The 124,168-nt window shown below is 35.5% G+C and overlaps 10 protein-coding genes across 24 annotated transcripts in view; 4 read left to right on the top strand and 6 right to left on the bottom strand.

Moving 5' to 3' along the window:
• Positions 1-7,510: 7,510 nt before the first annotated feature.
• LOC127522989 (uncharacterized) lies at positions 7,511-25,835 on the bottom strand. Of its 10 annotated transcripts, none has more exons than XM_051913395.1 (13): positions 25,766-25,835; positions 10,984-11,118; positions 10,552-10,851; positions 10,413-10,466; positions 10,287-10,322; positions 10,149-10,205; positions 9,362-9,412; positions 9,202-9,255; positions 9,034-9,117; positions 8,044-8,065; positions 7,925-7,962; positions 7,746-7,771; positions 7,511-7,656 (listed from the first exon to the last, which is right to left on the bottom strand). In XM_051913395.1, the coding sequence occupies exons 1-13, from the start codon at positions 25,812-25,814 to the stop codon at positions 7,555-7,557; spliced, it is 1,008 nt and encodes a 335-aa protein (XP_051769355.1). In that variant the 5' UTR covers positions 25,815-25,835; the 3' UTR covers positions 7,511-7,554. The 10 variants fall into 10 exon arrangements, with proteins under 10 accessions (XP_051769355.1, XP_051769356.1, XP_051769359.1 ...); XM_051913396.1 differs by lacking the exons at positions 10,413-10,466; positions 10,552-10,851; positions 10,984-11,118 and adding exons at positions 16,656-16,709; positions 16,800-17,099; positions 17,232-17,366 and having other exon boundaries at positions 25,766-25,819; XM_051913399.1 differs by lacking the exons at positions 10,413-10,466; positions 10,552-10,851; positions 10,984-11,118 and adding exons at positions 16,656-16,709; positions 16,800-17,099; positions 17,232-17,366 and having other exon boundaries at positions 10,149-10,202; positions 25,766-25,819.
• Positions 25,836-31,014: 5,179 nt separating this feature from the next.
• Positions 31,015-37,009, bottom strand: LOC127522944 (uncharacterized). Its single transcript, XM_051913309.1, has 16 exons — positions 36,796-37,009; positions 36,640-36,713; positions 35,597-35,899; positions 35,434-35,511; positions 34,944-34,982; positions 34,751-34,798; positions 34,608-34,661; positions 34,478-34,525; positions 33,450-33,479; positions 33,245-33,331; positions 33,117-33,135; positions 32,978-33,009; positions 32,849-32,880; positions 32,699-32,765; positions 31,929-31,957; positions 31,015-31,851 (listed from the first exon to the last, which is right to left on the bottom strand). The coding sequence occupies exons 2-16, from the start codon at positions 36,692-36,694 to the stop codon at positions 31,759-31,761; spliced, it is 1,014 nt and encodes a 337-aa protein (XP_051769269.1). The 5' UTR covers positions 36,695-36,713; positions 36,796-37,009; the 3' UTR covers positions 31,015-31,758.
• A 3,338-nt stretch (positions 37,010-40,347) lies between these two features.
• ldlrad2 (low density lipoprotein receptor class A domain containing 2) lies at positions 40,348-48,765 on the bottom strand. The gene is made up of 5 exons (XM_051912565.1): positions 48,408-48,765; positions 46,216-46,716; positions 44,810-44,956; positions 44,589-44,726; positions 40,348-42,001 (listed from the first exon to the last, which is right to left on the bottom strand). The coding sequence occupies exons 1-5, from the start codon at positions 48,493-48,495 to the stop codon at positions 41,733-41,735; spliced, it is 1,143 nt and encodes a 380-aa protein (XP_051768525.1). The 5' UTR covers positions 48,496-48,765; the 3' UTR covers positions 40,348-41,732.
• Positions 48,766-51,628: 2,863 nt separating this feature from the next.
• Positions 51,629-62,585, top strand: usp48 (ubiquitin specific peptidase 48). Of its 6 annotated transcripts, none has more exons than XM_051912932.1 (28): positions 51,629-51,651; positions 52,425-52,559; positions 52,739-52,859; positions 53,724-53,865; positions 54,361-54,488; positions 54,576-54,700; positions 54,888-54,996; positions 55,090-55,223; positions 55,317-55,399; positions 56,019-56,198; positions 56,331-56,465; positions 56,695-56,844; positions 57,534-57,734; positions 57,819-57,933; positions 58,048-58,193; positions 58,279-58,359; positions 58,537-58,661; positions 58,785-58,907; positions 59,016-59,077; positions 59,208-59,318; positions 59,504-59,634; positions 59,721-59,827; positions 59,917-60,021; positions 60,867-61,058; positions 61,141-61,266; positions 61,576-61,624; positions 61,723-61,749; positions 61,878-62,585. In XM_051912932.1, the coding sequence occupies exons 2-28, from the start codon at positions 52,426-52,428 to the stop codon at positions 61,898-61,900; spliced, it is 3,165 nt and encodes a 1,054-aa protein (XP_051768892.1). In that variant the 5' UTR covers positions 51,629-51,651; position 52,425; the 3' UTR covers positions 61,901-62,585. The 6 variants fall into 6 exon arrangements, 5 of the variants coding, with proteins under 5 accessions (XP_051768892.1, XP_051768891.1, XP_051768890.1 ...); XM_051912931.1 differs by lacking the exon at positions 51,629-51,651 and adding an exon at positions 51,658-51,984; XM_051912930.1 differs by lacking the exon at positions 51,629-51,651 and adding an exon at positions 51,658-52,221 and having other exon boundaries at positions 60,885-61,058.
• A 1,018-nt stretch (positions 62,586-63,603) lies between these two features.
• Positions 63,604-76,024, top strand: zbtb40 (zinc finger and BTB domain containing 40). Its single transcript, XM_051911592.1, has 17 exons — positions 63,604-63,715; positions 64,849-65,315; positions 65,394-65,515; positions 66,393-66,585; positions 66,724-66,851; positions 67,343-67,514; positions 67,587-67,723; positions 67,808-68,003; positions 68,125-68,243; positions 70,182-70,342; positions 70,450-70,820; positions 72,301-72,507; positions 72,599-72,763; positions 72,838-73,052; positions 74,273-74,432; positions 74,543-74,769; positions 75,184-76,024. The coding sequence occupies exons 2-17, from the start codon at positions 64,856-64,858 to the stop codon at positions 75,382-75,384; spliced, it is 3,234 nt and encodes a 1,077-aa protein (XP_051767552.1). The 5' UTR covers positions 63,604-63,715; positions 64,849-64,855; the 3' UTR covers positions 75,385-76,024.
• An 81-nt stretch (positions 76,025-76,105) lies between these two features.
• On the bottom strand, positions 76,106-82,314 carry LOC127522045 (probable transmembrane reductase CYB561D1). The gene is made up of 4 exons (XM_051911590.1): positions 81,763-82,314; positions 81,426-81,602; positions 80,579-80,616; positions 76,106-79,861 (listed from the first exon to the last, which is right to left on the bottom strand). Exons 2-4 carry the CDS (start codon positions 81,598-81,600, stop codon positions 79,358-79,360), a joined length of 717 nt encoding a protein of 238 aa, XP_051767550.1. The 5' UTR covers positions 81,601-81,602; positions 81,763-82,314; the 3' UTR covers positions 76,106-79,357.
• A 462-nt stretch (positions 82,315-82,776) lies between these two features.
• Positions 82,777-94,227, bottom strand: atxn7l2a (ataxin 7-like 2a). Its single transcript, XM_051911588.1, has 10 exons — positions 94,062-94,227; positions 93,216-93,284; positions 91,871-92,195; positions 90,712-90,950; positions 90,219-90,301; positions 88,983-89,194; positions 87,219-87,393; positions 86,660-86,781; positions 84,285-85,125; positions 82,777-83,090 (listed from the first exon to the last, which is right to left on the bottom strand). Exons 1-10 carry the CDS (start codon positions 94,189-94,191, stop codon positions 83,073-83,075), a joined length of 2,214 nt encoding a protein of 737 aa, XP_051767548.1. The 5' UTR covers positions 94,192-94,227; the 3' UTR covers positions 82,777-83,072.
• Positions 94,228-94,810: 583 nt separating this feature from the next.
• Positions 94,811-107,849, bottom strand: sypl2a (synaptophysin-like 2a). The gene is made up of 6 exons (XM_051911591.1): positions 107,623-107,849; positions 107,458-107,532; positions 100,621-100,733; positions 99,122-99,317; positions 97,082-97,258; positions 94,811-96,777 (listed from the first exon to the last, which is right to left on the bottom strand). The coding sequence occupies exons 1-6, from the start codon at positions 107,635-107,637 to the stop codon at positions 96,655-96,657; spliced, it is 699 nt and encodes a 232-aa protein (XP_051767551.1). The 5' UTR covers positions 107,638-107,849; the 3' UTR covers positions 94,811-96,654.
• Positions 107,850-108,467: 618 nt separating this feature from the next.
• psma5 (proteasome 20S subunit alpha 5) lies at positions 108,468-115,457 on the top strand. Its single transcript, XM_051911589.1, has 10 exons — positions 108,468-108,611; positions 109,191-109,233; positions 109,548-109,614; positions 109,761-109,887; positions 109,993-110,060; positions 110,922-111,029; positions 111,136-111,194; positions 113,966-114,068; positions 114,854-114,940; positions 115,043-115,457. The coding sequence occupies exons 2-10, from the start codon at positions 109,205-109,207 to the stop codon at positions 115,118-115,120; spliced, it is 726 nt and encodes a 241-aa protein (XP_051767549.1). The 5' UTR covers positions 108,468-108,611; positions 109,191-109,204; the 3' UTR covers positions 115,121-115,457.
• A 1,156-nt stretch (positions 115,458-116,613) lies between these two features.
• The window catches only part of sort1a (sortilin 1a), a 26,488-nt gene continuing 18,933 nt past the window's right edge, over positions 116,614-124,168 (top strand). Inside the window, exon 1 of the mRNA XM_051911587.1 lies at positions 116,614-117,017. Within this exon, the coding sequence (XP_051767547.1) occupies positions 116,763-117,017 (255 nt within the window). The 5' untranslated portion in view covers positions 116,614-116,762. The remainder of the gene's footprint in view (positions 117,018-124,168) is intronic.

Genomic DNA, 124,168 nt, shown 5'->3' with positions numbered 1-124,168 from the left:
TCTCTAAAAATAGCCTATACCTACCATCATCATCATAGGTTTGCTAACCCCTATTCAAAATAAACAGCAAACATACAGGAAAAATGTAATAGCCAAAGTTGTTTTAGATACAATGTAAAAGCTGTGACAGTGCACAGTATAACATAAAGATCTACAAGTAGAGATGTAAGTTATAATTTAAATTTTATAAATAAATACAATGGACAACTTATGTAAATCCTGCAGATCAAATGCATGATTCTAGTTGAGCAACAGAAACCAGTAGATACAGATGTGGTCAGGTACAGTTTTATTTCTAAGCATGTGTCACAGTGCATGATACGTAAATGTGGTCTCATCTCGTGATCTACATATATGGACTGCACAATATATTAAATAATTTCCTGTGGTATAATGTTCTAATCCTCTCATTGTGTGAGACTCGTTCTGTCTCTTTTCTCACACTCGCTGTAATGGAGTTGATCATCTTCATTGCTTTTCAGCTCCTTATGGAGGTTCAGGCTTTCAGTAAGTGATCTATGCTGGCTGTTTACTATTTTCTTAAACAGTGTATGTTCACATATGAAGAAGAGTTTCATTTCATCATGCCTAATCAGTCCATGTGAAGTTTAAAGTATATATTCAGCATGAAATGTCATATTCTGGGTGCTGTTTGAAACAAATAAAGGTTCCAAAATGGTGATGCCATAGAAACACTGTTTGGGTTCCCCAAAGAACCTTTCAGTGAACAGTTCTTAAAAGAACAATTTTATTAATCTAAAGAATCCTTTTCACTATAAAGAACCTTTTGTGCAATGGAAAGTTTCCATTGACATTAAAATCTCCAAGTTAGTGAATCTCTGCTTTGTTTCAAATTTCAATATATGTTTAAGCATAAGGTAATAATTTAAATGAATAGCTTTTTACATGGAAAATCAACTTCTTTAAAGCCGTCAAATGTTGTTGACTATTGTTAGAAAGGCAGATGTTGCATGAATTAAAAGCAGAATACACAACCAACCCACAATGTTCCCACTGATACCTGTTTCTCATATGTGTAATTGTTCATGTAAGTAACTCGACACAACAAGTTGCGCATTGGTGTGAAAATAGTGACTGGTTAGAGCAGATCAGTGGAGACAAGAAATAAAAATACACTTTAAAACTATGTATATCTATAATTGAAATCTGCCTGTGTATGGATTATTTTATTCTAGCAAAATTGTGGTATAAAAGCCTGGAAATGTCATGTAAATTAGTTTTTTTTTTTTTTTTTTTTTTTTTAAAGATAATTTATTTAATGAATATAAATGTTCTAGTTTTGCCTTTATTCTTACATCAGCTTGATATTGTTTGGCAAGCCAGTGTGATTGTTTTGTCTCCATCCCTGCTCAATGTATTTTTTATTTATTAGATTCATTAGATCTCAAAACTGAGCTCATCATGTCAGCTCTCACTCACTGGAACTGAAATCAGTATTCGGTCAGAAGCTCAGAGTTCATCTGTGAGAATAACCTGCTTCTACACTGTGAAGAAGTCACAAGTTCTCGTAAAATCTCCTCACTCTGATCCAGTGACGGTCCAGAGTAAGTTTTTTAAATTCATATTCACATATTCAACCAGTGTATTATAGATAGACAGACAGAAATACAGTTATTAGCAGTTCATGGGGTTTGCACAAACAAAATGGTTAAATCAGGGTTTGTTTGTCAGGTCACATGCAATATTATTTTAAAAAAATGTTATATTTTTTCAATTTTTTTATATTTCAATATTGTAACCTCACCCTGACACATTGTTGAATTCTGTCAGCAGTTTTCATATCTCTAACTTGTAAGTAATATTTTTATACAGTAAGTCTGTATAAAATCATTGCTCTAATAGTGGTAGTTCTCAGTTAAATGTTGTTTTATCCATTTTCTTCTATAAACAACCCTACTGGCACAATTACATATTAACTTCTGCTAATCCATACTCTGGTTTCATGAGACCAAATGAATAATTTTGGAACTAACAGCATCCAAAATGTATGGCATTGCAAAGGAAAGAAGTACCGTGAGAAGAAGTGCCTGGTGCCCACAGTGAAGTTCGGTGGTAGTAAAGTTTTTATATTGGGATGTATGAGTGCTGAAGGAGTTTTACTTACTCAGTGGTGTCATGAATTCACACACCATTGTCTGATTTAATAGAAAATTTTGAAACAAAAGATGCTACCTTCTCCTAATTACCTGCATTGTTGAGCACTTTTTCAACACAACTCTTTATTCTCCAAAGGTGAAAATTCTTCAGTCGACATCAAAAGTCAAGTAGTCAAGTATTTCACTCAAATTTAACAATACTGGGCATCTGAGGGGGATTTAGTAGCTACAAGATGAGCAATACTCCCCATCAAACATCAGTGTACTCAAGGAGGTCATCTTCCAGGAGTTAAACAAGATAAATGAGCAGTTGTTGTGAACTTGTACACTCAATGCCAAGAAGGGTCAGAGCAGTATACTTAAAGTTATGGAGGACATGTACTAGAATATTACACGCTTGTTGAATTTAATCAAGGGTGTACTCATTTTTGCAACCATTTATTTAAAGGGTTAGTTCACCCCAAAATTAAAAGTCTGTCATTAATTACTCACCGCCATGTCGTTCCAAACCCGTAAGACTTTCATTCATCTTCTGAACACAAATGAAGATCTCTTTGATGAAATCTGAGAACTTTCTGTCCCTCCATAGACAGCTACGCAACTGACACTTTGACGCTTCAAAGAGTTCATAAAGAGATCGGAAAACTAATCCATATGAATCGAGCGGTTTAGTCCATAATTTTTGAAGAGTACAGGTAAACTGTACCTGAGCAATATCGAAATACAAATTTTGAAAACAATATTGTATGTAACCTGAAAAACTCTCACTAAATCGATAAGATGATCTCACTAAAAAAAAAGAATGTTTTTTATATAGAGGCGATGAAATAAGCAATATAAAATTAGCTCTCTGTGTTTTGATACATACTGTAAATAAATAAGTATGTGTGGCCGTTGTCAGAGCTTTAACAGTAGAGGTCGCTGTTCAAACTGAAAAGAAAATAACAACGTCACAAGGTGCATTTAAAATGGAAAGTTTGGAAATAAATCTCTAATAACATAGATAAATAGATAAATACAACATAAATCTGTGTGGCAATTTAAAGTGACCTGGGCAGAATAATTTAATATGATAACAATCAACAACTAATTCAAAATGAACAGCTAAACATGCTGTACAGCAAAAAGATAACTTTAAATACAATGCAATATCTCTGATGTGCAGTATAATGAAAAGCTCTATGTAGGTATATGTCAGGTAATTGTTTTAATTTAAATATAAAAATCACTCATAAGTTTGTGTGGCCGTTGTCAGAGCGTCAACAGTAGAGGTCGCTGTTGAGACTGCACAGAGAATTTAACAATAGCGCAAGGAGCATTTAAAACGAAAGTTTGAAAATCAAACTCTTTAGTAGTGGTTTTAATATGTCATTTAATAAACAGTTTAAATATAAATAAACCCAGTAATCCATTTGACAAATTGAAAAGTGACGTTTTGAAGAAGGCGTTGTTTTGGAGATGTTCTGAATGTAGTGTTGGTTCTCATGCTTTCAAAGCTAGCTCGCTATTGCTAGCCTCTCTAAAAATAGCCTATACCTACCATCATCATCATAGGTTTGCTAACCCCTATTCAAAATAAACAGCAAACATACAGGAAAAATGTAATAGCCAAAGTTGTTTTAGATACAATGTAAAAGCTGTGACAGTGCACAGTATAACATAAAGATCTACAAGTAGAGATGTAAGTTATAATTTAAATTTTATAAATAAATACAATGGACAACTTATGTAAATCCTGCAGATCAAATGCATGATTCTAGTTGAGCAACAGAAACCAGTAGATACAGATGTGGTCAGGTACAGTTTTATTTCTAAGCATGTGTCACAGTGCATGATACGTAAATGTGGTCTCATCTCGTGATCTACATATATGGACTGCACAATATATTAAATAATTTCCTGTGGTATAATGTTCTAATCCTCTCATTGTGTGAGACTCGTTCTGTCTCTTTTCTCACACTCGCTGTAATGGAGTTGATCATCTTCATTGCTTTTCAGCTCCTTATGGAGGTTCAGGCTTTCAGTAAGTGATCTATGCTAGCTGTTTACTATTTTCTTAAACAGTATATGTTCACATATGAAGAAGAGTTTCATTTCATCATGCCTAATCAGTCCATGTGAAGTTTAAAGTATATATTCAGCATGAAATGTCATATTCTGGGTGCTGTTTGAAACAAATAAAGGTTCCAAAATGGTGATGCCATAGAAACACTGTTTGGGTTCCCCAAAGAACCTTTCAGTGAACAGTTCTTAAAAGAACAATTTTATTAATCTAAAGAATCCTTTTCACTATAAAGAACCTTTTGTGCAATGGAAAGTTTCCATTGACATTAAAATCTCCAAGTTAGTGAATCTCTGCTTTGTTTCAAATTTCAATATATGTTTAAGCATAAGGTAATAATTTAAATGAATAGCTTTTTACATGGAAAATCAACTTCTTTAAAGCCGTCAAATGTTGTTGACTATTGTTAGAAAGGCAGATGTTGCATGAATTAAAAGCAGAATACACAACCAACCCACAACGTTCCCACTGATACCTGTTTCTCATATGTGTAATTGTTCATGTAAGTAACTCGACACAACAAGTTGCGCAGTGGTGTGAAAATAGTGACTCTGGTTAGAGCAGATCAGTGGAGACAAGAAATAAAAATACACTTTAAAACTATGTATATCTATAATTGAAATCTGCCTGTGTATGGATTATTTTATTCTAGCAAAATTGTGGTATAAAAGCCTGGAAATGTCATGTAAATTAGTTTTTTTTTTTTTTTAAAGATAATTTATTTAATGAATATAAATGTTCTAGTTTTGCCTTTATTCTTACATCAGCTTGATATTGTTTGGCAAGCCAGTGTGATTGTTTTGTCTCCATCCCTGCTCAATGTATTTTTTATTTATTAGATTCATTAGATCTCAAAACTGAGCTCATCATGTCAGCTCTCACTCACTGGAACTGAAATCAGTATTCGGTCAGAAGCTCAGAGTTCATCTGTGAGAATAACCTGCTTCTACACTGTGAAGAAGTCACAAGTTCTCGTAAAATCTCCTCACTCTGATCCAGTGACAGTCCAGAGTAAGTTTTTTAAATTCATATTCACATATTCAACCAGTGTATTATAGATAGACAGACAGAAATACAGTTATTAGCAGTTCATGGGGTTTGCACAAACAAAATGGTTAAATCAGGGTTTGTTTGTCAGGTCACATGCAATATTATTTTAAAAAAATGTTATATTTTTTCAATTTTTTTATATTTCAATATTGTAACCTCACCCTGACACATTGTTGAATTCTGTCAGCAGTTTTCATATCTCTAACTTGTAAGTAATATTTTTATACAGTAAGTCTGTATAAAATCATTGCTCTAATAGTGGTAGTTCTCAGTTAAATGTTGTTTTATCCATTTTCTTCTATAAACAACCCTACTGGCACAATTACATATTAACTTCTGCTAATCCATACTCTGGTTTCATGAGACCAAATGAATAATTTTGGAACTAACAGCATCCAAAATGTATGGCATTGCAAAGGAAAGAAGTACCGTGAGAAGAAGTGCCTGGTGCCCACAGTGAAGTTCGGTGGTAGTAAAGTTTTTATATTGGGATGTATGAGTGCTGAAGGAGTTTTACTTACTCAGTGGTGTCATGAATTCACACACCATTGTCTGATTTAATAGAAAATTTTGAAACAAAAGATGCTACCTTCTCCTAATTACCTGCATTGTTGAGCACTTTTTCAACACAACTCTTTATTCTCCAAAGGTGAAAATTCTTCAGTCGACATCAAAAATCAAGTAGTCAAGTATTTCACTCAAATTTAACAATACTGGGCATCTGAGGGGGATTTAGTAGCTACAAGATGAGCAATACTCCCCATCAAACATCAGTGTACTCAAGGAGGTCATCTTCCAGGAGTTAAACAAGATAAATGAGCAGTTGTTGTGAACTTGTACACTCAATGCCAAGAAGGGTCAGAGCAGTATACTTAAAGTTATGGAGGACATGTACTAGAATATTACACGCTTGTTGAATTTAATCAAGGGTGTACTCATTTTTGCAACCATTTATTTAAAGGGTTAGTTCACCCCAAAATTAAAAGTCTGTCATTAATTACTCACCGCCATGTCGTTCCAAACCCGTAAGACTTTCATTCATCTTCTGAACACAAATGAAGATCTCTTTGATGAAATCTGAGAACTTTCTGTCCCTCCATAGACAGCTACGCAACTGACACTTTGACGCTTCAAAGAGTTCATAAAGAGATCGGAAAACTAATCCATATGAATCGAGCAGTTTAGTCCATAATTTTTGAAGAGACATGGTTGCTTTTTATGATGAATAGATGGAATTTAGGCTTTTACACACATTTTAACATTGACCAGCAAGCACAAGTGGAAGCTCAACCAAACCTGAATGACGCACAAGAACAAACCTCTTCCAGAAGCTCAAACGTGCTGTGGAACCAATGAGGTTCCGGAAGAGATTTGATCTTGTGCGTCATTCAGGTTCAATTGAGCTTCTGTTTATGTGTGCTGATCAATGTTTACATGTGAGTGAAAGACTAAATTAAATCTGTTCATCATAAAAAGCGATAGAGTGTCTTCAGAAAATTTAGACTAAACAGTTTGATTCATATGGATTAGTTTCCTGATCTCTTTATGATCTTTTTGAAACTCAAAAGTGGTTGTTGCAAAGGCAGTCAATGGGACAGAAATCAATCAGATTTCATCAAAAAGTCTTGATTTGGAACATCATGAGGGTGAGTAATTAATGACATCATTTTCATTTTGGGGTGAACTAACCCTTTAAGCAAAATTGGCAAATTCACTGAATTTACAGATATTAGAAGGCCTATTTTCAACATCACTCAGAAATAGACAAGAATATCTGTATGTTTAGAGGGGGTGTACTTATTAATGCGGAGTACTAAATAACTTTTACTAAAGTTGCTGAAAAATGATTTCTCTATTTCTATTTGTATTCTATATTAAGTTGATATTTTGGACAATTTGAATGAAAATGTGAAGCTTTTGTGAAAATTCTCTGCTTTTGCTTGGATGATTCCATTTTTAGTGTCCTGTCCCATAAAGTCCACCTCACAGGTTTTCACTGTAATTTTATTTTCTTAATACAATGAGGTCAAAACTGGATGTCCTTTGGCTTTGGCTAAGTGCAACAATGCACAAACACAAGGATCAGTTCAATAAAAGCATGTGGTTTACATTTTAGTTTTAAATTAAAGATTCACACTTATCTGAGGGACAAAGAAAAAAAGTCCAAGAGAAAAATAAGAAGCAGGGTAGAAGTGTACAGTAGTGCTTTAAATACAGTACTGACCAACCACTGAGTGTGTGACACAGGACAGTACATTTTTATATACACAAACACAATCTCTTTAAATGACAATGTTTAATCATAATGATTTAATGACAGAGAAATTAAATTAGCAGAGAATGATTTGGCATCTGTGCCAGGCTGTATAACTCATGAGTGTCTTCAGAAACATCAGGAATAGTGCAGTATGTGTGGCACAATTTTTCCTGGAGAACAAAGAAAGTAGATAATAAATATATGAAATAAAAGAAGTAAATATGGTAAAAGTTAGAAGAAACAGTTCTCTAGTACTCACCTCATTTTCTTCAGTATTATCTTCATCTGCCACATTAGAAATACAATACCTTAATTTCAACCATTCTGACATTTGTAACCAAAGCATTGTTAAATGACTGGTAATTTTTTTTAACTTCTGTACTGTATGAACATTATAAAACATACTTTGCACAATTTGCGTAGGAGATATTGACTTACCTGGGCTCTGGGAAATGACTGCAGAGGTTTTCAAAGGACTAAACATAATAAAAATACACATTTATTTTGATGTTCTAAACAAATAAGCACCTATATTAAGTACACTTGAAAAGTCTTACCTCTTCTTTCTTGGTTTCTGTCCTAGTAAAACACACCATACCAGTGGATTAATGTGTTGTGAAGCAAATTGATTATTAAAACCTGTTAACTGCAACTGCACTTGGTGCACTTTTTAAATAGTCTTTTTACATATTTTAGTAATCATCATAAATTAGGTAGAATTCGAAAGCCTAAACAGTCAAAATTCATCCTGTAAAAAATTCATCCTTGTGACTGAAGAACATATCAAATTAACGTATCAAAAGTGTGAGTGTCATTTAGTAGTGGCTATTTTGGTTTAGCACCTCAACTATGGCTGAAAAAAAAAAAAAAAAAAAAAAAAAAAAAAAAAAAAATCGCATACTCTCGAGGTACTTATTTTGAACAAGTAATTACTTCACGACCGCTAAAAAAAGTATGTTCTAGATAGCATGAATGTGAGTTGTATGAGTGTAATCTGGACATACTACATTCGCCATGTTGCCCTTATCACATGACCTACCAGCATCAGTTACAAATCCTCTCCTGGGTACTTTTTTCCTACTCTTGTATGAATACTGTGAATTCGGACATACTGCTTTTGTCATATACGGTTTTTCGCCTACTATATACTGTAGTAGAAAAGTATGCAATTTCAGATCATCCCACAGGAACCTCCATTTTTGAGGTATCAACATCAAAATTGGAGCACAACTTGATTAGACATACAGCTTTGATTTTATAGCAATTTTACAGTTCAACTTATTTTTTTAAATATATATTTTGTAAAAACAAATTACATTTGCTTTACAGTAAATGTAAACTTCTATAACTTTTATACAATTTCATTTTTTGAAGTGCACTAATCTGCTGAGTGTTTTCTTTAAAAAGAGACCAACATCAGATCTTAAAGCATTCATGAATTACAACCATTTAAGTTTAGTGCATTGTCACATCTATGCTCAAATAGGGGTGACATTTAACAGGTTTAAAAAAAAATGTCAATTTATCCGCATGTGTCGGTAACTTACTGATGCAGGACAGACAGACGCCCATGAGTCCGGTCAGGAAAATCCCCCCGCTGGTGGCCGCCAGCGCCATGATGAGCCATGTTTCTTTGTGTCAATAAGAATTCAAATTGAGTGATAACCATATGCAAAGTTTTCAGTTGCAGCGATTAATTGATTGTTAATACATACTTGTTCTTGGTGTTGTATGGTCAGGAGTTTCACCAGGAGTTGAAACTTTGAGAACTAAAAGGATGAAATGGAGAGATAGACATTTCTAAACACTGACATCCTTTAACAGCATCTGCTTTAATGTAGTACAGTAACTCAGACGTTTAGAGCAGTTACTCACCCGCTGTTGTGTTCATTGTGACATTGAGAGGATGTGAAGGATGAGTAGGTTCTAAAACATAGCAATTCAGTACATCAAATAATGATTAAATACAAATATTTCTTTCTTTTTTTTTTTCAATGATTTACAGTTACTTTGCATATTTTAGACTTAATTTAAACATCTCCAAGTAGTTATATATTTACAAATAATTTTACATATTTTATGTTGAGACGAACAATAATCGAAGTCTGTACTGATAAAGTGTTTACAAGCTGCTTAATTCATACATTTTTCTTAAAATTAAAATGTAAAACTAAATCCATAAAATGATCCCATGATGGAAAGCCATAAAAGGTTCTATATATGAAGTGCCTGACAGAATCCTTTAAGGTTCTATAGAACCTTTTCTTCTAAAAGTGTACATATTCTAAACCAGTGAAGAAAATACTATAATTCCATGTGTTTTTATACATTTGCATATTTTTAAATGCTGTATTGCACAGTGGTGTCTTTATAATCAGGCCTGTGGTTGAATCTAGTAGATTCTAAACACTCAGTTCCTCAATTCTTAGGGCAACTACAGAATGAAACTTAGTGTTTCAGATCCTCATGAACATATGGGTGGTGCAGGAAAAACCATCTCATCAGATCAGAACTCCACCACGTGTTTCCTGAAAGGTGGATTTTACCTTGAGTACGGTTTTGTCATAAATCCCTTTAAATGATATCTGTGTTATTGCAAAACTTACTAGACATTTTACGCACATTTTCAAAATGATATTTTAATAACAATAAAGAAGCTCACCAGCTGTAGGGTTTATTGTGGTTTCATACCAAGTAGTGGATTCTGTAGCCAGAGCTGCTGAAATATTAAGATCTTACTGTTAAAAGCTGTCACCACAATGTATTCATCACAATTTAGAGTCACATTTAGTCTACTTACTTCTTGTTGTTTCATTTGTAGAGAATGTTGTTGAATCTGCAGAAAAGAAGAAGTTTGAAAAAGTTTGCCAGGTTAATCATCAAAATAATTATCACAAAAAGAATTATATATTTCAGATGAACTTACATAATGTTGATGCTTTCGTTGTGCTTGGTGACTGAATTTGCACAGGAAGGAATGCTGTAGAGAAATACATTAACAAAATGTTAAAAATTGTTAAATTAATTGTGAATGTGAAGATTCATATTAGATTAAAATGACATACCTGTCAGGTTGAATTTGTCACTATATGGTGAACGTTTGGATGATGCATGTTCTGGAGAATAATTGCAGCTCATCACTTTACTCTTAACTGACTTTAGTTGATTAAATAAATCATTTTCGTGGAGTGCAGAAATGCACTGTGATGTTCCAGATGCTTTTTGAGATTTTAGAATTTGTCGATTTTCATCTCCAATGTAAATAAAACAATCATAAGCAGTGTTATTTGATCCTGGTATTTGACAGTAAATTATAAAAGCACCAGTTTGAGAGTCATGGGTTACTGTAATGACCGGCCTCTCTTCTGAAAAACAACATATACAGAGCACATTAGTGTGGAGGATCCATGCTTAGAAGAGAGCAACACTGTTCATAGAAGATGCTAAACAGTGACATTTTAATGTGACACATTACTGTACCAAATTAAACATCTTACTCTGATTTAAAACTGAGTTATAGTGAGATTGATCACTGTGTGAATCTGTCGGTATGTCATATCTCAGCTGTGCTGTGTTTGGGTCTTTCTGCACTGACGCTAGAGACGCTGTCAGCCAAACCTGATCAGAGAGTCCTGTAGGAGAAATACAGTAAACTTATTGATATAAAGTAGATAACAATATACATCAGATATACAGGCATAACATTATGACCACCTTCCTAATATTGTGTTTGCTGCCAAAACAGCCCTGACCCGTCGAGGCTTGGACTCCACTAGACCCCTGAAGGTGTGCTGTGGTATCTGGCACCAAGATGTTAGCAGCAGATCCTTTAAGTCCTGTAAGTTGCAAGGTGGAGCCTCCATGGATCGGACTTGTTTGTTCAGCACATCCCACAGATGCTCGATTGGATTGAGATCTGGGGAATTTGGAGGCCAAGTCAATACCTCAAACTCGTTGTTGTGCTCCTCAAACCATTCCTGAACCATTTTTGCTTTGTGGCAGGGCGCATTATTCTGCTGAAAGAGGCCACAGCCACCAGGGAATACCATTTCCATGAAAGGGTTTACATGGTCTGCAACAATGCTTCGGTAGGTGGTACGTGTCAAAGTAACATCCACATGGATGGCAGGACCCAAGGTTTCCCAGCGGAACATTGCCCAAAGCATCACACTTCCTCCGCCGGCTTGCCTTCTTCCCATAGTGCATCCTGGTGCCATGTGTTCCCCAGGCAAATCGACGCACACACACCCGGCCATCCACGTGATGGTAAAGAAAATGTGATTCATCAGACCAGGCCACCTTCTTCCATTGCTCTGTGGTCAAGAGCTGCGGTTTTGGAGATGCTCTGACCCAGTCGTCACAATTGGGCCCTTGTCAAACTTGCTCAAATCCTTACACTTGCCCATTTTTCCTGCTTCCAACACATCAAATTTGAGGACAAAATGTTCACTTGCTGCCTAATATATTCCACCCACTAACAGGTGCCGTGATGAAGAGATAATCAGTGTTATTCACTTCACCTGTCAGTGGTCATAATGTTATGCCTGATCGGTGTACATTACAGCTGCTAAACACAAGGATTCCATCACCTCTTGCAAGAAAACAAGATATTTATTGGTCAAAATAAAATGGTAAAATATGTAACAAGATGTCCATTGACAGCACTGAACTAAAGTGAACAAAAGTAACCTGCTCTGACCATAATAGAGAAGTGGTTCTCATGCGGAGGCCTCAGCACACTTCACACGAGATGACTTGAAATTATTATATTAGACTTGATTCAAATACTAAAATCACAAATAAATCAAGATATATTTACTGATTAACACACAAAGTCAGAATCTTGAATCTTATGGAATCACAAAATGAATCATAGTTAATTATTTTTAATATATCAGCACTCCCAGTTTCTGTTAATAAAAAGTATTAAAAACATGTTAAGGTATTTCTGAGAACATGCACTAGAAGAAACTGATTCTTCAACTTGCAAAGTGAACCTAAAAATAAACCTGCGAGTGACTGTGAAGTGTTTATAGCAAAGGCCTAGCTCAGTGCGATGATGATGATGATGATAAAAGCAATAATTTAATATTTTTATTAATACTTTTATCATTTTTATATTATACTTTTTGCTTTTGCTCACAACATAAACAGAACAAAGAACGGTACGGTACTTAACAGACATAACAGTATTTATACTTACACAAATACACATGTATATGCATTTTAAAATAATATAAATAACAAAATGCAAAGTACTGAAATATAATTGTTCTCTCCCTATCTAATTTTATTCCATCATCAGTACAGCTCTACATATTTTGTCAGTAATAGTTGCATTTTTTGCAGTTGAGCTATAAATGTTTATTGTAAATTTTGGTTGTACCTAAAAACAGCAGTTATGACAGTATGATAGTGAAGATATATGCATATTACTATACTAAAACAAAGAAAAGAAAAAAATAAGCATACTATCCTAAAACAAAGGAGAACAACTAATATGAGATAAAACTTGTTAAATCATTTAAACTGACACTTACTTTGAGGTTGAACCTCCAGCAGGAGTGTAAAGATGATGAGCAGAACCATGTCAGCGTCACACGAAAGAGTGAAGTGACACAAAGACACGCACCGCGTCAAATGTACATGAGGAAGAAAGAAGTAATGAAAGGAAAACTATATAAACTCAATGACACAATATGTCTCTACAACATTAAACATATGACACAGACTGTAGAATGATCAGCTACTTCAAGTATATCAAACCAAATAAATGAAAACACAAAAAATATTTTTCTGATGCTAAAGGGAAGGTCAGAATATGATGCATCTTAAAGCCTCAATATATTTTCTCACAATGGTTTGTATTTATTTGAAGCGCTGGGGTCTTTCAAAGCCACAGGACAGCAGTGTGGTTGCAGAAGCTAGCAGAGATGGAGCTACAAATAGAAGATATCTGCTGCAGTGCTGCTTAATATTTAACTTTTAGTACAGCTCTGCCAACTTTAAAACAGTCAATTAAAAACATAGAATAATAAAATAAAAGTTTGAACAAAACTACAATTGTAAGTAAAAAAAGATAACATATTATGTAGCCTGTTGTTATTGTAAGCCCAGTCAAGACAACTAAGACTTTTCTTTACCTGAAATGTTTTTAATTGATACAGATTTTAAAGGACATATCATATAATATAATGGGCTATATATAACTGAATGTGTAAACTTGTGTTCAATGATAAGACTGCCATCATGTCAGATACATCTGTAAGTCCCTGTGTTAGGCAGCAGAGGGCGCTCTCATCTGACTCATATCCACGGTGATCAGAAGCCTGTCGTCTAAACTGCGGTTGTTAATAGCTGCTTTTATTTATTTTATTTAAAAAAAAAAATGGAAAAAAATGGAAAAAAATGAAGCTATCATTAAAATATAATACGGAGGGGACTCGTTTTACTCTTTACCTGTGGTTGAGAAGTGGATTTTGTGAAGGTGGGCCTTCAATCATCAAGAGGAAAATTAAGGGTAAGCATATCTGTATTGTATTCAACATGACACATAACACGATTCAACATATATATAGAAGTTTTAGAGTAATTTACCTTATGCACATTCTGTAATTTCAATAAGTGTGTTGTCAGTTTCAGGGATAGCGCAGTAATGTTACAGATTAGAAGAGAAGACCTGAGGACTTGCCATTTGCAGGACCTGTTAAATACGGCTGTCACTGGTAGTTAGACTGGATATAATGCAGATGAAGTGTAGATTATAAGACCACACTTACATCCTTTTGGACTGTGACGTAGGGCAGATCGGGGCACATAGAACTGTCATGTCTCCCATTAGGACTTTTATGTTTAGTTTGCATTTTGCCCTGTTCTGTTCCTTTTTCCTGTTTCTAGTTTTGTAGTCATTTTGTATTCTAGTTGTAGTTCTTTGGGTTCCCCTTATTTCTCCCTGAACATTTGCACCTGTGTCTAGTTAGTCTTGTTATCTAAGGCTACAGGTAGGTGAGTTTGATCAGGGTTGACCAAATAATAGACAATAAAAAAAAAAAAAAATAGACATTTTACTTTTTGGTCAATGTCTATTAAATATTAATAATCAGCTCTACATTGAGTACAAGTTTGCTGCATGCAAAAATCTAATCAGTTAATCAAATGGAAGCATTGATTGTACAGTAATTTGACAGAAAAATAATATAGACAAAATGAATGAGACACTGATAATTTTGTGTAATTGCACATTTATTGAACATTTTTGCCAATTTTAAGGTGCCATTTAGTTACATTTTACCAATACCCATTTTCTCCCAAAATCAGAATGAAAGGAAAACCTTCACAGATTCTGACTTGGCCTGCTGATCAGTATATGAATTCAGTAGCTATACTGTACAGTACATACTATCATACTTTCTGTACTTGTTTTTCCTCTTTAGAGGTGCACCAAGTGAAGAAATGAAGCATATCATCCATGTTTTTTTGGAGCACACAGAGGAAGTTAACAGAGATGTTGTTTCCAACTGGCAGGAGCTGTAGTTCACCTCTGTGAGAACATCATCAGAACCTGCACAGATACACACTTTATTATCATGTTTCTATATCATGGAGCTCAGTTTATGCATAACTAAACTTGTATTGTACTTACTGTTAAAGTAGAGACAGATGAATCCCATGAGTCCAGACAGAAATAAACCAACACCAGTGAAAACCAGCACTACTGAAAGCCACAAACCTGTCAAAGTACAAAAATAAGGCTTTAATCCATGTTTATATGGCATAAGGAAATTAATATAGTTAACTGCACTAAAATCAGTTAAATGGTGTGCAGGAAAATAAATTGATCAGAATTTGAATATACCACATGACCATCAAATGGGGCCATTTCTAGGTTTACTTTAATGTTTGTTTGCATTGAGAAAAGTAAAGGTGTTTTACAGAGTCTCATTGATTCAATGTTGACAAACCAGTTTTTCAAATTTAAAATGCATCAAAGAAAACTGAGTAAAGAATACTATTATTCAGAATAGCAGTTTTGTGTTGTCTTACTTAATAAGTAGATTAAAATATTTTGAACGAGAATGTGTAAAATGTATAAATTTAAAAAAAGGAATTGTAATAATTCCTTTACTGGTTTAGATTATTATTCAGAATAGCAGTTCTTATTGATTAGTCTTTCTTTTCTCAGGTGTGTCTTGTTGCTTGTTACCCCTTGTGTATAAACAGCCCTTGTGTTTCTCCTGTTCCTCATCAGTCGTACGTTTGTGCATGTAACGTTAGCTGTATCTCGTGTTTTCTTGTGGTCCTGCATTCTCTGTTTCCTTTGACTCCTGGTTCTTTTGTTATCGTTTTGTTTGTTCATTAAACAGCCCTTTGCATTTAGATCCTCGCCTCTACCTGTCATCAGTTCTACTCCACCAAACACAAATTGATAAGTAAAATGAATAAATTTACGAACAATAAAGGAGCTCACCAGCTGTAGGGTTTATTGTGGTCTCATACCAAGTAGTGGATTCTGCAGCCAGAGTTGCTGAAATGTTAAGAACTTACTATTCAAAGTTGTTGTAAGAAAAATAATAATAATTTAAAATAAATCACAATTTAGTCACATTTAGTCTGCTTAGTCATGGTTGTTGTTTCACTTGTAGAGAATGTCGATGTTGAATCTGCAGAGAATATTTTGTCAGTTTAATGAGATGACGTCTCTATAACATTAAACATATGACATATGTATAATGATCAGCTACTTCAAATATATCAAACCAAACAAATGAGAACACACACAAAAATATTGTTCTAATGCTAAAGGGAAGGTCAGAATATGATGAGGGGCAAAACAAATAAATTTACTAATAATAAAGGAGCTCATCAGCTGTAGGGTTTATTGTGGTCTCATACCAAGTAGTGGATTCTGCAGCCAGAGTTGCTGAAATGTTAAGAACTTACTATTCAAAGCTGTTGTAAAAAAAAAAAAAATAATAATAATAATAATAATAATAAAAAAAATAAAAAAAAACCACACACACAATTTAGAGTCACATTTAGTCTGCTTACTCATGGTTGTTGTTTCACTTGTAGAGAATGTTGATGTTGAATCTGCAGAAAACATTTTGCCAGGTTAATCATCAAAATAATCATCACCACAATAAGAATTATATATTTCAGATAAACATACATAATGTTGATGCTTTCGTTGTGCTTGGTGACTGAATTTGCACAGGAAGAAAAGCTGTAGAGAAAAAAAATACATTGACAAAATGTTAAAAATTGTTAAATTAATTGTGAATGTGAAGATTCATATTAGATTAAAATGACATACCTGTCAGGTTGAATTTGTCACTATATGGTGAACGTTTGGATGATGCAGGTTCTGGAGAATAACTGCAGCTCATCACTTTACTCTTAACTGACTTTAGTTGATTAAATAAATTAGTTTCATGGATTATAGAAATGCACTGTATTCTTCCAGATGCTTTTTGAGATATTAGAATTTGTCGATTTTCATCTCCAATGTAAATAAAACAAGCATAAGCAGTGTTATCTGATCCTGGTATTTGACAGTAAATTATAAAAGCACCAGTTTGAGAGTCATGGGTTACTGTAATGAGCGGCCTCTCTTCTGAAAAACAACATATACAGAGCACATTAGTGTGGAGGATGCATGCTTAGAAGAGAGCAACATTGTTCATAGAAGATGCTAAAAAGTGACATTTTAATGTGACACATTACTGTACCAAATGAAACATCTTACTCTGATTTAAAACTGTGTTATAGTGAGACTGATCACCGTGTGAATCTGTCGGTCTGTCATATCTCAGCTGTGCTGTGTTTGTGTCTTTCTGCACTGACGCTGGAGATGCTGTCAGCCAAACCTGATCAGAGAGTCCTGTAGGAGAAATACAGTAAACTTATTGATATAAAGTAGATAACAATATACATCAGATATACAGGCATAACATTATGACCACCTTCCTAATATTGTGTTTGCTGCCAAAACAGCCCTGACCCGTCGAGGCTTGGACTCCACTAGACCCCTGAAAGTGTGCTGTGGTATCTGGCACCAAGATGTTAGCAGCAGATCCTTTAAGTCCTGTAAGTTGAGAGGTGGAGCCTCCATGGATCGGACTTGTTTGTTCAGCACATCCCACAGATGCTCGATTGGATTGAGATCTGGGGAATTTAGAGGCCAAATCAACACCTCAAACTCATTGTTGTGCTCCTCAAACCATTCCTGAACCATTTTTTCTTTGTGGCAGGGCGCATTATCCTGCTGAAAGAGGCCACAGCCACCAGGGAATACCGTTTCCATGAAAGGGTGTATATGGTCTTCAACAATGCTTAGGTAGGTGGTACATGTCAAAGTAACATTCACATGGATGGCAGGACCCAAGGTTTCCCAGCAGAACATTGGCCAAAGCATCACACTGCCTCTGCTGGCTTCCCATAGTGCATCCTGGTGCCATGTGTTCCCCAGGTAGGCAACGCACACGTACCCGGCCATCCACGTGATGTAAAAGAAAACGTGATTCATCAGACCAGGTCACCTTCTTCCATTGCTCCGTGGTCCAGTTCAGATGCTCACGTGCCCACTGTTGGCGCTTTCGGCGGTGGACGGGAGTTTAGCATGGGCACCCTGACTGGTCTGCGGCTATGCAGCCCCATACGCAACAAACTGTGATGCACGGTGTATTCTGACATCTTTCTATCAGAACCAGCATTAATTTCTTGAGCAATTTGAGCTACAGTAGCTCGTTGGATCGGACCACATGGGCCAGCCTTCGCTCCCAACGTGCATCACATGCACGCACATGACCCTGTTGCCTGTTCACCACTGTTCCTTGATAGATACTGACCACTGCAGACCAGGAACATCCCACAAGAGCTGCGGTTTTGGAGATGCTCTGACCCAGTCGTCACAATTTGGCCCTTGTCAAACTTGCTCAAATCCGCATGCTTGCCCATTTTTCCTGGTTCTAACACATCAACTTTAAGGACAAAATGTTCACTTGCTGCCTAATATATCCCACCCACTAACAGGTGCCGTGATGAAGAGATAATCAGTGTTATTCACTTCACCTGTCAGTGGTCATAATGTTATGCCTGATCGGTGTACATTACAGCTGCTGAACACAAGGATTCCATCACCTCTTGCAAGAAAACAAGATATTTATTGGTCAAAATAAAATGGTAAAATATGTAACAAGATGTCCATTGACAGCATTGAACTAAAGTGAACAAAAGTAACCTGCTCTGACCATAATAGAGAAGTGGTTCTCATGCAGGGGCCTCACCAAACTTCACACGAGATGACTTCAAATACTAAAATCACAAATAAATCAAGATATATTTACTGATTAACACACAAAGTCAGAATCTTAAGGAATCACAAAATGAATCATAGTTAATTATTTTTAATATATCAGCACTCCCAGTTTCTGTTAATAAAAAGTATTAAAAACATGTTAAGGTATTTCTGAGAACATGCACTAGAAGAAACTGATTCTTCAACTTGCAAAGTGAACCTAAAAATAAACCTGCGAGTGACTGTGAAGTGTTTATAGCAAAGGCCTAGCTCAGTGCGATGATGATGATGATGATAAAAGCAATAATTTATTATTTTTATTAATACTTTTTATAATATTTATATTATACTTTTTGCTTTTGCTCACAACATAAACAGAACAAAGAACTAAAAACTAGTGAGGAACATGCAGCACACGGTACTTAACAGACATAACAGTATTTATACTTACACAAATACACATGTATATGCATTTTAAAATAATATAATTAACAAAATGCAAAGTACTGAAATATAATTGTTCTCTCCCCATCTAATTTTATTCCATCATCAGTACAGCTCTACATATTTTGTCAGTAATAGTCGCATTTTTTGCAGTTGAGCTATAAATGTTTATTGTAAATTTTGGTTGTACCTAAAAACAGCAGTTATGCCAGTATGATAGTGAAAATATATGCATATTACTATACTAAAACAAAGAAAAGAAAAAAATATGCATACTATCCTAAAACAAAGGAGAACAGACAACTAATATGAGATAAAACTTGTTAAATCATTTAAACTGACACTTACTTTGAGGTTGAACCTCCAGCAGGAGTGTAAAGATGATGAGCAGAACCATGTCAGCGTCACATCAAAGAGTGAAGTGAGACAGACGCGCACCACGTCAAATGTACATGAGGAAGAAAGAAGTAATGAAAGGAAAATTATATAAACTCAATGACACAATATGTCTCTACAACATTAAACATATGACACAGACTGTAGAATGATCAGCTACTTCAAGTATATCAAACCAAATAAATGAAAACACAAAAAATATTTTTTCTGATGCTAAAGGGAAGGTCAGAATATGATGCATCTTAAAGTCTCAGTATATTTTCTCACAGTGGTTTGTATTTATTTGAAGCGCTGGGGTCTTTCAAAGCCACAGGATAGCAGTGTGATTGCAGAAGCTAGCAGAGATGGAGCTACAAATAGTGCTGCTTTAATATTTAACTTTTAGAACAGCTCTGCCAACTTTAAAACAGACATTTAAAAACGTAGAATAATAAAATAAAAGTTTGAACAAAACTACAATTGTAAGTAAAAAAAGATAACATGTTATGTAGCCTGTTGTTATTGTAAGCCCAGTCAAAACAACTAAGACTTTTCTTTACCTGCAATGTTTTTAATTGATACAGATTTTAAAGGACATATTATATAATATAATGGGCTATATATAATTGAATGTGTAAACTTGTGTTCAATGATAAGACTGCCATCATGTCAGATACATCTGTAAGTCCCTGTGTTAGGCAGCAGAGGGCGCTCTCATCTGACTCATATCCACGGTGATCAGAAGTCTGTCGTCTAAACTGCGGTTGTTAATAGCTGCTTTTATTTATTTTATTTATTTAAAAAAAAAATGGAAAAAAATGAAGCTATCATTAAAATAAACATCCTTTTGGACTGTGACGTAGGGAAGATCGGGGCACATGCAACTGTCATGTCTCCCATTAGGACTTTTATGTTTAGTTTGCATTTTGCCCTGTTCTGTTCCTTTTTCCTGTTTCTAGTTTTGTAGTCATTTTGTATTCTAGTTGTAGTTCTTTGGGTTCCCCTTATTTCTCCCTGAACATTTGCACCTGTGTCTAGTTAGTCTTGTTATCTAAGGCTACAGGTAGGTGAGTTTGATCAGGGTTGACCAAATAATAGACAATAAAAAAAATAATAGACATTTTACTTTTTGGTCAATGTCTATTAAATATTAATAATCAGCTCTACATTGAGTACAAGTTTGCTGCATGCAAAAATCTAATCAGTTAATCAAATGGAAGCATTGATTGTACAGTAATTTGACAGAAAAATTATATAGGCAAAATGAATGAGACACTGATAATTTTGTGTAATTGCATATTTATTGAACATTTTTGCCAATTTTAAGGTGCCATTTAGTTACATTTTACCAATACCCATTTTCTCCCAAAATTAGAATGAAAGGAAAACCTTCACAGATTCTGACTTGGCCTGCTGATCAGTATATGAATTCAGTAGCTTTATTGTACTGTACATACTATCATACTTTATGTACTTGTTTTACTCTTTAGAGGTGCACCAAGTGAAGAAATGAAGCGGTTCATCCATGTTTTTTTGGAGCACACAGAGGAAGTTAACAGAGATGTTGTTTCCAACTGGCAGGAGCTGTAGTTCACCTCTGTGAGAACATCATCAGAACCTGCACAGATACACACTTTATTATCATGTTTCTATATCATGGAGCTCAGTTTATGCATAACTAAACTTGTATTGTACTTACTGTTAAAGTAGAGACAGATGAATCCCATGAGTCCAGACAGAAATAAACCAACACCAGTGAAAACCAGCACTACTGAAAGCCACAAACCTGTCAAAATAGTACAAAAGTACGAAAATAAGGCTTTAATCCATGTTTACATGGCATAAGGAAATTAATATACAAACCCGATTCCAAAAAAGTTGGGACACTGTACAAATTGTGAATAAAAAAGGAATGCAATAATTTACAAATCTCATAAACTTATATTTTATTCACAATAGAATATAGATAACATATCAAATGTTGAAAGTGAGACATTTTGAAATGTCATGCCAAATATTGGCTCATTTTGGATTTCATGAGAGCTACACATTCCAAAAAAGTTGGGACAGGTAGCAATAAGAGGCCGGCAAAGTTAAATGTACATATAAGGAACAGCTGGAGGACCAATTTGCAACTTATTAGGTCAATTAGCAACATGATTGGGTATAAAAAGAGCCTCTCAGAGTGGCAGTGTCTCTCAGAAGTCAAGATGGGCAGAGGATCACCAATTCCCCCAATGCTGTGGCGAAAAATATTGGAGCAATATCAGAAAGGAGTTTCTCAGAGAAAAATTGCAACGAGTTTGAAGTTATCATCATCTACAGTGCATAATATCATCCAAAGATTCAGAGAATCTGGAACAATCTCTGTGCGTAAGGGTCAAGGCCAGAAAACCATACTGGATGCCCGTGATCTTCGGGCCCTTAGACGGCACTGCATCACATACAGGAATGCTACTGTAATGGAAATCACAACATGGGCTCAGGAATACTTCCAGAAAATATTGTCGGTGAACACAATCCACTGTGCCATTTGCCGTTGCCGGCTAAAACTCTATAGGTCAAAAAAGAAGCCATATCTAAACATGATCCAGAAGCGCAGGCGTTTTCTCTGGGCCAAAGCTTATTTAAAATGGACTGAGGCAAGTTAAACTGTTCTGTGGTCAGACGAATCAAAATTTGAAGTTCTTTTGGGAAAACTAGGACGCCATGTCATCCGGACTAAAGAGGACAAGGACAACCCAAGATGTTATCAGCGCTCAGTTCAGAAGCCTGCATCTCTGATGGTATGGGGTTGCATGAGTGTGTGTGGCATGGGCAGCTTAAACATCTGGAAAGGCACTATCAACGCTGAAAGGTATATCCAAGTTCTAGAACAACATATGCTCCCATCCAGACGTCGTCTCTTTCAGGGAAGACCTTGCATTTTCCAACATGACCATGCCAGACCACATACTGCATCAATTACAACATCATGGCTGCGTAGAAGGATCCGGATACTGAAAGGGCCAGCCTGCAGTCCAGATCTTTTTCTCCCATAGAAAACATTTGGCGCATCATAAAGAGGAAGATGTGACAAAGAAGACCTAAGACAGCTGAGCAACTAGAAGCCTGTATTAGACAAGAATGGGACAACATTCCTATTCCTAAACTTGAGCAACTTGTCTCCTCAGTCCCCAGACGTTTGCAGACCGTTATAAAAAGAAGAGGGGATGCCACACAGTGCTAAACATGGCCTTGTCCCAACTTTTTTGAGATGTGTTGATGCCATGAAATTTAAAATCAACTTATTTTTCCCTTAAAATGATACATTTTCTCAGTTTAAACATTTGATACATCTATGTTGTATTCTGAATAAAATATTGAAATTTGAAACTTCCACATCATTGCATTCCTTTTTTATTCACAATTTGTACAGTGTCCCAACTTTTTTGGAATCGGGTTTGTAGTTAACTGCACTAAATCAGTTAAATGGTGTGCAGGAAAATATATTTATCAGAATTTGAATATACCACATGACATGACCATCAAATGGGGCCATTTCTAGGTTTACTTTAATGTTTGTTTGCATTGAGAAAAGTAAAGGTGTTTTACAGAGATTTTACAGAGTCCCATTGATTCAATGCTGACAAACCAGTTTTTCAAATTTAAAATGCATCAAAGAAAACTGAGTAAAGAATACTATTATTCAGAATAGCAGTTTTGTGTTGTTTTACTTTATAAGTAGATTAAAATATTTTATGAAAATTTGTAAATTGTATAAATAAGTAAAAAAAAAAAAGGAATTATAGCATTTTCTGCACTGGTTTAAAATAGTGTCTTTGTGCTGTATTTGGACTTTTATGTTACTTCCTGTCCTGAGTGTCATGTTTGTTCTTTGTAGTTTTCTTGTTGATTAGTCTTTCTTGTTCTCAGGTGTGTCTTGTTGCTTGTTACCCCTTGTGTATAAACAGCTCTTGTGTTTCTCCTGTTCCTCGTCAGTCGTACGTTTGTGCATGTAACACTAGATGTATCTCATGACTCCTGGTTCTTTTGTTATCGTTTTGTTTGTTCATTAAACAGCCCTTTGCATTTAGATCCTCGCCTCTACCTGTCATCATTTCTCCTTCACCAGACACAAATTGATAAGCAAAATGAATAAATTTACTAATAATAAAGGAGCTCACCAGCTGTAGGGTTTATTGTGGTCTCATACCAAGTAGTGGATTCTGCAGCCAGAGTTGCTGAAATGTTAAGAACTTACTATTCAAAGTTGTTGTAAAAAAAAAATAATAATAATAATTTTAAAAAAATCACAATTTAGAGTCACATTTAGTCTGCTTACTCATGGTTGTTGTTTCACTAGAGAATGTCAATGTTGAATCTGCAGAGAACATTTTGCCAGGTTAATCATCAAAATAATCATCACCACAATAAGAATTATATATTTCAGATAAACATACATAATGTTGATGAATTTGTTGTGCTTGGTGACTGAATTTGCACAGGAAGAAAAGCTGTAGAGAAAAAAAATACATTAACAAAATGTTAAAAATTGTTAAATTAATTGTGAATGTGAAGATTCATATTAGATTAAAATGACATACCTCTCAGGTTGAATTTGTCACTATATGGTGAACGTTTGGATGATGCAGGTTCTGGAGAATAATTGCAGCTCATCACTTTACTCTTAACTGACTTTAGTTGATTAAATAAATAATTTTCGTGGAGTGCAGAAATGCACTGTGATGTTCCAGATGCTTTTTGAGATTTTAGAATTTGTCGATTTTCATCTCCAATGTAAATAAAACAAGCATAAGCAGTGTTATCTGATCCTGGTATTTGACAGTAAATTATAAAAGTACCAATTTGAGAGTCATGGGTTACTGTAATGACCGGCCTCTCTTCTGAAAAACAACATATACAGAGCACATTAGTGTGGAGGATCCATGCTTAGAAGAGAGCAACACTGTTCATAGAAGATGCTAAACAGTGACATTTTAATGTGACACATTACTGTACCAAATGAAACATCACCGTGTGAATCTGTCAGTCTGTCATATTCAAGTAAAAAAGGTTGAGAGCCACTGTGATATGCCTCAACACGATGCAGTATAGATTGTTTCCTGGGTTTCCTCTGAACTTCTGCCTCCATTTGTTTTCATCACTCTATTTAATAGGAAACCCAGAAATAACAGTCTACAACCTATACTGCATTGTGTAATTGATGCATGCAACTAGCAGAAAACTGCTTCTACAACCTGCAAAGAGAATCATCCACCTAAAAATAAAAACATCTGAATGATGAAATGTGTTCATAGTATAAGTATAGCTCAATGTGATGATGAAATCATTTAATATATATTTTGGTCATTTTTGCTTTTGCTCTCACAAAAAAAAACAAAAAAAAAAAACAAAGAACTGAAAACGGCTGCAGCAGACCAGCTGAGGAACATACCAGCACACATTACTTAACTGTATAAAGTATACAAAAATATACTCACACAAATAGGCACGTATATGCATTTTAAAATATTATAAATAAAAAATGCTAAAGCAATGAAATACGCATTTTTTTCTTCTATCTCATTTTTTTTCCATCGTCACATCCCTGTATTCAAAAAACTGATTGACATGGCAAGTACAGATCTATATATATTTTTCTGTAGTTGTTTACTGACATCTTTGCCATTATTTTGTATTTTTTATAAATGTAGGTAATATCTAAAACCAGTTAGTTCCGACACATAAGGGTGAAAATATTCAAGTAAAGATAAAAATGCACACTATCCTTAAAGGGATAGTTCACCCAAAAATGAAAATTCTGTCATCGTTTATTCACCCTCAATTGTTCCAAACCGGTATGAGTTTCTTTGTTCTGTTGAAAGCAAAAGAAGATATTTTAAAGAATGTTAGTAATCAAACAGTTAACTGTAGCCATTGACTTCCATAGTATGGGAAAAAAATACTATGAAAGTCAATGGGGACCATCAACTGTTTGGTTACCAACATTCTTTAAAATATCTTCTTTTGTGTTCAACAGAACAAAGAAACTCAAACAGGTTTGAAACAACTTGAGGGTGAATAAATTATGACAGACTGTTTATTTTTGGGTGAACTATCCCTTTAAAGATAATGATATGTGATTGAAAAAAAACTTAATTTAGATTAAAATTGTCACTTACTTTGAGGTTGAACCTCCAGCAAGAGTGTAAAGATGATGAGCAGAACCATGTCAGCGTCACATCAAAGAGTGAAGTGACACAAAGACACGCACCGCGTTAAATGTACACAAGGAAAGAAGTCTGACTCATATCCACAGTGGTCAGATGCCTGTCGTCAATATTGCGATTGTTAATTGTATAGCTGCTTTTATTTATTTAAACAAAATAAATTGAAAAAATTAAGGTATCATTAAAATATAATATGGAGGGGACCTTATGGTTGAGAGGTGGATTTTGTGAAGGTGGGCCTTCAATCATCAAGGGGAAATTAACACGACTTAACATATACATAGAAGTTTTAGAGTAATTTACCTTATGCACATTCTGTAATTTCAATAAGTGTGTTGTCAATTTCAGGGATAGTGCAGTAATGTTACAGATTAGAAGAGAAGACCTGAGGACTTGCCATTTGCAGGACCTGTTAAATATGGCTGTCACTGGTAGTTAAACTGGATATAATGCAGATGAAGTGTAGATCATAAGACCACACTTACATCCTTTTGGACTGTGACGTAGGGCAGATCGGGGCACATGGAACTGTCATGTCTCCTATTTAGACTTTTATGTTTAGTTTGCATTTTGCCCTGTTCTGTTCCTTTTTCCTGTTTCTAGCTTTGTAGTCCTTTTGTATTCTAGTTGTAGTCCTTTTGTAGTTCTTTTGGTGCACCTGTGTCTTGTTATCTCCTGTGTATTAAAGCCCCAGTGTTTGTTATGTTAGTTGGTCAGTTGTTTTTCTGGCTCCTCATGTTTCCTGTTTTGTTTAATAAACTTACGCCTGCACTTAGTTCCACACTTCTGACTCCCTTCCTTGTTACAGTAATGGTTTGAGTTCAAAATGGCATACTAATATACTCATACTATTTCTGCCATATAAAGATACAGTATGTAAAGAGAAAGAGAATCAGCTAGGGTTTCTAACAAATCTACCTTCAATCTTTGTGTAAAAAACATTTAAATGTAGCAAAAATAACTGTACCAATAATAGATATATAATGAGAAACAAACACACCTGAAGAAGCAGATCAACATCTTCAGGATTACTAAGGCTACAGGTAGGTGAGTTTGATCAGTGTTGAAGCTAAACTCTGCAGGCAAGTGGATCTCTAGGGCCAGAGCTGAGAACTCCTTGACTAGATCATAATATTGAAAATTTTTATTTAATAATAAATACAGGTATTAAATTTAACATTATACCTGTACCTGTAAGAAAAATATCCATATTTAACAAGATATAAAGTAAAATCTCTAGCTTCCGCCAGACCGCCTTCTGTATTCAACTTACGAAGAAAGTGTAACGCCTCTTGCAGTTCAACTGCTTATGCTACGTCCTACACCTTCCGTATTTAAATTACGAAAAAAACATAAGTTTCGTAAGTTGAATACGAAAGGCGGAAGCTAGTTATTTTACTTCATAACTTGTTAAATATGGATATTTTTCTTACACAAACGCATCGCTTCACTTCAGAAGGCCTTTATTAACCCCCAGGAGCCGTGTAAAGTATATTTATGATGGATGGATGTGGATGGAGGCATTTTCTTCAGCTTATACTCGTTGGTCCCGTTCACTGCCATTATAAAGCTTGGATGTGTCAGGATATTTATTAATATAACTCTGATTGTGTTCATCAGAAAGAAGAAAGTCATATACACCTAGGATGGCTTGAGGGTGAGTAAAGCGTGGGATAATTTTCATTTGAAAGTGAACTAATCCTTTAAATATAAAATATACTAATATGCAAACAATTACTTTTTGGTCAGTGTCTATTAAACATTAATAATCAGCTCTACATTGAGTACAAGTTTGCTGCATGCAAAAATCTAATCAGTTAATCATATGGAAGCATTGATCATTAGTCACTGATTGTACAGTAATTTGACAGAAAAAATAATATAGACAAAATGAACGAGACACTAATAATTTTGTGTAAATACATATTTATTGAATATTTTTGCCAATTTGAAGGTGCCATTTAGTTACATATAATAAATTTTACCAACATAAAACCCATTTTCTCCCAAAATCAGAATGAGACGAAAACCTTCACAGATTCTGACTTGGCCTGCTGATCAGTATATGAATTCAGTAGCTTTACTGTACTGTACATACTATCATACTATCTGTACTTGTTTTACTCTTTAGAGGTGCAACAAGTGAAGAAATGAAGCGGTTCATCCATGTTTTTTGGAGCACACAGAGGAAGTTAACAGAGATGTTGTTTCCACCTGGCAGGAGCTGTAGTTCACCTCTGTGAGAACATCATCAGAACCTGCACAGATACACACTTTATTATCATGTTCCTATATCATGGAGCTCAGTTTATGTATATCTAAACTTACTGTCAAAGTGGCAGAGACAGATGAATCCCATGAGTCCAGACAGAAATAAACCAACACCAGAGAAAACCAGCACTACTGAAAGCCACGAGACTGACAAAAGAAAAAATAAGGCTTTAATCCATGTTTATATGGTATAAGGAAATTAATATAGTTAACTGCACTAAATCAGTTAAATAGTGTGCAGGAAAATAAATTGATCAGAATTTGAATATACCACATGACCATCAAATGGGGCCATTTCTAGGTTTACTTTAATGTTTGTTTGCATTGAGAAAAGTAAAGGTGTTTTACAGAGATTTTACAGAGTCTCATTGATTCAATGTTGACAAACCAGTTTTTCAAATTTAAAATGCATCAAAGAAAACTGAGTAAAGAATACTATTATTCAGAATAGCAGTTTTGTGTTGTTTTACTTTATAAGTAGATTAAAATATTCTGAATGAGAATGTGTAAAATGTATAAATTTAAAAAAAAGAAATTATAATATTTCCTTTACTGGTTTAGATTATTATTCAGAATAGCAGTTTTCTTATTGATTAGTCTTTCTTGTTCTCAGGTGTGTCTTGTTGCTTGTTACCCCTTGTGTATAAACAGCCCTTGTGTTTCTCCTGTTCCTCGTCAGTCGTACGTTTGTGCATGTAACATTAGATGTATTTCGTGTTTTTTTGTGTTCCTGCATTCTCTGTTTCCTTTGACTCCTGGTTCTTTTGTTATCGTTTTGTTTGTTCATTAAACAGCCCTTTCCATTTAGATCCTCGCCTCTACCTGTCATCATTTCTACTGATGCTAAAGGGAAGGTCAGAATATGATGCATCTTAAAGTCTCAGTATATTTCTCACAGTGGTTTGTGTTGATCTGAAGCACAGGACAGCAGTGTGGTTGCAAAAGTGTAAAGGGTTGAACAGACATGGAGCTACAAATAGCATATATCTGTGTCAAGGTTCCTTCTGTCACTCAGGTTGGTCTTTTTTGGTCTTTTTTTGGAGAACTCTGACACACATGTATCATCCTGTCTTTGCGTGCAGCGCAATTGGGGGTTGTGGGTAATGAGAGAAGAGAGCTCTGTTCATTCACTCGCCCCACCTACATTTCCTGCTGATACTGAGACTTTGTGTTACAAGTCAGACTCTCTAACCATTAGGCCACAACTGACCCACTTTAAGTTTATGATTAGTTTTCTATGTCATTGGTGAACTTGAAGCATGTGCTAATTGCATTGTTTATAACATTGTTAAGGGCAAAATCACATAGTATAAAAGACTGTTTGTATCTTTAAGCAGGTATGTTTTTTTGTCATTCATGTTGTTAAATCTTTAATTTATTGATTTATTCCTCTGCCATAACACCGGCACTCCTGTATAGTTTGGTTTAATTTCACTGTCAGGGTCCAGACATTCATGCTCCATGTTTTCTTCTTTTATTGTGAACACACGGTTTGATTGTTCACTCCCTCACTGCATGCTCTTGACTGTTTTCGTGTGTTTTTGTTGAGTGTCTGGCCTGTGAGTTGTCTTTGGCCAGGTGCTCTTGTTTTTGTTTGGTGTCAGCACATGGGTTCAGTCATGTTTGTTTCTATGTGCCATGTGCTCCCATGTCTAGTGTCTTGACCCTAACCCCTCCTGTCCTCCTTCATTACTCTCCTCATTTGTTTCCATATTTATTCACCCTGTGTTCTCTGCCTTTTGTCAGAATGTTGTCTGTTGTGCCAGATCATGCTGCACAGGCTCATTAGAAAAACGTAAAAATGCAAAATACGTTGTGTCATGCACGTTTTGCAACAGTTTCAAAGTGGAATGTCCAGTGAGTGCCGCTAAAAGCGTATTTAGTTTTTCCGGAACAGATGAACATGGATATGGCAATGTTTTATTATGTATCACCGTAGTTCCGAATTGAAATGTCTGGTGAGTGGTGCTAAAAGCTTAATGCTCCATCGCGTTTAATAACAGACACCTACAATAAATCCTAGACCTACCCGATAGTGTTAACAAAAGCAAATGTGACATAAAAACACAATCGTAACCATGGCATTTTAGCTTGTTTTTGAACTCTTGTCTTTGAGCCCTTTTACCATTACTCGTCTTTCACGGGAGTCATACCCGAGATCTTCGCATTACAAGTACAATTGAGTACCAGCTGAGCTACTGAGCAAGCTTGTTATGTCAGTAAAACTGAACAATTGCAGCTGGGTAAGTGATGCAAACTCCAAAATATATTAATTTACAAATCAAGCTTTATGGTAAAAAGTGTTTTGAGGTCATAACATTATTGTGCAAGGAGCCGTGTGAAAACAAGTCTTTATTAATCCATACTCTGGCCCTGTAATCATAATTGTGTGTGAAAAGGATTAAAAGTGCTTGCTAGTGCTTGTTTTACTGCCTCTAGTGTTCATTTCTTTTAGAAACTGCAGTGATACATGTACGTATTGGTACGTATTTTGAGTTTTGTCCAACTCTGTTTGACCAACTCTGTTTTCCGTCATACTGTCAAAAACTTGAAAACTGTGATTTATAAAACTTAAAACAGAAGTTATAATAACATAAAAGTATAATTTTAGTTAAGTTAATACGTTATGAGCTCATTGCTATTGTGAACCCAGTCAAAAATACAGCTAAAATCCCAGGATTTTTTTTGATTAATAGAAAGTTCAAAAGAACAGGATTTATTTGAAATAGATATTTGAATTATAAATGCTTTAAGTGTCACTTTTGATAAATTAAATCCTTGCTGAATGAAAGTATTCATTTAACAAAAACTGTGTGAATGTATGGATTTGGCTCATCATACAAAACTGGCCACACTAGAAACACAGCCAGTGAATGTATTTGAATTGTTCATTTGAACATTTCCTTTCACATAAAATGATGCAAACAAAGTTTGTAAAAAGTAATTAGGTCTTTGGTTTAATCACAAAAACATAAAGATCTCTTTTCGAATTAGACACATGAGCTATTACATAATCCAACAGCAAACAATACAAGTTAGGTCTTTTTGTACAAATGTGTAGCAGTTTTTTTGTATTTTAATTCCCATGACATGCTATGACCAGAAAACTTTTTTATATGATTATTCAGCAATTCAAATTTTACTAATTAATCTGACAAAAAAACTCATGAGACCATTTGAACAAAAGGAAGTGGGAATTTTAGATCAAATGAAATGGACAAAAAAAACCATGCAAAAATATCTCACTCTTAGAACAAAGGTTCAAAAGGGTTCTACATAGAATCCCGAAGTTCTTGACTCAATATGGCAAAAAAATTGAGAAATATGAGAAAACCTTTTCTTCTAAGAGTGAAAGTCAAAATGAGTTGCTTTAAATGATGAACATCAGGTGAAAATATTCAGAGTCATTCAACTGCCATTCATAATAACACAGTATAATTGTTAAGCATTGCGTAACAGTATGCATTCATGCTGTGCTTTTTGATGTGGCTACACGTGTGAAAATACAAGTGAACTGATTGAAGTTTGTGATCTATGACAGTTTTGAAAGTCTTGTATTGTTTAGAAAGCAGATGTTTAACATGCATTTGCTATTGAGTATTAAATTCTGTTTAAAATGAAGACTGATCAATTCTGTTCTAAATTAAAATAGTAGCGGGCAGAGTTGGATTCTGTCAGTTGACCGTCACCACACTGTAAACATCCTTGTTGTCAGTGGAGACGAGTGGTTGTTTGAGGACAGTGTAATACAAAGGATTCAATTCCATCTGGAGAAAAAGTGAGTCTTAAAATGAGGATAAATACAGTAATTGCATGTACATGTGTAACCAACTGATTTACTTACCTTGGTTTGCTTTGATTTCTTACTGTTTCCTGCATAACAAGACACATCAGATATCAAATAATGACCATGATAGTATATAATTAGAATAACAGTAAGATGCAAAATTAGCAAAATTATTATTTGGTAACAGTTTGTTTCAATGATCCACTTTAGACATTCTACTACCTACATGTCAACTAACTCTCATTACAGTATTAGTAGACTGTCTGCTTAATATCTGCTAACACTTTATTTTGATGCTCCCCAACAGACATTCTACTGACTATAAGTAACTTTGCAAGTACATGTCAACTTATTCTACTAACCTGAACCCTAACACCTAACCCTAACCTAACAGTCTACTAACACTGTAATGAGAGTTATTGACATAAGTTATATAGTTAGTAGAATGTCTAAAGTGGACCATCGAAATAGCGTAACCTATTATTTTTATCAGATATAGCAAAAAATATTTGTGAGCTTGACAAGCATCCACGCTGAACACATTTATATCAAAACAAGGGCAGATCAGAAGGTGTAATAAGCAGCATGAATATTATCCAACTGAAATAGTTTGGAATTTTTCATGATTCTGATTGGAGCCTATTTATTAAGCCAATAATATGAAATCATCTCAGTGCCAGCTAATGCAAAGGTTTGCAAATCCCTCTAACCTGTTTGCTGTGTGTTATATAAGTAGCCTATAATAAATCATAATGCTATTTATATGAAAATAATACACAAAATATAATATAGTACATAATATGGAGGGGATTGGTTTTACTCTTTACCTGATGGTTGAGAGGTGGATTGTACAGAGTTGATGGTTGAGTAAAATGCTGTATCTTCCTCACCAGACTAAATAACAAAGATTGATCTATTCAATAGTGTCAAATATTAAAATGATCCCATTAATGGTTGATAATGATAGAAATACTTACTGAGTCTGAACCGGCCATTGGTAAAGGAACTCCTACAAACCAAGATGGCAAACCTTGACATTAACGTGTATTTGACTTTTATTTTGAGTGAGATATGACTTACGTTTTGAGGGGAAAGTAAAAACTTACCCTGTTTTCTACTCTTTCTTTCAATCCAAATCCTAGTAAATTTCACAAATATATTTTGTGCACCTCTTTATGCCTTATTTTCTTATAATTTCACCAATTATTTCATATATGCACAAAATGAACTCTGAAACATCTTTACCTCTCGTCCTTTGGCCTTCCTGCAATGAAGGAAACATCAAATCAAGTTGTCAAATTGACCAACTTTTCAACCAGAATGTTAAAACTATAAGCCATAAAATCATGCCGATTTTTTTTTTTAAAACTCACGTGTACATCCGTATAAACAGATGCCAAACAGTCCAGTCAGTACAATTCCTCCACCAGTTGCAACCACAGAAATAGAGAAAAAAATTTCTGTGCCAGACAAAGATATAAAAGATTAGCAACTAATTCACTGTTGCATTACTGTATATATAGTGTCAAATGCTGCCACTGGGTTACAGAAGATAAGCATCTGAGTAAAGTTACTTACTTTTATTTAAGTACTTAAGTATTTCAGGGCCTTTAATCATCAAGAGAAAATGTATAAAAGAGAAATTGTCCATTAGCATATGTGTTCAACATGTTTAAATAACATATTCAGCTCTCTCAATATAAAATAGTAATTTCCCAGCTAACAAGGAATGTTCTTATAGAACGTTGACTAACATTCTGGAAAGGTTCTCTCAAAGTTATGATCAAACGTTCTTCCAGTAACATCAATAGAATGTTCGTGCAAAGTTATCTGGTCTTTAAAGGTGCCGTATTGTAATATTGACAGGTAGCAGCTGAAATGGATACTGCAGTCCAAATTCAAAATATTGGAGAGAGTTGTTTCCCCTGCCAACTCCTCCTCAGACTCATTGCTCACGCGGGTGCCATATTGAGGACACACAACAGGAGCGAGTGCAATTGACAACAGAAGGAGAGGAGACTTACACACTTTTGATTTATATGCATTTTAATATGCTCCCGTTCACAGAGATTTTTATATGAATGCTGAGGCCTTTTAAGTTGGGTAGAATCTGTGATCTCGGACCCAGTTTGTTTGATGGCTTCAATGGCTGCAATACGCTGTGTTTTACTCCAACTGGCAATCCGGGGTGTCAAAATACTATTGTGTAAATTGGCAGTGGGCGGAATCACACAAACCCAAACAAAAACAGACATTCTGACACACATTTCTGTAGCAATTGTTTTTCAGAGAAATGAGTATGTGAACTTCTGAATATCTGCAAACATATTACGGTATTTTTATGCTTTAGTACAGTCAAAAAATGACATACAGCACCTTTAATAATGTTCTCAAAACATTATCAAATCAATTTTTCTTAAATGTTTTAGTTGGACATTCGTCTAAAGTAACATTTCCATAATGTTTGAAGAATGATAAAATGGAATGTTTCCTTAACGTTTGTATAACAAAGAAAAAAACTTTTAAACGTTCAAAGAACATACAGAAATAATGTTTAATAAGAACTTTAGCAAAACGTTCTTAGAACATTTTTGTAGTTAAGTTACCTGATGTATGTTCTGTAGTTTCAGTAACTGTAGTCGATTCCAGGGATGCTGAAGATTTGTAAATAAATCAATCAAATGTGTTTTGTCTACAGTAATGTTACAGATTAGAAGAGAAGACCTCAAGATTTACCATTTGCAGGACCTGTTGAACTCTGGCTGTCATTGGTAGTTAGACTGGTCATATCTGTAAGCAACAAAACAAAAGTAGATTTAAAGCCAACCAATCAAAATCTTTGATAAATAGAGGAAAATTATGAGTAGAAAAGCACTTACTGGTTATCGGATCTGTTATGATTTCAGTACTGGATGCTACAGCCAAAGCTATTGAAACCAAAGAACAGGAGTTACACTACAAGTTAAACATTATTAATAGACATATAGTTTTTAAATGGCCTTTTATAATGCAAGTATAACAATAAGATGAAACAGAGTTATGTTGGTGAATTGTACAGTCAAGGCAACTCACGTGTTGTTGTGTCCATTGTTGACGCAGTGGATAAATTTGCTGAAATTAATGTTTATATACGAAAACGCAATGATCAGTTTAGAAAGTGCTGGAATAAGAAAGACACATACTGGCTTTAAAAAGCCTTAGCTATTAGTCTATACTCCTAAAATGTCACGTAATTATCTTTTTTCAGATATATACATTCCATTTTACAGTCTTTCTTTACTGTCAAGGGCATATACAAATGTTTGTCCAATGCAAATACAAGGTTTATGACTATGACGTAACCTAAAGCATATCGGCAGTTTTTAAAGACAGCCACCTTACCCCAACTTCCTGTTTCAATTGGAAATATGTCAACACAGGAATCAAAATGTTTTAATGCGGTTTTTAACCGGGGTAAAGCAACTGAAATGCTCCTTAGTGTTTTCTTATGTGACACATTTGTAAATTAATACAAGTTGAATCAGAAAAGCTGGAAATTCAATTAAAAATGCTAAGATTCCACCTTCAGTGGTTCCATTGGGGGTCAGTGTAGTTGGGCTGTCCTCTGTGATCGGTGGCAAAGATGACATGGCAGCCAAACCTTATGAGATACAAAAACATCAGCTTGAAAAATAATAAACCACATTATCTATCTATTACACATAGTTTGTGATTAAACAGCGCACCTCTGACCCTTACTGAGACTTTGTTGGAATGAGGAGATGTTTCATTTACTGCTAAGCTATACACAGTATAGTAGCAGGATATGTTGACATGTGAACTCTCTGCATCATGTGACCACAGGATCAGTTCGGTGCTGGTAAGAGTGAGGTTACACGATGCACTTGGTTTTTTAAAGCTCTCCTGTCCTTCAGGGTAGAACATACATTCAGATACACGATGATTCTTATAACCTCCACACTCCATCTGCACCTTTTCTCCAGAGGTGGCAGATGTAGGAAATATTGTCAGGTTAGCCTGCGGAAAACCTATAAAAAAAGATGAGATCCATAAATTCACCTTTGCAACAAAATATCACAATTAATTATTAATCCAAAACAATTTAAATTCATTTTAAATTAAATAAATAAATACATAAAAATACATAAAAACATACAAATTGTCTGTGCATGTGTTAATGTCAATGTAAATTAATACACAATATATATATATGATTGGACAAGATCGTTTTATTAAACTATTGACTCTTGAATATGATTAAGACACCAAGGTTTATATAAAAATGTTCAAATAAATATTACATCTATTTATTAATCTGTTCAACATTTGTGAAGGCAAGTCTAGAGATCTAAAATGTATATTCTTCATAATAATTGTGCAAGGGGGGAAATGAACGGGAACTCAGAACTGTAGCTAACATTCTGGGATGGTTCTCTCAAAGTTATGAACAAACGTTCTTCCAAGTAACATTAATAGAATGTTTGGTCAACTGTTAATAATGTTCTCAAAAACATTAGCACAAAAAGATTACTTATACATTGTTTATGTTTTTTTCTGAAACGTTTTAGTTGGACGTTCGTCTAACTTTTTTTAAATGTTGCTTCTTGTTTCAGAACATTCAGAGAACATTCAAAAGTAACATTCCCATAATATTTGCAAAATGATAAAATGGAGTTACATAACCAAATGGGAACATTAGCAAAACATTCTTAGAACATATTTTTGTTAGCTGGGTTAACATCATTGTAAAGTATGAGAGATCACTTACCTTGTGATTTAACCTGCAGTAAAAGCTGAAAGGTTATGAAGATGAACAGGGCCATTTCACTTTGTCTGAAGACACTGTGAACAAACATTACATTAGAAGTGAACAATAGACACTACTCAGTAAGTGTCAGAGAGGGAAGTAGGTAATGAGACCTACCTCAAAATGGGTGAAATGTCTGTTCAACATGACATGTCTGTAGAAGAATTCTGTGCTATGTAAACATTATATTTAACCAGTTACCATGTATCAATCTCAGAATGAAATCAGAATTGACAAGTGGATCACACAAATAAGAAAAGTAAGAATCAAACTCCAGAAACAGGTAATTCACAAGGGTGGTGATGAAGACATTTAAAAAGGAAGTTCACAAAGTCACTTTCACTTTATGTATTAGCTTTTGTTATCACCGTTTTTCTACAGAAGTGGAAAACGAGAAGTGCAGTGGTCCTTAAAGTTACATTATGAATCATGCTAAGATTTAATGTTACTGGATAGCAAATTTTTATGTCTACAGAATGTTAAATAATCAGGCCTAGTCTAACTATATCATATTACATTTATTACAGAAACACTTTTTTTGTTGGGGAAAGTTACTGTTAAAAGTAATGCGTTACAATATTGTGTTACTCCCTAAAAAAATAACTAATTACGTTAGTTAATTTTTATGGAAAGTTTAAAGGGACCTATTATGCCCCTTTTATAAGATGTAATATAAGTCTCTGGTGTCCCCAGAATGTGTCTATGAAATTTCAGCTCAAAATACCCCACAGATCATTTATTATAACTTGTCAAATTTGCCCCTATTTGGGTGTGAGCAAAAACATGCTGTTTTTGTGTGTGTCCCTTTAAATGCAAATGAGCTGCTGCTCCCGACCCCCTTTATAGAAGAGGGTGGAGCTTTAACAGCTCACGCTTCGGTTGCTCAACAACAACAAAGCTAGAGAATCTCACGCAGCCAAAATGACGATTGTCAGTAACGCGTTCAGCCTTACACTGTTAAAACCAGAGTCGAACACTGATGGAGAGACTCAGGAACAAGTTACAACTTTTAGAATGCAACTGGACGTTTCTAAATGGTTATTGGATAGATTTATGTAGCTGCTGTGGAGTTGGCTCAACTCAACGACTAACATGTGCGGTCATGTTAATCTTTTGTGCAAATCCAGCATTGAATTGACCCTTGTTTGTGAAGCAGTCCAGCATAAAATGACGGCATAGCAACAACACTCTACTACAACAACTCTTCCTCTTCTCTAAAGCAGCTCAACATGGCCTCACCCCCTTTGTTGCGTGTTCTTGGGGGCAGGGTTTGTGATGTAATGTAAATTTTGGGGTTTTTGATGTCACTAACCTGGGAAGAAGCTCGTTGTAGTCCCTACCAGCCGTTTGTTGTAGTCCTTAAAAAGCGATTTCTGTAAAGAAAAATATCTCCCTTTGCATTGAACTTTGAACGTCGTAATTTTGCAGATGTTTTTTATGCTCAAACAGCAACATTACACACTAGCTAAAGTTAAAAAAGTGAAATCTTAGGGACCCCTTTAAAAAAAGTAACTCAAATATTAATTTAAATTTAAAAAGTAATGCATTACTTTACTCATTATATCAAAAGTAATCTGGTGATTTTATAATACATGTTACTTGTAATGCGTTACCCACAAGAGTCATTGTCAAGCTTAATTGCCTCCAGACTCTCCTATATAAAAACCTACAGACCTGTACAGACAGAAAAAGTAAATACTTATGCCTCACATTGGCTCAAAATGTCTACTGTGATGTCAGCAAAGGATGCTTTTGTCCCTTTTTGAGGAAAAAAACAATGTCATCAATAAAACCCAGCAAATATTGGCCAACAGCATTGTTTAGCAGATGGAAAATGTATATTTTTGGCCTTTATAGCATTCTGTTTTAGGTGATATTTACACGTCCTGTCATTCATTTTATTGACACGTTGAAGACCAAACAATTTAGGCGTGTTGTGCGAGTGGATCAGCGATGACGTTTGCACCCGCTTGTGTCAGAGAGATACCACAGGAACAATGCAGGGCCGTTAATTTAAAGCGTTTACGGATGGTCTTAATGGGGTCAGTGTAACAACAACCCACACCCTTTGCTGTGGCCTTCAAGGCCTGAAAAGAATCTACTGCCCGGGTTCAGAGAAAAAAATCGAGGTCACCTTAATGTCAGATATTAAATGTCTAGGGCCTGTTTGAACAGGGGGTTTGGTGATTATATAAATCGGTCAAACAGAGAAAAGGAAATTCTTCTTTGAGCAAAGAGGATCTGCTCTGAAAGGTTGCTAGGAGTGACAAAAGTAACAGACGCAGTTTGAAATGAAAGCGCTTGCCAAACTATCCCTCTCTTTTGTAAACAGTCACAAGGAGAATCTGAAACACTTGGTCGCATTAAAATTGTTTTTTAATCACTGAAATGATCTATTTACAGTTTTACTGGCATCTAAACTCTCTATCATGCCTTTAATCCTGACGACAGGAATAAGAGACTTACATACAGACAACATTCGTCAACATAAGTGATATACATTGAACTGAAATATCAAAACGCTGCAATGGAATATGCATGAAATAATCCACCTTCTAATTTATAAAATGTTTGTTTTTAATTTGGAAATAAAATTTAAAATATTTAAATATTCAGGGTGATCAATATTCAAACCACCATGGGTGATGACCCTTTCTCATAATTCCATATGACTCACCTTTTTTATGTCATTGTATTTTATATTTATATCAACACAAATTAAAAATGCCTGACATAAGATATGATATACATCCTATTATATATTCTATAGCAGTGGACAAATGCATAACTCTCTCAAAACACATTTTAAAAAAAAGATTGGGAGGGGGGGTTAAAGGGTTAGTTCACCCAAAAATGAAAATTCTGTCATTAATTACTCACCCTCATGTCGTTCCACACCTGTAAGACCTTCGTTCATCTTTGAAACACAAATGAAGATATTTTTGATGAAATCCGAGAGCTTTCAGTCCCTCCACTGGAAGCAACGCAATTTAAACATTCAAGATCCAAAACGATAGGAAAGACATCATTAAAGGGTTAGTTCACCCAAAAATGAAAATTCTGTCATTTATTACTCACCCTCATGCTGTTCCACACCCGTAAGACCTTCATTCATCTTTGGAACACAAATTAAGATATTTTTGTTGAAATCCGATGGCTCCGTGAGGCCTGCATAGGGAGCAATGACATTTCCTCTCTTAAGATCCATAAAGGTACTAAAAGCATATTTAAATCAGTTCATGTGAGTACAGTGGTTCAATATTAATATTATAAAGTGACGAGAATATTTTTGGTGCGCCAAAAAAACCAAAATAACGACTTATATACTGATGGCTGATTTCAAAACACTGCTTCATGAAGCTTCGGACCGTTATGAATCAGCGTGTTGAATCAGCGGTTTGGAGCGCCAAAGTCACGTGAAATCGGCCATCACTATATAAGTCGTTATTTTGGGGGGTTTTTGGCACACCAAAAATATTCTTGTCGCTTTATAATATTAATATTGAACCACTGTACTCACATGAACTGATTTAAATATGTTTTTAGTACCTTTATGGATCTTGAGAGAGGAAATGTCATTGCTACCTATGCAGGCCTCACGGAGCCATCGGATTTAAACAAAAATATCTCAATTTGCGTTCCGAAGATTAACAAAGGTCTTACGGGTGTGGAACGGCATGAGGGTGAGTAATAAATGAGTGAACTAACCCTTTAAAGTAATCCATGTGACTCCAGTGGTTTACCCTCAATTTTATGAAGCGACGCAAGAGCAAACATAATTTACCTCTATATTTACAAAATAATATTATCCAAATCGCATTTACAGAACAACTTCCAGTCTTGAGTCAACACAACACGCATGTGTCGTGGCGCTCCCCCTACTGGATTGCAGGTCAATATTTTTGTAAATAAAGTGGTAAATTATGTTTTGTTTTTTTGTGTGTGCAAAAAAAGCACTTGCATCGCTTCATAAAATTGAGGGGAAAACCACTGAGTCACATGAATTACTTTAATGATGTCTTTCCTATTGTTCTGGACCTTGAATGTGTAAATTGCATTGATACCAGTGGAGAGACAAAAAGCTCACGGATTTCATCAAAAATATCTTCCTTTGTGTTTTGAAGATGAATGAAGGTCTTATGGGTTTGGAACGACATGAGGGTGAGTAATTAATAACAGAATTTTCATTTTTGGAACTATCCCTTTAAAATTATATTTTCCTTGGGATTAAATACTTTGTGCATCAGACTGTTAAAAATGGCCACTTTGTAGATCCTTTAATAATATTTACTAGCTACATTTTACTTTTGTAAAATGTAAATATTTACTAGTTCTGGCTATAAAGTTTTTTTTTTTTTTTTAATGTACTTTACAGCAGTTATCCTGCACATCACATTCGCAAACACCTAATGTGTCAGTGAAAATGCAAGATTTGGTCTTTAAAAAAACACTTTTCACCTTTTTTTTTGGCATCATCTTGAATCTACAGTCTTCATATGTGATATAATAGATCTATAAGTTTAAGAGTCACTACTGCACATGTGCAGGATACAGATTGGTCCAAAAACAAAAAGTAACATTCACAATATTGTCATCTGCAGGAGAGGATAGTGACCAATAACTCCTGGAAAAATACAGCTATAATAATGCTCTCTGCTAGTGTAATGAGCATTTTATTGGAAAGTTTTAATAATAAAACATATTTCCAGTCCTTTGAAGCTGGATTGTCCTAGTGTTAGCTGTATCCCACTGAGGTAATATAGAGTGGAATTCTTTCCTTTTTCACTTTGCGAAACCAACTAGAAATCTCAACTCATGTTGTTTCCACAGATCCAGTATCAAATACATATCACAAATAGCAGATTTTGTTGAATTATGTTCTTTCATTTTTTAAAACAAAAAATATCAGTGGAAAAAAGTCCACCGCCTGGCAATTCTTCAAAAAAACAAACAAAACAACAACAACAAAAAAACACTTCTACTGTTATACCACTTCCTAACTGTATCTCCATCATGAGTCTTTTATGGAGCTAGGCTACATCAGATGAGTGTATTTACACAGCCACAGTGGTGGTAGAAGACACAGGTGTTGCAGCTCCTTCTGGTGTAACCTTAGCCAATCGGTGGTCCTTGTTTTGCGAGCAGCTCCGCCCGCAGAGCTGGCAGGACGCGCAGCAGGAGTTGCAGCAGGGCAAGAAACGAAACACACTCACTCGCCACAGGAACCAGCCGGGGGCCCAACAGCACCAGCACGTGAGAACCCCGCCGGCCGTCACACCCAGAACCACATACAGCGCCAGCAGAGAAATGGAAGACTGGGAATCTGGAGAAGAAAGAATTTCATTAACGGACCTACAATTCCCAGTGAGATTTAAATGAATTCAGCACAAACACTCTATGCACTCACTCCATATTCTTCAAACTGCCATCTATGGCATCAGTTATTAAAAAGACCGAAATCTGGTAATCATGCATCTTTTAAAATAAAGCAATAAACCATGATAGGGTGTGTATTATAGTGACTTTAGCATAATTAAGTCATTAGCAATAGCAATATTATAAATTACACTCTGCTCAGTAAATAGTTTTATTTGTTTAATAATAGTTATCAGAATATATAATTGTTCCACTAGGAAATATAGCTCATTAGCCTAGCCTTATATTAATATTAAAAAATATATAAAATAGATCTCCATTTTATGCCTTATCCAATCAGTCCAAGTTAATGTCTATAGTTAAAGAACTATATTAAGTTAACTAAAATAATTATACCCAAAATAAACTAATTTAATTATTTATTAAATTTGTGTATCATTTTGCTTGCCTATTAACACTCCTAATAGTGTTTATATATATATATACAGTATATATAATTTTTTTTTTTTTTTTTTTTTTCAATTTTAATTTTGGCAATTTTAGTACTCAGTACTTCAACTTATTTCAGTTAGTTTTTCATCTATGTTTTATATTTTATTTCAGCTTTATTTCAATTTTTTATTATTTTATTGGCTTATTGTTTAATTTGGTGACTATGTGTTTATTCACTACATTTTGTACAGTAAAATAAGATATAATAGTCCTTATAATGCTACTTCTTTCGGTTAACTAAAGCTTTCTTTGTGAAATCTGTCCCTTCAAGTAGTGTGCCATTGTTTGAACACCTGTGGGCTTTTAAAAGCAATTTAGAACGGATGTGGAGATAAATGATATCTATTTGTTCAAATGCACAATTGTGAGTGGTGGCTACTTAGTAGACTAGTGCTCTTGAGAAGTTACAACGAGTAGCTGATTTACAGCTCACTGTTTGCAATGAACATTTATGTGCTCCTCAATTAGCTTTGTGTCCTTAGCCTTTCAGAGTTCACCATTATACAGCAATAAAACTAAATTTATAGACACTCAAAAAGAGCCACCGTTCTGAGTAGTCATTATATTTGGGTGAATCGAACCATCCTCTTCCACCACAGGTTTTTCATCTATCTAAACTAATTTTTAAGGTCTAAATATGCACTAAAAACTGGATGGTGGATATTGTACAGCCAATGAAATGACTTTTAAACCCACAACCATGTAAAACTGATTTACTGAACATTGCTGCAGCTTAAACAGACAGTAACTTATGCTTGGTTTTGTTAGTTCGGCCTTCGACAATTAACCATATCTGGGAAGCCTGTAAAACAAGTTTTTAGAGTTTAATTTGAAGCAATTTGACCATATGGACAAGAAACAACTGACTTATCTTAAAGGAATGGATCATTCAGAAATGAAAATGCTGTAATTTATGCACATTTATATGGAAGCTTGTTTCCGCCAAGGAATAAAACAATTGAAGCGATAATTGCGACTTTTTATCTCACAATTCTGACTTTTTTTCTCGCAATTGCAAGTTTACATCTCGCAATTCTGGCTTTTTTTTTTTGTTTAGAGTTTATATCTCACAATTCTGACTTCTGAGATTGTGATTAAAAAAGCCAGAATTGCGAGATATAAACTCACAGTTCTGACTTCTTTTCTCAGAATTATGAGATATAAACTCTAAACAATTGCGAGATATAAAGTCCAATTCTGACGGGAAAAAAGAGTGACTTTTTTCATAATTGTGAGTTTATATCTGACAATTCTGACTTTATAACTCACAATTGCGAGTTTATATCATGCAATTCTGACTATAACACACAACTGCGAGTTTATACCTCGCAATTCTGACTTTATAACTCGCAAATGCAAGTTTTTATCACGCAATTCTGAGAAAAATGTCATGTAAACAAGCAGTTGAGAGAAAAAAGAGATATAACCCTGACAGCAACATAGTGTCAGCCCAGATCCGGCCCACATTTGGTCCGCATGTAATCCACATGTACCAGATGTGGGCCGGATCTGGCCCACACTATGTTGCTGTCTGGGAAATGATTTGACAAATGCAAATAAGATTTGAGGACCAATTTCAGTGCATTTTCAGCAAATAAAAACTTACATTTTAACTTTTTATCAAACAAAGCTATCATATGAATTCAGAAGACTTACAAAGACTTAATATAGTTGTATGGATTCGTTTTATGGTGCTTCTTGTAACTTTTTGAGCTTGATGGAAAAGAGCCTTGGCATTATTTCTTCTTTGTGTTCCACAAAAGAAAAGAAACTCATACAGGTTTAAAACAACATGAGAGTGAGTATATGATGACATTTTAAATTTTGGATCAGCTATTGCTTTTATTTTCTATTGCAAATTCAACATGCATGAAGAAATAGGAGAATACAAAAATTTCTACATTCAACTAGCAATTACTCCTTTAAATGTGCATGAATCCTCTTGACAAACCAGTAACCACCATAATGTGTGAGAATTTTTGTTCTGTTTCTGTTTGGTTGCATGTTTTTTTACTGCTTTTCAGAACTACTGGAGAGCTTACCAGTCACAGAATCCGGATCAGGAACTGCGTTCGGAGTGGCACAGTTCTTTAAAGTGGACACTGTCAGAGTAGGCACGTTCAGCATCCGTGCTGGCTGAGTAACAGGGTGCTGCGGGGGCCTGGGTGTAGATAGAGGACCTGAAACACACAAAACAAGAGCAAGACCTATCAGAAACACATCCCAGATGGAAAAGCGTTCTTAAAACAAACTCGTTACTGACCACTGCAACCAGGGTAATCGATTAAGTCACTGCCATCACCACAGTTGTCAATGCCTTTATCATCTGCACAAACCAGACTCATGGGAATACACTTCCCATTCCGACAGTTGAAGTAAGGCTGTCCACTGCACTCCGATTGGTTAAAACCTGGAGAGACAAACAATATGAGCAGTTCCTATCATGCTTAGACTTCAAGAAAAAAGTTAAACCGACTGAGAAGTAGGGATGGGAGCATTTAGAACATTGCTTTATGAAGCTTCAAAATCTTTTTTCCGAAACTTTTGTTTTATCAAAATCATGTGATTTCAGTAAACAAGGCTTTGTTACATCATAACCAGTGCTGGGTAGTAACTAATTACATGAAATCTGGATAATGTAATCAGATTCCAAAAATTAAGTACTTTATAACTTAGATTATATTACATTTTAAAATACTCGTAATCAGACTACAGTTACTTTTGTATTCATTATATGATTACATGTTATTCTCACAATGACAGTGAAGTATTTATAATTCATTGATTCTTCCTACTACAAGATAAAATAGAATATTTTTGCAATCTTTTTTTAATAATTGTTTTATTTTGATTGTTTTCATTTTGAAATCATTTATTTCAATTTAACACTTTTATGATTCAGTTACTAAATGGCTTTTCATTTAACTCACGAACTCCAGTCTGGGAAAAACTGATGTAATGTAATATTTAATGCACTTCATGTTGTTGATAAAGAATGGAATATATATTCTTTCTCTTTTTATTTTTATATCAATATCAATCCTATTCAAATCAATGTGATAAACATGTTAGGTCAAAAGTAATCTAAAAGTAATTTGAAAAAGTAGTCAGATTATATTACCTTAATTGTGTAATGTAATGGATTACATTATCATAACTGTTTTGAAGCGTTTCGAAATTTCAATTGTTCACGCTACGGGCCAATCTCTGAACCGGTGACCATACGTTATTTACCTGATCTCAGATCAGTTTTATAAATGTGGAAAACAATGTAATTGCACATTTGTATAATCAAAAGAAGAGTTGTTAATACTGAGCTGATTATCCAAGCTCTCCATAAAATCAAACAAAACAAGTCTTACAATTTTAATAAAATAACACATAAAATACAGACACTTCATTTTTAATGCTGTTAGAGGATTTGTTAACTTCATTTAATAGATTACACATTCAAATTTAAGTTTGTAAAAGGTGTTTTATTATTGTTTGGGCTGAGTTTTCAGGTTTCATTTCATTTAATTTCATTTACACTGTTCTGTTACCAGTGTGTGGCCTGTCAAGCACTTGTTTGGAACAGCGAATCATTTTGTGAATCAATTGGTTCCAATGATTCAAAAAATCTTTGTTTCTCCCATCACTACTGAAAAGTGGATGTAAATACATTCTAACCCAGCCTGAATGAAGTGAAGTCTCCAACAAAGTCCACCCTCGGCTGAGTTCCTCGTGTCACAAGACGTAGAGTTAGAAATTTGCCCGTTGACAAGACCGGTCGGGGAGGGCTCTTCCCACAGAGTGGAGGGCCAATTGGGGGTGCGGACTTATCCCTCCCATCATAGAACTGGATGTAAGAGCCAGCATGGCAGGGGTCTTCTGGCCCCTCCCTGGTGGTTGGCTCCAAGCTCAGGTCGGGCCGCGTTGGGCCAGATGAAGAGGACCCCCTGGGTGATTCCGGGAAGAGGGGTGGGGGGCTGTGCGGTGACACTCTAAGCAGGCTGTAGACCAGGAAGAAGCGGAAGTAGAACTGCACCTTGTCTCGGGGGGTGGCAGACTGCATGGTGAGGTGGCAATCTGTTCCCATGGAGACAAAGTAGTACTTCCGGGACTCTTGGTGGGACTTTACAATCATGCCGTCCCCCTGTATCGTCTGTCCACAGAAGTCCACCACATTGACTGTTGGGAATATTGAGATTTAGGGTCATTTTCTTTGATAAATTGAGAAGTGGGGCTCCAAACCAACGTTTGTTTCAGTTAATTGTTACCAAGTCACCTTTATTTATATTGTGTTTAACATACAATACAGATTTTTTCAAAGCAGCTTAACAGTAATAAACAGGAAAATAACAGAATCGATATTCTTCAAATATGTTTACATTTAGCTATAAACATCTCAACAGTGTCATTACTACAGAGTCAGTTCAGTTCAGTAACAGTGTTGATGTTGCAAAGTGTTCCCATCCAATAGTGTCGGTGCAGTCAAATCGATAATATACTAAGTGCCTTTTAAACCCTAACTAAGCAAGCCAAAGATGACAGTGGCATAGAACCCAAACTCCATGTTGTGTAGAATGAAATAAAGAACACAGGGATGGAAGGAAAACAGAACAAATCCAGTTCTAATCTAGAAAGACCACAAGCATGAACTAGCTTTGCATCCCCCCATCTGGGGTACCAACCAAATAATAGGAAGATTTACAACCTCTCCTTGGTTTATTAGCTTTGTTACCAAGGACAACTGGTGGATCCGTGATGTCTCACTGCCAGGAATGTCCAGAGAAACCTTCTATTGGTGGAAAAGGACCAATACCTCAAAATATTCCGTAACCATGTATCCTAAACTGAGTTTCCACAAAAATGAGCAGCAGCAGAATGGTAAGTTCCCTATAAATGTTTTAATTGGCCAGACCAAAGCGCTCTGAGCTCCAATCACACCCGGGTTCCCATTGTAATTTCCAACTCTAGAAAAACAGCAGAGAGCGTGCCAACTCTGTGGGTAATGACACAGATGCCACGGGCTTTTCACAGGAACAGATGAGGAGGTGTTACATTAATGTTTGGTGTCTGATCAAATCAATCATCCTTAACTAGATGTATTGTCTAATAATGAAAGACAATAAACGATTTTTATTTCAAAGTATAACTATCTTTTTGTCTATATAATGCTACAGTTACAAAACATTGTGGTAGAAAATTATTTTTACAAATATGTTTTTCACTCTAAAAAATTCTGGGTTGTTTCAACCCATGTTTGGGTCAAATATGGACAAACCCAACTGTTGGGTTTAAAATTTAATTTAAAAATTGGGTTTGGTTTGTCTATATTTGACCCAAACATGGGTTGAACTTGAAACAACCCAGAATTTTTGTGAAACAAACAATGGAAATATATAGTGTTTTTTTTTATTATTATTTGTAAATATATATAGGCTACTTTAATATATTTTTCTCCTTTTTTCTCTTTTGTTTTTTGATCTGTATATTACGGTAAAGGGCTTTGGCACGAGTAAACTTAAAAAAAAAAAGATTTAAAAAAATTTATTTAATTTAACATAATGTTATTTTAGTTTATTTAAATATATAATTTTAAAAGTTGGAACTGCAAAAACTAACTGAAAACAGACTAAAGGTAATTTTAAATCTACTTCTATTTAACTTCATTAGATTACAGTTGTGGTAAGACAAATTAGGCTGCATGGGACAAGCCAAATGTCTGTGAAAGCCACTGCAACTCCAGCTAAGCTAGTTCTAATGCCAATACACACAAATGAATTAAGAATACGAGAAGAAACCCGAATGCAACAGGTGTCTGAGACAACGAGGTAATAACGGGATAAATCTTGAGAAGTGAACACCCATCACCCTACCTGTCTCAATGGAGTGACTCTGGCGTGTCATTAAGCTGAACAGAACAAACCATCCTGACAGGTGCTGAATGCATCTTACTGTGTCCATCTCGGGTGTCCAAGCAAAGGCACTTGCTCCTCCAATGTTAAACGCAATTGATCTGTCGCATTTGTATCGCGAAAAGTCTACTCTCGCGAAAACCAAACATTCCCCTAATTTATAAAGACGACATATAGCCCGTGAAACACCCCAGAAGCGTCTTTTAATGCTTTTGAAGCAGGAGTTTTTGTCTATAGGCGTCTCAGATGCGTCGAGCTTAATCCTTGTTCATCATCCCGGCTTTTGTGCCTTTGAAGCCTCTTTGTCAAATTTATGCGTCTGAACTATTTCCATGACAACAGGTCCAATGTCACGGATCTAAAGGAGGAGCCGTGCAGGACCCCCTCAAAGTTTCCCCCCCACACAAGCACCATCTAGAGCTGAAGACAGGGGTAAATATCTGTCACAATGATTACATTTGGACATGCACACAGTTGCAAAGTGTTTGTAGAGCACTAAAAGGGAACTGTTGGAGTTTTATAATTACATGTGTACTAACTTGTGTACTAGGTGGGTCATTGACGAATAAGGTTTTTAAACGTGTAAAAAAAAACATAGTGGAGATATAATTAATTTTGAAGTTGTATTAAGTGTTAACAGATTATGTGGTTTTTATAATCAATTAACACTGCTTTTGTCATTTTTTACAAGATGGACAAAATTTGTCACCAAAAAAGTCATTCGGTTTAACCAAAATTTCGGTTTCACCGAATGACACTTTTGGTTATACCGAATGACAATATTTTCAAACAATGCTAACAGGCTGATATCTAGCTAGCAAAAGGACAATCAAACAATTTATATTTAGTACAAGTTTTTCAAATATTACAACATTTTCCATGTTTTATAGCAGTTGTACCAAATAACCTGATGTTTCAGGACATGCGCATGAGCAAGCAAAAACTTTTTTCAAATAGTTAAAAGAGAGTTAGTTACTTTGCTTCATGACCATGTGGTTCTTTGCAGGTGTCTGAATGATGTCACATCCTGTCACATGATGTTGACCGCATGACTTGATCCAAAATGGTCCCTTTATATTGGTTACTCCGAATGACATCAATGAAATTAATTTTTCCAGACATTTTTTCTCATAATAAAGCAACGACTTCTACACACAATTTTAATACCATTTTGCACTATGTTGATATTATGATGTTATAAAAAAATATTCACTCTGCATTATTTCTATTGTTCACAACTGTCATTAAAACTATTAACACAAATGGAAGTTATATGTAGGCTTCTACATCGTTGCCAACTCTCAACTAACTCCATGAGAAGAAACATGGGATGCTTTTTTTTTTATATATAAAAGTATTAAAGTAGTTTACTAGACTGTCATTGCTGGTTGCCCTTTATTTGATCCAACACATCCATAGTTTTGTAAAGAAATTAATGCATAGACATGAGTTGTATTTGTCTACGGAACAAATTTCAAGCATTTAAGCATAAGCCTTCAGAAAATTACTTTTAAAATAACTTTGAAATAATTCTAAAACCCTGTAAAATAACTTACATTACACAATAAAAACACAACTAAATGGTGTCATGAAGTCCAGCACTAAAATCAGTCTGCAGAGAGACCTGAAACTTTCAGGTCATGATCACACACTTATGTTTCTTGATTCAAGCTGTATAGGACTTGGCCAAAATTCCTCTTCAACAATATGTTAAACACACACACACACACACACACACACACACACACACAGAGAGAGAGAGAACATCCAGGCATTATTCCACATTTTGGCATTTAAATACCTTCTCTACATTCATGACCTTCTTGTGACACAGTCAGAAACTTCTACATGACATGTTCTGTTTTAAGGTGTAGTCAGTAAAAAGCTCTTAAAACTTTGGGGCCTTTAACAGAGTGGAATGGAGCTTCTTGTTAAAAGTTTCATTGGACTTCTCTCTTTTGAGTGTGTGAATGTGCCTCATGATCTACCCTGGGAATCTATTCAGGCAAAATTCCCACAAGACAAAGCAAAAACATACACAAAAAACATGATTAAAATGAGAACATAAGAAGAAAAGTAGAGCATAATCAATATACATATTAGCACATATATAAGCTATTATATATTTATATATACCCAATATCATATATATATATATATATATATATATATATATATGATATGCATATCATTTTTTTTTTTTTTTTAGAAATAAAAGTTTGGAAACATTCATCAGCCATTACTCCAGTCTTCAGTGTCACATGATCCTTCAGAAATAATTCTAATATTCTGATTTGATACTTAATACTAGTTATTATCAATGTTGGAAACATTTGTGCTGGTTAATATTTTTTTGTAACCGGTGATACTTTTTTCAGGATTCATTGATGAATAAAAAGTAAAAATGAACGGCATTTATTCAAAATAGAAATCTTTTCTAACAATAGAAATCTTTACTATCACTTTTTGCTGTTCTTTTTAAACATTTATTCATCAAAGACTCCTGAAGTATCACAGGTTATAAAAAAAAAATATTAAGCAGCACAACTTTTTCCAACATTGATAATAAATCAGCATATTAGAATGATTTCTGAAGGATCATGTCATGTGACACTGAAGACTGGAGAAATGGCTGATGAAAAGTCAGCTTTGCATCACAGAAATAAATTATATTTTAAAGTATATTAAAATAGAATACCATTATTTGAAATTGTAATAATATTTCACAATATTACTGTTTTTTTTCTGTATTTTTGATCAAATAAATGCAGGCTTGATGAGCATAAGATACTTCTTTCAAAAACATAAAAAATGGTAATGTTTCGAAATTTTGACCAGTATACCAATTTTCTGCAAAACAATTTGATTTGTGAAAAATGACATCTATTTAACTCTTAACAACAATCATTATAGAGATAAAATGTACAGAAACCTGTTTATTATAGTGCAATTTGTGGAGCACTTCAGCGTTATGTTGTCAAGGCAAATGAGCCATTTATGAACTTTTAAATGTCATCTGGCTCAAAAACAGCATATTATCCAAAGCTTTAAATACTTCGTTTTGAATTACAACAATTCCATGTGTTGTATGTTTCTGAGGAACGAAAAAGTTTGAAGAAAACTTTCCATGTGCAACACCAAAACATTGAACGAGCTGTGCGCGCCAACGGATTTACGTCAGACGCCGCGATTACGTCACGCGTAAGTACGTACGTCTCATAGAAGTTTGAAACTGACGAAGGGACAAAAATATTTATATAAAAGCTGACGCAAGGGCGCTAAATACAAACGTACAATCAATAAAGTGTGATTTAAAATTCCTATATTTATAAAAGAATCTTCACAGTCAAGAATCTCCTGGTAAATTTACGCCAGGTGCATTTATTTAATGAAAATAAGTCAAGAGCTAGCTGCTAGCATGCTAACTGCGTAGCTTTAGCAGCCTCGATGAAAATACTCAATATTACTGTGTTTACTAAAGATTTATAAAACAATACAGTTGTGTCGAGCCCGTAAAACGCCGTATTTATTTTTGACGGTATGTTTTATTCTAAACTGTGAATTATGTTGATGTGATAGTCTAAAATGTGTGTGCTAATTGGGACTCAGTGGTGTTTCTTGAATTTTATTTTCTGTGCTTGCCAATTATTTGCTTGTTATCATAAATTGGCTGTCATTAGAGTGTTTTTCTGATGTATGGGGTAAAATCAAAAGTGTTATGCATGCTGGACCAATGATGCAAGGCCTGTGCATCACAGATGTGTGTAACTGTCAAGTGAGTGTGATGTGATTTTTGATGTTTTTGTTTCTTTTTTATGTGTATGTCGTTGGCTGTGTATGTTTTGTACACAATTTCTGTATAACTCTGTAAAAGTTTGTGTGTGATGTGTTCTTTCTGACTGCAGGGTGTCTGTACATGTCTGTTCAGCTGCATGTTGTGATTTTGTGTGTCATTTTAACAGTTTGTACTTTGTGCAGAATGGCTCCTCGGTTGCAGCTGGAAAAAGCTGCTTGGCGGTGGGCAGAGGCAGTAAAACCAGAGGACATCACACATGAACATATCGAGTTAGCTTATAGGATCGCAGTGCCGGCGTGCAAAAGAGGGGCATGCAGGTAATATGGTGGTGATAATGATCTGTGTTTACTATTCTCTCTGTTTATTTATTTCAGAATGGCATTAACTCTAGGAACTGTAATTCCATTTAAAGGGACTGTTTTATTAAAACAACTGTGAAAACATGTTTTTATTTCGGCACGTTGTTGTAATCACATCACTGTCCCACCTTGAACAGGAGGAACTGTAAAGGGAATCCTAATTGTCTAGTCGGTATTGGGGAACAATCATGGTTAGGAGAAATTGATGAAAATACCTTCCACAACATTGATGACCCAAATTCAGAAAGACGAGATAAGGTATGCCAAATGACATCTTGTTTCAATTACTGAAAATGTTTTTTTAATGGCCTTAGTTTTTTGTTAACAATGAATGATAGGGTTGTCAACTACCTTAGGGCAAGTTTATTAAAGGGTTAGTTCACCCAAAAATTAAATATCTGTCGTTAATTACTCACCCTCATGTCGTTCCAAAACCGTAAGACCTTCGTTCGTCTTCAGAACACAAATTAAGATATTTTTGATGAAATCCGAGAGGTTTTTTTTTTATCCCTCATAGAAAGCAATGTAATTACCACATTCAAGGTCCAGAAAGGTAGTAAAGACATTGTTAAAATAGTCAACGTGACTACAGTGGTTCAACCTTAATGTTATGAAGCGACAAGAATACATTTTGTGCGCCAAAACAAAAATAACGACTTTATTCAACAATTACGTCTCTCCCCTGTCAGTCTCCCATGCTGTTTACGTTGCATAGACAGTGCAGCGCTTCCGTGTTCTACGTCAGAACGCTGACTTAGTATTGGCCGACGCTGTTCACTTGAGCACCACGATGTATGCCTGTGATGCTGACGCAGGAGCCATCCAATAATGAGCTGGCGTTCTGACATAAAATAGTCACATGGGCTATTTTAACGATGTATTTACTACTTTTCTGGCCTTGAATGAAGGTAATTACTTTGCTTTCTATGGGGGATAAAAAAACCTTGGATTTCATCAAAAATATCTTAATTTGTGTTCCGAAGATGAACAAAGGTCTTAAGGATGTGAAACGACATGAGGGTGAGTAATTAATGACAGAAATTTCATTTTTGGGTGAACTAACCCTTAAACACTAATATGCCAACATCATCAACATTTATGTGAATGCTTGCTCTGTTTCAGAACACATTTGTGGGCCTGACGAACCTTGGCGCCACATGTTACGTGAACACTTTCCTCCAGGTGTGGTTCCACAATCTGGAGCTCCGCAGAGCCTTATATCGATTTCAAAATTCCAGAGCTGAAGGACACAACACGGATTCAGGTGAGCTTGAGGTTCTAAAGCCTGGATGATTTTATTGTCCAGCAATTGCTTTACTTCTCATTAGGCAATTATGATGCCATTGTACACTGCAAAAAAAGAATTGTTGGTTTAACTTAAAGTAAGTTACCTGGTTGCCTTAAAATTTTGAGTTCATTGAAATTAAAAATTTGAGTTAATACAATGGTGATTGGTTTAATCAACAGAAACTCAAAATAGTATGTTATCTGAACCACATTAATTAAGCTGATTCATGAATTTTTTTTTGTGTGTGTGTAGCATGCAATTGTAGTATTGCAGTGGCAGTTGCCTTTTAGTAAATGTTTTTTTTTATTTTTTTTATTAATTTTAATTCTAAGGAGATTCACTCTGGAGCTACTTTGGAGCTAAGCATTAAGAGTACAATGCTGAAAGCATGACTTTTAACATTAAATATGCTTTAAAAGCATATTTATTTATTGAAATTGACTTTGTGCGCATTATTTTGTATACCAACAGATTATGAGCCACGGACGATATGCGAACATCTCCAGTATCTGTTTGCATTGCTACAGAACAGCAACAGACGGTATATCGACCCCTCAGGGCTGGTGAAGGCTCTTGGGCTCGACACAGGGCAACAGCAGGTGAGCAAGCATAAGATGGAGCATGTTGTGTTGGAGTGTCCTGTGGATCATGTGAAATCTCAAAAGCCACATTTATTTTGTTTTTAGGATGCTCAGGAATTCTCCAAACTCTTCCTATCACTTCTTGAAGACACACTTTCAAAGCAGAAGGACCCACATCTCCAAAATGTCATCCAACAGCAGTTCTGTGGACAGTTCTCTTATGTTACCGTGTAAGTTAAACAAACGTTATTTCAGATTCATAAGTTTCTTGTCACTTGATATATTTATAGTCACATATATAGTCACTATATATATAATTATAGGTTATTATACTCACTTTGAAAGTGATGTGCACAATGACATGTACAATTATGTTATAATATTGTAATTATTGCTTGTTTTTTTGTGTTATGTCAGATGCAACAAATGTGGACGTGAGTCTCCTCTACCATCACGATTTTATGAGCTGGAGCTGAACATTCAAGGACATAAAAACCTCACGGAGTGTGTTACAGAGTTTTTGAAGGTGACTGCTCACATTTCTTGTGCCTGACAGCTCCATATGTCTATGGAGATCAGATATTAAGGGTCTCAATGTATTGTTCCACCCTCTGTTTAGGAGGAGAAGCTGGATGGTGATAATCGTTACTATTGCGAGAGCTGTCAGAGTAAACAGAACGCCACCCGTCGGATCAAGCTCCAGAGTCTTCCCCGCACAATCAACTTTCAGCTCATGCGATTTGTTTTTGATAGGTGAGTATTGTAATATGTCATTATCAGATCTATTACCAGATGTTTTATAGCCGTTTTTAATAATTTGTTTCTCATCTTTCTCTGCTTCTGTAGGCAAAGTGGTCATAAGAAGAAACTTAACACCTTCATTAGTTTTCCAGAAGTTCTTGACATGGGGCCGTTTTTGGAAGGAAAAGGTATACTGTGCATTAATGTGCGTTTAATATATACACTACAGTTCAAAAGTTTGGGGTCGGTAAGAAGGTTTGTTTTTGAAAGTCTCTTACATTCACCATGGCTGCATTTATTTGATCAAAAATACAGTAAAAACAGTAATATTGGGAAATATTATTACAATTTAAAAGAACAGTTTTCTATTTTAATATAATAGAAAATGTAATTTATTCCTGTGATGCAAAGCTGAATTTTCAGCAACATTACTCCAGTCTTCTGTGTCACATGATCCTTTAGAAATCATTCTGATATGCTGATTTGATGCTCAAGAAACATTTCTTATTGTCAATGTTCAAAACAGTTGTGCTGCTTATTAATTTTTTGGAAACTGTGATAAAAATTTTTCCAGGATTATTTGATTAATTGAAAGTTGAAAAAAATGTTTATTTGAAACAATGTAAAAATCTTTGTCACTTTTGATCATTAATGCAAGTATTAATTTCTTTAAAAACATTAAAAATCTTAATCCCAAATGTTTTGAATGGTAGTGTATGTCAGCTCAGAATCATAGATAAGGAATAGGAATTGTAATCAATGAACATTACTTGATTCTTTTTTTTCTCCCTCCAACTCTAAATTCAGAAGAGAAGTGCACGTATGAGCTCAGCGCCGTGTTGATTCATCGTGGCGTGAGCGCATACTCTGGTCACTACATTGCCCACGTAAGAGATGCCCACACAAATGACTGGTACAAATTCAATGATGAGGAGATTGAGAAAATGGAGGGCAAGAAACTTCAGCTGGGCGTTGAGGAAGACATTGGTAATGACACATTTTGGTTTTAGTTTGAATGATGTCTCATTTTTGTAGTGACGTTTTAGTGCAGTTGCTTTTGCAGTCTTAAAAATGATAAAAAATAAAAATATAGTTTATTTCTTATCCTTTACATTCCAGCCGAGACAGGCAAGTCTCAAACCCGAAAGCCAAAATGTAGCAAAGGCTATCACTGTTCGAGGAACGCATACATGTTAGTGTACAAACAGCAGACAGAAGAGATTGACCAAACAGAATCTAACGTTGAAGTACCAGGTAAAATTAACTGTATGAACATTATGGATTAAACATTCACATATGAGTGTTTTATTGTGCCAATGTAAATTTACACAACTGTCATTGTCATTAAGAGGAAAGTAAATGTTTTTCCCCCTAATTATTATGTAATATTTTTTTAAAGTGTTATCTATTTACTACATTATAAAAGTAGAAGTGTTCAAGCCTCTCATGATGTCTATTTAAGACATATTTATTTGTTTTTCAGTTTTTCTCCAGAAGCTAGTTGACCAGGACAACAAGAAGTTTGAGGAGTGGTGTAATGAGATGGCAGACATGCGAAAGCAGAGCGTTGACAAAGGCAAAGCCAAACATGAGGAGGTGAAGGAGCTCTACGAATTGTTACCCGCGGAAGACGGTCCGTAAAAATGCCCTGTGCATCAGTTTCTCTGACAATATAAACTGTTAAATCTTCCTTTTTTAATTTTTGAAAATTTTGGTGTTATATTTACACTACAATTCAAAAGTTTGGGGTCGGAACGATTTTTTTAATGGTTTTGAAAGAAATATCTTATGCTCATCAAGACTTCAAAAATACAGTAAAAACAGTTATATTTTGAAATATAATTACAATTTAATGGAACTTTTTTCTATTTGAATACATTTTAAAATGTATTTTATTCATGTGATGCAGAGCTTTATTATCAGCATCATTACTCCAGTCTTCAGTGTCACATGATCCTTCAGAAATCATTCTAATATGCTGGTGATATTTGGTTCTCAAGAAACATTTATTATTATTATCAGTGTTGAAAACAGTTTGTGCTACTTAATATGTTTGTGGATTTTTTTTTTCAGGATTCTTTTATGAATAGAAAGTTCAAAAGAACAGAAATTATTTGAAATGGAAATCTTTAGTAACAATGTAAAAGTCTTGACTGTCACTTTTGATCAATTCAGTGCATCCTTCCTGAATAAAAGCATTAATTTCCTAATTAAAAAAATCATATTAACCCCAAACTTTTGAATAGTAAGGCTTTTGTATTAGTGTGAAAGCATCTGTTTTTCAATAAGGAATCAATGTCTGGGCTCCTTTCGTGTTTTTAGGCCAGTCATATGAGTTTGTGCCTCTGGAGTGGCTGAAGAAATGGCTTGATGACTCCACGGCCATCAAGGAAATTGACAACAGCCAATTCCTGTGCTCCCATGGCAAACTGCACCCAGACAAGATTGGCGAGGCCAAAAGAATATCCTTGAAGGCTGCCAATCTCCTTTTTGGCCGCTACGGAGGAGGACCCAGACTAGACCGTAAGGGTTTCTCTTGTCAAACTTCTCCTTAATCATTTATTACTGTTTTGTACCATATATTCATTCTTCCTGGATGGTGTTTAGGGTCATACCTTTGCAGAGACTGTGTCACTCAGCGATGTCGGGTGATCAGACTGAAAAACCAGCTAAATGAAGATTACAAAGAGGTCACAAATCTTGCCAAAGCCTCTTTGAAAAGGTACGGAGTACTGAATCAGCTGCTTCTTTAACCTGGATCTCCAGCAGATGCTGCTACTGCTGTTCGTTAGATGTTTGATGAAGCTGATCTTGTGTTTATATTGGGTGTATTTAGTGATGAATTAGGGTTCTGGATTGGTAAGGCATCTCTAAGGAGCTGGAGACAATTGGCATTAGACCAGCTAGAGGAGGATGAGGAGGAAACCAAACACAACAACAGCAAAATTAACGGAGAGAAAAGCAGCAGCCCAGGAGCTAAAGGTACCGAAGCTTACAGATGGTCTTTCTATATTTTGCTTTAAGGCTTGTCTTTTAGCTGTTTATTCTCTTTTTGTGTCTTTGTTAGCTGATGGAGTTAAAGGAGATACCGATGACAGGGACGGTGAAGAGATGAAGAACTTTAATGAAGACATTCTCTGTTATCATGGTTTGTTTTCTCTGGATAAAACTGAAAACTAAATGAACATTTTCAGTATTTAATAGGGCATGTAACCGGTTTAATGATAGCAAATGAGATGCACAAAATTGAAACTGTGTATTATTAATTAGCAGGGTTGCTTTTTATAATGATACTCTGTAATTGTGCTGATTCTTTCTCCCGCAGGTGGTCTGAGTATACTAGAGAATGACAGACGGCTGGTTTCTGCAGAGGTGTGGAATAAACTGCGGATGTATTTCCCCAAAGCACCAGAGTTCACGCAACATCACGAGCCCTGTCAGCAGTGCATGGTAACAAATTGATCAATTAGCACAGCTGTCATGGTTAAAAGGTGTAGTGGACACTCAAAACCTTGTGATCTGCCTACTATTTTTTGGGAAAAGTATTTTTTTAAGATATACCGTTTCTTTCAGAGGCTGGAAAGGGAAGGGAAAGAGAATGAGGCTTTGAACAGAATGATGGCAAATGAACAGAAGAGCTCCCTGCTCAACCTCTTCCAGGAGAAAAATCGGCCCACGCTGCAAAAATGGCCACAGGTAATCATTTTCCACAAATAAGGGATTATGTTTTAGTTTTTCCCCTGATGTTTTGAATAATTTAAATGTTTTTCAGTAGAGCTGACTTTGGTTTGAATTGTGTTTTAGGACACAGATGTTCTGTTCATTGTACCCCTTTACTTTGTAGAAGAATGGAGGAAATTTATCAGGTAATGGAATTTTTTTTTTTTAAATACTTTTTTCTGTAATTACTAAAATGATTTTACAGTTAAAATATGAATCATTTTGATATGTCCTAAATTATTGTAATGTCTCCTGTTATACTTGATCACACCACAGGAGGCCAGCAAAGAGTAACCCAGTGTCCAATGTGGGGAACAGTATCCTGCTCTGCCCTCATGGAGGCTTCATGTTTACCTATGACTCCATGCTGCAAGGAGACGCCCAACAGTGAGTTGCTCAGTCCTGACCTCTCACATGTCCTGGAGCGAAAATAATATTCAGCTTTTAATTACTAATATCAGATATCATTAAACAAAACTGCAGAAATAGTTTCATTTGCATTATTTTCAACTTTTCAACTATCAAGAGCAACTCTGAGTTAAGTCTGAGTGTTTGTGTCTGTAAATGCACAGTATAGCTCTTCTCTGGCCTGCTGAATGGGAAGTAATCAGCAAAATGTTTCTGGTGGACCAGCCCATCTCCATATGTCGGATTTATGACAAAACGCAAGACAATGGCAATGTGCAATACCAGACTCATCCAGGTGAGATAAACGGTCAACCCTTAGCCAGTAGTTGATCCCTCAAACAGACAATGTATTTTATGTGAGAATGTGTGTTGTGCTGTCAGATTTGTGTCGAGAATGCAGAGAGGGCTTCATATTCCAGCAGCAGAGGGACATGAGGGAGTACGCGCAGGCCACTGTGTATGTTCGCAAAGTCATTGACAAGAAAATGGTGAGTCACATGTCCTCAATTTAACCCTAAACCTTACAATTGTACTACCAGGAATAACTCATGAGTGCCCTTGGCTTTCTCTGTTATAGATGATTAAGGAATCTGCCCCTGAGTTCAGTGTGAGTGGGTCAGATGTTGAAGATGAAAGAGAAGAGCCAAAGATAGATGGAGAGAAAGATCCAGACTTCAGTCAGGTATGTTTGATCTGTCTGTCTGTCTGTCTATCCATCTTTCTAATTGTCTGTCTAGCCATCTGTCTATCTATCTGTCTGACTATCATCTATCTACCGATTATCCACCTGACTGTCTGCCTGTCTATCTGACGGTTTATCCATCTATCATCTGTTTATCTGTCTGTCTATCCATCTGATTATCCATCTATTTACCTGTCTATCTGGCTGTCCCTCTGTCTATACATCTCTTCATTTATATTTCTGCCTATCTGTCTATCATCCGACTGTCCATCTATCTGCCTATCCAAATATCCGTCTGTCTATCATCTGTCTACCGATTATCTACCTGACTGTCTGTTTGCCGACCATCTGACTGTTTATCCATCTATCTGTTTATGTCTGACTGTCTATCCGTTTGTCTATCTATCCATCTGAGTATCCATCTGTTTGCCTGTCTGTCCAACTATCCGACTATATGTCTGTCTGTTGTCTGACTGTCTATCCAACTATTCGACTATCTGACTATCTGTCTGTCTGTCCGACTATTTGTCTGTCTATCCGACTATCTGTCTGTCTCTCCGTCTGACTGTCTGTCCTGACTATTCAACTATCTGCCTGTCTGTCCGTCTGACTGTCTATCTGACTGTCTGTCTGTACGTCTGTCTGTCCGTCTGTCTATCTGACTATCTGTCTGTCTGTTTTCTGACTGTCTATCTGAATATCTGCCTGTCTGTCCGTCTGACTGTCTATCCAACTATCCGACCGTCTGTCTGTCTGTCTGTCTGACCGTCTATCCAACTATCCGAATATCTGTCAGTCTGTCTGTCTGTCTACCTGATTATTTATCTATCTATCTATGGCTCAAGCTCCCTTCTTTACATCAGTCTGAGGGTGGAGCCAAACGACAGAAGCTGAACGAGACCGTCTCTCTCTCTACACCCGCTGTTGCCTCTGCCTCCAAGTCGGGCATCAGGAGGAGCACAAGGCACAGGAAACTCCGTGGGGAGAAGGCCCTCATCGTCTCTGCCAACCAGACGCTCAAAGAGCTAAAGATCCAGGTCTGTTAGTACAGCGAAAATTAACTATTTAGATTTTGTGCAATGCCCCATGTTGTCTTATTTAATATAATTGCATCCACAGATCATGCATGCATTCTCCGTGGCTCCATTCGATCAAAACCTTTCCATAGACGGACGCTGTTTAACAGATGACTCCGCCACACTAGGAAGTCTTGGAGTCATCCCAGAGAGCATCATATGCCTTAAGGTACAACTCTACCTAGACAGCCTTTTTTGGGCATAATACACTACCGTTCAAAGGTTTGGGGTCGGTAAGATTTTTTTGTAATGTTTCTGACAAGTCTCTTATGCTTACCGTAATATTGTGAAGTAACAGTATTCTATTGTAATATATTTAAATGAAATTTTTTCACTAATATACAATAATTAAATAGTTATTATATAATAGTTGTAAAGTGGATTGTTTGTTCAAAGGGTATATATATTTTTTTTTTTTCTTTTTTTCTTTTTTTAATTTCTAAAACTGAGACAAACTGCTTGAATTTTTCTTCTACAGGCTGATGAGCCCATTGCTGATTATGCTGCAATGGATGATGTTTATCAAGGTAAGTGCTGTTTATGTCAGCTTAAATTCTATTGCCAGTATGTCATTTTCAAACACATTAGTCTACATTTTTTGATGCTGAGTTTTTTGTTTTTGTAGTCTGTATGCCTGAAGAAGGATTTAAAGGTATGAATACATTATTGTGATAATTTCTGACATGCATTTTAATCTTTAAAACCTTTGTGAAAGAATCAGGAACATGATATTGTCAAACATTATTCATGTTGTACTATATTTGTTTCCTTTTTGTTCAGGCACTGGACTATTAGGACACTGACGGAGGCTTCAGATGTGGAACAATGCTGACAATGTCTGAGCAAGGATAAAGCTTGAATTACACATAGATATTCATTCTTGGGATGACTTCTTTTGTTATTTTTTATTTTATTTGTTTTTGAATGTTGCAACAACTTCAAAAGTGTCTTTTTGCTTTAAAACATCGTGCTGGCTTTTAATATTGAAAGATGTTGATGCATTCTGCAAGGTTTTGTGGTCGTGCTTACCATGACTGTGAAAAATACGGGTCGAGATTTCCTCAAAGGACGTTCCATTTCAAGGAAAATCTGAATTCCTCCTTGTTTGTTGCAATGTCATGTTCAGAGATTATGGTCTGATGATATTTTGTGTGTAAAACAGTAAGTCTCTGTAAATCCTTTGTTGAAAAGAAGCTTGTGATGGCACTGCAATAGAGCTCGTACATATTTAAGAATGCATGAGCAACTTGAATATTAAAAAATATTTAGTCTTTGTTTCGTTAATGTAAATAACCTCATCAAAATACAGCAGTGAAGAAAAGTCTAGAAAAATGAGGATAAATAGGAGACATTTCCGAATGTGGAAATATTACAGCATTGCTAAATAGTTTAGACATGTTCTGCTACTTGAAATATGTAGCAGGCATTTGTGTGAACTTTTCTGTATGTTCTTTCATATGGGCAATAAATATTCTTTTTACATCTTCAGATGTGTTTTTTCTGTGTAGAACAACTGCAGAGATTATGTTTTTGTAGGAATGTTTATATAAATATTAACATTTTTGTGTGTGCTGCTTGTAGGAATGCACATATTCCAGTTACTGTTGTTTCTGCTCCAGTCAGTCAATATCTTGAGACCCAGCAAAAAAATACCAAAAAATGTTATCATACTGACTGATATGATAAAAAATGTTTATATTTTGTATCTGTATTACTATAACTATGAAATAGCAGTGTATGCATTTAACCTGCATTGAAAAACTCAAATGTTTTGCAATATTTTGACAGAACGCTCACATTCCAAACGTTACATATAATTTCTCAGCTGTTATGAAAGATGTAATGTTAACTTCTTTATTAATTACACAATTTTATTAGCATATGCAAATAAAGCTGTGTTCCCAACTTAAACATAGTGGCTAATGTTTATATTAATGTATTTTAGGGGCTTGTATTTAAAAAACATATTTTTCACATATTAAGCATATATTCGTAGGTAGGCTACTTTTTTGCCCTGGTCACCTTCAGTAAGATGAAAACATCTTTAAAAAGAAAATGTTGATGATGTTAAGATGTTTATTTTAAAAAAACATTATGTAAATATATTTTCCATAAAATTTGAATAATTGAGATGATTGAGTCATTTTATTTGAATTAAATTACTTTTGCACATGACAACCCAAGAGGTTAATTCAACATTAGTAAACATGTTTTGGACTGATTTACAACTATTAAACCTTCTGTGTATAGATACACGACAAAATAAGAAATAAACAAGAGTATTTTCATAGAATGAATAGGTATTTATTAAAAAAAAATACACACGTTGGTCGTGCATTTACTTATACATAAAGTCAGCGAAGCTTTTGGGGTGCATGTACGTGACTAGGTGATTGATGTCTATGGAGGAGTATTTGTATGTTCCTAATGATCCTAAATCCCAGCTGTTCATTATACGCATGCGTGTAAAAGTACCGCAGGTCTTGACGCGCATGCGCATTGTAAAGCTTTACGCGCATGCGCAGTGTCGCGCGGTTTTGGGCCGAATCTTTATTGCGAAGCGGAATGTTGTCCTTCGAAGGAGTTTAAATAAAGAGCCGGATCTTTTGAATTTAAAGGTAAAGGGGAAGTGTTTAGCTGTGGTGTGCTGTGTGAGGCACAATCATTTGGCTCTAATATTGTGCTATTTGTACTTTTTACTGCTTTTATTTTTTATATTAGCATTAGATAGCATGTCAGCTTAGCCGAACACTGAAATGTCACCCATCTGAAAACATCTGAACCATGTGTTTATGGCATCACATTTAGCTTATATAGTTAAATATTTGTTGTTTGCATAGTTTGTTCTTGTTATGGAGATAAAAATCATCTAATTGCACTTTTATCTTGCCTTCTAAATTGTTATATATCGTGTACATTTGTTTCCTTATCTTATACTTGAAATAAACAGGCTAAAATGTCTCCCCTTCAGTTATAATGACACACCTCATGTACTGTCATTGTTTACAATTTATTTGTCTAAATATTCATGTGCTTTTAGAGACGTTATGACATATGAGATGTTATTAAACATATAGTCACTGTGCACAAATAGGTCTTTGCCAAGGCATGTACTTTATTTAGGAATAGGAAAGGAATATTTTACTCAAAAATCAATTTGAGGTCATCTTTGAGCACAATGTGAAGCAATAAAGTACTTTTTGAGCTGATATTTTCTTCAAAATGTATCACACTGCAAAAAATTAAATTTTTACAAATATTTTACAAATATATAGAAATTCTTGAATTGGTATAATAAGAAGAAAGGACATAGGATATTGTCTTTTTATGTTCTGAAAAAATGCTTAAAACAAGATAAAAAGATGTCAATGGGGTAAGAAAAATAAACTTAATCTAAAGGTGAAAAAATATATTTTTTCTTACCCCACTGACAAATATTATTCTCGTTTTAAGTATAAACTCCCTTTTTCCAGTACAGTTATCTTAACATTCTTAAAACAAGATACATTTACTTGAGAAGCAAAATGAGTTTATTGATATTAAGTCCGGTTTTCTGGAAAATGTATCAAAATTAAGTAAGTTTATCCTTGAAAAAAAAAAAAAACTTTCTGTGGGGCAAGAAAAATAAATTTAATTCAAAGGGAAAACAATATTTTTCTTAGCCAATTGACAGCTTTTTTTCTTGTTTTAAGCATAAACTCAGTTAATTTTGGTATTTTTTTCTGCATTTTCTTCTTGTCCACCTCTACAGGTATAAGATGGAGCTCCCAAACTACAGTCGACAGCTCATGCAGCAACTGCATGCTTTACGAAAAGAGAAGCAGTTCTGCGACTGCTCCATCCTGGTGGGCGAGACTCCCCACCCCGCTCACAAACTAGTGCTGGCAGCCTCCAGTATGCTATTTAAGTCTGTTCTGGAAGGTTCTGACACCATCTCCATCGACATAGATTTACTCTCCTCTCAAGAGTTTTCCTCTCTTCTGGACATGGTGTACACTGGTAAACTGCCTCCCGGGAAGCACAACTTCACCCGACTCATAGCTGCTGCCGACAGCCTGCAGATGTTTGATGTGGCTGTTGGTTGTAAGAACATTCTCACTGACCTCATGAAGCAGACTTCTGTGGAAACTAAGACAGAGGCGTTGAACTCTCAATTAATAAAACACGAGGAGCAATCTAAATCTGAGCAGCTTAAAAGGGAGAAGAAGAGTTTACAAGGTAAAGATTGAGTTATTAATGGATTGAGATCACTTCATTCAAGTGTTTTGTATGAATTATGTTTATTTCTATGTTCAGAGGACAGTGCAATTGAGCTGATCTCTCAAAATCAAGCTGGTATCACAAAGATCCTACAGAGTGGACGGTCATATGTTAAGGTTCTTGAGATCTGGGATACAATCTCCACAGAGGAGCGCCAGGTAAAATAGTAAAAAAGTGTTAAAAAAGGAATAATTCTGCTCTTCTTCTCACCAAAGCTGAATTAATTTGATTAAAATACAATATTGTGAAATATTATTTGTTTTAAAATAACTGTTTTTTTTTTATTGTTATTTTAATATATTCTAAAATGATATGTATTCCTATGATGGAAAGGATGAATTTTTAGCAGTCATTACTCTAGTCAGAAATGCTGATTTAGTGCTCATTTATTATCAATTATTATTGGTGCTCAGTTATTAATAATGGTTCTTATTATTATCAATGTTGAAAACATTTTGTTGCTTAATATTTATGTGGATACTGTGTTATTTTTTTAGGATTCTTTATTGAATAAAGAATTCAAAAGAACAGCATTTATTTGAAATATAAGTCTTTTGTAACATTATAAATGTATTTACTGTCACTTGAATCATTTTAATGCAACCTTGTTGAATAAAATATTTAATCTTATTTACCCCAAACCTTTAAATGGTTGTGTATCACAGTTTCCACAAAAATATTAAGCGGCGCAATTATTTTCAACATTGATAATAATAAGAAATGTTTCTTGAGCTCCAAATCAGCATATTAGAATGATTTCTGAAGGATCATGTGACACTGAAGACTGGAGTAATGATGCTGAAAATTCAGCTTTGATCACAGGAATAAATTACATTTTAAAATATATTACAATAGAAAAGTTATTTTAAATTGAAATAATACCTCAAAATAATACTGTTTTTTACAAGCCTTTGGCCGCCTGTGAAGTAATTCACTTCTTAACATACAGTATGTTGAAGATCTAAAGCATTTAGGACTCAGTTTCACAATTCAAATGTAGTATTGGATTCAGATTTGCCCCCTGATCTTCTGCAGGTCATTTTGGAGAGCTTCAGAGGAGATCCACCAGCAAATGAAGTTTACCAGCGGCTGCTAAATCTTGTGAAAGTTGAGAGAGTTCTGTCAGCTCAAACAGTCCTTGCTTTGTTAGAACAGCTAAAATGTTTAAATCCTGATCCAGGATCAGTTCTGGAAGAGCAGGGAAATGAGAGCTGCCCTGAGCCAAAAGGTAAACTCACCTGAGTTAAAGTGGGGAGTGTTGAATCATGGGATATTAATAGGATACGAAAATGACTAAATATTTAAGGCAGAATTTGCTTGACTTTGAGTGATTGTACAACTCGTCCTGTGATCTGTTTATCCACAGATGTTCGGTGTTCTGGTGAGCTTTTAGACCATGTATCAGAACTAACTCATCACCTCTCCAGTGTTAACAACCTCTCAGAGCTTTTGACCAATGCAGTGAACAGATGTACCAATGATATGGAAAAAGAGGTAAATTTATCCCTTACAGTTTGTTATATAAAACAATACAGCAGTACGCATTAATCATACTATAATTTGTTATAGTATACTACATTCAAAAGTTTCAGGTTTGTAAAGGTTTTTTTTATGTTTTTTAAAAGAAATCTCTTATGCTTACCAAGGCTGCATTTATTTAATTAAAAATACAGTAAAAACAGTAATATGGTGAAATATTATTTCAATTTAAATTACTGGAATATATTTTAAAATGTAATTTATTCCTGTGATGCAAAGCTGAATTTTCAGCATCATTACTCCAGTCTTCAGTGTCATTAAAATATGCTGATTTGGTGCTCAAGAAACATTTCTTACTATTATTATCAATGTTATCAATTGTCTTTACTGTCAGTTTTGATTAGTTTAATGCATCCTTACTGAATAAAAGTTTTAATTTCTTAAAAAACAAACAAACCCAAAAAAACCTTTCTGACCCCAAACTGTATGTGTCTGTTCTTCTTAAGGCAGTGCTTCAGTGCTGTTGTTCTCCATCATCTGTGGAAGTGGTGGAAAGGTTGTTATGTAAAGTCAGAGAGAAGGCCATAAGTGAAGAAACATTTCTGAACCTGCTCAATGAGGTGAAGGAAAGCTCCTCTGATCTGCTTCAACTTCTGGAAGCCCTGAAAGACGCAAGGGGTACGCACAGCAAAAACATCTGATCCGTTTCATCATACAGCATATTCCTTCTGATGACTGCTACTTTTTCAGGTAACACAGCAGACGACAGCAGTGGGATGGATTTGTTGAGAATATATCAGAACAGACTCATCAAGCTGAATCTGGACCTCCAGCTCATCGAACAGAGCCTTAAAATGGGTCCTGACATGCCTGCAAATGAGAGAAAGGTACCCTGTGTTGCATTACAAAATGATTTTTTAGTAGTGGATTCAATGCAAGGAACCATTTTTAACAGAATTGTGTCCATTCAGTGTATTGAAGCCCTGCTGGGACCAAAAGGAGATGGCAAAGTGGTTGAAAGGCTGATATCTGCAGCTTTGGACGGTTCACTGCAGGCGGTGACTGTATGGAGGCTTCTCCTGTGGACAGAGACACACAGTCCAGAGCTGGGGCTCCTCATGCAAGAGCTCAAGGAGAAACAAGACGCACAAAAACTTCTCCAAACCAGTGAGTGTCAAACAGCTTTTAAATCAACACGCTGCTTTTGGTCACTACTGTTCAACTGCTATTCTCTGAATGTGTGTGAATTTGGAAAAATTATTTTTATTTTGTTTATTGTTTTTTTTAGTTAAAGACATAGATGTGCTCTTCCGGCACAAATCAGTTATTCTGGAAACAGTCACTGACACTACCCTGCTCGAACAGGGTTTGGACGCAAAGGATCATGGAACAGAGCGATTTGCTGAGGTAAGAAATGGAGAATAATATATTAAAATTATGGTCTGCGTACTCATACTAAATGGTGGACAAGCAGTATATACAGGTGCTGGTCATATAATTAGAATATCATCAAAAAGTTGATTTATTTCACTAATTCCATTCAAAAAGTGAAACTTGTATATTATATTCATTCATTACACACAGACTGATATATTTCAAATGTTTATTTCTTTTAATTTTGATGATTATAACTGACAACTAAGGAAAATCCCAAATTCAGTATCTCAGAAAATTAGAATATTACTTAAGACCAATACAAAGAAAGGATTTTTAGAAATCTTGGCCAACTGAAAAGTATGAACATGAAAAGTATGAGCATGTACAGCACTCAATACTTAGTTGGGGCTCCTTTTGCCTGAATTACTGCAGCAATGCGGCGTGGCATGGAGTCGATCAGTCTGTGGCACTGCTCAGGTGTTATAAGAGCCCAGGTTGCTCTGATAGTGGCCTTCAGCTCTTCTGCATTGTTGGGTCTGGCATATCGCATCTTCCTCTTCACAATACCCCATAGATTTTCTATGGGGTTAAGGTCAGGTGAGTTTGCTGGCCAATTAAGAACAGGGATACCATGGTCCTTAAACCAGGTACTGGTAGCTTTGGCACTGTGTGTAGGTGCCAAGTCCTGTTGGAAAATGAAATCTGCATCTCCATAAAGTTGGTCAGCAGCAGGAAGCATGAAGTGCTCTAAAACTTCCTGGTATACGGCTGCGTTGACCTTGGACCTCAGAAAACACAGTGGACCAACACCAGCAGATGACATGGCACCCCAAACCATCACTGACTGTGGAAACTTTACACTGGACCTCAAGCAACGTGGATTGTGTGCCTCTCCTCTCTTCCTCCAGACTCTGGGACCCTGATTTCCAAAGGAAATTCAAAATTTACTTTCATCAGAGAACATAACTTTGGACCACTCAGCAGCAGTCCAGTCCTTTTTGTCTTTAGCCCAGGCGAGATGCTTCTGACGCTGTCTGTTGTTCAAGAGTGGCTTGACACAAGGAATGCGACAGTTGAAACCCATGTCTTGCATACGTCTGTGCGTAGTGGTTCTTGAAGCACTGACTCCAGCTGCAGTCCACTCTTTGTGAATCTCCCCCACATTTTTGAATGGGTTTTGTTTCACAATCCTCTCCAGGGTGCGGTTATCCCTATTGCTTGTACACTTTTTTCTACCATATGTTTTCCTTCCCTTTGCCTCTCTATTAATGTGCTTGGACACAGAGCTCTGTGAACAGCCAGCCTCTTTTGCAATGACCTTTTGTGTCTTGTCCTCCTTGTGCAAGGTGTCAATGGTCATCTTTTGGACAACTGTCAAGTCAGCAGTCTTCCCCATGATTGTGTAGCCTACAGAGCTAGACTGAGAGACCATTTAAAGGCCTTTGCAGGTGTTTTGAGTTAATTAGCTGATTAGAGTGTGGCACCAGGTGTCTTCAATATTGAACCTTTTCACAATATTCTAATTTTCTGAGATACTGAATTTGGGATTTTCCTTAGTTGTCAGTTATAATCATCAAAATTAAAAGAAATAAACATTTGAAATATATCAGTCTGTGTGTAATGAATGAGTATAATATACAAGTTTCACTTTTTGAATGGAATTAGTGAAATAAATCAACTTTTTGATGATATTCTAATTATATGACCAGCACCTGTGTGTATATATATATATATATATATATATATATATATATATATATATATATATATATATAAGTTTGTGTTTACATAATATATGTATAATATATGTGTGTGCATGTATATATTTAACAAAATATATATGTATATATATATACATTACTCACAGGCTTTGTATTTCCAAAAGATTTTTGTGTGCTGCCGAGGAGCAAATATACAATATATAAAATAAAATATAACATTACATAACATTATTTCTGTGTGTCCTAGTTTCTCCAGAGCTGTCGGAGTGCTGATGGTGAGCTGGAGTCAGTACAGCAGACTGTCGAGAGAGTTTTGAGTCGTGACTCAGAGTTTGCCAGTTCACTGTGCCAGCTGCTGTCTGCCAACCCTCAGCTGACCACTCTCATGAAACACCTCAAACATACTGGTGAAGGACTTCACAGAACATAGATGTTTCTGTCCATGTGATGATATGATAGTTTGGCATTGCATTTAAACCGTAACAAACCTTTACTTTGTGTCTATATTGAAAACAGGGACCTCTGTCAGATTCTGACTGTCCTGCGAAATCTGAGGTAGAGCAAGAAGGATCAACTGCAGACTCTGAGGATGATGATGGGGAAGACTCCAAAACAAAAGTCAAAAGGAAGGCTGTGCCTGTGTCTTACCGCTGTGAGTGGTGTAATAAAACGTTTGACTTTAAGTGCCGTTTGATAAAGCATAAGAAAGGCTGTGCCCTCGCGCCGGGGAAGGAGCAGCGCTGCTCAGAGTGTTCAATGGCGTTTCCAACGCTCAAGAGCCTTCACCAGCACTGCATGGAAGCCCACGGCGGCCCCCCGGCTAAGAAGAAGAAAACAGAAGAAGTACCATGTGACATGTGCCCCAAGACCTTCAAACACTCTTCAGGTGGGTGATGAGCGTTTTCAAGACTTTGAAACACTGGTTGTTAATGCATGTGCTCCAGACATGTTGAGCTGTGGTGCTCATACGGGTGATGCAGATTCGAAACTGGCCTGCAACTTGGTCTTGATCCCATTCCTTTTCTCTTTTAAATAATAATTTAGTGTCTCGATTATGATGTAAAAAGTACTTGTACAAGCTATTATTCTAACTTAATTTGTAATTAGTACTATAATAAAATTTATATTATATTTAACTTTAATAACAGCAGCAGCAATAATAATAATGATAATTGTTGTTAAAATTAAATGTAAAAATTATTTTTAAATATGTTTATATTATTAATTACTAATTAAATGATAATAATAATTCAGCTTTAATAAACTGTTGTAATTAAAACAAAATACTAATATAAATATTGTTATAGTATTAATTATGAAATGAAATTTTTAATAATTTTAATTTAAAAATTAATTAATAAATAATAATATTATTAATGTTATTATTTTATACTGTTGTTAACAGTAACTTTACTGTTGTTAAAGCTAAATACTAATATAAATTGTATATTATTAATTATTAATTAACTGCAAATAATAATAATAACTACAAAAAGAATATTTATTTACTAATAATAATTTATAATAAAATAATATTATCAAGCTAATATTCTAATAGAAAAACTTGTTTATTTAATAATAATGTTGTTATTCAACATTAATAAACTGTTGTTAATAAAACAAAATACTAATATAAATATTGTTATATTATTTATGAATTAAATGCAAATAATAATAACAACAACAACAACTGCAACAATAATAATTAATTACTAATACAAATTACTAATAAAATTATATTTAATTATATTATTAAGCTAATATGTTAATGAAAACACTTGTTTATTTAATAATAATATTTATTATTATTAACGTTGTTATATTATTTTTATACTGTTATTAAAGTACTAATTATTACTATTAGTACTAAATACTAATATACATTTTGTTATATTATTAATTATTAATTAACTGCAAATAATAATAATATCTTCAAAATAATATTTATTTACTAATAAAAATGTGTAATAAAACTAATTAATATTATCATCAAGCTAATATGCTAATAAAAGCACTTGTTTATTTAATAATAATAATAATAATAAATACTAATATTATTTGCATTATTATTCATATCATTATTGGTATTATTATGGTAGTAATAATTAAATAAATAAACAAGCGTGTTCATTAGCGCATTCGTTTTTGCTATAGTATAAAAATTGGTATCAAGTATTATGATTCAATTTCCCTGGTATGAAATGTGAAAATGTTGTAAAAAAAACACTATATCACCATCTCTGAAAATACAATAAAAAAGAAAAATCGCACTTGTCTGAGGACATTTTTGGATATAAAATGAGCCTTAGACACAAATCACTCTTACATCGGCACTGTTTTATGATTTCAGTTCTTATATCTTTCAGGTCTGTTGTATCATAAACGCACCGAACATTTCGAGGAGAGGCCGTACGCGTGTGAGGAGTGTGGGGCGAAGTTTGCTGCCACCTCGTCCCTGAAGAACCACATGCGTCTACACACGGGAGAAAAACCCTTCCACTGCAAACACTGTGACATGAGCTTTTCTGTGGCCGCCGCTCTGTCGTACCACACCAAGAAGAAGCATGCCGAGGGTGGGGTGGTTTAAATGGCTTCTCTAATTATTATATCAGGCTTTTGTGAGGAAACCAGCATGACAACATTCTGCAAATTCTGCATTTGCAGGTAAAATGTACTGCTGTCAATACTGCTCAGCCTCATTCGCGCAGTCCATCGAACTGACGCGTCACGTCCGCACGCACACCGGAGACAAACCGTATGTCTGCAGGGAATGCGGGAAAGGCTTCAAACAAGCCAATGGACTATCCGTCCATCTCCAGAACTTTCACAGTAAGCACCTCCACATGAGTCCCATGATATATTTCACTCTCTACACAAGCTAAACTACTTTTCTGTCCCTTTAGACATTACAGAACCACATGACTGCCAGAAATGCCGGGTGAGTTTCTCTTCTCTGGACGAGCTCCGACAGCACATCCAGGAGGTGCATCCGAAAGAGCTGCACCAGTGTCCCGAATGCAGCAAGATCTTCAACAGCGAAGCCAATCTGGAGAAACACATGAACATTCATGACGGCAACAAACCCTACAGCTGCAAGATGTGCAAAAAGTCCTATCAGGCAAGAACAGTAAACTTGATTTGCTGAATGTAGGATTCTTAGTATAGAATGATAGGATTATTTCTCTCCAATAGAAAGTTGTTTCCATGTTACTCTCTTTTTGTGCAATTTGCTTATAGGCAATGCTTTGCATGAAATAAGTAAGTACAGTGACCCAAAAATATATTTTGACACTTAAAATGCACATAAAATATATAAATGCTATTGCATTAAATACAAAATATCAACAATTTACATTTATTTTAAATATAGCACAAGCACACATTTTTTCAGCAAAATATATAATATAATATAATATACACAACTGTTCAAACATTTGGGGTCATTTATTTTTCATTAGTCTCTTATGCTTACCGAGGCTAGAATTATTTGATCAAAAATATAGTAAAAACAGTAATATCGTGAAATATTATTACAATTTAAAATAAATGTTTTCTGTTTGAATATATTTTAAAATATAATTTATTCCTCTGAATACATTTCTTACATTTCTTATTATTATAATACATTTTTTTTCCAGGATTATTTGATGAACATTATATTATTAAAAAATTATTTGTAATATTTATATAATATAAAATATAAGTATACATTATTTTAATATATATTCATATATTAATCATATAATTTTTACTTAGACTTTTGTTATTTATATAAATATTACAAATGTTTTTAATAATAAATAATTATTATTTTATTTAATTTTTTTATTTGTATATATTATAATATTATATATATAATTTAAATAATTGAAATTTATATTTTATATTATATAAATATTACAAATAGTTTGATAATAATAAATAATTATATATATATTATAATATCATATATATATAATTTAAATAGTTGATAAATTTTAATTAAATAATTTAAATAATTGATACTTATATTTTATATAATTATATATATATATATATATATATATAATAAAAATAATAAGTAATAATTATATATATATGTATATATATATATGTGTGTGTGTGTGTGTATATATATGTACTAGTATAAATATTGTTATAGTATTAATTATGAATTAAATGGAAATAATATTAACAACCGTAACAATAATAATTAATTACTAAAAAAAAAAAATAATAATTTTAATTTAAAAATTAATTTTATATATATATATATATATATATATATATATATATATATATATATAAACATTTTACTTCAAAAATGTTACCATTTTGTTTCTGTTTCGTCTGTTTCAGACGCTCTCTGGTCTGTGGTACCATAATCGCACTGCCCACCCTGAGAGCGCCTCTGCCCAGGGTAACAAACACATCAAATCTCTGCTGCCGTGTGACAAGTGTGACAAGACATTTAGCAACCGAAATAGTCTGTTAAAACACCAGATAACCAATCACACAGGTAAGGAATGACCACTAAGTTAGTATTAACTAACCATTGATACTGTTACAGTTTGTTACAGTTACAATGTACTAGTATTGATTGTGTGTATGTGTGTGTGTGTTGTTTAGAAGTGCGCTTGTGGAAGTGTGTGAACTGTGACAGCACTCTGACGAGCGAGCAGGAGCTGCAGCAGCACGTCTGCAGCGGACAGTCGAGTCAGGCCAGCTCTGTGTTCAGCTGTATGGTCTGCTCTCTCCACTTCCCCTCAGAGCCTGAGTTCCAGCAGCACTTCCTGTCCAAGCACCTGCAGCTCATGCAAGAGGAAGCGCAGACACAGGCCTCCAGTTCTCAAACGGTGACGCCCCAAACCTCCTACAATGACCCGTCAAAAATTAGACAATGTGCATTTATTTGTGGGAAGTGAAATTGAATGTAATCTGCAGTGCAATTACAGTTTAAAGGATTATAATTTACTCTTTTATAGCAATTTCCTAATTATAATAATAAAAATATATAATTTAATAAATAAATACATATATATATATATAGTACATCACACCTAAATTTATTTTTTGACAAAAACTCTTAAAATGGACGCAAGTAGATAAAGTGCAATTAACACTTAATGTGTATGTTGGATGTTTTATTTCCACTATTCTGAAAGAAGAAAATTAGAGAAGCAAAATAGCCCAAAATAGTGTCTTGCCTTAAATAATATTTCACTACAAACAAAAAGAGGCTTAACTGAGGTTTTCTTGACTCATTCCAGGTGATTCAGTGTGAGGATACAGCCGGTCAAGAGGCGGAGCAAGTGATTAGCCTCGACCAATCCCGGATTGAGGGGTCACCGCAGGTGTTCGTCGCTCTAGGTGATCAACAGGAAACTCCCAGCGGCTCTGGAATCGTGGCCGTGAGCATGGAAGATCTTCTGAACGGCACGGTCACACTCATCTGTGAAGAGGGTCAGTGAAGCAGATGGGTTTATGACCATGATTTTTCTTTGAGATGGCATGCTGATGTTCCTTTTTACACTGATTTACACAGTGTACTAAAGGCTTCAGCCTTCATGTGACTTTGTTTTTGTGCAAGAATGTATGATTTTTAATGAACACAGTCTCTGGATCATTTGATTTGTTTTCCTCTGCTGGAAGAGGCTATACGTACACAAGCATGCAAAATCCATGGTAAAAATAGGCTCAATATGACGTCTGTGTCTTCAGTACAGCCTGAATCTTTTTTGATTGCATTGCATTGCATTATGAACTATGTTCTCTGGGTCTTTATTTATTTATTGAACATATTCTGACAAGCACAAACTGATTTTAATAGCGAAAACACTCATTTGAATTTGTTTTCCAACACAGTATCTACCTCCAATCAAGCATCATGTTCAGAGATGAGTTTGTGTTTCTGATGGGCTTTGGTAAATGAGACTTTGGACCGTTTCAGAATGCTTTACTATTCATTTACAGAGTGTCTATTTACAAGTATAAATAGCTCGCCTTGCTTTCCTGCTAAAAATAATGACCAAGCTGACTTCATTTCTACATCCGTGTATAAATCTGATGAATGTAATTTTAAATAAATCATGGGAAAATTTAAAGAAAACATTTACTTTGTATAATAAGTGTAAATAGAAAATTAATTTATATTATAAGTACGACATCAGCAGATAAAACATGTGACAAGTCTTTTTGTAAATAATGCTTGTTTGATAATGTTTATTTTACAGAAATTGACAAAGCATTGAGTAAAAACAATCATTCACTGTTCATAAGAACGATCACGCCAACCCTCAAATACATTTCATACAGTACAGAGTAAAATACTCCTATTTTGTAGTTCATATGCCAATAATTCACAGACAACCCTGAGTCATTGTTTTCTACATTCATAGGTGTAGCTTTAAAATCTTATAACCTGACCACATTGTGCAGTTACATAAAAAACTTGCACTGTCAAATCAATACAGTAAACAGTCTGTATTAAACTGAGTCCATGACACTGCACATAACAGTTATACTAGTCTAGTGTGTGTTAAAATGCAGCACACAAATAATACAGGCATATATAAACACAAGAGATGGAACAAATAATCTCTAGTTATGTGCCACATAATGAAAAGACATAAACTGATACTGACTTTACAAATAAAGCTTTGAACTAAGCATCAGATGCCCATATTAATGTGCTCATTTTACTGTCCAGACTAAATATGCACAATATAACATTATCGGTCATTATCATTATCATTGGATGCAGATATTACTAGTGCTTATATTTAGACTGAAGCTTACATAGTTTTCTTAAAATAACACAAAACATATTTGTTGTCAGCCATAATAAAAATAAATATTGGGAAGTACAGTAAAATGTTCTCATTGCATCTCAAGTCCAGACAAAGAAAAAAAAAGTCAAAATAACTAATTTTTCTGTCATGTTGTTCAGGAAAGTATCATACAGAGGAAGGCACACAATCAAAAGCTACTGCAACATGAACAAACTGAACTACAGCTCTGTAAAATCATGCAAAACTCACAAGGATGAGGTTGAAATAAGAGAAGAACATGACAATGATATACCTAAAACATTTGCAAGTTTTATATTAATACAATAAGCATATTCTTGCAATGCAAACAGCAATTTTGTTCATTTTCCCAGTGCCATGAGGCTCCCTATTCAGCAGTGCATAGGAAAAAACATAAAAATGTGTCCTCTGTGAAGCACAACCAGTTGCTTGTATTAGATTATGAAAAATATGCAAATATAGAATTACTAATTTACAATGTTCAAGCAAGTCCTCAAGAAAAAAATATCAGTAGTCAGCATTCAATTAGAAAGTGAGCATCAGTACACCATACTCATTATGAAGGTAAAACATTCTTTTTTTCTTTTCTTTTTTTTTTTGTAAATATTGAAAATATGCAAATATATTTTCAGTGCATAGTCCTTGGGTTTACAAAATCCCTGGTAAATAAAGGTGTCAAAACAAATCACAAGGACACGCAGGATCACATGATTATAAACAGCTAATTTAATTCATTAAAATAACTATATGCACTTCGCTAACTGCCTTTAGTTGCTCACTTTTGTGGGAATGACCATATGATCACCGAAAGTGCTCTTCAAGGACGCAAAAATGCTATTAGACTATCGTATTTAATACAACAGTGGTTTTGGACTTTATAGTGACACCTACTGGTTTGGATGAATATTTGTAGTTTTCCTATCCCAGTAGAATCAAACTACACATACTGTTAGTATGATTGCAGGGCCTATCTCAACTGCTTGTATCTCTAAAGATGGACAATCACCAGATTACAGTACGTCACTTCTCAGACAATTTCACAATCTGCCAAACAAACAAGCGCCGACCAATGCCAACAGGAGTAACACACTGATCCAACAAAACCCGACAAAGTGTCTGTTGCCGTTGGTTGGCGTCTGCTGGTGCAGTGTGAACTGGCCTGAAAAGACTGCAAGTACACATAAAGTGTGCCATTTGGGACAGGGCAAAAATCCTATGTCAGTGAGCATCATTTAAAATGTCAAAAAGTGGTTTTAAAATGGAAGAAATTAAATCAAATGTCATCACGTTTGTTTCATGCTGTTTCTAAAGTTTCTAAAGCTCAGGGGCCTCATTTATAAAATGCACATTCAATCGGATTTGATTACATTATTGTGTTACCAAAAAATCCAACATTGTTGGAGGTAAATATAAAAAGACAATCACAATACGCATTAATATTATTATATGCACATATAAGCAACTTTTTTTGATAATTACGTCACTGAAATTTATTTATTAATTATATGATTTCCTGAAAAAATGTTATGTATTTATATTTATATATAGTTCAGTCATAAAAACTCTTCCGAGCAGCTGATTGGTTCTCTTAAAGCTGTCCACTTTGGCCAATCGATCTGGAATGCGTTTCCCAAAGCCAAATATGGTCGCAAGTTCCGTCGTTATCAACAGAGTCAAAGTCCCTTTAAGACAAGTCATTTCACTCGGCGGCCATCTTTAAAACGCCTCTCAGGCATGCAAGTGCAGCTCCTATCTCTTTGAATGGGGAAACATCAAATTCTCCAAAGCTGTTCGCCAAGCTATCGATTAAATTTCATATTTGAAATCCCCAATGAAATCTGACAACAACTGTCTCATAAATTTTGTTCCTAAACGCTCGATTCATGACAAAAAAAAAAAACAGTATTTTTCAGGCTGGATCAAGCTAATGAGTTTCAAACGGCTGCTGCAGCGACATGATGACTTTACCAATCGGCGATTGGCTCTTATTTAGAAGGCAGGACTTATTTCGCCATATTGCGTGTTGCACTTTCTCCCATTCAAAACGATACGAGTGCCGTGTCTTGTGTTATTCTATAGTCTTTGACAGAGTTCAACGGAATTTGCGATCATAGTTGTTTAAAGATGCTTTTGGGAAACGCACCCCTGTTTATTCTGTCTATTTATTTCAGTCCCGAACAGGCTCAACTCAGTGCATCGCGCCATGGGAATTTTCCTAGCCCTCCTCCCTCCCCAGCACCACCTGCCTAGATCTGGGGGTTCTCCCTACTTCCCTTGCAGCAGCTTGCATTCTATTCTGCGTATTTATGCGCATGTTTCAGCAGTAGCTTTCACTCATGCAGCAGCGTGGCAGATCTAATCTGCCAAGACTAAACCTATGTACATACCATTCTTATTAATAAATGCTGGTTAAATCTATTCAGAGAGTTGTCATGTGTATATATACGCACACTTGCCCATGATGATGAGCGTGATTTATAAAGTGCGATGCAATTAGGAACCTTTTTTGTGCATATGGACATTTTATAAAACATTCGTAGGAACATTTAGGAAATTGTTGTATGTTCCCATTTAGGGAACTTTATAAATGAGGCCCCAGATCCCTAAATAAGGCTTTAATTTGAGGCTTTAGTTTTCAACTAGTAATCTTCTTTTTGGGCAGGAAGGCACTAGTGATTTGGTTCATCACCACTAAGGCAGGAAAAAGTGGGAGGAGTAGGAAGATATACCAGATTATGCCTGTCACCGAAGCCTGAAACCAGTCTGTAAACATGGCTGACATGACCGTGATGGTGGCAAGCAGGTAGGCCACCAGGCCACAGGTGGCATGATACAATCTCCACCGAGAAAACGAGTAAGTGCTGATGAGTTTAGGGAACAGGAGAACGACGCCACATATCGCCTGCAGCACAGTAGCAGCCATCGTAGTGAGTCCCAGCAGGCTGTGCCAGGAAGTAAAGTGCGAATTCTCTTTTATGTTCTTACTGGCCACCATGAAGCAGAATCCTGTAGCGCCACACACCAGCAGCAGGGCCTGAAAGAACCAGTGCAGACGGACCTTCCACTTACGGGATTTGAAGCAGAACGGGGTGCCCTCAGCGGAGAAAAGTAGGATCCCTTCTGTCATGCACAGACAAAACTAAGACGGGAGAGAAAAGAGGACGTGTGTATCAAGTAAAACACAAATTTTTCTGCTTTTTTGGAAAGAGTCCAATATACAATACCACTCAAAAGTGAAAGAAGTCTCTTATGCTCATCGATGCTGCATTTGTTTGATCAAAAATACAGTAAAAGCAGTAATATAGTGAAATATTATCACAATTTTAAATAATTGTTTTATATTTGAATATATTTTAAAATGTAATTTAATACTGTAATGGCAAAGCTGAATTTTCAGCATCATTACTCCAGTCTTCAGTGTCACATGATCCTTTAGAAATCATTCTAATATGCTGATTTGCTGCTCAAGAAACATTTCTGATTATAATCAATGTTGAAAACAGTTCTGTTTTGTGGAAATGGTGTACTGTACGTGGGTCAGATTCTGAGAATGACCTCTGTCAGGTCATCACACCTCATTATTAGTACAGAAGTGAATGTGTTATGTTTGTCATCAAGGTCAGTGTAACCAGATTCTCATGGTAAAGCAGCTGAGGCTAATTCCATTGTCTTTGTGTTTCACCACACTCTATTCATTATTTACAAAAGACATATTTTATTCATTCCCTGAGAGGCTGAACGTCAATGAGACACTGCATTATTAAAAACTGCAGGAGTGACTATAAAAAAAAGACTTATGGCTAAAAACATAATGAATTGTATAATATCTTGTGTATTTGAATATATAAAAACGTACCCCAAGTGACATGCAGACAGGATGCCAAGAGAAGAGACCTGAAATTAATCAACACAGCATGATATTTAGAAATACTTTATATTCATATAATTTTTTTTAATCAATACTAAACCTTACATATGCTTAACGTCATTAGTTCATGTTCCTACTATAGAATTACCATACCATACCATAGTACATGTAAAAAAAACAAAAAAACAAAAAAAAACAGTAATAACATGGTACTTTTTTGTATTTTCATATATAGCTACAATGGTATTTACATGGTATTCCAATTTGGTATATCAAAAACAATTTGGTATATCTTTTAAAACATTGTAAAATGTCCAAAAATATCATAATAATTTTAATGTACGTTGAGATATACCATGGTAGTGAATGATTATTGTATTCACGCGCCAATATATTTCAAATAATACTATAAAAATACAACGGTGCGCTTCCAAAACATAGTACTACTATGGTAAACAAGGTACTTCTTGGTTTGTTGTGGAAATGTCTACTTTCGGTGTAGAAATGACACGGCACTTTCATTCATATATATACTCGTACATATTATTAAACCAAGTTCTGTAGGTTTATTATTAATCAGTCAGGAATTTTGCGTGCTACGTAATGTTTTAAATAAAGTTTTCCGAAAACTTTTTAACAATATGAAGTACCAGAGCTCTTCCATATTCTTGGACATGTATCGTGGTATTTTTTAACTACCATGTAAATGGCACTTAAATTTCAGTATTATGATTATCATCTATGTAACCTAGGTACTGCCACAGACTAGCATCATATATGTATCAAATATATACATGCAGATGTAAATATATGCAAAAGAAGTGAAATAACTCACTTGTTCCTGGTCTGGACAGTATGGATATGAGAATAAACAGGCCGAGTGAAATGATGTGCGCAGCGACCACAGACACTCTGCGCAGCCACACATAGAGCCAGAAGTCCCGCATCCCGAGCCCCTCTCCAACCGCACTGTACTCCACATCCGACGACGGGCGCATCCCGAGCGGCATTCCTGAGCAACTCAGATATTTACATTTAAGTCCAAAGTACACAACAGAACATGTATCTCAAGTGTCATTCCCACTGAGCTTCACAAATCCAGATTTATCCGGGATTTTTAGAACCGAAACGCCTAACATTTCAACTCGCTCGGTTTTAAAAAATACACTCACGGTAGGAAAGCTGTTATTCCTGTTTGGTGGTTGTGACAGTAAATAGAAACGCATTTCCTGGATAAGGATCCTACTACGGTAAAGGATTCTCTCTTAATATTCAGGAGCCATGCAGTTGCGATTGGAAGGTTACCAAGCAACGCGAACATGACTACATTAATATTCATAAGACGAGCGTTCACCATAGGACAGTAGCCGAGGAACGTCCGCATAGACTTTTTAATATTCAAAAAATACATGATACGTAACAGTAATCTACTTAATATTTATGAGCTAAGCTTTTGCCAGTATAATGGATGCGCAAGACATTTAAAAGTGAAAAAAAAAAAAAACAGTGCATGAAGACATCTAGAGGTGGACCGATGATCCGTTTTCACAGACAAAACCAACTTTTGTCATTTTTGTACACTTGGCAGAAAAGGTGTGGTGCTCTCACGTACAGGGTTCCACTCCTCTCTGACCAATGGATTTCCATTATTTTTCCCGCGTTTCATGATTACTGGATAGACTTTTTTTCTTTTTTTAAATAGATTTATAGACATTAAATTAAAAAATATCACATTCAAGCAGATTACATTTTAGGACAAATTATATATATATATATATATATATATATATATATATATATATATATAGAGATATATATAATTTATATTATATATATATTATAATATAAATAAAAATAATATATATATTATATATATATATATATATATATATATATATAAAATAATATAAACTATAATATATATATATATAATATAAATTATATTATTATATGTGTATATATATATATATATATATATATATATATATATATATATATATATATATATATATATATATATATATATATATATATATATATATATATATATAAATTAGTCTGCTTTTTAAACAAACCATTGACTGAAATATGTAACATGTATATATGCATGCTGTGTATATTTGTGAGATTTCATGTGTAATTACATTTAAAGTTTTTACACAAGATATCGAGTGAAATAGACAGTGCCGAGTATAAAGAATATTTTAATCCATTTTATAAACAACATTTACGTAGCAGCATTATTCAGTAGATTCTGAGGTATTTTCTGAATTCACAGAGAAATTCACTCCCCCATCTTGTTTCATACACATCAACATACATACATACACACAGACAGACATTCATAGTAGCTAAACATGCGCACACACACATACATACACAATTCAAACAGTCAGTCAAACATCCGGAGTCCTGCGTCCATAGTTCTATATGGTAGAGTTCGTAGGGCTCGCTCTTTTAGTGGCTTGTAAGGCTGGCACTCTCAGTGGTGCAATTTTGGCTGCAGGAAAAGGCAACATAAAACAATTAATATGACGATAAACCATATTTAACATCAGTGTCTAATATTATACCCAAGCCCCTCGTAAAGGCAACGTTGCATATGCAAGTAAAACTGAATTTAAAACTGCTGTTCAAAAGTCTCTTATGCTCGCCAGTAAAAACAACATTTAAAATAACTGCTTTATACTTGAATATATTTTAAAATGTAATTTATTCCTGTGAATTTTCAGCATCATTACTCCAGTCTTCAGTGTCACATAATCCTTCAGAAATCATTCTAATATGCTGATTTGATGCTCAAACATTTCAATGTTGAAAAAAGTTGTGCTGTGCATTTAAGGATCCTTTGATGAATAGAAAGTAAAAAAAAAAAAACAGCATTTATTTGAAAGATATTTTTAATGTCACTTTTTATCATAATGCATTCTTGCATGAGAAATCCACAGATTTCAACAATTACAACACTTTTATTCATAATGAAATAGGAAGTAGGAAGACTTCAGAATATGTACATGATGTTCTAATGAAAAAACAGGAAGAGGAATTAACTGAATTGCACCATAACCCTACAAGTTTGATTAAACGATCAAAATATTTTAGATTTTTTTAAAATATTTTAATTATGAGGGAAGAACTAAACTAGAACTAAAGAACTAAAGAACTAGTTTTTAACAAAATTATTTGGCAAAAAAGGGCTAAACTACAGCTACGGGTTTATTTTACTATGCAAAACAATGACACTGACTGCAGCATAATCAGTTATTAATATTTCATTGGTTCTCTCAATTTTGCATGTCTTCATAATTTCTTTGTACCACAGCCTGGCCAAAAGTTATGTCCGTACAATTTGGCACCCAAAAAAAACGACTGACTCCAAACCACTCAATTCATATTAGTTTTATGATCTCTTTATGAACTTTTTGAAGCGATAACGTGTCAGTTGCGTAGCTGTCAATGGAGAGACAGAAATCTCTCATATTTCCTTAAAAGATCTTCATTTGTGTTTCGAAGATTAACAAAAGTTTTAAATGACAGAAACTTCATTTTTGGGTGAATTATCCCTTTAAATCTGGGCCTACTTATACAAATGTATTGATACATTTGATTTAAGCATAGCTCAAGAGATACAGTGGCAATAGAATATTAATATTAATATAATATTAAAAATTAACAAAACTAAACATGCACTCACCTTTTGTGTGCTGAGTTTCTTTTCCCCTCCTATGGAGAGTCCCGCCCCTTTGCTTTCTTTCCAGGGATAGAAGCCGGAATGAGGGGAGGTGGGCAGCCGGTGGGGTTTGGAGGGCGGAGAGGAGCCGCTGCTCTTGCGTTTCTTCCCCAAACCCTTGTGATCAAAGCTGGCCACCCTGCCGTGCAGTCCTGAGTCCACTCCTCGGCTGTGCGGGGCAGCGTCCGGTGCCGAATGGTGGGCCGGGGGGTGAGTCCTCTTAAAGGCCCACGAGGAGGGCACGTGGGGATCCGAGGGTGCGAGCTGGGGACGTGGCTTGCTTCCCGGTGAAAGCGAGCCGTTAGTTTGTCCGTGAGAGGCTGACGGTGGCGTTTTGCTGATGAGGGGCCGCCCCTTGTTCTGGGACATGCAATTCTTGTCCGGGCTGACAGCGTCCGACTCTTGGAAAGAGGCTTTCCGTTTGCGCAGTGCAGAGGCATCCGTCGTGGACGTCCGCTCTGTTTCCCTGAGACGCAGCTGCTGTTTGCTGGGACGGCCGACCGGATTCTTGGGCCGACCAGGGCCCGATTGAGCAGGAGCTCGAGCGAGTTTAGAAGGGGGAGCTGTGGACTGACCGCCCCCAGAGTTCTCGGATTGACCGTAAGCCTTGCTGGTGGATGAACTCTGTGGGTTTGGCTCCTTGCCTGGTCCGTGGGAAGAGTAGAAGGAAGTCTTGAGAGAAGTTGGGTTGTGACTTCCTGCTTTCTGTTTGGAATGCTGGGAAATGGAGGAAGGAGAGGCAGGAACAGCTGCAGGCTTGGCTGGGGGACTCTGGGAATGAGGATCGGATGCTTGAGGTATTTTTCTGTGAGTAGGAGAGGAAGCAGGAGGGAATCAGAAGAATATTTCACTTCCGCATGCAGTACAGGGAGTAAAGACACAGCTTTGTCTAGAAGAAATAGGTTTCGTTAGGGTCTGAAGAGCTTTAACTAATGGAGATTAACCTTAGTGGATCTTGGAACAGTCTCAGAGCACAATCTCATGACACGTGTCAAGAACAAGTCCTGCTCACATTTCACCCAAAATCAATCGACAAAAACAACATTTACATTGTGTCTTTTCATTAAAATTAAAGGGATAGTTCACCCTAAAATGAAAATTAAGTCATCATTTACTCACTCTGGTGTTGTTCTAATGCCATATGCCCTTCTTTCTTTTTTGGACCACAAAAGGAGAATTTAAAAAAAATAAAAAAAATAAAATAAAGTCCTACTCACTCTCGTCCATGTAATGTCAGTGAATAGCGACCAGCATCAAGCTTTTAGAAAAAAAACAAAAAAAAATATCACAGAATGATCCCATGCAACACGTATTATATATTCCAAGTGTTCTGGAGGTATACGATAGGCTTTGGTGAAAAACAAACAGAAATTTATTTAATGTATTATTTAACGAGAATTCTGACCTTGGCAGTTGGTCTTCTGTGCATGGCGAGAGTTCGTGAGATTCTATTAGTGCCGCAGTTCACTCACAACTTGCCCAGAAAAAGCACACAAGTTGTGAAAATCAAGATTAATAAAAACACGATATGAAATACAACGCCTAGAAACTTTCTTCACACTGAGTTCTCAGGACAGGAACTCCGGTTGTCAGATGACAGTTGTAAACGTGTTAACTTCTTGTTACGACGAACACGACGGATATATTCGCCTCAAAGGAGGAAGTACATGGATTGTATTTTATGTCATATTTATTAATCTTCATTTCTCACAAAACTCACAATTTCTCAAAACTTCTGTGCTTTTTCTGGTCAAGTCAGAGTGAACTGTCAGCAACAAGGCTATTTTCATGACGAAAACAAAATAACATTTATACAATTAACAAAAAAACTATATAAGACATTTCAGATAGAAATCCTAAAATACATTCAGGTGATACTTTTTTCAGGATTTTCATTAAATAATACATTAAATTTCGGTTTGTTTTTCACCAAACCCTATCGTATACTCCCAGAACACTTGGAATATTGATGGTGGTCGCTATTCACTGCCATTTTTTGAACAAGCATGAGTGGGATATTTAAAAATAAATAAATAAATAAAATAAAAAAATAAAAATCTCCTTTTGTGGTCCGAAAAAGAAAGAATACTGCATTAGAACAACGCCAAGGTGAGTAAATGATGACTTCATTTTTATTTTATTTTATTCCTTATTTTTTCCTTTTGATATCAGGGTGAAGTATTACTTGGACATGTTTGTGACATGTTTTGTGAGATTTTGGAGATTGCCACAGCAGCAATGCCTGCTTTTGAGCCTTTTGTTAATATGACCACACTGTTTGACACAATGACACAATCATACTGTTATGATACGGCATATATAAGTTGGGAGGTTCTTACTTCCACAGATGTGCGCTGAGGTGGTTCTCCACCATGACACTCATGGCAGACCGTAGATGGTGCAATCGTCGATCGAAAGTGAAGACACCGTGACCCAGAGAATGACTCCCAAATGAACAAAGCTATGGGGGGAAAAAGCCAAGCATTAACACTAATACTCTTTCTTTCAAATATAAAGACTATATAAAAAGTTGGTATTTAAAGACCACAGACAATGCATCTCAATCACTAATAATTGCGTGGATTATTATAGAACTTCTCACGAAAAATCTCTGGTTAATTCACAACACGTGCATACGCGAATTTGGAGTATTCAAGTCATTTGCATAAAACACGCCCAAACCATCTCCATATAAGGGCATTCTGCACAACTTTTCCTTTACAGCCTTTCGTTGCTCTCTTCAGACGACGCTCTCTTTAAATCAATAAGCCTTTTATAGCCTTTAATTATGAACCATTATAATACTGATGTTTACCTTAATTACTTCTATAACTCTTATTACCCGCCTATTACATAATTATAGTAATGCTAGATGACACTGTAAGTAGTTGTTTGTACCGCGGCTGGTTTGGGATGCCATGGACTCGAGTGCCAGTCTGCGAGGTCATCGTTCCCCTCTCCTTCACTCTCATCACCTGAGATGTGGGCCTGGGTGAGAGGAGAGTGTGGTCGTGTGCTGCCATCCTCCAGATAGGGTTTATCCTCCTCCACGCTTTCAGACAATGTGGGTGTTCTGCCACACGAACAGATGAACAGAAGCAAAGGTCTTTAAAGACTCCAGCAAACTACATGCAACTATTCGCCAAACAAATGTACATTAACAGTAACAGTTCACTTACAGTTTAATTTCACATAAAAAAGTCATAAATTATATTAGTGTTGTCAAAAGTACAAACTTCGATATCAAGTCGATACTGAAATTTTAAAAATGTGATGCTTTGAGCGCTGTTGAGCGGATTCGTAAACACCTCTGATTGGCCATTGTGTTCATGCGCTCATCAGATACCTCTGTGATTGGCTACAATGATCAACGCTTCAAAAACAGGTTGTAAATAGTCAATGACGTTCTTCACCGAGCGCATACACAGATACACACGGGAGGGTTTGAAAGCAGGCGTCTCTCAGCGGACCGGTCTTTCACTTTCAAACACTTCCATGTGCTTTCAAATGCTCCCCTGCGTTGATCATTGCAGCCAATCAGACATATGTTGAGCATGTGAACACAATGGCCAATCAGAGGTGTTTACGAATCAAAACATCATTTATAAAATTTCAGTATCAACTTGGTACTTTTGACAACACTAATAAATATATTATATAATATATTTATTAGTGTTGTCAAAAGTAATATTATATATAAAAAGTGCTGTCAATCAAAAAAAAAAAAAAAAAAAAAAATCAATTTCTGTAATTATCACATTCAATCGCACTTACCATTAAAGTGTAATATATTTTTATATTGTAATTTAACATTTAATCTCCAAATTAATATAGAAACAACAAAAACAGTCTATTTAAAATATTTGATCTAACAGAATATCCAGAATCAAAGCAGTTATCAAACACTTCAGTCTCCACTGCATAATTTAGATTAAAATATAGATTAATTTTTTATTACTTTTTATTAAAGCTACCAAAAGTTATTAAATTAAGAGCAGTGAGTGATTTTCTTTATTTAATGGCAGACTGTAGCAAGTTTATTAGGCTGCTGTCACTTTAAGACTTGCCGCACATGACGCGGATCTGCATCCTATTTTCTCACAACTCTATGTTCATTTAAGACTTTATTTACCTCATTTAAGACTGTGCTTACGAGGATACTTGACAAAACGGGAATTTTGGCATTTTTGTGTGTGTTTTTGTCCGTTCAAGCGCGAGCGCTACCTGCTTAGATTTTAATACCTCCCATTAAAATACTAAACAGCATAATTTGAGGGTGAAAAAACCCAAATCAGATTGTGCTACCACCATCATATTCATGTGGTTTGAGGCTTTATTAACATCCTTACCAACCCCTACACTAAACCTACCCTTAAAACAATACAAACAGTGTTGGTAGCACAATCTAATAGGTAGCATTATTAGCCAGAACCACTCTGTTCTCTTTATGTCTTGTTGTGCTTTAATGGCTTAAAAGCATTTGCATAAATATGGATGATGAAAAAAAAAAAAAAAAAAAAAAAAAAAAAAAGATGCTACGTTAATTGCGTTAAATATTTTTAAAGCGTTAAACAATCATTCGCATGCGTTAACGCGTTAAATTTGATAGCAGTAATATATATATTATAGAGAGAGAGAGATTTTTTGACTGATGTTTCTAACCTAAATGCAGGGCTGTTGGTCAGAGGTCTCCGGCAGAGAGGCGGTGCAGGTGCATCTCTGGGAGGTTCTGGGCTTACAGTCGGAGCAGCTGAACTCTCCGGGGCCTGAGATACACGATCACGAGCCTTCGAACTCATCTTCAGCTCCGCCACCAGCTGGTCAAAGTTTTTACTTCTGCCTTGCACCTTCCTGCGCTGATGAATGGAATGAATCTGGAGGAGAGATGATGTTTTTTTTTGGAATGAAACCCTGCAACACACTTTCATTCATAAAACATATGCTAACTGGTTTGGACTGATGAGAGCGCAAGTGCTTTCATCAGGAATTGTGTTTTTTTTGGCTTTTGTAGAATATTAAGCACTGGAAAGCCTTTAAGGGAAAGTGTAGTTTGAATAAATAATTTAGAGGAAGCGCTCACCCTGATGACTGCACAATGCAAACAATGCGTTATTATAAATTTATGGCCAAAAAAACATTTTATATAACACTCACATAGCACCGTGCCCTGGATTTTAAAAAACATAATTTAGCTGTAAAACAAGACATATTCTTCCTTTATTTGAGTACCGGAGTTCTTAAAAAAAACATGCCTGATATCTCAAATATTCACAAGCACTTTGCAATATTCAGTGATTTTAATACACTTTTTATTATGCCATTTAATGCGCTTTTTATTACTCCTATAGATAGCTTCACAATCCCTCATCTCATAACTCATGAGTATTAGAGCATTAAACATATTTTAGCACCCAAATACACTTTTATAGTCATTCATCACTCAAAAATGGTCATGCAAGTTCCTGTTAAATATTTCTCATGTATTACAATGATCTAGTAAAAAAAAAAAAAAAAAAAAAAAGGAAAAGAGGTTTATGTATTGTTATTTGTATTTTAGCTACACTGACTAGGCCTACAGACAGATAATTTCTGTTGATTTAGCAAAAACCTGAAGCCGTGCTACACAAATGAAGAGAGGCTTTTCCTGTAATCCCTTCCCCATTTCCTGTTAGTCATGTCGGCTGAACTTCCTGTCTGTCTATACACTGAAACCAGCTTCCAGTGAAGGGCTTCAAAACTCTGATGGCAAGATATATTTCCACTACTACTACAGCGCAGTAAAAAGCAACAATTCTGCTTCTGTCTGAATAAAGATCAGTATGTCATATGTTCACTATGAATAAGAAACGTTGCACACTGATAACAGGATATGGTTAGACGAAGTGGTGGTCAACTCACATTGCAGGTCAGAAGTCGAGTACAAACTTTCTTTCTCTCGGGGTCCAACACACCACAGTGCTTGTCGAGGTCACATTCTTTTTCTGCAGAAAAACGAGAAAAGCATTTTATGGTCAAATTCATGGTTTTGTGACTAGCTGGTCTATATACATTACTGCATGGAAGGTACTTAAATTTAGAAGCCAAGAGAGCCATAGTTATAGTTATAAATATAAAAATTCAAGGACTATTCTGTGGCTAAAGCTTGGTTTTATGCTTAGATTTACTGCCTAATCATGTGACTTTGGGGGCTGTTTATACATATAGATTAATAATCAGGCATGTCAGGAACCACAAAAAGATGCAGCCTTTGTACACCTAAAGTAGTCAGTGGGATGCACATTAAAAAAAAAAAAAATGCATCGTGCAACTTAATTATAAAGTGCAAACTGTATAATTATAATATATCAGCCTAATTTGGAGAGATGGCTATGATTTACTATGATTGACTTACTGGAGACCATCTTGTACGTCCTCTGCCCACGGAGGTGTCCGGAGGCGACAGGGGCTGAGGCAGCCTCGCCTCTCTGGGATTGAGGCCTCTCAGTTGAGGAAGGCCGATTTGGCGACGGGCCTCCATGTGGCCATGGGGGGTCTCTGTGAGTAGGGGGAGGGGAGCTCCGCGTGGGTTCGATGGGAGGGGGCTGCTTAAAAACAGCTGATTCTGAATGACTCGAGTTTGAAGGTGAGTGCCTGGGGAAAAGATAGTCATTTATAAATTATACATGATGTATTGTATATGTTGCTAATAACCACAGTTCATCAGACTCTTACACTTCAGACACTCTTTTAAAGAGATAGTTCACCTGATAATAAAAATTCAGGTATCATTTACTCACTCTCATGTTGTTCCAAATCCATGAGACTTTCATTTATCTTTGGAACACAAATTTTAACTGAAATCTGAGAGATTTCTGTCCCTCCATTGAAAGTCTATTCACCCAAAACTCTGACGCATCAAAAACAGAATGTAAAATAAATACTTAAGAACCTAGCAGTTTAATCAAAATCTTCTGAAGAGACAATTGCTTTATATGATGAACAGATTTAATTTAGGCTTTTATTCACATATAGCTAAACATTGATCAGCAAACGAACATATAGCATATTCAAATTTGGTAAATGTAAGCTCAAGCGTGTTTGCTTGACGTGCAAAAACCAATGAGGTTCATTCTCATGTGTTACGCAGCACGTTTGAGCTTCCGCAAGAACCAATGAGGTTTGTTCTCGTGCATCAAGCATGCTTCTGTTTGTGTTCGCTGATCAATGTTTGTATGTGAATAAAAGCCTAAATTAAAATGGTTTGTTGTATAAAGTGATCGTGTCTCTTCAGAAAATTTGGATTAAACCACTAGATTCTTATGTATTTATTTTACTTTTTCCTTTCCTTTCCTTTTTTTTTTTTTTTCTTTTATAAACGTCAGAGTTTTGGGGGAATAGACTTTTAAAGGACAGACAGAAACTATAAGATTTCAATAAAAATATCTTCATTTGTGTTCCGAAGGTGAACAAAAGTCTTACGGGTTTGGAATGACATAAAAGATGACAATTTTAATTTTTGGGTGAACTATCCCTTAAACATAAAATAACAAGATCAGATTTGTTAATCTTACCAAACTCCATCTTTTGGAGGTTTTGAGTGTCTGAATTGAGGCGGCGTGGAGGGAGATTGCGGAGACGCCCGCAGGGGCACGACATTCTGGTTCCTGCCACTCCAAGAGGATGTTCCATGGGAGGGCGGGGTGTGTCCATGGCGGGGTCTTTGCTGTTGAGGTGGAGGTGGGGTGGAGCGAAGGTGTGCATAGAGCTTACCCAGAGGGCCGTGTCTCCTTTCGCAATGCTTTTCGAACGCCTGAGGCTTCACCACCTGACTGCAGTGGCCACACACCACCAGGTAGAAGTCATCGTGCCCAGGATAATGACCAAAGATGGACATATCTGCAGAAGCATACCAAACAATAGGGACAAATTAGCTCTGTTCCAAAACTGGAAACTACAGAAAATGTTTCTAAACACACACATTTTCTCCAGAAAGAATGATTCAAGTTAACTAAACAGGCAAAGGCAGTTCATACTAGTGACCGTCCAATATTTGACCATCTTAAGGTTAAACTGAACAGAAACATTTCACATTATCATCACAAAAATATGAAATTATGTTTTACTTAAAAGAAAACGGACCTTTTTATAAATGTTACGACATTTGATTATCTCATTGGTCAAAAGCAATGTCTGCTTGCACAATTAAGTTAAAACTGAAAACAGAAATATATATTATACAGAAGGTACATGTTGCTAATAACCACATAAGATATGTTAGAGGCTGTGTATCATTACATTCATATAAGCATTAATTTCATTTCAGCAATATTTATTATGTGTCATCTGCCAAATATTGTGCATATCGACATAGCTACCATGTTGGCATTGTTTAAAGAAAACAAATATAAGCTGACCACTACTTTCTTTGTCGTAATTAGAAAAATCATTAAAGAAATGTTAATTATTAGGGGTTTTATGACAAGGATGAAATTACAGTATGTTAGAATGGGTTTACAGGACAACCAATGTGAGAATTTTAATGGTTTTTGCCAAAATGTAAAGAAAAGGGTGGTTGATGGCTGATATAATGCTGATAAACTGTATGCAGGTAAACTGCACTGTATAAACTAGGTAATTTACCTGAGTTCACCCTATATAACATTGCAATAATAGCTGTTGAATTGAAACTAAAGACACTGAATGAAAAAATATGACATTTGCTTGAATTTCACAAAAGAATATAGATGTTGGCACATGACAGTAAGAACCACCACTTTTGTTAATATTGATAATCTCAAAACAGCCAAATACCAGCTAATTAATCAGCTTATACATCAGTCCAACATTAAATGGGTTAAATTCATGGTAATACCACCGTCTCCCAATGAAATCAAAAGAAAGTTATAGAATGCCTACCCTCTTTCCTCAGTGTCATGGTTTCCATCGTTTTCTTGCCATTCTTGCTGTATTCATCTCCATCGGACCCTATGGTTGGAGGAAGTGTACAGAGAGGGAACATAAAACATGACCATTACAGAAGCATTATCAATCAATGCTTTAGCAGCACATATGGGTTATGGGCCGCTTATATACATCCAACCTTCAAACCCAACAATTCAAAGAGCAGTAACCATGGTAAACACTGAAAAGAACACGTCCCCTCCAATATTCAGATATATGATGGGTTCTTCAAAGGTGGACTATATTTGGTCCAGAATAAATGGTTACAGTCCTAAATGCACTATATTGAGTCAAACCTGTGAGGAAAAAAAGGACATGTACTGAATTATGCATACTGTGGTGTTTAATGAGAGTAATAATATGAGATCTAGCTAGCTGTTTAAATTTTATTCCCCAAGATTTTCAATGTAAGATGCAATCTGTGCCATGAACTGGTCATCTGTGAAGCACAAGCTCTTCTGTGGGTGGGGCCAAAATAAAAACTACCTGCAAATGAGCTCTACACTATTAACTGGTGTGATAATGTGCCAGTCGACAAAAGGAGATTCGTGGTTTCAAACTGAGTGCGTTTGTTACATTTGAAGTTCCAGACAAAACGAACACGGAACACGTTCTATTATGACGACACTCATCAGAGAGAGAGAGCGCAAGCGCGTAACCCGGCCGGCACTAGGACCCGGCAGGTTCTTTGTTTGGGTAACATGGTTCGGGATGCCGTGCCTTTTTCACGAAATATAAAGCACATCCCTGAGACTTTTTTATGGTTTATTTAGAAATACCGGCCACGAAGCACTCACTCACCCTCCGATGCTGTCAGGCTGGCTCTTTCCGTCCAGACGCTCCAGCTTTGGCCCACGAAATCATCGAGACAAGGCACCCGCCGTTCCAGAGCAGCCATTACTTTAACTGCGCGTTCACGCACCGCCATCATCACTGCGCGGCAAGGCGCTGACGTCACATTGCGCGTTCCCGTTGGCGGAGGGGGAACCTGCGTGTGCGCGCACTTGTAGATTTTTTTTCATGTAGTTTTTATTCGTTCTTTTTATTTGCATTATTGTTTGTTTTTTCACTATTTTTACTGTACGATGATTCAAACCCTTTAGTAATACAAATATACAGATATGCCATGCAAATAGTTTATTAAACTGAGATTGAATATTTCACATTCTTAATATATCAAAAAATTATATTTTACTTTTTATAGGTTTTTAGTTAGTGTTGTGACATTTTCGTGACAATTAAGCACATACAAAATGCAAAAATAAATCTTAATGGTTCTAAAATAGACTTAATTTTCTTATGTAATACAGAGAAATATCTAATATTTTTTTCCTTTACTTAATCGTTGGTATTCTAGTTTTAATAGTATTAATACCATATTCATGACTTCAAATTTATGAAAGCATGGAGAACATCAGCGTTTATCATTCACGTGTCACGTGTGTTGTGATTTTGCCTTGTTTTTTGATGAATTTATTGCGTTTACAATACTACCATCTAGTGGTTATGTAGCAAACAGCAGCCTTTTGGAAATAAAACACGAACCAATATTTATTTACAGCTCTCCTCTTTTAATACTAACCAAAACTGCAAACAGCCTTTGTGGAGATTTTCCTTCTGAACTTAGCATAGAGATACAAAAACACAACAACAAAAATGTAGGCCTATATTTTCCAAAAGTCACAACCAAAATTGAGCATTGCTCCAGGACAAACATTAGACAATATGTGATGTGAGGAAATACTCTTGAGATTTTTTAGATGGCACTTTGAACCTTTTTCCCCTCTAAATCAAAACTATAATCATTTATATTAATAATTTAATGTGTTTAAGTCTAGCTATGTTGACATACCAGTTAATTGGATTAAAAATTTTAGACGTGGCAGTGAATATTAATTGGAAAGTTTCATCTTATGATTAAATCAGCTACTTAAGAATATAATAATAATAAAAAAAAAAAAATTGCCATTTTAAAATGAAACAAATACCAATCAATTTTCATCAGAACATAAGCTGCACACAGACAAATCACAGCTATTGAACAATTATTCTCTATTTTAGGATTAAACTGAACGCAATCCCCCACAAATGTATTTTTCTGTAAAAAATAAGATGGTAAAACATGCCACAGATGCACAAAATTAAATGTTCTTTCTGTAAATATACACATCAACCCATGTGATACAAACACTTCATTTACAGTGTCAAGTCAAACAGCCAAATACAAATAATGACAACATTACTACTCTGAACAGTAGAAAAACAATGAAACAAGTGTTTCTTTCTGTTGAACAATGACTAGTGTTGAATAGTTAACTTTTTTCCTGATAGCAAATGAAAAATGGCCTTTGGCGTAGTAATTTATTACCAAATACCACTTCAAAAAGAGTCAACTCGGAGAATTCACACAAAGACTTAAAATAAAGGTTACAGACTAAATATCAGAGGCTTTATGGCTGAAAACATTTTTAGTTTGTCATTTTCTGACAAAAGTAAGGTGACTTAGTTGTCAAAAGTGTTTTGGGTGTGAAAAAAAACATTGTGAACGTAAATGAAAAGGCACTTAAACCAATAAATAGTTTTTAAAAACTACAGAGAAAGACAAGCTTTAAATGTCTAGAGCTAGATATTAGTGTGCTAGTGTGTTTAAGTGCTCACATAAGAGCTTTCAAATGCAACATCTGCTTCTCAAGAGGTCTGACTGTAGTGGATACTTAGAGTTATTGAAATGCAGGTCATCTTTATACCAAATTAGACAATTTAAGGGGCCAGTTCACCCAAAAATGAAAAATTTGTCATCATTTACTCACCCTCATGTTGTTCCAAACCTGTATGAGTTTCTTTCTTCTGATGAACACAAAAGAAGATATTTTGAAGAATGTTGGTAACCAGACAATTGATGGTAGCCATTGACTTCCATAGTATTTTTTTTCCTACTATGGAAGTCAATGTTTGTTTGGTTACCTACATTCTTTAAAACATCTTTTTAGTCCAACAGAAGAAAGAAACTCATACAGGTTTGGAACAACATGAGGGTGAAAAAATGATGACAGAATTTTCATTTTTGGGTGAACTATCCCTTTTACCTAGAACACAAGTTACCTTTTAAGTTGTAATAGAAATGCTACTGATCTAATAAAATTTGGTTTATTTTTTGCCTCGCTTTAGACGACCTGCTTGACAAAATTATCACCTGACAGTGCCATCAAACAGACACTTAAAAAAAAAAAAAAAAAAAAAATCCATAAAGAAATGATGAATTCAGCTTATAGCATTTATAATGTAGTGAACTGCAATGCATGGAGCTAGAAACAAAGCTTTTGCATGAACAAACGGTGATGTCCTCTGCTTAATGAACGGATGGAAAGGAGAGGAAGGAGGCCATCTTGTTTAATTAGGAGGTGGAAACTCCTTCCTCTGCGTTGGGTGGCGGATTGGCCGGCTTATGAAACGGAGTCTCCTTGTAGATGAACCAGCAGTTCCCTGCCCACAATATCAGGTTGAGGAATCCAAAAAGCTAAAAGATACAGAAAAGAAATATACATTAAATGCTTCAACTGCTCATTTCTGCTTACAAATAAATTACTAGTAGGACAATGTCATCACAATGAACCACACAAAGTTTTTCTCCCACAGGTCTGAGATTTCTAAAACATGTTGCAAAAACTTTAACCACACAACAACTTGAACAACTTGAGGGTGAGTAAGTGATGACAATTTAAATTTCTGAGTGAACTATCCTTTTAAATAGGTTTAATAAAAAAAAATATATATATAAAAAAAATATGAGAGCAGAGCTAACAGGTAGTAATCGTCCTTACCACAGAGGCATTGAGACGGCCCATAGCAGGGAAGTTCTTTGCTTCACATGTATCAGGCAGACAATGCTCGATTAGCTTTTCAGGATTTGTAGCATGCTTGACATCTGTTAAACCTTTTCCCCAAGCTGAGGAGCACACCAGCCACAAGAACGCAAAGATCCCGGTCACAATCAGATCCTGGGGAGGAGACAGATGAAAGTTTGAAATAGCAATCCTTGTTCATGGACATTGTACGAGAAAATGATATTCTGATAAAGTTGCTGTCAAAAGGACAAAAATGCACAAAAGTAGTCCAACAGATGAAAGAAAATCACATGGCATGAGAAGATGTGAATAACAGACACTCGGACGATTAACAGAAGTTAATCGAACTTAAACTTTTGAAGTTAAACTTTTATTAGTGAATTTTGAGTAAATAATGTAAAATAAACATACTCAAAATTCCTAAAAGCGCCTCCATTATGCTTTTTCGGATATTAACTTTCATGGGATATGATCAGATATGATAATGGGCGTTTGGTTTCTGACATGCGCTGTAAGTGGTCAACCAATCACAACAGACTGGACCATCTGACCAATCAGAGCAGAGCAGGCTCTTGGAAAGGAGGGGTTTAGAGAGACGAATCAAACCATTTCAGACACTTGCGAGAAAAGAGGTGATGCTGCAATGTATATAATTTTTTTGACCTTGGATGCATGTAAAACTACTGTAGGAGACCTCCAAAACAAAATTAGGAACCTTTAAAATAGCATAATAGGGGCACTTTAAATAAAATAAACATCTCATTTGCAACCATTAAAATTGCATCATACAGGTAATATATTGGCTGCCCTACTATAACACTTCTACTAAAAATGCATATTTGGTCGGCCAAAAATTAATAAATTGTAAAACAAACCAATTCAAAAATCCTCTCTACACATATTTTAATATTATACTAAATATTAAGGGTGTGACGAGATCTCGTGCCAGATAGAACATGCCACCGCTACATTTACATTACGCCTCCACGGTCATTTATCTTTTTATATAAATAAAAACTATTTAATTCAGTTGGATAACGGTCGCTTCAATTCCATCCTGCTCATCTTATCTTGTAGAATGCGCGCTCAGCACCGTCGCTCCCTAATCACACAGTACGCGCAATCGTAAAATCAAAAGCGAAAGTAAAATGCAATCGCGCATTCAAACGTGATTTCAATACCCTGCCTTTTGAAAACGTCTCCCTGATGCATGCAAATATCTCCTAATATGAAAGCTATCTTAGGCTGGGCTGTGTAGTTGTAACCATCTCTCAGCTCTGTATCATGCTTGAAGAAAAATTTGGTCTCTATTTGCACTTTGAATATTGAGAAAGAACTTTGATTATGTTGCACTTATTGTCTGCACTTAATAAGACTAAGATAAAACTGTTATTTATTTTTATTTATACTGTTTTTTAATTCTATGATCAATTTGTGTAAAGGAGTTCAGTTAGGAGGTCAAAAGTTGTAGAAGCTCATGTACAGTTCTAAGGTCTGAAGAGACGTATATGAAATCATACAGGAGAGAAGCCAGTCAGTTGAGTTCGTGGCAAAACTTTTAACAGTGCTTGAGTATTGTTGTCTTTACTGCATATGATAATTCATACTCAGAAAGTAGAACTGAAATGACATTCATTACAAGATGATTAGTTAAAACATATCAAATGCACCTGCAGACTATTTTTCTAGTCATGTATTTCGTCATTGAGGATTTCTTAAAAATACTGTGTAAAAATCTCGTCTCGTACTCGTGACCTCGTGTCTTGTCTCGTGATCTAACTGTCTCGTCACACCCCTACTAAATATCCTGTATCACAAAGATCATTTTTTCCAAACCATGAGTCACAAACTCTTAATGTCTTGCTTTTGATTGATTCATGACAAGTACATACAAAAAAAATACAATACAAAATAAGACCACTGATTTTCATGACATAATTGCACAGATGTAAACATTCATACGCTCACAATCACTCATAATGTTTCAAATAAAAAATTAATTGATTGATGACTCACAATGGTGGGGCCACGGTTAGACTCCCTGTAAACATGCTGGTAGCCCAAGTACAGGATGAGGGTGAAAGTACAATACAGGAAGCCCAAGACGCCCACAGAGACGAAGAACTCAGCCGAGGAGGAGAAATCTCCCTGCAGGTAGGTCTTGTTCGTGCTCCCATTGCAATGAATAATTTCATATGGCTGACTTTGGAGCCTGATAATTGAAAGTCACACGTTTAACATGTTGTGTATGTTAAGCAAAATACCAGAGATGCACCGATATATCTGCCAATAATTGATATCGTCCGATAAAAGCAATTATTTTCTTGATTGTCAATCAAAAGGGGGCGGAAAAATGTGTCAGACTGCTACTAATGCTGTGTGTGAAGAAAAGTTCTCGTGTTGAATTTAGGGCAAATTAACGCGACAATAACGCATTAACAGTTAAAAAATAGCGACGTTAAAGCAAGCTCTATTTGACCCTATGAATCACCCGTAGTTCAAGCCAGGGTTGTTAGGTCCACAATTTTTCCCTACACCTAGTATTGCCAAATCCGAGGCTTTCCTGGGGAATTGGGCTACTTTATTACTGTTGCCATGGGTTGTTTTCATGTCTGCGGGTTGAAGCAACCCCAAATAACATGATATTTAGCACATGGAAGGCGAATTTTACCAGGGGAACCCTGCCAAAAATGCAGATTTTACCCACGGGAGCGCAATTTTTCCCGGGGGCACCACCCTGAAATATGATTGGGCTAGTTTGGGGGTAGTTCTGAGTTGCAACTGGGTGGGTTTTATTGTGAAAACCTGGCAACCCTGCCTACACCAAAAATTATTTGTAGTGCGCCCCCATCGAATAATTGCAAAGAGCTTTGCGCTTTGTTACTTGTGATAAGAAACAAAGCCTCAACTTTTTTAACGGTCCATTTTATCATAAATTTCAAACATTTAAGAGCATCAATAAAACAGCTTGTGAACAATGTCAATTAACTTTGCATTTACCTCAGGAAAGTTATCCAGTGTTCACAGTTCATTAGTTAGCTATAAAAAAAAATTAAAAAAAAAAAACACTAAAGAGGAGCTGATTCACTGTTAATTATACATGTATGCTTGAATAAATTTGTCATGAAGACAAGTGTTTATGAAAACTACCTATGTGCAGCCGAGTTGCATACAAACATTTCTGTTTTTATTTGTGTAATTATCATATTTGAAAATAAATACCAGTTGAATATAATAGCTTTAATATTATAGTAATGTACCAAATGAGAGGGTTCCCTGTATAGTTTGCAGCATTATTTGGGGGGATTTTTTTCCTTAAGAAATTCAAACTATCAGTATTGGCAGATATTCTGAATAATCGGCTTTTGGTATAGACAGAAATTTAGTATCGGTGCACCTCTACAAAATACAAATGGCTTACTCATTGCATGACTTACAGCTGGACGGCATTTTAACACTGAAAAACTGACACCTTTATTTTGAAATAATTTGTAATAGAAATGTGGTTGTTTTACCTAAAAGGATATCCAAAATGAGCAGTAATGTCGCTTTTAGTTGGACAATTAATAGTGATCATAGTGGATCCAACATAACCACCAGTGGTGGCAAAGGCACAAATGGTGAAAACCTAAAAAAAAGACAACAATCATAAAAATAAGACATCTCTGTAGCATTTTCCACAAAATCATAACAGAACAGTTGTCATGCATCGGTTCTGATATCAGCACTGACTATAACTATGCACACTTGGTCAGTTTACAGTCTGAAAAAGTCAAAATGTTTTATTCAGAGTCAAGTAGTACAATAAACATGTTTGGTTTTTTTTCAGCAATTTTGTGTAAGCATTTCTTCTCTAGCAACCACAAGAATAGGATCTTGATTTATTATTTTATTTCAGAAATCAAGTTGTAATTTTCCAGAAATTTCTGAAACATCAAAAAAGTAATAGATGCAGCCAAATTAGTGAGGGTTTAACATATGCAAAAATAAGACTTCAAAAACATGAATTCAACATCAGTTTAAGCCAGCTGTCAGTGATGTGAAATGATAAATGAGAGTGAAATGGATTGAGTGTTTGATCCTTCAACACTTTTTCCCTCGCTGACTCACACATCTCCTGGCGTGTGGTTCGCTGCTTTCCTTTTACAAACACCCCACTTCCACACAGGAAGTGGCTTCTGCAGACATTTGTGAGAATAACTATAGTAGCACAGCTCCGATTTATAGATTCTGCAGGCATTTTTTTCAGTGCTCTATGAGCCAGTCTTTCCCCCTATATATCTAAGGTGTTTTGCTGTTAAAAAAAAAAAAAAAAAGCAATTTCATGAAAAAGATAAACTTTTAAGAGCCATGCTGTAAAATGGAAGAACACCGTGGATCTCGGATTAAACATACTGGGAAGAACTAATGGGAAAATGCTTAAAGCGATAGTCCCCCCTCTGTCACCCTCATATCGTTTCAAACGATTCTCTTTTGTGGGTAAAATGACAGACTTTAAATTTTTGTGTGAATTATCCCTTTAAGACAGCTCTACTTGCAGCTTGAGTCAGTGGAAATGAAACACAAATGTTCAAACCCAGTTAAAGTTCAACCTTTCTTTTACATTTCAGCTACATATTAAAGAATTCCAAGGACTGTCTGATCACTGAAGTGTGTCTGTGGAACCCCTGTTTAAGAAACATTGACGGATCTTCAGAGAAGCAGTTGCTGTTACACAGGAAACACAATAGTGGGATGCAGAACTTCCGTCCCAGAAGTCCTTTGAGAGAATTATATTTTCAAAATTCTGCTGTTTAAAAGGGTGAATCTCATGAAAAAGTCTTGGGAAAAAAAATGTATAAAATGGGGGAAATGGGCATCAATGTTGTTTATTGTTAACTAAAACTAATCAAAGTAATTTTTATTAATTTAAATAAAGCTTTAATAAAATAAAATAGTAAAAAAACTTAAATTTAAACATTATTTTGTTTTAGTTAGTTGCCAAGACAACATTTCCAATTGAAGATGAAGTGCTAAAATTACTTAAACTGAAATAAAATAAAGCTAAAGTGATAAATAAAAAACACAAACTAATAAATGACAAAAACACTTAGCAAAATTACAAACACTTAAATTAAAATGAAAACTGAAAATATAAAAATAAAAGCTCATTATATGCCACTAAAGTATTTATTTAAAAAAAAAAAATACTATATAGTATATAAATAATACCAATAATAATAATGTTGGGGATGTGCAAAAATGAATTATTCATGAAAATAATGTCACAGTGCAAAGTATTATAATTGTCACGATCACCGTCTGTTCCTGTCAGTTCCTGGACTCCATTTCCCACAATCCTCCCTTCCAATCACATGCACACTCCACTCCAATCACCAATTGCCACACACACCTGCAGATCATTACCTGGACTATAAAAGACTCACACACACACCACCTCATTGCGAAGTCTTGTTAACCCTTGTTGCAATTCTGAGCGTTTATTTCCTGTCTGCCTGTTTGTTTCCGATCCTGTCTGTTACCCATTATCGACCCGTTGCTGCCTACCTTTGATCCTTGCCTGGTATACTGTTCTGTGAGTGTTTTCTGCCTGCCCTGACTATTGCCTGTATCCTGACTACGATTCTGCCTGTCCCTGCTGTTCCTGTTTGCCCCTGCTTTGACCCTGCCTGTACGACCACGTTCTTTTATAATAAAGCTAGCAAATGGATCCCCGCCTGAGTCTCGCTTCGTTACAATAATAGTCCTAAAACAGGCTTAATTTTCTTTAAGAAAATGTATTTTATGTAAATTAATATATTTTATATAATTTCTTAAATTAAAAATATTTTATATAATTATTATAAACACAAAAAAATATATATAAAAATATTTAATTTTACAATTACATTTTTGAAATATGACAGACATTTCTTGACAGCTTTTATATAATTCACAGAAAAAATGTCATAACTATCTGTACATATACAGAAGTACACAGACATACATATACATATATATATATATATATATATATAATATGTGTGTGTGTGTGTGTGTAAATATATACACATAAAAAATTTAAAATTAATCAAGATATTCAAACAGACTTAACAGTATATTTTCCAACAGAGTCTAGATTGTTTTCTTCTTTCATTAAACCAGATATCTGATCCTCTGAGACATGTTAGTCTGTATTGCACCCTAAAATGATTCTAAAAATAGCCCTATTTTTGCTGCCATGAAAATCACTCCGCATTCTAAAGAGTGGGTGTGTGATCTTCACCCCACCAAGACATTGGCTTCATTCCTGGCCAGCATGCGGTGCAGGTGCTTGGCACAGAGAAGCACAGCAAGCTAGCTAAGGGTGCCTGGCACCAAACAGAACCACATGGTGGGCCGATGTCACGTTCACGCTGGAATGCACACCTACACACAGCAAGTGATTATTAAAGAGTGCCTTTGTGTGAATGAACCGTCCCTGCCACCACTGTCAACATGATCAGAGGTCGATTTACCTGTTAGCGACCAATACTTCATCTCCACTGCTGTATTATTACTGGGAGATCTGGGTTGTGGTTGTTAAAAGGAAAAACATCACTGTGGACACATGCTGATTTAGGGAGTGGCTGACATTCTTGCTTTACAAGTAAATAATTTGTCAAACCGCCCATTTCCTTCGTTTTTTTTGCAATTCAGGACATTCTCTAGGAAAAATGCTTATGAATGCATATAAGCCATATCCGTCTCCACATGCAAGCACTTTTACGCAACTATAACGCCAGACCGGTTACACCTTAAAGAAGGTGTATTTCCTACTTCCTATTCAGCGTGTCTTGATCTTCAAATGTAATCTCTAACCTAAAAAGATAACAGCTTAATTTACACCTTATGCACTCAAATTATGTTGCATCATGGGTTTTCGTTTTCTGGGATTTTTTCAAATGTGCCTATGATGAAAGGAGTCCCCACTTGTAAACAGTGCCTGGATTAAGTTGCTGAAATTCCATCACTTCCCCTTACAAAGGATCCAAAACAGCACACTATTGTGTAAAATTGCACGTTTACTTTTGTCTACCACCTTGCATGTTCGCAATTATAATGACTTGCAAAGACAAGGCAAAATTGTGTGCAAAGTGCAAATGTTTACAAAGGGTCTGGCAAAAGTGAAAGAAGTAGACCTGCCAGGTGAGAGAAGAAAACAAAAAACAAAGGCCTAGACATCATTTAAAGTCACCATGAAATCAAAATCGACAATTCTTGCAGTATTTGTTATAAATGATTTATCCGTGCACATCTTTTTTTTTTTTTTTTATTCATGTGCCCTTGTAATCTTTAAATCAAAATAATTTCCTCTCCCTCTTGCACCAAAATATATTCTCTTCTAGTGATGTCCAGTTTGCAAACGAATCGTTCTTTTGGACCAGTTCTTTTAGGACTGATCCGTCTGAAACAGTTTGTGATTTGAGTCAGCACAGAAGTTACTCAATCAAAACTCACTTTTAGACATGTCTGACACTCACTCCGTCTCGAAACATACCCCATACAGGTATGTTATGTACGGGGGCAGTTGTGGCCTAAGGCCACCAAAGCGTTTTTTCCGAGGCTAGCATATTTTTCCAATTGTTTTCAATGGGAGCGCCATGTTTTTAAAATGGGACGTAACGAGGCACTGAGCACCTATTTCATGGTGAAGCGCTGAACGCTCAGCGTTTTTTACCAGTCGCTGAGAGTTGAAGAATGTTCAACTTTGGGTAAAATGCAGCGCTCATCACTGTCACTTTGTACGTCCAATCACAGTGGAGGAGGGGCGGGACAAATACAACGCCGACCAACCGCCACATTCTGCTTGTACACCATCAACAGATGACAACAAGAAGCATAATAACGGAACGAATTATTTAAAACAAGAGCCAGAACAAATATTTCACATTGTATCGACATTTGTAAATAGTACAGAAACAAACTGTTTCTGTGAAATGAGATACTAGTAACACTTCCGAGGATATTCCGTATCATAGCAAACAAAGCGTCTTGATTGAAAAAAAAAAAAAATGCTGCACTGCCGAAGTGCAGGTGTTTTCAGCTGGATAAAAACGCTCTGGTGGACACACGGCCTAATGGTTAAAGAGTTGGACTATAACCCGAAGGTCGCGGGTTTGAGTCTCAGTGCTGGCAGGAAATGTAGGTGGAGGGAGTGAATGAACAACGCTCTCCTCCACTCTCATTACCCACAACTGAGGTGCCCTTGAGCAAGGCACCTAACCCCCAATTGCTCCCCAGGCGCCGCAGCATAAAATGGCTGCCCACTGCTCCGGGTGTGTGTGTGTTCAATACTTCCTGCTGTGTGTGTGCACTCGGATGGGTGAAATGCAGAGCACAAATTCCGAGTATGGGACACCATACTTGGCTACACACGTCAGGTCACTATCCAGGAGTATATGATCCTACAATGCCTTTATTTGCCAGCTCATTCAGCATTTCAGTTAGTCCACTGAACTGAGAACAGTACAGAATATGTCCGACATGATGAGTACTGTCTGCCGAGGGTTTCATAAACATGGCAAAACATGTCTGATGTCTTTTGCTGAAAACCATAAAGTGTACAACAAATAAAACATATAATAATATGTTATAACAGTGAAAATATAGAAATATAACAGTGATCCAATGGCAGTAGTTCTCAGGTCAACAGCAATATACTGATAGCAGTTCAAGAGTCGGTTAATGGTTACAACAGTTCTCGCTAAACCGAGGAAACAGTTCGGACTCGGACATGTCCATGAAGAACCGATGAGCTGCTGATACAAGCAAGCCTAAACTGAGCAGCTGACTTGAATCAGGGGCTGAAATAAAAGTTGTTTTTTATGGTTTATGTGAAAAGGTGAGTTGATTATGACTAGTTTATTCACTATAGATGTAAAACATCTGAGTTTCATATTATTATTGGGTGATTCAATAACAGCATATGTGACATCATTGCATGATAATGTAAACAAACCGTTAAATTGTTTTTTTTTTAACCGGTTCATTGAAACGAACTGTCCAGTTTGCAGAAAAGAATCGAACTTCCCATCACTACTCTCTTCTCTGAAGACTTGTTTACATGCGTGAGGGCGGGACAACCTGTCACTCACATGAGATCGTCCAATAGCAACCCACAACCATTCAACGATCAAATCAATTCTCATTGGACAAAATCAAGTCCCGCCCCACAATTTTTCTTGTTCAAGAAGCTGTTTTACTTTGATACAGATATATAAATAAGGAAGGAAAGACTACTGCAACTTACTTCCGTAGGATTAATGTAACTTCATGGTCTGGTCAATTAGATACCAGTCCTGTTAGTGAATATCTAAACTACATGCCATTTCAGCAACAGCAGCTGGGATTCTTTTCTGTACATACAACATCACTTCTAAAAATGATCTTGGCTGCTTTCAGTGCTGTCGGATATATACGTCAGTGTTTATGCAGGTATAGTGTCATATGTCAACACTAAAATTTGTGGCAGTTAGCTTCTACTTCCGGACTTCTAAACTATACCAGACCAACTGGATTGAATTTCAGTCTAGTCTACAACTAAATTGAGGACAAACAAAAATATATTTAGCTCACAAGCCATGCAACAGTAGATGAGATGCCCTTCCGAAGGAAGCTTCAACATTCTAGAATCTATTATAAATCTTTTCCAGATCATCAAAACTTAATTGTATAGCACGTAAACCAGATCAGACTGAATCAAAAAGTTAATTTCATATCCAGCCTGATTTCTTAGTAGGTTAATGACCTCCAGAGAGCAAGTCGAGGCCTAGTTACCCACATCAGTCAGAGAACCCTGCAGGTAGGCGTGTTTTATAGCCTAGATTTTCCATTGTTTGCAGAGGTATATGTGGTATTAGTCTAAAGTCCACCATAGGAGCCTCTTAATGCGCATGTGGCAAACAGGGCTGTCTTGGTTGCTTCTACAGTTGGCAATGCAAACACCATTCACTTCTCACGAGACCGTGTGCAAGGCAGGACTTGTATAAATTTGCATGCATTTGTATGCTTGAGAAAATTTCTATAGCACAATCCCTATCAGATGACACATGTACAGATGTGTATATGTATAGATGACCTTAATAATGGATAATGTACGAGTTTTGGTCCAGTTGACATTACTTTGACATGGGTGTTGCCCCTTATTGACAAAACAACAGCACCATATGTGACCGAAACGAACTTGTTTCATCTTGTGAAGGTACATGGATATGATCGAATGATACAGCGTTTAAAAACATTTGCAACAATGTATCATTTGTCATAATGAACGTTCCATCAAAAAGATACAATGTGACATTTGGATCTGTTGAATGATCGCAGGAACTCACCCATTCCAGGATTCGGATAAATCCCAGTGGCTCTTTCACAGGTCCCAAATCCAGACTAAAACCCGACATGACTTTCTGTAAGTGGAGAAAATAAAGACGAAATCCTTCAATCGATTTTCCTGAGCGGAAAAGACGAAGACCACCAAACTGCTGTTAGTTTATTACCTGCAGGATTTCCATGTTGTGGGTGTATTTTTATATTGACGCTAATAGAAAAGACTTCGACTCCAGGATAGTTTCCGATTTCGTTATTAACAGAAAAAGAGGACACAAGACAATGACGTTCAAGCTTTTCGATAGCGGGAAAAAATAGAGGACTTGTGTCGACCAACTTGTCAAACTTTCTACAGTGAAACACGTGATTTCAACTTTCTCTTAAAGTGACACACACGCGTAAATGCACTGCAGTGTTGCCAGATCCCTCCAGAAATATGCACAAAATAGGCCTAAATAAACAAAAGATTGTGATTTTATTAGTGGAAATGAATAATTCCTTTGTTTCATTAATCTAATTGCTTTTATAAAATAGTTAATAAATATTACAAATATTAAAAAAATAAATCTTTATGAAAAGATTATTTCATTAAGCAAGTTTATTATAACAAGGTTTGCGTGACCTTTGTTATGTGTTTTTACAATAAACATTGTTTAAATTGATCATGTTCTCTAATTAATAGCCTAAACAAAAACAAAAATATGATTATCTGAATTTTAGGCCTCTTAAATGTTTTAAATGATGGGTATAATGTTATAATTATGGGCTAAAATTACTCATTTTATATTAAAAGAAATCACAAATATTTTTATTAAATATATTTAATAGGTACCAGCATTAGTAACAATGTTGGCAATATTGTATTTGGACTTAAAAATGTTACATGAGAAAAATTTTAATTTCATTTACGTTATAATTTGCTTATATATTTTGGTGTCTTTTATTTGTAAATAATTATGTTGTTTCGATTTTTTATATATATCGTCGTCATACGGAACAATAATGTATTACGACCACTCACAGCCAGTGTGCTAAAGACTTCTATGATGGACTCAATAGGGTAGGAACCTAAGTTGGTCCGAAATGTTTTTGTCGGGCGATTATGTATAAACACTTCCTGCACTGTTGAAACTAGCAAACTCACCCTGTACTGCAGAAGGTAAGAAATTCATCACATACATTTGTTGTTGTGGTTTACTGCAGCAAATTGCAGCTCAGCAGACAAAAGCATTTGAAACAACAGAGCATATTGTATAAAGTTGTTTTAAACGGCTCATGTGTTATTTATTTAGTAGTAAACCGGTTAGCTAACGGCAGATGCTCATGTGTATGTGTTCTCACATGGTTTTATCAAAATAAATAACGAAATGTATAAAAAAAACGTATGAGCAAACTGCTTATTGAGGTCTCTGAGGGTTTTTAAAAGTGCACAGATGAAAATAAATACGCTGGGAGTATTTCTAAAGAGCTCACAACATATAAATGACTTGGTTGAAATGAAACATGCCTTGTCATTGAGTGAATAGTAGTTCGTCCAATCAAATAGATAGTTGACTCTTAGTCCCGCCTTTCATCTTAAAATCGTCCAATCAGTGGAAGGGATGCCGGTGTCTGATTGGTTATGAACTCCAATGCCAACATCCCGCCGCTAACAAAGCGAGCTGTTTTGCGCTAACTCACTTCAGTTAAAGTTAGAAAATACAGGTCTGTTTTAACATTTTCGTATTGACTTTTATAGATTTGCATTTCAAAATGTTCCTGACAAGATCCGAATATGACAGGTAAGATGAAGAATGACCTTTATCTATACTTTATGATTTTACTGCTTTGAATGACTTTCCATCATTTGTGTTTCATTCTTGTGGTGTCAGTGCCTGCTATATATAATATATATATATATATAATGTATATGTTTACACACATCTCTTCAAAGCGTGTAATGTCACCGTCTTGTCTTGAAACTTTCACTTTCAGTTTTGCCGATATAATAACTGCATTAACTCTACAGTTCATTACAGTGTATGAAAGGTATTGTAAATACATATTTGAATACACTTACTGTATCATATTAACTTTTTTTTTTCTCCATCCTCAGAGGAGTAAACACTTTCTCACCAGAGGGAAGGCTTTTTCAAGTAGAATATGCTATTGAAGCCATTAAAGTAAATATTTTCAGTATATTCAATAATATGATGTGTAATACTTGTAATATGATATGTTATACATCTTATTACCAAGATATTGTGTCTTTTTCAGCTTTTCTCATGAATGTCGGCGCTGATTTGTTTTGCTTTGTGCAACTTTACAGTTGGGGTCCACAGCCATTGGCATCCAGACATCGGAGGGAGTGTGTCTCGCTGTGGAGAAGAGAATAACCTCTCCTCTGATGGAGCCCAGCAGCATTGAAAAGATTGTAGAGATCGACACTCATATTGGTAAGACAAACTCTATATGCACATAACACATTATATTACATATTCTCGGTGAGGATAATGGTAATAAAGCTAGTATTGAATGATCATGTTCATTTCTCAATACAGGCTGTGCCATGAGTGGCTTAATAGCTGATGCAAAAACGCTTATCGACAAAGCAAGAGTGGAAACACAGGTCAGTGAAAGTTTCTTCATAATCTGTATTGTCACCAAAGCCTCATTCAGTAATAATTGTGTATAGGTGTGTTGCGATTTTTAAAGGTCTAGGAGATGGAACGTAACATTTAGATCTCACACTACCGCTGGTAAATTGGAAAAAGTAGAAAGAATAATGAATAGGCTACTATCAGCGTTGAAAACTTGATAATTTATTACACAAAGCCGAATCACTAAATACAGTGAGTGAGCTATGTACAATGCATAAGATGACACAAAAGAAAATACAAATAGCCTACCCTAGCTAACCCTAACCTAACAAAAGAAAAATGTGAAAAATAAACTGAATTCTTCTGCGTATTCGGCGCCCTAAAATCCTACTCTAGCTAAGAACAAAAATACAAGGTGTGGCGCACACTTCTTACCTAGTGTTTCTAACACTTGACATTACTACGGGCACAGTGTACATCGTGCGATCTGCTTACCTGTTCTCTTTTACCCAAGAAAAAACCATAAACTCAGAAGCATTTCAAGCACAAATATTAAAGTAACGAAGGGTTAGACTACACAGACACAAATGGGATTCAATAAACAACTGATACAAGTTACACAACTCAAGACACTGAACACACACACTGCTGCCAAACAATGCACGCTGGAAGGCTTTTAAACCAGTGCGGATTGGACGCAGAAGAACTGCCCTAAAGATGATTGACAGCTGACACGGCTTCTCACAGTGAACCTGAGATAGCGAGTGGAGGAGACATAGTGAGAGAGAGAGGGAAAAAGAAAAACAAATGCATAGAACGTAACAAGGTGGCAGAAAGTTTTTACTCCAAATGCAAAGGATTATATTGTAAGCATTCTAGTGTTTTTGCAGAACCATTGGTTTACCTACAATGAGACAATGACAGTGGAGAGCGTAACGCAGGCCGTGTCTAACCTCGCTCTGCAGTTTGGAGAGGAGGACGCTGACCCTGGCGCTATGGTAAGAGCCATCTGGCTTCAATTTTATTGCACTTGTTTTCAGTTCACTGAGGATGGTAGTCTCTGATTGTGGTTTAAATACAAATGTTCCTCTTTTTTTACTTTAGAGTCGTCCTTTTGGGGTCGCTCTGCTTTTCGGAGGTGTGGATGAGAAAGGACCTCAGCTGTAAGTACTCTTTTTGCTTTTAGTATATTTAGCTGGGTAAATGTGCAGTAGTTTGTTTCAGTAGATATTAAAAAACACATTTATACAAATTGCACTGGTTTGTTTTATTTTTCATTGTTTTACCCTGCTTGGACATTCCAAGAAATGAGGGATATATGAATAATTGGAATAAAGCAGAAATTGCAATATGGCTTAGTGCAGTTTTCAAGCTGTGATTTAATTATTTAAGTATATGTGCTGCATATTTCAGAGTGAATCATGGCACTGTTCTTTTATAACAGTAATAATAATAGTTATTAGTTATACTGATATAATCACAGAATTTTTTTATTTTTGGCCACATTGTGCAGTTCTTTGGCGGAGTTTTATTGCATTTTAATTTGCAATCACAATGGTTATCTTCATAAACAGAATTCGATTTTTTTTTTTCCCCCTTGCATTGTGCAGTTCTACAATAAATCAGTATCAAAAACATTATAATTATTATAATTAAAGCTGCAAGCAGAATTTACCGGGGTTCAAGCATTTAAGGCCTTTAAGAACATAAAAAGGTATTATATTTTATTTAGCAAGCATGTTAACACTTAGATCATGGATGGAAAAGACCATTTACAGGCAATAGAGGCAATTTTAGTAAGGAAAAACATGGTTTTTAAAGGTTTTTTGACAGTTGTAGCGCCACCTAATGCCCGATCTCCACCACTTTTTTTTGGGTGTCCCCATACATATGCGTGCTAATTTTAGTGAAAATATCTCATTTCGTTTTAAAGTTATAGATACTTATATATATATATATATATGAGAGCATAAAAAATGACCCAAGAATGTCTTTGATTGGATTTTTTTGCCACTTCCTATCAAAATTTTGACATTTGGGCTCTTACGTTTAGTTAATCAGCTTAGGTTTCGTATTTCCTATGCTGGTTTCGTGTTTCCTACTCTGGTTTCGTCTCGATCGGACTAACGGCTTCAAAGATATTCGCAAAAGTTTTTTTTTAAGCACTAAATCACAACGTTGCACAAACCATAAGCCGAAACCTGGCAAGTCTGGTATTGTTGGACTCGGCAAGGTTTCAGGAGTCTAAGCACCTGACTCCCATGAAAATAAGTCAACCACACCCAAAGTTATACAGATTTTCATCACATATGTTTTTTTAAAGGTTTTTAACAGTTATAGCGCCACCTATGGTCCGATCCCCATAAAAATTGCCATGCTTCTTTAGAGTCATATGCTGCATGTGCTCACCTATTTTTGTGAAGTTCTGTGCTTTTGTTTAGACTTTATAGGCTTTTGGGTATATTTAGCCACGCCCACTTTCTAAATGACCCTGTTATAACGACCCAAAGGGTAAAATTCAACGTTTTTTTGATAATTATTGATCTAGAGAGTCCAGAGAATTGTCCTGCATTGTTTTTTTTTCCGATCGGGCGAAAAACCTAGGACCAGTTCGCAAAAGTAGGTTTTTCACACATTTGCGAATAATTAATGAACGATTTGATTGACAGCATTGGTTCTTGAGGCAAAGTTGTTCAGCATGTGAAGATCTATCTAATGACATGCATATATGTGGATCTGTGAAACACCACATGATTACTGAGGCATAAAAACTCGTTAGCGCCAACTATGGACGATTTCTTTCAAAATTCTTACAGACCTCGAATATGCCCACCGAATTTCGTTCCGATCGGCCTCCGCTAACCTTGTCTAATTGGTGCTCAAACTTCATTGGCCGATGGCGGCCATGTTTTTTGAGATGCGCCAATGTCCTCATAGACTATCATGCCCCCTTAGACCAAGACACTGCATGCCAAATTTCAAGTCGATCGGACTAACGGTTGCATAGTTACAGCTGTTTTCATGTTTTTTCAAGTTATAGTGCCACCTAGTGTCCAATCGACACGATTTTTTTTTTATCATGACCAAAGATTGAGCCCCTGCACGTGTACCAAGTTTGGTGCAAATCTCTCATTTCGTTTTTGAGTTATAGCCATTTTAGTAAAAGTTCAACGTTTCAAACGTTTTGGCGCCTCTTAGCGACTGTGAATCGAAATTTCAACTTTTTTTTGATAACTTTTGATATTGCAACTCCACAGAACATTTAATGGTTCATTTTGTCAGTCTTGAGCCGAGGATTCCTATGATATAAGACACTTGAGACTGGGACAAACAGTCTAGGATTTATTAGCGATTTTTCGTTTTTGATCGCTGTAGCGCCACCTATTGACCGATTTGGACAAGTCCGGGTATCTGAGTAGCGAGCAAGACTACTACCATCTGACAAAGTTTCAAGTCTCTCGGCCTTACGGTTTGGGCTGCCCGATCAGTTTTAAGGCATAAGAAAAATAATAAAATCCTTACAATTACAATAGGGTTTCAGCACTACGTGCTTGAACCCCTAATTATAATTACAATAAAGAGGTTTTGATGCTCAAGTTGAATGCACAGCTCAACATCCATTGAGCCTACACAAGCTTTCAGTGTATTGCAGCAGTGTTCTTTTTTTAATAATAATGATAATAATACAATTATTATTTTTATTATTAGTTAAAAAAGCATTATAATTATTAATATATATTAATATATTATTAATATTCCATAACAATTCAAAATTTTCCAAGATCCAAAAAGTTCTGAGAAGTTTTGAACACCTGGGTTTTTCTTTATTAGGCACTCGTACAGAGTTGTTTGGTTTGTAAAGTATGTAAATCACACCACAAATTTTATTTTATTTTATTATTATTTTTTTTTTATTATTTTTTTTTTAATACAGATACCACATGGATCCTTCTGGCACTTTTGTCCAGTGTGATGCCAGGGCTATTGGCTCAGCATCTGAAGGTGCTCAGAGCTCTCTGCAGGAGGTTTACCACAAGGTACATTTACCCACTCTCTCCTCTTCATCTCCATTTACTTTTTAAGGTTTTATGGTAAAATTAATAATGAAATGGTAATCTGATAGCCCAGTTTTGATGCTCAAGTTGAATGCAAAGCTCAACATCCCTTGAGCCTGCAGAAACTTTCAAAAGTAGCATTATTATTAGTTTCTTTTATCTAGAACATCTTCGTGAAGTCTAATTTGATATTAAGTAAATACTGTTAAAAACAAATCGCACTAGCCTAGCAACCATTTTTGCATCATAAGTTGTATAATTTAATTTTAAAGGCAAATATCGGCAATTCAGGGTCAAATAATTCAGTTAATAACTGAAAACCTATATTATTTTATATTATATATGACACTTTTTCTGTAATGCAAAATCATCTCCTCATGTCCATGTGTATATAACACAATTCTAAGCTCTAACTCAGCCATCTGATCCATAATTCCACAGCCAGGTTATTTCAAGATGATATTCTCACAGAGAAAAGTGTTCCTCCTGAGAGAATCCTATAGCAGCAAATTGAGCCACGTGCTCAGGAAATAAGAGTCTCTTTTTAAATCCACCCCACCCATCTTCCTATTCCAGTATGTCATGCCTCTACTAGTGTAACTTTAGTCACCAGACTCACCCATGTGACCCTGCAATCTAATAAGCAGTGGCCGGTGTCCAAAAGACTTCTCCATAAATCTAATTGCTTTGGGAAAAAAAATTCACACTATACTTGTTGCTTCTTTCTTCCGCTAAACATTCATGAAATATCTCTTTATCTTTTTCAGTCCATGACGTTAAAAGATGCCATCAAGTCTTCTCTCACTATTCTGAAACAAGTGATGGAGGAGAAACTCAATGCCACTAACATTGAGGTAATGCACAAGCACTTCACCTCACATGGTGTTGGTCATGTGAAATATAATTTAATTTAAAAGTATTTGAAGGTCTGAGAATTTCCTTCTCTCTGCCTGCAGCTTGCCACAGTAGAGCCCGGCAAGACCTTTCACATGTACACAAAAGAAGAGCTTGAGGATGTCATCAAGGATATCTAGAGCTGAACAGAGCTCTTCTAAGCCTAACTGATGTTCATGAAAAATCCAGTGTAATTTTGTGTGAGTCATCACACATCAATTGCATATGGAATACTCTGGCTGCATCCCACGGTTTGCCTGTTCAGACAGGAATTGAGTCTTTATACTTTTTTTTCCCTCTGTCTATCCCAAAATTTCTATAGTTCTGTACAAGGGGGGGGTTCTTTTTGTTACCAATCACTGAGGAAAATCTGATGTTGAAGAATTGATGTGTTTGGTTTTTTTCTTCTTTTATGAGTCAATTATAGACTAATAAAGAAAAAAAATGTCAATAAAGAAAATTTCATATATGCTGTTATAGGTTTCGTCCAGCATCATGTGCTTTAAATCTTTATTGTAAGTACAGCAGTTTAATTACATGCAAATTCACAAAAGAAGGATAATCATTTTTTATTATATACTTTTGAACCACATGTGTGTTTAAATATAATGCTCATTTTTATAATTTAATATAGTACCATCCTTTTGAAGAGGTGTGAACCAATTTGTGTGAAACTCAAATGTTATTGTTAAAAAACAATATATTTCTATAAAATATAAATATATATAAAATATTTTCAATTATACTTTTATATATAATGGCTCTTTGTACAAAGGAGTTAACATGGTCATTGTCATGAATTTGTTCATTTTATTAGTGGCCTTATTAATTTTTCACCAAAAAGTTTCTTTGTTTAAAATATGTAGAAACTATTATTTGCTATTTAATATAGTACAGTAATATTTTATAAATTAAATGTATTCAGTATATGTAACAATTATACAGTAATTATTTGAGTGCTGTCAAATCGATAAATTGCATCTAACAAAAGTTTGTTTACATAATATAAGTGTATATATATATATATATATAATTATGTGTGTATCTGTTTGTGTACATATACATAGACAAAAAATATATAAATATAATTATATATATATACACATACACATAAATTATGCAAACATTTATGTTAGATGCGATTAATCGATTTGACAGCACTAAATTAAATGTGTTGGCCAGTTTCTGTAATAGCAAATGTTTTTAGTGTGACGGTTTACAATAATATTAATGCAATTTAAATAAATAAATAATGATGACATTTAAGTAAAACTTTTCACAGTACATAGTTAAACACATGGTAGTTTTGTTGTCATATTAAATCGGAAGGAAGACAAACTGGTGTCACAATTTGTAAGATAGGTTGGTCAGCAGAAGGCGTGGTTAACCCAATTCTAGTATAGGGAATGCTTGTCTCTTAATATTCATAAACCAGGCCTTCGCCATTGGTAAATTGCGATGCAACGTCGCTATTTCCTAATTAATATTAATATTAAGCCTTTGGAATTCTAACGCGTGCAAACCATAGGGTGCAAACCTATGGCCATTGAAAAGGTTACCAGGCAACGTCAGCGCGCCTGAATTAATATTCATGAAAATGGGCGTGTCGAACGGACGACCCATCCTAATCTTGAACAATCCGTGAGTTTAGCAGTGCGAACAGCGGCTTCTCCACAGACATGCGTCAGAGTGTAAACACTGCACGTTCTCTTCAATTACCAATAAACCTGATATTTATGGATATTTAGACAGAAGAATTTTGTGCACATTAAAACGGAAACCATGAGCACCGTATTCTGCTGGGTTTTGGTTGTGTTATTCTCAGTGGCTCTTTGTATGGACTTTGAAGAGAGACCCAGCAGCTCTAGGAGTGAGCAAACCATGTTTCTAAAGAGTCACAAATCACGAAATCTGCTCAGTTTGAGAGATTTACAGCAGCTGGATCATGTCAAGATGAAAAGGAGTGAAGAATCCGTACAAAATCAATGTGAATCACTGCACGGCTATGATTCTACGTTAAAAAACAACACTCATACGGTAGGTCAAAATATTTCTTACTCGTTACACTCACATCACAGTTAGTATAGGCATAATATATTATAATACAATGAAAGCTTTGTGTATATAATTTTTATTTTCTGATTTTTCTTTATGTTTTGACTAATTGTTTAAGTTTATTAAGTCTAAGTTTCTTTATTTAGTTAGTATCTTTTTCTTTTTTCTTCTTCTTTTTTTATACGTAGAATTGAAGATTTTTTTTCCTACTTTGGAAGCTCTTCCTAGATTTCTAGGGACCATAAATCACAAAAGTGAGATCATACTACTGGCCTCTGGTCTGAGATTACCTAATAATGTACCTACATCACCTTTCTCAGAAAGTGAATGTTATTTTTTCAGTCGTTTTTCAAATACCACATAGCATTGCCACACCACACCAGAATTTTAAGGCTTCCATGTCTCTAATGGAATTACTTGCATATAAGTGTATGAAAACAAGCTCTCAAATAAAATGATGTTTGTGAAGTTTCCCATATGGTTGATAAAAACATTACACTGCATAAAATACGATGGGCCAGAGTTTTTGTGTTTGATGTTCCTTTAAGACATTCCACAGATTTCATCTTTATGCCAAGAGAACAAATGCATTCATCCTCTTCATGTGCTTGTAATGTCTCTGCGATGTGTTTCTCCTGTATTTATGTCCAGAAGGGTCAGGTGATTCTGCTTAACTAGATCTAGTCAGAGCTCATTCATTACAGTGGCCCATGGTTGATTACTAACCCTTAAGTAGTCAGGAAACATGCTGCCTCTAATAAATCTCTCTTATCTAACTCTCTGCCCCAAGCACATCAATTACGTTTTACCAGCTGTTGGCGTGACCTCTCGCTTGGCAGGAATTATCGGTAAACGATAAGCTACATGTATGCCAATCTATATCTTTCATATCAGTCCTGTTCTGTGGGAAGCATCACCTATTTATCCAAGTACAGAGCACATTGACATTTCAGGGAAAGCTAAGGCAATCGGTCATGAGTTTAGTCTAAGTGCTGATAGAGAAAGACTGTTGTTGTTGTTAAGAAAGCACACAGAGCCAGTTCTTTTATGGCCAGTGTTTTTGGCTCTCGTCCTCTCACATTCCGTCCAGCATAAATGACTGTTGAAGTGAAATGCTTCCTCCAAGAAAGGAATGTTTCTGAAACGAGAAAAGGCTTGAGGCATGACAACAGTGGGAAAAGTATTTGAGGCAACGTCTCTCAAAAACATCTTGTTAAATTCAGTTTCAGGGCTTTTAACACCTGTTTGGATAGTCTTGAACATCAGCTTGCATGCATACATGTACTGTAGAGTTCCTTCCAAGAGTACTTGTAAAGTTCCTCTAGTTAGAGCCTGTTTTGACCCTTTATTATGATTGAAATATTTATAGAAGGCCCCTCTTGAGGTGGGGATTTCATAACATGTACATCCAAACTGCTTAACAGTGCTATTTTAATAATATAACGTTTATAAAACTATGGTTGTTTAATTAGAATGCTTGCAACTAGACTTTTGAATCCCACATTTTTTATTAATGATGCACCGAAATTGATTTTTTTACCAAAACTGAAATTAAAGTTTTAATTTAGCCAGAAACACAAAACCAGAAAAAAGTTTTGGTAATTAAATTTGAATTATTTGGGTAATTGAACTTGGTGCGCTGTTCAGATTGTCGTGTTCTCAAGTGATAAATAAAACTGTTGTAGTAAAGTTCTTCAGCAATGAGTCACCTCTTGATATTTCAGTTGACCAAATTTTACATATTGCTACTCTAACATAATTTTTGGTCGTTTGGAAATATGCCTACACTGCTGACGTGTTTACTTGTTGTAACTTATTTAAGTTGTGTACACAAAATTGATGCTGAAACAGTCAAAACATCCAAGATGTTTATGTCTTTCTTTCTTCAGTTCTTTCTTCTTTCTTTCTTCAGAAATTGGTTTTTGAGGAAAACATTCCAGGATTTTTCTCCTTAATAGTGGACTTCAACAGTTACCAACAGGTTGAAGGTCCAAATTGCAGTTTCAGTGCAGCTTCAAAGGGCTCTACATGATCCCATACGAGGAATAATGGTCTTGTGTGGCGTCATTTTATAAAAAAAAATAAACATTTATATACTTTTTAACCACAAATGCTCGTCTTGCGTTGCTCTGCAGTCCGCCACACATTACGTAATCTCGTTGGAAAGGTCACGCGTGACGTATACGGAAGTACCGCAGTAGGGCGAAAAACTCCATCTCATTTTCTTCTTCAACTTCAAAATTGTCCGACATCGTTGTTTTACCTTTTTTTTGTAAAGGCCATTTGACTTAGTCTTTGCACGTTCGATTTGTAGACACTGGGTCGGTACTTCCGCCTACGTCATGCATGACCTTTCCAACATGGCGCATCGCAGAGCAGTGCAAGACGGGCATTTGTGGTTAAAAAGTATATATTTTTTTTTTTTTTTACAAAATGACCAATCGTTTCACTAGATAAGACCCTTATTCCTCGTCTGGGATCGTGTAGAGCCCTTTGAAGCTGCACTGAAACTGCAATTTGGACCTTCAACCCGTTGGTAGCCAGTGAAGTCCACTATATGGAGAAAAATCCTGGAATGTTTTCCTCAAAAACCTTAATTTCTTTTCGACTGAAGAAAGAAAGACATAAACATCTTGGATGACATGGGGGTGAGTAAATTATAAGGAAATTTTAATTCTGAAGTGAACTAATCCTTTAATACTTGCCATTGATATGCTTTCTAAATTTACCAACTTATTGTGTCCAGTGATATCCAACAAAATTTCAACACTGCAATGAACACTAGCTATTTACCCAGTGATTTACTGATAATTTCTAGATAAAATATAATTAGTTTTCAGTGAAGCATCATGTTTATGATCTAAAAAGCAGTTATTAGGATGCTTGCAGTGCTAAGTTTGAGGTATAATATTCCAGATCTATTTCAGTCCAAAATGTGCAACCACGGTGTTGTGCAAGAGTCTGTGGTCGGTCGACATGAAAACTGGCTGCTGATCGTCTTCTGCCCGATGGAATTTATGACCTGCCAGAGCAATTAGAAATTTTACAAGCTCACAATAAAGTCTTTTTAACAACTGCCTGTAGTTTCTTCTAATGAAGTCTGCGTGAACTTATAACGGTACGCGTGTTCAAACAGCATTGTGGATGAAGTTTGCGTTTGAATGATTTGAGATGCTCTTTTGGTGGCTGGAAGACTTTTTAAGGCTCCGCTTTGGATGTTTAAATCCAAGTTGTGCCAGTAGGGAGTTATTTATGCGAGTCCAATGAAAACACAAACATGGTTCCATCTAACGAACTGCTGACCTCTTACCCATTTCGGCGTGGCATTCCAGTTAGGAAAACATGGTTTAAGATGTTGGTTCCCGGATATTTTTGTGCATGTTTTTAAATCACGTGTTAGCATTTGCCCACCTGTCTAAACAGCAGTTATTTTGGGTCTGACTTGAGACATGTCTCTTATTAAACCCAAATTCAATTTTTTTTTTACTGTCTAGAAATGAAGTCATTTTTGTTATTGGTCCTCAGACTGTGAAGCCATTTTGATCAAGTCTAAAGCTTCTTTTGGCTAGACCTGGAGTTCAAAGACTGTTTACCAGTTCAACACAAGGGAGAGACGTCCAGGTTTTCCCCTTTCCGATCCTGGGGAGAATGTACAGAGAAAACATTTTCTGTCCTCTCTGAAATGCTCAGGGTTGGTGAGATGCCAGAAAAGCAGCCCGAACAACGTTCCTCGTGGTTCTAACATGTCCACTGGAGAGGATGCATTGAGCTAAGAAAAGGAGTAGGAGTGTATACTGAAGTTTTCTATACTTTTCTGCCATTATACAGTATATTTCAGATATTTCTCTTGGAAAAGCCTGTCTGCCGTGGTCTGAATGTTATTGTTCTGGAGGATTTCAGTGGCTCCATGCTCAGGTGGCCTCTCTAAGTCTTAACAGAGCAGACGCACTTTAATATTATTCGGCTCTCTCCCCGCAGGATGGATTTTCTCTGCAAATATCCCCACTGGGCCATCGGGTTGATTGTATCACTCATCTTTGTGAAAACAGACCTTAGTAATCCACCGTTGACCTGTGACCAGTTTGCAAGCCCTTTAATGGTAGGGATTCAAGGAGTCTGATTCCTGGCCAGGATTACCACACAACCAATTAGGATTGTGTACCATACCATTGCCTTAGGCCCCACACATACTCACAAACACAGATGCTAATACTTGGCCAGTGCATTGCAAATGTGGAATATTCTTGTGGTACTGTGGCAGTTACTAAGGAATTCTATTATACCTGAAAAAATCTCAGTTAGCACTGTTCTCAAATTTTGTTTGATAACACCCCCCTTTTAAAAAAGCCTTTTGCCTCCCCCACATATCTAGTACACCATTAGAGTACTGTAGTATAAACCATCGAGAAACTCAGGGCTCGACATTAACTTTTTTGTTCAACAGCCACTGTGGCTAGTGGTTTTCCAAAGTTACTAGCCACTTAGCATTTTCACTGGCCACAATTTTGATACCATGGGGAAAAATTTGTAAAGTTGTAGTAACGAAATGAAATTGTCTTTAACTTCGGAAATGGGCTATATGTACGGAGCGTTCTTTAGAACTTACGCATTAATATAAGCCAGCTCGAAAACTTCCGGTGAGATGTCATTTGCTGGTGTGTTGAGCATCAGTAGTGTAATACTTAGTTTATAATCAGAATATAGTCACTTAAATAGTCAGGCATAGCATTAATTTAGTTATTCAAACGTAAGACGGCATAAAAAAATAAATAAATAAAGATGTACCTCATTGTTCCTCCTCGGCTAAATTCAATTCGACCATCAGTTTTCACACTTTTATGTGAAAAAAAAGCTTCAAAAATTAAATATTTATTGTGCACTTAGATTAATTGAATAAAATGTGTGGTTTTACAAGTGTACTGAAATCATTGATCTTGCGCTGCACTGACTGACAGCTGCTGTAATTACAAAGGGAAAGCGCGGTGCTCGCTTTCTGTCATGAATCACAAGAAAAGTTATTGTTTTTCTTAAGATTTTTTGAGTATTTCATACTTCACATTGACAAAATGTATTTTTAAACCTAGTTATTTTATAATGTTTAATATTTAGTTAAAAACGAAGTGAAAAACGATTAGACGAAATGGCTGATATATGCGCAAATAAATGCTACTTTGCCGCCACCTGCTGGTTAAAGTCGTAATTATTGTCTTTTTTATTTTTAAATAAGTGTTTTCTATCAAATGTTGAATTTCCTACATTTTGAAACGTTCGGTTTTACAATGGGGACAATCTCAGAAGGATGAACAAATAATGTTTGTGGTCATCACATTAAAATTAACATTTGAAGTGCTGGGGGAAAAAAATGCGTGTGCGTGTCTAATTACAGACACTGCGTTTTTTAAACGGTCTCAATAGCTTCGTCTTTATTGCAATCAATAAAACTGGTTTATTGGGAAATTAGGTAAATGTGATGTGCATTAAAATATGAATACAACATTAAAAAGTCAACCATTGATGGTTTTGTGTCGATGTACAGTGAGCACAGAATGAACAGATAACAGTTCACCGGAAATGCCCGAGCTGGCTTAACGACAACCAGGAAGTAACCGTGCATATAGCCCATTAGGCAGTGGATTTCTAGTTCCCAGCATGCTTTGAATAGGACTGGATAAGGAGAATAAATGTTGAAATGTTAGCATGTGCTATGATAGCTGTTGATTTGAACTGAAATAGATAAGATTAATTGGTTCCGGGGTTACAAGTTGGAGCGACTTAATTTTTTGAGTAATCAACTTAAAAATTTGTGTTTATGCTACAAATTATTAAGTTCCTCTAACTCAATGCAGCTTGTTGGTGGAACGTACATTCACTCAAAGCTGTCATAACTCAAAAGAATTGATGCAGACTGTTGTATTAATTGTTTTTTGTTAAACCAACACATTATTTTTTTAGAGTGTATAATATTAGGCTGCTGTCACTTTAAGACCTGACGCACGGATCCATTATACTGTTACACATGTGTTGTCTTTCTCAACTGTTTACCTTCACTTAAAACATAACTGACTATGTTTATGTGAATACTCACCAAGACCGGCATTTTGACATTATTTTGTGTGTATTTGACTGTTTAAGCGCAATAAGAAGTGAAAAAGAACTCAATTTAGTACTGAGAGGTGGCTTTATGTGCATGCACTTTGGGTGTGAGCCCAAAATCTGCCGGAATGAGTGAAAATTATGCACAATACATGCAATCCCACACCGAAATTCAAGTCCTGTAACACCAACAATATTCATCCAGAGTAAATGAAACGAGTGAGTGAGGGGAGGCGGGTCTGTGTGTCAACTCACTGTCGGAGAGTTGAGAGAGTGAGAAAGCGCAGCTGGTATTGTGTATCTATTGTGCGGAAAATGAGTATTGAAAGGATTTGTAGTTCCCAGCATGCTTTGCATAGGACTGGGTAAGGAGAATAAATGTTGAAATGTTAGCATGTGCTATGATAGCTTCTGATTTGAACTGAAATAGATAAGATTAATTGGTTCCAGGGCTACAACTCTGGTAGTTGGAGCGACTTAATTTTTTGAGTAATCAACTTAAAAATTTGTGTTTATGCTACAAATTATTAAGTTCCTCTAACTCAATGCAGCTTGTTGGTGGAACGTACATTCACTCAAAGTTGTCATAACTCAAAAAAAATTGGTGCAAACTGTTGAAAGCGTTTCAGATATTTCAGTATCGATATGTATCGAAAAATTGATGTTTTTGACAACACATTGCACTTAGTTTATAACTTCAAAAGACTACAATTGCAAAGTGAATATATTATATGTAAAGTTTAACCCACCAAAGTGGCTAGTAGAAGTGACTGTGTTACACGCCACTGCTGAAATCAGGGTTGGCGCATTTGCCGGGTGTTAATGTCAAGCCTTGAGTGTAATTATTTTCTACAAGTATGTATAGAGGAGGATAAATTAATAATTTTGATGTGTTCAGATTATTTATTTATTTATTTTTAATTCTGCAGATTCTCTAGCACCCGCTTTTGCGACCCCAGCATGAAAAACTACCGTAATAACCAACAATCTATAAAGCATTACATCACCAAAGTGTGGACTCAAAGTTGAACCATAAGTGT

The sequence above is a fragment of the Ctenopharyngodon idella genome, chromosome 11, assembly GCF_019924925.1.
Source record: "Ctenopharyngodon idella isolate HZGC_01 chromosome 11, HZGC01, whole genome shotgun sequence".
NCBI classification, from domain to species: Eukaryota; Metazoa; Chordata; class Actinopteri; order Cypriniformes; family Xenocyprididae; genus Ctenopharyngodon; species Ctenopharyngodon idella.
Note: the sequence above shows the minus strand (reverse complement) of the source record. Positions and strands in the feature narration are given on the sequence as shown.

Excerpts from the sequence above, each read along its gene's own strand:
- atxn7l2a (XM_051911588.1), bottom strand. The coding sequence starts at position 94,191 with ATGATGGCGGTGCGTGAACGCGCAGTTAAAGTAATGGCTGCTCTGGAA. Across the intron at positions 92,196-93,215 it reads CATGACACTGAGGAAAGAGG|ATATGTCCATCTTTGGTCAT; the intron begins GTAGGCATTCTA and ends ATGCTTCTGCAG. Across the intron at positions 85,126-86,659 it reads CTCAGCGCACATCTGTGGAA|AAAAATACCTCAAGCATCCG; the intron begins GTAAGAACCTCC and ends TCCTACTCACAG.
- ldlrad2 (XM_051912565.1), bottom strand. The coding sequence starts at position 48,495 with ATGGACACAGTAAGATGCATTCAGCACCTGTCAGGATGGTTTGTTCTG. Across the intron at positions 46,717-48,407 it reads GAGTCACTCCATTGAGACAG|TCAATGTGGTGGACTTCTGT; the intron begins GTAGGGTGATGG and ends TATTCCCAACAG. Across the intron at positions 42,002-44,588 it reads TGATCCGGATTCTGTGACTG|ATTCCCAGTCTTCCATTTCT; the intron begins GTAAGCTCTCCA and ends TTTCTTCTCCAG.
- LOC127522989 (XM_051913395.1), bottom strand. The coding sequence starts at position 25,814 with ATGGTTCTGCTCATCATCTTTACACTCTTGCTGGAGGTTCAACCTCAA. Across the intron at positions 11,119-25,765 it reads GCTGGAGGTTCAACCTCAAA|GACTCTCTGATCAGGTTTGG; the intron begins GTAAGTGACAAT and ends TTTCTCCTACAG. Across the intron at positions 7,963-8,043 it reads CAGAAACCAAGAAAGAAGAG|TCCTTTGAAAACCTCTGCAG; the intron begins GTAAGACTTTTC and ends TATTATGTTTAG.
- LOC127522045 (XM_051911590.1), bottom strand. The coding sequence starts at position 81,600 with ATGCCGCTCGGGATGCGCCCGTCGTCGGATGTGGAGTACAGTGCGGTT. Across the intron at positions 80,617-81,425 it reads ACTGTCCAGACCAGGAACAA|GTCTCTTCTCTTGGCATCCT; the intron begins GTGAGTTATTTC and ends GATTAATTTCAG. Across the intron at positions 79,862-80,578 it reads CTGTCTGCATGTCACTTGGG|TTTTGTCTGTGCATGACAGA; the intron begins GTACGTTTTTAT and ends CTCCCGTCTTAG.
- psma5 (XM_051911589.1), top strand. The coding sequence starts at position 109,205 with ATGTTCCTGACAAGATCCGAATATGACAG. Across the intron at positions 110,061-110,921 it reads AAGCAAGAGTGGAAACACAG|AACCATTGGTTTACCTACAA; the intron begins GTCAGTGAAAGT and ends GTGTTTTTGCAG. Across the intron at positions 114,941-115,042 it reads TCAATGCCACTAACATTGAG|CTTGCCACAGTAGAGCCCGG; the intron begins GTAATGCACAAG and ends CTCTGCCTGCAG.
- sypl2a (XM_051911591.1), bottom strand. Across the intron at positions 100,734-107,457 it reads TTATCCGAATCCTGGAATGG|GTTTTCACCATTTGTGCCTT; the intron begins GTGAGTTCCTGC and ends TCTTTTTTTTAG. Across the intron at positions 97,259-99,121 it reads CTAACCGTGGCCCCACCATT|GATCTGATTGTGACCGGGAT; the intron begins GTGAGTCATCAA and ends TCTCCTCCCCAG.
- usp48 (XM_051912929.1), top strand. Across the intron at positions 54,701-54,887 it reads CAGTTCTCTTATGTTACCGT|ATGCAACAAATGTGGACGTG; the intron begins GTAAGTTAAACA and ends GTGTTATGTCAG. Across the intron at positions 57,735-57,818 it reads AGGAGGACCCAGACTAGACC|GGTCATACCTTTGCAGAGAC; the intron begins GTAAGGGTTTCT and ends GATGGTGTTTAG.
- zbtb40 (XM_051911592.1), top strand. The coding sequence starts at position 64,856 with ATGGAGCTCCCAAACTACAGTCGACAGCTCATGCAGCAACTGCATGCT. Across the intron at positions 66,586-66,723 it reads GAGCTGCCCTGAGCCAAAAG|ATGTTCGGTGTTCTGGTGAG; the intron begins GTAAACTCACCT and ends GTTTATCCACAG. Across the intron at positions 68,004-68,124 it reads ACAAAAACTTCTCCAAACCA|TTAAAGACATAGATGTGCTC; the intron begins GTGAGTGTCAAA and ends TGTTTTTTTTAG.
- LOC127522944 (XM_051913309.1), bottom strand. The coding sequence starts at position 36,694 with ATGGCCCTGTTCATCTTCATAACCTTTCAGCTTTTACTGCAGGTTAAA. Across the intron at positions 34,799-34,943 it reads AACAATGGACACAACAACAC|CTTTGGCTGTAGCATCCAGT; the intron begins GTGAGTTGCCTT and ends TGGTTTCAATAG. Across the intron at positions 34,662-34,750 it reads CATAACAGATCCGATAACCA|ATATGACCAGTCTAACTACC; the intron begins GTAAGTGCTTTT and ends TGTTGCTTACAG.